This window comes from Rousettus aegyptiacus, unplaced genomic scaffold (genome assembly GCF_014176215.1).
Source record: "Rousettus aegyptiacus isolate mRouAeg1 unplaced genomic scaffold, mRouAeg1.p scaffold_m13_p_6, whole genome shotgun sequence".
NCBI classification, from domain to species: Eukaryota; Metazoa; Chordata; class Mammalia; order Chiroptera; family Pteropodidae; genus Rousettus; species Rousettus aegyptiacus.
Genome location: NW_023416309.1, coordinates 68,059,383 through 68,203,561, shown reverse-complemented (window position 1 = coordinate 68,203,561; position 144,179 = coordinate 68,059,383). Strand labels below are relative to the sequence as shown.

The following is a 144,179-nucleotide window of genomic DNA, read 5'->3' as shown; positions in this document are numbered from 1 at the left end:
GAAAACACAGAACTACATGGTATCTACTCAGTTTTCCCCAGGAAGACATGTGGCTTGTGGCAGATACTGTTGTCTATGCCCAAAAGCTATTATCCATCTCTTTCTTGCCAGGGTACCAGCTTTGCTTATGTATTGAGCAGCCAAATGTTTTCCAGAGATTGGATATGGCCTTAGAGTGAATCTCGATTGGTCTGCACCCACTATAGTAAATCCATTCCCCTTGCCAGTGACCAATAGAGGAATAGGAATATCCTATGAAGGGAAGTCTTTTGTAGAGCCTCTGGAAAGGGACAGAAGAAAGGAGGCTGTCTCTCTGGTCTTGGAACACTATTGTGTCAGGATATCTTTGCTGCAACTGCTATACTATCTTGCAAGCCTGAAGGATAAAGGGGTGTAGCTGACAGTGAAAATGGGTCCAAGATGTTATGATTGAGCTTTTAAATTAATCAAACTTTTAACCACTCAACCACCAAACTTCTTGTAATGTGTGATCATAAATTTTCTTCTTTGTTTAGGAATTTTTATTTATTTGTTACTCGTTGTCAAATCACCCTGATACTATACTCACACTGAAAAATATAAAGTAAACAATTTAATGAAAGATTTAAAAAATCTAGATAGATAAGAAACTAACAAAAGCACATCTAGCTGCTTTAAACTGGTTGAAATCTGCATGTTCAGAATAATCAAGTCTGACAATACTGAAAGAAAACTTGTACTAAGCATTTCCTGTGTGTAAGGCACTCTTGTGAGACCCACAATGAGAGAGTGATTGAGAAAGTGGGCTAGGAACACAAAAAAATGTAAGATACATGATCCTTGAACTCAAGGAGCTTGTAATACAATTGGGGAGAAAGTTCAGTTTGATGGTAAAAAAATCTAAATTATACATCAGTTTTAAAGAAGTGGTTCCATTATGTTCAATGATGGTACCTATTATCAGCCAAGTAATAAATTGTACCATCGCACTATAATATATCAAATATCAGAATCTTTTACCACACAAAAATTTCTAAATCCTAAAGTATATTAGAAGAATCTTTAATTTTATAAGATCAATCCTTCTTTTGAAATAGCAGCTGACATCTGAATAGATTTATTTTACCCCTGAGCAAACTGAAACATCATAGAAAAAGACATAATGTCCAGTTTTTTACTTAAAGTGTTTTACCACTTATGAATAATTATCATAGACTTGGAATTGGTAGAGTCTAGATTAATGAGTCTTCACTGAGTATAGTGATTTCTGACTTGATAGTTTATCTTTAAATTTATTGATGGAAATAAAGCTACCACTGAGATGGTAGAGAGCAAGTTGACCTGTTCACACTAGATGTAATATGTTTTGGTATTTGTGGAGAGAGCGCCTAAGGCAAGCAGGATTCTGAGTAGTAATAAGTGTGCATTCTGCTTTCATGAAGACCTGAGGGAGATGAAGAGTGCTAAGCCCTGGCAGGAAGGCTGCAACCCAGATATAAAATACTCCAGTTCTGAATGTGTCTACCAGTGTATGAATTTATTAAAACCCCATTTTAGGCCATAAAGCAAATGCATCAATAAAGCAGCAGCTCCCACTAGCTAAGTGAGGTTTGTTTTGTGTTTTGTTGTATTTTTTTTTTTTTTAATAAAAGCATGAGTGATTTAGCGCCTCTGCCTTTAAAAGAAGTATCTCAAGCACCAGTCCCTTGACTGGCTGTAGTAGAGTTTGTGAGCTGCTAGATGCAGAATGGCCAAGTCATGGCCTTCTCCATAAAACCATAAGAAAGCCTTTCCTGTGGCTGTGTTTTGCATTTTCCTCTTCAGAAAAAGCAAGTACCAACTTGGCCTGTAAATAGAAACTCTTCATTAATAGAAGATTGTCATCTCAGCTGAATCCCAACTGGAAGACTTTACCTGGATTGGAAAAAAAGAAGGGAAAGACAGGTGGAAGATGAAAGAACCCTCAAGAACAAGGAGGTGTTTCAGTTTCTAAAACTTCTTTATCAGACCAATTACCTTCTGTAAGGGATATAGTTCCCGCACATTTCATGGAATTCTGCAGTTTTGGAGAAGGGTATATATAATACATGGATTTTAAATGCACACACTTCAGTGTCAAAGTCATGAAAGACAAGGAAAAATGGAGAAACAATCATATATTGGAGGAGACTGGGAGATGTGATAACTAAATGTAATGTGATACCCTAGGTTGAACCCTAGAGCAAAAAAAAAAAGGACATTAGTGGAAAGACTAAGGAAATCCAAATAAAGTCTGTAGTTCCATTAACAGCATTGTACTATGTTAATTTTTTACTTTTGACGAACCTATCATGGTTGTGTATAAGATGTAACCGGTAATGTGTAGAGTTTAGAGAAACACTCTGTATAGCTTTACACTACATTTTTCTTTTTCCTGGACATTAATATTCACTATATAACACTTAATTTTAAAGTAAAACATGTTCAAGAAATTATTGTCTGAGTGACAGAAACGCAGTATGTTTTTCTGCATTTCTAGTGAAAATGACGATGGTATTTATTGCCTATAGAACCTGATTTCAGCTACTTTAAAGAAATCCAAAGAACTCACTTGACTTTACTTCAAGGTAACTACGATGTCCAGTACTGGGCTACATGCTCACTGTCTCTCAAGGAAAATCAATGGACATGAGGAGAAAGCTGAAGTATATCACTAGCAATGCCACTTCCTACATATCGATCTATATTTCAGCAGTGTACTTTCAAGAGAACTAGAGAGGTTGGGGAAGCCAAGAAGTAGGGCAAGGAGGTTACATGGAAGGCAGAGCTATGGGCCCTGGGTTCCCAGCCTTACATAGGCAAGAAGAGCCATCCTTCAACCTATACTTTGTAGACTGAGTTTTCACATGAGATTCCATTGGGGAAAAAGTTCTATTGCATGATTTTAGCCATGGGGATGAGGGAACCCTCCTTGTAATTTTTAACTTTCAATATTGAATATCACAAACATACACACACAAAAAGAAAGAATAGTTCAGTGGATCCTCATATACCCGTATCCAGCTTCAACAACTATCAACTCATGGCCATTCTTGATTCATCTACACCATAATTATTCCCCTACCATCCACTCCTCAAGATTATTTTGTATGAAATCCAAGATATCCCATCACTTTGTCAGTATTTCTATATGTATCTCTATTTTTTGTAAAAACTCTAACCACAACATCATGCTAAGTGAAATAAGCCAGTCACAAAAAGACAAATACTATATGATTCTACTTATATGAGATGCTTAGATAAGTCAAAATAATAGAGACAGAAAGTAAAATGGTAGTTGCCAAGGGCTGGGAGGAAAGGAGAAAAATGAGTTACTGTTTAATGGGTACAGAGTTTCAGTTTTACAAGATGAAAATAGCTATCGAGATGGATGATAGTGATGGTTGAACAACATTATGAATGTATTTAATGCCACCAAACTGTATGCTGAAAAAAATGATCAAGATGGTAAATTACACATATTTTTTATAATTAAAAAGGAATATAATGAAAAAACTATAAAAATAACTATAATAGCCTTATCATACTGAAAAAATGAACAATAATGCCTCACCAAATATCCAGGAAGTGTTTAAATTTCCCCAATTACTCATAAGTGTTTTTACAGTTAGTGTACTTAAACAAGATCTGTACTTGGTTTTTAGGTCTCTTAATTATCATATAATCTTAAGGTCTGAAGAATTTTTCATTTTCTGGGTCTTACTCATTACATCCTTGTGGTGTCATTTAACGTATTCTTTGGGTTATAGGCTTTTCTTCTACTGACCTTTCCCCAAACACTTTCTTCCATGCTAACTTCTGTTCTGGGCCCTGAATGCTAAACACTGCCTAGCAGTGATCTCATTCATTGCTATGGCTTTGTTCCAGCCCACTTAGGATTTACACACTCAATTACCTAGTAGAAATCTTGACCTCCAATGTCAACAAGGCTGTTCAAAACAGAGTTCTCTGTCTTCTGTCTCTCCCTCCACCTAACTGTCAGCCCTCCCTATGTTTCTTTCTCCTCAATGAATGGAACCACATCTTCACAGAGGTCCAAGTCTCAAATGTGGACACCATGTTGGACTCCTCCACCTCATCCATTCCAAGCTCTGTCAATTCTACCTGAGCCAGCAAATACATCCTCTTCTGCCCATTTCCAATGCCAGCACTTTAATTGATGCCACTGGTATCTCCTACCTGGATCTTACTTGGTATCTCTTCTCTGGATTACTTTAATAGTCCCCTAACTAGTTTTGCAGTCGCAATTTTCATCATATTTCAAATCAATTTTTTGTTCTGCATTTAGAATCACTTTTCCGAAACAGTTCTAATCACATTGCTTTGCTGCTTAGAATTCTTCCATTGTTCTCCATGCTTTAAGGACAAAATCCAAGTTGTTAAACATAGAGAGCCCCTCAGAATCAGGACCCTTTTACCTTTCCAGACTCACTTTTCTCCTACTTCTTCTGCACTCCTCACACTGCACCTGTCATGGAAGGCTCTTTCTGGATCTCTAGATATGCCTCCAGGCTTTTGTGCCTCTCCCCACTGCCCTCACACCCTTTTCTTTTCACCTGCTTAAATCTTGTGCTTGGATTCCTGTTGTTATGTTCCTTCAGTTCTCTTTGCTGTGACCCCTTTTCCCCAAGGATGATGCTCCTTGTTCCTCCTCTATATTCTCATAGTCCCTGATTTAGCTTTAGCAGCACTGCTTGTATCCCTCACTACACAGTAATCTCCTTAAGAGCGTATCTTGTTCCTTTTATGTTCTCAGGACCTGACAACTGCCTAGCATAAGTAGGCACTCAATCAATTGACTGAATTCATAAAGGAGTGAAGGAATAAATGAATGACTCAATTCATCAGATTCATAAATTACTCAGATTCATCCAGTACCAGTCCATTATTTCCTTTATCTTGCATGATAGGGCTTTTTTTAAATATAGCAAAGAAAAATTATCTTCAAGGCATTTTCCAGATAAATGGTGAAGTTAGAACACATAGAATGTTATGATAGAATGTTAGGATAGAATGCTATGATAAAGCTATTAATATGTGTCTTAATATTCGATAACTCTTTTGTGAGTATGAGACTAAAAACCTTGAGGACATTCTGTAAAGAATTCCAATTTTAAAAAATCACATGCAATATTATATTCCTTTCTTTCAAAATACCAAAGTGTGTAATATTTCCCTCTTTGTAGGATATTCCTACGAAATGTGATATTTCGATGGCTAAGTATAATACATTTCTCTATATTAAGAATACATGTATGACTCTTTCTAAAACTAGTAGTAGTTAGTGCACATAACAAAATATTTTTATTACTAAAAGTGGTCTATACTTCTAATGTTTATATTCTCTTTTAACAGACAGGCTTGGCTCTTCTTTTGATGTGTCCATAATACAACTATAATATTTTGATTATTTGGAGACTGAGCTAAAGTGAGAGTCCTCCTACCATATCCATTGTGGCCTCTCTAGAACACAATGTAATATAGAGAGATCAGCCTGGCCTGCAGAGCTTAGAAATTGGCATTATAATGGCCGCTGTCATCCCAGGAGATAATGATCTGCTTTTTCAAACCCATTTTGAAGGAATAAATATTGAAAGTTTATATAGATTATCTTGCCCTATCAAAAAGAAACCTCCTTCACTAGCCCCTCCCTCATCATTCCCCTTCCCTTACCATTACAATGCATATTCCACAACCATGCTTTAAGAGCTAGAAGCAAACCTGCAAATTCTCACCCCCTTAAATCCCACTTCCAAACAATGTAAAATTGCATTTGTCTTTAGCAAAAAAATATATATATATTTTATAATTTACAGTTTCACAAGTGAAAATTGTACATTTTTACACATTCGATTGTATTTTATTAAATGTGCACCCATCTACAGAACTTTGATTCAACAAGCTGAATCTGTGCAGACAGTGGGACATATAAATACTAAAACGCATTTATTAACCAAATGATAGCTGAAGGCCCTGTTTCAGCTAGACTATATATATATATAATTCTTTACCTTTTAGATTTAACAGCAGCTTAAAAAAAAAACTATACTTCACTCATTTTATTTAAACCGACTCAATTGTGTCATTTTCTGTTTAAATTCCAGTGTGTGTTCCTGTGCTTTCTTCTTTACAAGCTGTTACATACAGTGTCAAGCTGATACTGATAATATATCCATAGGCAACCCATCTAGTGATGTCAAAGGCCCTCAGTGTGGATTGGCCAATCAGCAAGTTGAACACCACCATCTAGGCAAGATTCTTTCAAATTGCGGAGGTTCCAAGATTACTTCCAGATACAAGTGAAGCAATAACAAGAATAGCCATTAACATCCTGGCATCTGTGAGAAAAGGCTAGCAGCAAGTAAGCGGAGGTGATGCGGGCCTGCTCTCATTAATTAGTCATAGCCAAATAAAGAGCAGAGCTGAAAGCACATACAATATGAGTTGAGTTGAGTTCAGTTATTCTCATTGTACTTAAGGTGATAAATTTATCTGAGTATAGCTAAATCCACATCTTATTAGTTGTGATATGTAATTTTGAAATTGCCATTATTTTCTAAGTAGTCTAAAATTGCTGTTTTGATTTCTTCCTTGCCCCAGTTTTTTGAGAAAAGTTTAAATTGACAGGAAGTTTGTACGTTTATACTTGCCTTGTAATTTTAAGTTTTATTGTATTTTGTGTCTGTATAATTCCTATGACTTGGAATTTACGGACATTTTTGTGGCTTCTAAAATGATCAGTATTTGTAAATATTTCATAATATATTATGTAGTCTTTTTTAAGAATTTGCTTTTTTGTTTACGCTTCTTCTGCACTTTTCTTAACTTTCCTTACTGTGAAAAAGCCTAGAAATAGGAGATAGGAGAAGGTAATTGCTTCATCTGTGGGGTTTTTTTATGAGGAGAAAAGGAGAGCCCTTTAAACTAGGCCGGTATCTTGCAAAGGTGGCTCTCTCTCTTGAGGCTCCGGGAGAGATCTTTCTGTGTGTGAGATAGCCAGGGTGGTAACGAGGGCGGATGGGTAGGAGCAAAGGTAAACACCCCCTTTTAGAAGGTGGACGATGACTCCTTTTGCAGACCAAGTGGCCAAACTAGAAGATAGTTGTGGGCCTATAGAAATCCAATCTACCTACAAAACACATTCCTGGGCTGTATTCCTGACTTTGAGGGCTGCCTAAATGGCCTTTTTCAGTCTTCTGATGTGGTGCAGGAAAACTACAAAGGCCAAAGTCTTAACCAACCCAGACAGACTGACTACCCTGGACACACTGATGGCCTATACTTATTAACCAGTTAACTGACTGAGAGGACGTAATGATCCCCCCCCCACACACACACATACATAGACCCTACCAGAGATGTGGCCCAGCCTAGACAGATTTTAGGCCCAGTCATAACCCAAACTGACTACTCCAGGAAGTAACCACTTACAACTGCATCATGGCACTGGGAAAGATGCCACCCACTGGAAATAGGGTGGGGAAATGGAGAAGAAGGCCAACCTGAAATTACCTGAAGTTTCCAGCAGAGCACCTTTGATCTTCTAGCCATTTAAAACCATGGTACCTAAAGTATGGTCCACAGACAAGGAGTCTCAGTATCACCTGAAAGTCTATTAGAAATACAGAAATCTGCACTCCACCCCAGACCTACTAAAGCAGAATCTACATCTAATAAATTCCCCAGGTAGCTTGTATGCACTTGAAGAATGAGAAACACTGACAGAAATACTTAAATAAGCTTCCAGAATTTTGAGCTGATACATGTTTTTATAGGGTCGTTGTAGCTAAAAATCATGCATTCTTTCTTTGTATGAAAACATGCCTGTAAACTCACAAATGTTAAGGACAAGTAATGTAGTAAGTAGGGATGATGATTAATAAGTAGTATGTGTTTTGAAAACTTTATTTTCTTAATCTTTTAAAACATAATCTTAGGACATCCATACTTCTTTGACCCAATCCAGTGCCAACTAGGTTTATAAAAAAATACAAAGACTTCTAAGTCTATTACAGCTGCGGTTCCTAAACTTTTTGGCACCAGGGACCAGGGCTCCTATGAGAATCTAATGCCTGATGATCTGAGCTGGAGCTAAGATGGTGATGCCAGTGCAGAGGAATGGCTACAAATACAGATGAAGCTTTGCTCCCTCACCCACCACTCACTTCCCGCTGTGTGGCCCAGTTCCTGACAGGTCACAGACCCACAGACAGGTGTTAGTTTGTGGCCCAGAGTTTGGGAACCCCTGTGATACAGTAACAAACTTTTGGCAGAATTTGCCTATAACTTTTAAAATCTGATTATAATAACAGTCGAGTACTCATTCCTCTCTCACTGAACTCATTAATTGTAATCCATGACAAGAATTAGATTGTTAATTATGTTTACAATATATGAAAAGTAAATGAATATATTACAATTTAATGAATGACTAAGAGCTATTAGAATGGCTTAAGTTTCCTTGCATATCTCATTTCTCACAGGAACTCGTTTCCATGAGGAAACTTCTGTGCCAGCCGCTTTGGTTCCCTAATTTTAAACTATTGACTGTGCATGCTGGTTTTTCTGTTTGCTCCTTCTGACTCAGAGAGTATCTGTTTTTGTCCTGCATTGAAAGTTGAGATGGGTTCTGTTAGAATTGTTTCTATTCTCTTTCAAATATTTCTATCCCAGATGAGGGGAAAAGTTTCTATCAGTGTCCTTTTCCTTTTCCAGACTAGAATTCTAACTGCCTCAAAAGACTAAGGTATCGGCAGTAATTCCCTCTCCAACCACTCCCCCACCCCCACCATGACACACACACCTTGAGGCAGCAACAGGGTAACTCTAAGCTGTTTGCCTTAGAGAAGTGATGTATTAGCAAAAGAGGAAAGCAAAAGGAATCTCCTTGTAGATATTAGCTTCAAATGCTCATATTCCAAAAACACAGATTCTGAAAAACTTTTCCCTGCGATCAGAGAAGCAAGAAGATTTTAGATGACAAATGCTAATGCCACCTCTTACTTCCCCCATGCCCTCCATCAAGAGAAGGAAGCCTTTTTTTCTTTGCCCCAAGTTTCTTCTGCTCACCAAGCAGTGAGCCTGCCTGGCTATATCCATTTACATGGCACATCATTTTCTATTTGACCATCCAGATGGGGTGCCCTTTCCTGATCTGCATGAAGACAATATACATGCTTTCAGAGAGCTAGGGGATTCCAGAAAAAGAGGCCCTGCTTCCTCCCCTTAAATTAGGCCAAGGGAGGTAGGGAGAAGGCATAGATTTGTATGATACGGGCTGCATTCTCCACAGATTCCTGGGAAGACATGAAGACCCTAGAGAAGAAACTGTTATGGAACATATGGATGCAGAGGGGACCTTACCTCATGTAGTTAGTTTCCTGTGTTCAAGCAGAGAAACTGCAGCATCTGGTGGGGCCGTACAGGACAAAGGGACAACTCAGCTGTGAATTTCACATACAAGAAAATGGAGCAAAGGGAGGGCAGGAACAGAAGAGGCTGGGTAGGGGGAAAAGTCATAACCCAAACTCAAATTATCGGCGCATGTTGCTCCCTGATCTGCCCCCTCCCTCCTGACAAATGCCCACCTTCTTAGTGTATAAGCTTACCAGCATTTCGGTGGGCAGGGAACAGTGAAAAGGGCAATGGACCTGCAATTGACTAAATTAAATTTCCTCTATCATGGAAGAATAGACACTTGAATTAGAAGATAAGCTGTTACAGGAAAAAAATAAAATAAGTAAAGAATATAGATATGTGTCTTGTTTCCCTCTAGTTGTGGCCTGAACATCGTACTTGCTACACTTTCCTCTTCTGCCTAAGTTGTATCAGAAAGTTTTTATGTTTAAGATAGAGTTTATTTTTGAGACAGAGATTTCTACTATCATTTCTAAAACTTGCCCCTCAGAAGTATATCATCCCCTTTACAAAAACTCAGCATAAGCTATTTCTAACCCTCCACATTATTCTTAGACATTTAATTTCAATTGCACACTTATAATCAGCTTTTAATCAGCATTAAGTTCATATTTTTTAACTTAGCAAATGATGAAGTTAATTAGAAAAAGGTTGTTTTGTTGTTGTTTCTTTTTCTTTTCTTATTTTTTTTTTGATGGCATGAAACAACTTTTAAGGAGTCCTTAAGCAAATTCAAACTTTCTTGATACTAACTAATGTAGATATCCTGAAGTCTTACAATCTGCACAAGATTTTTTAATAATACCAATATTTATAATTTCTTGATAAAATAATAATTTGTATTAAATACTGTCAATGTTTGAAACACCTTAAGTTACCTAAGTTGTTTGTGTTCTCATTTTAAACTAATTTAAACATTAGGTTTGGGTCCAAATGAAAAGGTATATTGAAATTGTATTTAAAAAGGTGTTTAAAACAAAATAGGACATTTTGGTCCCTTTTAAAAGCAGCAACCCAGTAAGTAAATACAGGCATGGTAAATAGAGCTCTCTGGCTATCTTCTCTATGAAGCAATGGTTGGAAGAGATGAATTTTAAAAATGTAATACAGTAATTTTCCTATTTGGCTCCTTTTCTAACCTTCTTCAGCTGTCTAGCATTTATACCAGATTTGCCCTAGTTATTATTTGAAGGGGACAGTTATGGAAAAGTCCTGAGAAGTGTTATAAAGTTTGTTTCCTAATTAGGATACAATTTTTTTCTAGTGGAGATTTTTCTATGTTTTCTGTATTTAAACACCTCTGCTCTTCCAAGAAAAAAGCATCTTTCTCATTTACAGGTAAAAAGCAAGGAAAAGTACACATTGCTTAATTTTCTCTAAAAGAAATGTATATCCCGTCTGCATACAGATTGACATATATTCTGAAATCTAAAACATCAAGTCGACAATAGTCATTAGCTACTATCATTAGCTTAGTCATTGGCATCAATATACTATCTAGATCAAATCAGAAATATTTTATTCTCATTTTTGCTTTCTTGGTTCCTCCACTTCTAACTCTGTCATATTCTTACAATTCCCTACATTGTTTCCTCTATGCCACAGTCTTTACTTTCTTGAAATCAGAGTGTAAACAACTCTCTGCAGAGACCTTGCCCCAAGGAAGTACATCATCCCCTTTACAAAACTCAGCATAAGTTATTTCTAGCCCTCTACACTATTCTTAGATATTTAATTTCAATTAAACACTTAATGGAACCCACATGATGCCTGCTGTTCTATATTCAATTACATTTTACTTAAAGGTACAAATGTAGTTTAGACCAGTGGTCCCCAACATTTTGGCACCAGGGACCAGTACTCCTATGAGAAATTAATGCCTGATGATCTGAGGTAGAGCTGAGGCAATGACGCTAGTGTTGGGGAGCAGCTGTAAATACAAATGAAGTTCACTTCTTTGCCAGCCACTCACCTCTTGCTATGTGGCCCAGTTCATAATAGGCCATGGATAGGTACCAGTCCATAGCTCAGGGCTTGGGGAAACCCTGGTTTGGACTTTAGGACTTTATGATCCCAAAGTTAGGGCTACACGCCTTCCTTATCTCTGGCAGAGATGAACACTTAGCTTCTTAACATTAATTTCTCTTTTTCTTGGTAACAGAATCCTCAGAAGTAGCCAATTTAAAGGACTCCATTTCTCAACTTCTCTTGAAGTTGGGAGAGAAAAGGATGGATGCAATGGCAGCGATTGGGAGGACTCCTGGGAAAGCCCCCTTTTTGTTTTCTCCCCCTTCCTTTTGTTGGGAGCTGAAAGTGATGACTGAAGTACGATGGCTATACCTTGTGATCTTGAGGATGGAAGCTCCTGTAATAAGGGTGGCTGAGTTGAAAGACAAGGGAACTAAATCCCTCATAACTAGATGGGATGATTCTAAAGTTGGTTTGTCTACTTCTGTGTATCAGGTAAGGTTCCATCAGAGATGCAGAATCACTAAAGGGTGTGTGTGAGTGTGTTCTGTTAGAGGACCTTAAGCAATTGCAGGAGATAAACAGTAGCTGTAAAGCTGTTGTCCTTGCACCTGGGGCTAGAGGCTACAAGCAGTTGAGAAGAAAAGATGGATATGAGGTGGAAGAGAAGTATAAGCTGGAACCCATAAGCACAATCTGGAGTCCTTGGGGACAGACTGAACCTGTGATAGATCTTAATGACTCTGACCTTAGTGGTGTATCCTTAGATAACTTCATCCCACAGTTAAATATATACGCCTGGCCCAGGGATAATAGAACCTGAAGGAGGATCCAAGAAAAAGTGGAGCAGTTGTAGGCCCAAGTACTGCCTCACATCAACGAGGTGAGCCAGCAGATAACTGATAACACGTGTGAGTTACAAAATGGCTACTGCGAAACTTCTACCCCTATATCTCCCAAAGAACCTCTCTGTGACCCACTCTAACCAGAGAAAAGGAATTCTGGGACATGCAGTTTTAACATAGCCTGGTAGATCCGTAACAAAACCATCACATTCTGGATTTCTTTAACTTTTTCTTGTTTAAACTACTTTTCGAAACTTATTAGCGAGCAAATGTAATTCCTAATGGATACTGGGTCCCTGTAAATAAAATAAATGTTGACTAATAGCTGAACTACATAATGAATATGATGCATTTATCCAGGTAACTTCAACACAGAGACTTTTCTTGTCTTGATAATATGTAAGATATCACTTTTAAAAAACTTTTTGAAAACCATCAAGAAAAGCACACTTTGAGAAGGAAAAGTTGAAAGGTTAAAGAATTGACAGAGAAAAGCAGAATGAAAGAATCATTGTCTTAATTCTAGAAGGAAGGCTAGGAAGAGATATGATTATCAGCTAATTAGTCACAAAAGGTATGAGGGAAATATGGGCTTGTAAACAAAATTCCGAAGTGTTAGTTCCAGGATGAAAGAATAGTATCACAATGGCAAGTGTTTTTTGTTGTTGTTGTTGTTTTGTTGCACCTGGGGCTAGAGGCTACAAGCAGTTGTTGTTTTTTAATATGACTTTTTCTGCATGGCATAAACTTTTGCAATTTAAGCATCTATGATTTAAGCATACTACAATTTTTTTTCTAGTAGTTCTTTATAATTTCTAAAGTATTTCCATGAGAAGGTGCCAATACCACATGTGTCAGTTGGATCCTCTGGGACTGAATTAGGATTACCACAGATTCATGTAAGGGAGTGGGGTGTCTGTAAAACCATTAAAGGGAAGAAAGCAGAATTGGACAGCGAAAGCTTTCAGACCCTGATTCAGATCCCGCACCTGTGGAGAAAGGGAAGGAAGCAGGATTCTCAAGAAAACCCTCAGATTCTGATGCAGATTCAACAAGGATTAGGCTAGTCCAGTGGGGAGCCCTGGAAGAGCTGTATGTTGGCAAAACTGGCCCAGCCCTAGTATTTGTGTCACTCTCAGTGAATAGTTGGGGCTTTTCTAGAAACAATATGGTCTCAGCTCAAAATCTAGGTTGTATCCTGAGGGTGTTAGAGTTAGAGGCTGTCAAACTGCCCTCCTTACAGGTGAACAGCTGATTCTTTCTTGAAGAAGATCTGAGCAGCACACTTCTTCGAGTTTCACAAGCACAATTACTAATAGATACATCCTTTCAACATGATCGACAAACCCATTTCTCAAAGCCAAGTTGATAAGCAGAATCCTGAATCCTGCTTAGAGTAGAGCGACTTGCTTCAGGTCAGAAATTAATTAACTGGGAAGGGAGATTAAGAAATTAATTGACCTCTTTCAAAATATATTACTCTTTGTTTTTGAGCTGGAAGCCTTCACTGAGCTCACACAGACCCCCAAATCAGGTTGAAAGCATTTTGACATTTATCCACTGTGCCCTTCAATTCCATGTTCAGTGACTTCTTCCTATTCAGCACACATCATATAGGTGAGTGAATCATGTTTGACCTACCACTGTCCCCTGCCTCACACCACTCAAAGTCCCGCTTTCCTAAGATCTGCAACTCACATCACGTCAATTCACTTTGTAGGTCAAACCAACCTGAGAAGTAGCTATTCAGGCTTAATATCTTCCCTAACACCCTAGCTTCTCATCAAAATATACCTACTCTGTTTTCCATTTCCTTGGAAGATAGATGATGAGTTATGCTGTAAAGATGAATGAGAGCTCAATGATCAACTTATTTGCATCCATAGAATTTAACCAAAATAAATGGCTACCTAATGGGGGCATTTTTAAAAATTTGTTCAGGCCAATGTTGGTATATATTTACCCTTTATACTGAGAAGACAGAAGCTCACACCAACAACAATGGCCAGTTGCAGATTTTACTCTCAAAAGGTACTCATTTCTGAATAATGAACTCAGCAAATGGGTAATGATTATTTATCATGCTATTTGGAAATTTTAATATCATGGAGGACTTTCTGTATTTTGGATTTTCTACTCTAGGTAGAGGAGTAGAAATAGTAATAAAATAACAACAATTAAGTACCTGCTAGATACAAAGAATGGTGCTTGGTACTTGAAGTATTCAGTGGATTTAATTCAATTTTCCTATAAGTTATATACTGTAATTCTATTTTACAGATGAGGGTCAGAAAGCTTACATGGCCTAGACCAATCAACCAGCAAGATGTAATGGTCAAGCCTGATTTAGATCAGGTCTATCTGGCTTCCTAATCGTTTGCTCTATTCTGTCTCATCCTACAATTCACAATTACATATTAGAGTCTAAGATTTCCAACTTGAACTTCACATCTGCTGACATCAGTAGCTGGTGCGGGAAGTTAGTTGAGATTATAAAGAAAATAAGATTTATTTGGGGAGAGTCATGATATAAATCTCTCTACTTTTTATATGTTGAAATTTTTTAAAATAAACACAGGCATATAGGAATTTTAACATTCTATAACGTCATTTAGTAGATACAAATGGCTCAGCACTTCACCAGGACATTATGAAGATTCCTTCCCTCTAGTCCCCACTGGACACACACACACACACACACACACACACACACACAACACAGTTAAAAACATCTACTAGCATAAGCAATACAGATATTATTTAGTCGTAAAGATGCAAAACAGAATTTTAGAGATCTTAGCATTTCCAACACATATCAACATAAGCAAATGTTCCTTTTCTGTGTATGAATCACAGCATTGAGCTCCATTCACTGTCTTATGTTCCTTTTCATTTGCTCAAGTCCAGCCAAACCAAACCAGGCATCACCAGTAGAGAGAACTGCAAATGTTTGCAAACTGTGAGCAAATTAGGAGAAAGCCCTAGATTTAGAGAGACATGAATTATTGTGTGCAGATATAAATAAACATTGTTCTCAGCTCAGGTTCTGTCAACACCTCAGCACTCCACGTAAACTCACCTAAAGATAAATGAACTAGTGTTACTCATACCTGATGAGCTCCAAAAACCACCTGAAGGGGCACACGCTGTACTCTGCAAAGTTTGTTTGCAAAACTCAGCCCTTGGAATACAAAGCTACCACAAAGTATGCAGCCAACTCTGAAATATGGTGTTTTCAGGCAGCTGCAAGGCCAAAACAGTCATTCTCTTTTGTTGATCCATGCTTCATATCTTGCCAGTGGGCGCTCCAGGAGTCCCACAGTTTTCTACCTTCTACCTTCACCACTTTCTTAAATAAGATATGCTTATTGTACAATATTTTTTAAAATCAGACAAATAAAATGATCGAAATTGCTTTAATTATACCAACCAGAAGTAACCGCTGTTAATTTGAACATATGATTCCAGAATTTTATTACGCATATAAACTTTTCAAAATTAAAATAGAACATACTGTAGGTAACTTGCTTTGTTCATTCAAATATAGTCTATGAACATTTTAATGTCTATAAACAACCTTTACAGCATATTTACAACATCTGTGTATATGGGCATATATATGGGCATAAAGCAATTTATTCAGGCAAAATATATTATTGAATATTTACCAAGAATTATTACTGGATGTTTAGGTTGTGTTCAAATTTTTTTCTCCTAAAACTGAGCTTGAATGACTATTTTAGTGAATAACTCTTTCCTACAAATCTGTTATGATTCTCTTAGGGCAAATTTTAGAAGTAGAACGTGCAGATATGAACTTTTTGAGTCTTTCAATACAAACTACCTTACAGGGAGAGCATACAAATTTACACCCCAACAGCATTGAGTGGTTACCATTCATTTTTTTTTTATCCTTGTCAGTTTAACAGGTAGACTATAGCATTTTTTTGAAATTTGTACTTTTTTACAATAATGATATTGAAGTTTTTATTATGTTTATTGAAAACTATATATCTTCCTTTATGTTCATATAATTTTGTGCATTTATTATTTATCTCTAAGGCTATTTACATTTTGATAGTGGTACTCCCTTGTCTGTCACATGTGGTGCAATTTCTTTCCTCATTTTTGAGTGCCTTTTAGCTTGCTTTGCTGTTTGGAACACAAAAATGTTTAAATTTTTTATCTTAAAAAATGCATGTATCTTTTATCTTTCTGGATTCTATGACTTAAATCTTGATTAGATTATCCTTCCCACAACTATATTTTCTTCTATTAACTCATTTAAATATTTTAATCCACATGAAATAAATTTTGGAGTATAGTGAGATACAGGCATACATTTTTTCCTCCCAGGAAATGATTAGTGGCCCCATGCTATTTTTAACATAAGCACTCTTTTCCATACTGATTTAACATGCCAACCTTATCTAAATACGTTAAATATTTATAAATTCTTTGATCTGTTCTTAGATTTTTCATTCTGTTCCAATGATCTCACTATTTATTCTTGGGCAAGGACCACCAAGTTATTTTAACTATTGGAACTTTACAGCACATTTTAACACCTTAGCAGAGAGACCTACCTTATTCTGTTTTATTTTTTTAATTTTCTTGGCTATTCTCGCTCATTTATTCTTCCTAAAAAACTTTGGAATCATTTATTAGGTACTGTATCTGAGATTGTGTTACAGCCATAGGTTATATTAGAAAGAATTAACATCATTACAATATTCTCTCCTAATTCAGAAATGCGGTATGTCTTTCATTTCATTCAAGTCTTCTTTTATGTTTCTGTGACAGAGTAGTACTTGCATATTTCACTGTTCACCTGAACTTCTCAGATGCCATTGTATTGCTGTTGTGTTGGAGCCATTTGATTAATTCTGACCAATGGGCTGGGAGTATAACAAACATTTGCCATTTAAGATCAGAGGGAATTTAGAGTAAATGTGAGTTCTTCACACTCTCTCTCCCCCTAACAGAGTGACCACAGAGAATAATAAACCCATAATATGGAAGCAGCCTGGATCTTTTAGTAATTGCTTAGAAGATGGCAGTGTTGAAGAGTCACCCAAGCTGCGTCAAGCTTTAAGTGAGCAAAAGGTAAAATTTTTGTTTGTGTCAAGCCATTTAGATTTGAGTATTTATTCATCACCATAGTATAGTCCCTCGGTAAAGGTTAAAATGTTTTCATTCTATTTATATCTAAATATTGTTATGTCTATTATTATGATAGGGAAATCATGTTTTGATGTACCATATTATTACTTTAAACCAGATAGGAGGTCCATTTGCCTACCAGGTAAGAGAAGGAACAGATGGGGGGAGGGATTTCACTGCTGTGCCTGAGAGCTTCTATTCCCCATTGTAGTTCTAGACCCACACTTAGGCAATGCTCCAAGGCAGTACTTCTCAACTGGAACCCACTTCCTCAGTTTTAAGCCAGCTTCACAGCTGCCCTGCTTTACTTAGCCTGGGAACTCATTCCAAGTATAAATACTATTGAATGTTTCAAGCAGCCTCTGTGTCTGTACCTGATACACTCACTCCCAGATTCTGTTTGTCCTGGCTCCTAGCCCCTTTTGCTCTAAGCTTGAGGAGAGAAGTATTGGTTGAATTTTGCTTACTGGCCCCTCATCCTTCTCCATACATGAGTCTCACCCTTTATATGTCATGAATCATAGATTGACTTTTTTTTTTTTTTCTCAATCTGGCTTCACCTATATTCTAATTCGCAGAAATTCTTAGAAACTCCCCGGTTTCAAATGCAGGCATGTTCTTCCCACCAAGAATTTGAGAGGAACAATTAATTACATGTGCATGTGCAAACATTTTAAATTAGTGGTCCTTTCGTGGATATTTTCAGGAGAACTTGGAAAAGACTAAATGGAAACACAGATGTTGGTTGAGGGAACAAGTTATCTCCTCTCTCCTTGCCACCATCCTCTGTATGTAGAAGGGAGTAACATTGCAAAGATTTATTTTCCCACTGAAACTTTCCTTAGAAAATGGAAATGATTACAGTCAGTTTCAAATAATATTTTTCCCTCAGTTACATAAATCATGAATGCTAGCCAGAACTCATTTTCAGTTAATATCATTCTTCTTTGTATTTCTGTCAGTTCCCGGTTTTCAAACACCCATTTATGGATGAGATTTTATCTATGGAAAAAAGGTCTTCACTATTCTGGGGTAAAATACATTAAATGAGAATATTTTTCAGAAAGAGAAACTATTCAATTTAAATAGCTATCTAATTATACCTTTTTAACATTTTTGGCATTAAAATAATCTATCCTTTATGAAGCGCTTATATGTACATGAGATGGTAGTTTGATTTGTTTTAAACTCCTTTGCAAAGTTAAAAGTTGGCAATCCTCTGTTGGTTTCTAAATTATTTTTGAATTTTTTTCTGGTCTATATAATACTAAACCCTATGAACCACTGGAATGTATCTTCAAATAGTTTTTGAACAAGTGGAATATTTTCTGAGCCCTTGCATTTTTGAGAATGCCCGCCTGTCCCACTGAAAGACAAATTGCTGGGTATAAAGTTCTTAGCTCATAACTTTTCCCCCTCAAAACCCTACGGAGTCATTTGGCATCCAACTGTTGCAGAGGAAATGTCTGAGACCAACTCAAAGTTTTGTGCTCTTGTAAATAAATTTCTACTGAATAGTTGCAAGTTTGTGTTTTTTTTTTTTTTCATTTATTATACTTTTTCCCTTTCTCGAGGCACTGCTATACAATTTCCCTGAGTGCAGTCCACTGAGATGGGAGATGTGGTGGCTGATGGGCAAGGGGCTAGATTCTAGCATCACCTAAATTCAAACCTAATTCCACACTTTACTAGCCATTGTATCCTTGGATAGTGTTATGGGATGAATTGTGTCTCCCCCAAAGGCATGTTGACATCCTCCCAGTACCTGTGAATGTGACCTTAGTTAGAAACAGGGTTTTTGTAGATATAATGACATTAAGATGGGGTCATTAGGATAGGCCCTAATCCACTATGACTCATGTCCTTATAAGAGTGAAATTTGGACACACACATACACGCACACAGATCCTTGTGAAGACAGAGACCAGAAGAAAGATGACCATGTGAAGACAGATTCGGAGATCAGAGTTTTGCTGTCACAAGCCAAGCAGGATACTGGAAGCTGGAAGAGGAAAGAAAGGATACTTCTCTAGAGGCCTCAGAGGGAGCATGGCACTCACTGCCCACACCTTGGTTTCTGACTTCCAGCCTCCTTAGTTGGGAGGCAACACACATCCGTTGTTTTAAGGCACCCAGTTTATGGTACTTTGTTAAGGAAGCCCTAATAAACGAATACAGATTTCTCAGAATTTGAGTGTCAATTACTTTATCTAAAAAATGTAAATAATGTGGTAGTTATGACTGTTGAGAAGTTAAATGTGATTAGATGAGATGAGATGTTACTTCTGGAACATAGGAAAATCTAATAACGAGAATGTGTTATTTGTTATCGTTATTGTCCCCATCACTGTTACCACCACCATCACCTTTTTTGGGTGGCCCTGGAAATGCTTTCTTTTTTTGTACTCTTGACATTTTCATACAAGGCTTATGTGATTTTCATAAAATAATGTCATTTTTCTTAACTGGATTCCAGGCCCACCCCCCAGACTTTTGATTCAGTCAGTCTAGGTTAGGCCTCTGGAATGAGTATTACATGAAGGTGTCCAGATATGAACACCAGATAGTAAGTATTGAAAGTGCAATGTAACTTAAGCGGTAGACCTGGTATTGGTATTCCTATTCTATAAATATGGAAACTCAGGTCAAAGGAAATTGAACCCAAGTCAGAAAATGTAAAATCAAGCAATTTTTTGGAGGCCAAACTTCAATAACTTCACTAGTTTGATGAAATGTGAAACTTTAGACTAGTATGAAAAAATGCCAGATAATGAGGACTCTATAATACATAAAATATGGGAGACAGTCCAGTATTAGGATTAAGAACACATGCTTTGGAATCAGACAGGATTAAATTCTAGCTGTAGCACTTGCTTTCTACCTATGTTAACTTGGGAGAATTATTTAACTTTTTAAGGTCTCAAGCTTTTATCTGAAAATGGGAATACCATGTATCAGGGTTCTTGTGAAAAGTAAATGAGATGTCATAATAAAGCATTTAATACAAAGTAGGTACTAAATAAGTGGTTTATTTTTGCAAACAGGCATTGACATTTATTTTCAAAAAATGAACGTCTTCATTTTCTGCTATTGATTATATTAAACATACAAATACAGGAAGAATGTCCATAGACGAGAACTAGTAACTAATTTTAGAAAAGATATAAGATCTGTGCTTTCCCAGTAGCTTATTCATTATTATTGAGAAAACCTTTTCTGGGATTCTTCCTATTAACTTGCCTTTTGCAAGTCTCCTTGTACTTGGAATTCTCTATTTTTATAATATTGATGGGTCATTTACCAGAATATATAAGAAATGTTTTTAAGAGTTCCTAGTAACAAATTTAAAAAAATGAATGTTTAAGGATGCTCTTTACTGGTTATGATTTTCTTGACCTATGGGATTTGTTTCCTGCTATCCTTGGAACATTTCACTGTATTCTTCACTAAGCTCCAAGATGCCGAGAAGGAGGGAACCAGGAAAGCAAGACATTTGACATCATCAGAAGAGTTGAGCACACAGTAAATAGCAAAAAAAAAAAAAAAAAAAGAGAGAGAGAGAGAGAGGATACTAATCTGCACAAAATTTCTTCTTTTCTTTTTGTGTTATTTAAACCATTGAACCATTGTGGATTATATCATATTAGAAACAAGGACTATATTCAATTTGTTTTATTTTTGTTAAACATGACATGCTTTTCAGATATCTGACATGATTCCAGTTGTTTCTTTATGTCATCTGTCCTCAGCAATCTTTGATGCCAGGTTGCTCAGCTCCTCTATCCTACTTGTTGAATTTATTCAGGCTGCAATGCACAGGAAACTAAATAGTAGCTTTAGCAAAACAACATACTTATAGCAATAAATCTGTACATAGATGTCCCAGACTTGGCGCAGTGGCTCAACAATTTCATCAAGAAACTGGACTCTACTTTTTCCACTCTGCCATCCTCAGCCCCCCCCTCCTTTTTTTTGTCCTCATGCTTGTCACTTCATAGTTACAAGATGGCTGAGTCCATGTCAGGAATTACATTCTCAGTCCTCCTTCCTGGGAATAAAAGGGGAAAGGCCGAGAGAGCACCTGCCTTTGCATGCCTGGTTCTTTGAGCAGTTAACAAAATTATTCACAGAAAACTTGCCAGTAGGTTTCTCCTGTTTCTCTAATCAGAAATGGGTAACATGGATATCTCTAGCTATAAGAAACTCTGGGAAAGGGAGTATCAGATGAATGTGAATGACTTAAAGCAATCACAATTCATCTCCTAGGGTTGGTTTTGTCTTCTGCATTCCTGAACTGCGTTTTTCACCTTTGGTATTCCAAAAGTCATGGATGGAATTGAGCCCTGGGGAGTAGAGATGGAAGAGGGTAGCTGGCAGGTTATAGCTGAGGTATAATGTCGATTGGAGGGATCTTGGACTAGGGTTTCATCCTGTTATCAGTTACCTTGGAAGAACTGTTAAGGGACCCTAGCAACTGATTCATGCTACTCAGGCTCAGAGGAGGTTGATTTGTAAACTTGAATCTATCTGTTCACTTAGAGTAGAACATCTATTCAAATAAGAGCTCACAGGGGCTTCCAGGTAAGTATACCTGGAAGTCTGGCTCCAAACTACCCCTCTAATCTGTCTAGTGGTGCTGGGGCTGGGAGTCTGCCAGCCACACTCCTGAAAGCTGTTTGGCTCTGCCAATAGGGGATAGAAATCCTGAAGGACTGGAAAAGGGAGGAGGGACTCCCTCTTTCTGCTTCCTACCTGCTTGCATTTCCTGCGAGACTTATTCCACTGCTCCTTCACTCCTATAGCAGCAGCTAGGCCTAGTACCATTTAAAAAAAAAAAAAAAAAAAAAAACAGAGAGAACTAGCTCGGTCAGGTCTCCCCTCTGACACCACAACGCCAGAAGCACAGTGCCCCTGTTCCCATTTCTGCACTGTAATAATCCTGACTTCTTCCTTTTGTTCCCCTAGCCAAAGGTGGCAGCTGCTTCCTACAGTAGCTACCTCTGTGACACCTTAAAGTTCTCTTCTCACCCTTTCCACTTAACAACTTGATACATGTTAATTTTCATTGTAAATTACCCATTCATGTAATTGGTGTGATTTCTATCTCTAGACTGGACTAGACTAAGTAGCATTGTCAAAAAAGAGACAAAGACAGGGCCCTGAAATACTCTGTGCTTCTCCACATCTAAGTTGTCTTTTATAGCAGCAGATAACTTAACTAAGTCTCCAAGCATAAGATAAGATAAAAGCCACTGTTCATTACACAAAGGTTCTGGATGTGTACACTTACCTGGAAGCCCTAACTTTGAAGAGTTAGATCTAATGCGAGCCTATCTGACTAGAAAGAGACTGAGCATCCACCGTTTTCCTGGGCACATTTCAAAGCAAAAGGCCTCTCAGAAGCAAGAATACCCAGACTTGTCTTGTCACCATCTGCTCTCAAAATCATGGGACCAGGGAGGAACCATCAACGGTGAAAGGTAGGGGTGAGGAATATACTTTAAGAAAGGAAAATCCAAAGTCCAGTAATTTCGAGAGACTGAATCTAAAGAGAAGATATTATGTGGAAAGCCATTATTTTAATCCCTTTGACTCTATCCAAAAGCTGGACTCTTAGCAACATGCCCAGTAATGTACTTGTACCTAACCTATCCATGTTAGTTCTCTTCTTTCCTCATCCTAAAGAATATTAACTACAGTGTATCATAGAGTAAAAATGATAAATGAGGAACTAATGTGGTGAATACCAGAACTAGGAAAATTGAATGATCTTTATTTCTAAATAATTCCCATTCTCCACATCACAGATCTTGTGTCTAACAAACTGGGACTGACAGTCTATAAACTCCTGGTGCCCTTAATCTTAAATAGCATTAGAAGAACATACAAATCTTTTATTTTTTTTTTAATTCCTTTTTCTAGATTCTGAGTTCCATAAACTTTATCAAGCTGCTTTATTCCAACACATTTTTGGAATATTATAACCCTAAATTTCCTTCTAAAATATTTTAGAACTATTAACATTTATCTTTGCTGCCTTTGAAGCATAGAGTCATTTAATAGTAACAGCCATCATTTTTTTGAGGTATGAGCCAGGCATTTTTGTTCATTTAATTTCACTGTTTATCTATACTCACATTAAGGGTATATTGGTTTGAATTAAGAAGTACTGCAGATGACAGAAAACCCAAAGCAATAGTGTGTTAAAAAAGTGAGAAATTTATTTCTTCCACATGTGATCAGTCCAGGGCTAGGATGGCAGTTCCATATCCAGTAGGTACCCAAAACTCCTTTCTCTGCTGGCCTCTATGTGATCATATGTGACTTGGACCTCGTGATCCAAGATGTTCAAGTTCCAGCCACCTTATGTGAATTCCAGCAAGCAAGGGAAGACTTGCTCTCTACTGTTAAGAACACTTAGAAGTTAAACTCATTACTTTTGCTTATATCCCACTGATCAGAATTGGTCACAAAGTTATACTAAACTGCAAGAGAGTCTGAAAATATAGTATTTATTCTGAACTTTGAAAGAGTATCTACTCAGGAGTCATGTCATGTGGTATAAAATTCAGTACATGCAGAAAAACTCTCCAAGGAAAAATTTTATTTGAAATTTTGCCTTCAAACTGTGAAGCAAATCCATTATAGGACAAAGTGGGATTCGAGAACAGCTAAGTTTTTAATGGAATGCTGAAACATTAAGGAAAATAAGAGGAGTTATTATCTGGGTAAAGTTTAATAACATTAATTTTAAGAGACAAGATACAAAGCTTTACATTGATTCAGAATCATGTTTAAAAATACATAAGGAAGTGATAACTGTAATGAGCACATTAACGTAAGATTGAATGATATGACTCAACTTTCAGTAATTATGGGATAATTAAAATTATGCTATTAGCCAAAAATGTTTTTAATTCTTTGTATCTCTTTCTATAAGCAATACCAAACAAAATAGATAACTGAAAACAATTTACAAAACATATTTTACTCGAAATGTAAAAATCCCAAAATCCAAAGTTAAATAAATATTGTAATTGTAGGATCCTATATCATTTCATTAGTGAAGATGCTAAAGGTAGAGTAAGGAACAAAAAGATAATGAGATGTGAAAAAAAATGCTGGCCTGGATGTCTGGAAACAAAGTTCTATCACTTAGAGTAAATTAATCTATCTGTACCTCAGTTTCCAAATCCTTATGAAATGAGAAGGCTAAGCTGTATGGATGCCTAAGGCATACTTCTATAACTCCTATTACTCTACATTGACTAAAGGGCAGAGGTTATATATGGTACTTTCTAAGAATACTTGTCCAGGAATAGTAAGTCTAATTAAACAAGACAGTTTGAAATCAGGAAGTCTGATTCACCTTAGAATAAAAAAAAAGAAAAAAAAAATTGTCAATATGAACATGCTCTAATCTCCAAAATTGTTTGTTTTTGTTTGATTGTGTGTAATGCCAGCATTTCCCAAGTTTTCATGGTATTTGGAATAGCAACATCTAGGTCCACAACGATGGATTGTGACTGGCCAATCTAATCACTGCAATCTTTTTTCTGTTTTCTCAGGCTTTCTTGTAGCTACAGGGTGCTAAATCAATGTATGGGCCATGAAACCCTCTTCTTTCCAGAAGTACCTCGAGGGATTACTTTTCAGGAGGGTATGCTTTGGTACTATCAACCTACGCTAACTTAATTACAAATATTAGATTGGTGAATGCACTTCCTGACTAATCAAACAAAGATGTATTCATCTTTTAGGCATTTCTCCCATAAAACATTTATTCTGGTTTCTCTCAATAATAGCCTACGCACTCATTTGTGTACTTGATTATACCTTGGCCCTATATTTGTAAAAGACTTAAATACAGGAAAAATCTGTCGGCCAAAGAGGAATTTGTCTATTTAACCCCATGTATATCATATGCCTAGAGAACTTGGGAATTCATATTTTCTGAGTTTATGAAATACAACATTTGTGTTCATCAAACTTTTACACATACCTGAGTTGTCCACTTAAAAAAAAATGTAGTCCAGTAATTCTCAGTTCTGTGTACCCAAATCACTTGTGGTGGTTTAAAAAGAAAAGTATAGGTCCCTTCCAACCACTCCACACCTCTTCTGATTTAAAAGGTCTGAAGGTGGCTCAGGCATCTTTAAAATTCCACAGGTGACTCTGACAGGCACCCAAGGTTGAAATACTGTGCTTCATAAATCACAGAGGCTGTGACCATTCTAGATGCTTAGGTGATTAATGCTGTATGGCATGGTGGAAATAAGTTATCAGGGATTCTTGTCTTGGTTCTGGAGCTCAGCACGTAGGTGACTTTGGATAGGTCACTTAAAACTCTTTAAGCCTTAACATGTTAGTCATAAACAGGATAACATCTGCTGTGACATAAACATGTTCATAAAAGTACATGGAAAATTATAAGGTGGTTCAAAACGTTTAACATAGTATTGAAAGCTGTTTTTCTCTTCATGAAATATCCTTTCCCTTCTTTGTATGCAGGAAAAATCTACTGTTCCTCCAATTCAGTACTAACTTTAAACCTCTTAGGACTTTCCTGACCTAAGGGAAGTATTAACTTTCTGCAGCACTTTCACCCCATCACACTGACTCCATTAATTAACAAAACCCTGGCCCACACTGGTATAGTGTAAGCTCCCACAGAATCAGGGACCCTTATTTATTTCAGTATCCCCTGTGCCTAGCAGTGTTAGCTAAGGTGAGCTAAAATGGCTCTCAGAGAGAAAATGACCTTATAGATCCCAGTTACCTATTTTTCTCTTCTTTTCAACAGCTGAATCTTTTTTCTTCTGTGCTCTTGTGTAACTCCAACATGAAAAACACATGGAGGGCTGCTGAGATCTGCCCTAGTAATTAATCGCAGCACTATTAATAATTTATTAGTGTCTATATGTGGTAGGCACTTGCCTACCCACTAGAGAAACGTTATTTGATTCTCTCAACCATTTTATACAATATACGCTATTATTATTCCTGTTGTCAGCTAGATAACTGAGGTCAGGAAATTTGCTCAAGCAGGTCACAAGGGTCAGGACGTGGAGCCCAAACCAGAATACAAATCTCACTCCAGAGCCTGAAATCTTAACCGCTATACGCACCTTCTTCATCTTGAGATATTCTGAGAATTCCCTTTTCTGGTGTGGATCAGGGACACGCAACCTAGAGTTCATCGCTCCTCCCATTTGACAGCGAAATTAGGGAAAAAACTGTAACTGATCAGGCTGGAGGGTGGAGACATCGTCCCAAGGACCATTTTCTCTTGGCGATTCGGGCACCAGGAAGTATTCCAAACGTAACTTAAAGCTGCCCGCGAGCCGTCCGCAGCCAGGCCCCGCCCACGCCTAGAGGTCACTCGAAGCCGGCCAGAGAACGCCAGGAAACCTCTGGGACCGGGAGGCGTGGGCCCGCCATCCCCGTGCAGCCTTTTCTTCCGGAAGATATAGCCACACAGTGCTCCTCACGTTTCCCCAAAGTACCACAAGCCTCCGACCTTCAGCTCAGCATTGTCAGGTCCACCGGGTTCAAATACCAACAACCACAGTCCTTCCCTTCCGCTTCCCTACGGCAGAAGTGACGAACCGGAAGCATCTCTCTTCCCACTGGGGGCGGGGAAGAAATATGGCGGCGCCCAGCAGCCGGTGAGGCGAGAGGACACGGGGATCCCGGGGAGCGACCAGACTCTTACGTTATGGCCGCATCCCCGCACACTCTCTCCTCACGCTTCCTTACAGGTATTGCACGCGCTGTTGGGCACGACTTTGGGAGAGTTCTCTTTTTGACACGTGCAACACTGTGGTTCCGGCTTGCTGCAACCTTGGGAGCCCTTGGCGAGGTCGGCCGGGCACCGGTGGGAGGATGTGACCTAGGAGTAGCCTTTAGTGATGAGGCCACAGGGCTAGGGTTTAGTGTTGCACTGTGTCTTTGGCTGTACATGCTGTCTCCGTTCCAGTCCCCTGGAGGGGCGGTGTCTAGTGTTTCTTTCGGTTTTCATAGAGTGGAAGCTGGAGACAGAGGACGGAGTAGAATCTTAGGGCTCCACGAGTCTTTTGAGATATCAGAGCCACCGTGCCTAGCCACTGGAATGTAAGGATAAGGAAAGCGCTTTGTCCCCACTCAGAAGCCTTCTTACAATATCAAGGGTCATGATGTAAACTTTGATAATGAAAATGATGACAACTACAGACCATGCGCTATAGCTTCAGATTTTTTAGCTTTGGACCATTCATCGTGGTCCTTGGTGTAATGGTCCTACTCGAAGGGCCTAATAGCTATATATGTTGAAGATGGAATGTGCTTCCTTGGCCCTCGGCGAGGTCTCAGTTGAAATGTCACTTTTTCATAGAAGCCTACGCTGCCTATCCTACGTAAATAGAGCTCCAGCCCCAATCCTCACATCATGGTTAGCGCAGTCTGTAATTATTTATGTACATCGGTTTCTCATATATTTCTCCCAATTAGCATGTAAATGTTGTGAAGGCAGGGACAATTTTTCTGTGGTTCACCTCTCTGCCCTATCCCCCCACCCTCCCCCCACCCCAGCCAGTGCTCAGAACAGTAACTGGTATACGTTGTTGTCTCTCAGTAATTATTTGTGAATTAATGGAATTTGTCCTGTTGGAGATATTAAAGAAGAGGTTGACAATTATTTTGACTCCAGTAGTTTAGGATGATGACTAATGGCTGTATGAGGAATGTGTTCCCACAGGTACACATTAGAGATGGATAGGTGAATCCAAGGACTCTTTTTTTTAAATCAAATCCCAGAAACTTTTCAGACCCCATGTATCACAAGTTCTCTGCAGCATCTGGCAATGTAGATCACTGTGACTCTGAAATTTCTTTTTTTTTTTTTTTCTCATGGCATTGTTATTTTATGGATCTTTTCTGGTCTGTGTAATGTCAGGGCAAATTATTTGACTTTTCTGGAACTGAGTTTACTCATCTATAAAATGAGGCAGTTGAACTAGATGCTTTTAAAGGTCCTTTCTGGTTCAAAAAGTGGGGAAGAGGGTGGGAAGTTGGAGTATAGATGAAACAAGATTGATAATTGTTGAAGCTGAGGGAAAAGTAATGGGGCTCATTGTATTCTGCTTTGGTATGTGATTGAAATTTTCCACAATGAAAAGGTTTTTTAAAGGTCTATGATTCTTTTTGAATTGTTTCTTTGTTGCTTTCTGCTATCCCTGACTGTGAATATTCTTTGATCCTGACCATAGACACTCATTCTCATAGGGCTAAGCCTTTCTTAGTGCTTGAACAGACTCATTGCTTTTCTGCCTTTCAGTTTTGTAATTTGGACTTTCTATAGGACAATTCCACTTGGCTGCTGAGAATTCCCCAGTTCCAGTTAGAGGGCTGCATATGGCCCACATGGTTTTTTGCTGGATCAGTCTTTTCATTCCTTATAAGGAATTAGTAGACAGTTTAGCTTCTTGAAGCTATGAACATAATCACCAATAATGCTAGTAACTGGTCTGTATGATTTACTCTGATCCACTTTGAAGATCCACTGTGGAAGCAGCATGGTGAAAAGGAATGGCAGAGAGATAATCTGGGACTATATTACGTATCTAGTGGTCATGTCTGAGTTTGCTTCAAAAAATTCAAAGTATTTTATAGCCATTAAAAAAAATTCAGGACTTTTCAGTTACTTGTCTGTTCACCTCTTTTATTTTCCTCCTGGCAACATGCATTTCTCACTGGACCTGAAGAACTCAAAACTGGTTTTGAAATTAAGGCTCAGAACAGTAAAACCTTGATGTCTTCTTGATAGAATTGTTCAATATTGAAATCCTGTTAACTTAAATAACAATGTTAAGGCCAAAAAAGGGAAAATATACACCATTAAAGATATAAATAAAGGCAGAATATCCAAAAACTGATTTCAGAAAAATTTGAAAAATGCTACTATTCCTTCACATATACATACGCAGGCAAGCACACATTCACATAAATGGAAAACAAGTATTTTGTAATTGAGGTTTGAGTGAAGAAGTGATATATCTCCAGTCTGAGATGATTGCCATGTATCGCAAGGGACAGTGATAGTTCTCACAGTCTAAGTAAGCTATGGAGGTGATCAAACATTATTTCATTATTATATGAAAAGCACTTTGCTGACTGTTGTAGCAAAAGTGAGTAAGTCCCAACCACCAAGGAACTAAAAGTTATGGTGGAAACAAATGGAAACAATTTGCATTAAGAAGTGCCATAAAAAGTATATAAAGTGATAGGGTGGTTAAATGAAACTGGAAATTTGACAAGTGAGACAAGACACTGCAAGCAAGTGAGCAACATAAAAGTGAACAAAATTGTGAAGTATGTGGTCTTAGTGGAGGGTGATGAGACAGCGTTGCTACATTGAGTTATATGTACATGTTTGGGCGAGTGATACATATTCTGAGCTGTAGGAAGAAAACCATTAGCTTTATGGAACTTAAATTGGAGAACAAAGGAAATTACTGAAGTTGGGATGACTGGCTTGAATCCTATGACTGTTACTGTAATCCATATGTAAGATAATAAGGGTCCGGATCAGTAGGAATGGAAAGAATTTGGCCTATATTTCAGAGTTTACTGGACTTGAACAATTCTGTCAAGAAGACATCAAGGTTTTACTGTTCTGAGCCTTAATTTCAAAACCAGTTTTGAGTTCTTCAGGTCCAGTGAGAAATGCATGTTGAAGGAAGAATTCAGGATGTTCTTGAGGTCTTAAGTAGGTAATGGTTTTATCTGTAATAGAGAACAGAGTAGAGATATGGGTGAGAATAAAGTGTTCTTAAAGACATTGCAACTCATCCATGTGGAGATAAAGAACAGTTGTGATAGGCATGTAGAAGATTAAAAATTACCCTGTAATTGCATTTGCTTAGGGACAATATATAGTGTTCAGAACAGTAAGGACTGTCTGAAATGGCAGACACAGCAAGAGCAGATACCATTGGAAACTGAGAAGTGATGAGTGGTAGGTGGAAAGAACCAGGGAACTAGCTATTAGTGTTATGGAGCCATGGGAAAAGAATTCTTAGAAAGGGAGAATCTGTACCATTACACTTTGAGGGCTTGACTAGGATGAGGCTTTACAAAGAAGCATTGGATTTGCTGATATTTGAGAAAAGGTGTAGAATAATGATTAAAAGCCAAATTCTTATACAATAAAAATAGCTTCTTCCTAAGTAGATTGATAGAGTCATACCTTATTGGGAACTATTTCCTCACCCTTTTAGTTGGCTAAAATATTAATCTGATATATAACCCAGTTTACAGTTATTTATTGAGAAAAAATATGCCCATTTTATATTTTTTAAAAGTGACTAAACATTAGTTTGTATTTTCTTTTTAAAAATGTCTTTTCAGCACTTAATATAATAAAAGCATAATGATCCTGAAATGAAAAATTTCCCTAGTCCTGTTGAAGGATTACATTGACTTAAACAATAAATTGGGCTAATAAATTGTATTTATTCACAAATCTGGATTAAATCATTTCAAAGTTCTGACCCATCACATGTGCATTGCTTACCATGGTGCTGGCTTTGCTTCTGGATAGGTGCAGTCATTTGGTGAGAAATATTAATCATTTTAACAATTTTTCCCCTTCTCTCTCTATTATAGGTCGGGTAGGAGGATGTGTTTGGTATCTAGAGAGAAGAGCTGTGCAGGAATCCCCTCACAAGTTTATGCATCATTTTAGGAACATCAATAAGCAGTGGATTACATTTCAGCACTTTACCTTTCTTAAACGTATGGTATGTTCAGAAGACAATTCTTACCTTTGCTGCTATTTGTTTTTACTATCTCTGTATGAGAGAATTTTAGAAATTGCTGTTATAAGAAGAGTTGTAGGAAGTCTGTTTGAAAGGACTTTCATTTATTGTCCTTTTGAGTTTATTCAAAACTTTAATCCCTTGTTCTGATTATTCTTAACCAAAACCCGAATAATTCTGATGTTTGAGCTTTAAAGTATGATCTTGAACTTACTGATTAAATTTGGAGAAAGATTGAAAATTTCTGGCATATTTTGACACCAAAATTAGGAAACTGAACTGTTTTGTTGTAATACATCTTTTTAAATTATTTAAAGTTCTATAAATACATCAGTGATACAGAAATAATTGCTTTAACAATGCATCTAAAAGATTTTTAAATACATGCACTTCTAAGTACTCAGAGTTTTTGTAATTTGCCAGGCATTTCGCAGTAGACATTGATAATCTAAGTCTTCTTGTAGACCTGTATCTAGGTTCGCTCCATGGTATTGTTGGCAACATGGTAACTTACTCTAAATTACCAATGAGGGCATTTGCCATTTTCTCAAATAGAAAAATGCCCTAGAATGGAGAACTGATGGCTAAGAACTCATTAGTAGAGCATGAAATAATAGCAAATTCATAATTTAAAGTTCTATTTGACATTCATCTCATTTTTTTTACTTAAAATGTCCACTTTAACTTAAAATATTATAAAACTCACTGTTCTGATAAAAGAGTTAAATTTCCAGTAATGTTTAGACTTTTTAAGTTGCGGTTCAAGGATAACGGATATTTAGAAGAGAGACTTAAATATGTATAATGCCTTTTGTATGTAAACAGAACTCTGGATTCATTCATGACTTTGTAGTTCCTTCTAAGACTAGTATGTGTAACGGAAAAGTTACTTAACTAGTTATCAGGATAGGTAGCTTTTAGTCCCAAGGCCACCTATAACTAGCTGCTTGTTGACTCATGGCTTTGTCAGTTTATTTCAAGCTTCGATTTCCTCACCTATAAATTAAAGAGGGAGATACGAATAATTATCTTCTTTACAACTGTTGAAAACCTTAAATGAGATATCTATTACATAACTATAATGATACACATTATATAAAACTGTAAAGAGCCTGCCTCATGGCTGTTAGTAATAATTACTTCTTGCTAATAAGCAGTAGACACAGTGCTGTAATGTGCTTAGCCACGGGTTATGCACTATCTTGAGCTCCTCTGCACTGTTTGCCTAGGAATGTGGAAAGTCAACAATGATTTGGGTTCTTGATTATAGAAAACTTTGTCATTGTATTTGAATGTTAAACCACCTGTTTCTGGTTCTATGTTAGAGGAAATTCTGGAGGAGATGAATAAGAAATAAGTTTATTTTTCTTTCAAGGAATTTAAATTTCTAGAATTTTCTGAACCATCGAATTTGAAAACCAGTGCCAAGGCATTAATTATATTCTCCATGTCTCTTAGTTTAGTGATTTTCATTTTACCAAACACTGTAATATTAGTTAATTTACCATGTATTTATCAAGTTATAGGAAAATCTTTTAAGTACCATAAAAGTGGGACTGATGGAAGGTGTAGCAACCTTATAAGAGCATTTTGGGTTTTGTATAGTAATATGTAGTTTTTAAATTTAGTATGTCACGCATCTGAACAGAAGTCTCAACCAGCAAGTAAAACCAAAGCCAGAACCAGTGGCATCTCCTTTCCTTGAAAAAAGATCTTCAGGTCAAGCCAAAGCAGAAATATATGAGATGAAACCATTTTCACCCTCCAGCCTATCTTTGTCCAGAAAGCCAAGTGAAAAGGAATTGATAGAACTAGAATCTGCCTCAATAATTCAAGGCTCAATAGATGTGGGAAAAGAGACAAAAGAAGAAAAGCAGTGGAAAGAGATGAAGCTGCATGTGGACGATTTGCCAGGAATTTTGGCTCGACTATCCAAAATCAAGCTCACAGGTACTTTGTTTTTCTGGTATAGTTAGATTCTTACTTGAAACTTTGTTTTTAGTTAAACAAAAAGCTAATTGTATTTGCTGCCCTAAAAGGAGTATTTTTTAACTGCAGATCTTATCTTAGTATTTTTCTTCTCTTCAATTTAGTTGGAATGCGAAATCAAGTTTTCTGAATTCTATTTACTCAGAATTGTAAATAGCATTGTACTGAATGTATTGTACTAAAAAGATTCTCTTATTTGCAATTAAAGTAGAATACTTATCCTGCTTACATCCTTGTCTTTTGTGTTTTTACACCTATTGTCCTTTAAAAATGCAGTAAGATAATGAGTTCTGTCTGAGTTCTGCAGGCAGAACTGACTGTACTGCTGTGCTTGGTATGCAGTGAACTCTCAGTGGCCACTGGGACTCCTGGCTCACTGCTATGTTTTGCTTTTGTAGGGGTCTGGGATTGCCCCAAGTGTGGAGGGATTTTGAGCACTTCTCTGAAAGGAAGTTTAGAACCAGATTTTTTGCCTGATTGTAGCAAACTATACCAATTTTTATTGCATGCATTTGGGTGTTAACCCATAATTATGTCATTTGGTTGTTACAACCACCCTGTGAGTCAGGCAAATCTTTGTTATTATCATCCCAACTCGTAGCTAAACTTAGAAATAGCTTATTCTGGGCTAACCCTGTTTAGAATACATGTTCTGGATCTCCTGCAGACGGAAACCTGGTCTCTCCTTTTCCTGGATGAGAATAAGGAGAAGAAATGAGTAAGTGATAAGATTATACCAGGTACTCTTTGAGGACAGAAAGTGGGAAATAATATTATTGAGTCAAAATTAGGAAGTAAACAGATTAGACAGAGAGGCTTTTGAGAGTAGAGAAGGTCGGAAGAAGAGTGGTTTTTGTTTGTTTTTCAAGAGAGTTAAGTCTGAAATCCATGGTAAAAGGAAGTAAACTAGAAAACTTCTTTCCTCAGTGATCAAACTCACTTAAATTCACTTAAAGAAAATCTTTAGAAGGGGAGAACATATAGACATAGGAGTTTGATAAAGAATGATAGTAAAACTTACAGTGTTACTCTAAAACACTGAGACTGATTTCAGGTGGTCTTGAAATTATGTCTTAATGTTTTCTGATAGTTGAGCAAAGCATCATTTCTAAAGAAGTTATCTTTAGATTGTGTAAAGGACAAAATTTACACAACCGGTTTGGGTGTTGTGTTGTTGATGTGTTAAGAATAACTATAAATAAGGTATGATTTTAGTATGTCACCCAAAAAACAAGGCCTCTCAGTCTGTAGGCATCAGATGTGACCTCTGTTATCAGCAGATGCTTCTTTCTTTGTGTGCATCATCATTTAACACATCAACTTGCATGTCTCTTGCTCACTTTGTAGATTGGTTCTTCTCTTTGATTGTCTCATTTCTGTCAATAATACTAGCATTCTTTACTTCCCCCAGATGAGAAATGTTAGAATCAGTCTTTGCTTTCCCTTTTACCCTTCATCTCTAGTCTAACATTCAGCTATTACCAGCAGAGTCTTTTGTAATGCCTATATGATTTCTTATCTCTATTTCTGAAGCTACTATCCTAGGTCAGGTCCAAAACATATGACGTATTTGCTTATTGCAGCAGCTCCTAACTGTTCTCTCTGCCTTCATTCTTCTCCCACTGCAATTTATACTGTATAGGGGTACCAGACTAACTTTTATAAAAGTTGCTTTTATATATTACTAACCTACTCAAGAGTCTACAGTTCCTCTGTATTGCTTCCTGCCTCAACTCTGCCTGATTTTAAAGGTACATTGTAATTGGAAATGATTAGACTCTTCCCAGAAACTTACATTTTTTTTTCTCCCTTCCCTGTCCCCTTCCACAGACCAGTCTGCCTCTCATATTTAGTCAGATCCTTTCAAGGCTTCTCCATTAAGCCTTCTCTTGCCTGCTCTTGACCCAACTCTCTCTTTTCAAAACCTGGAATATGGCTTTGAAGTCAAGCAGACTTGAGTTCAGATCCTGGCTATGATATTGACTAACCAGTGAGAATTTGGGCAGTTTCTTGACCTTGTTGAGACAATATCCTCATGCATATAGTAGGAATAATAATAAATCATTTTAAGAATGTAATCACATAATGCTTTTAAAGCAGGGATCCCCAACTTCTGTACCATGGACCAGTATCAGTCCATGGCATGTTGAGAACCAGGCTGCACAGTAGGAGATGAGTAGTGGGTGAGCTAGCGAAGCTTTGTCTGTACTTGCAGCTGCTCCTTAGCACTAGCGTCACCTCAGCTCCACTTCAGATCATCAGGCATTAGATTCTCATAGGAGCACAGGTCCCTGAAGCCAAAAAGTTGGGGACCACTGTTTTAAAGTACCCAGCAGTGTGCCTGGCAAGTGGGAGACCTCAAGGGTAGTTTTCAAATAATTATAGGTAAACACTTGATTGTCTTTAATGTATGTTATATTTTCCTAAGATTTTAAGGGCAGAAATCATGCTGTATACTTGCTGAATACTTTTGCTATCTGGGTACAATGCTTCTTACTTGGTATAGACTTGCTTTGGAGAGGAAATTGATGGATTGACGTCTTCTAGGAGAGTAACCACAAGGAGGAGGGATGAGAAACTCTGTCACTTGGGGAATGAGATCGTTTGCTTAGAAAAGAGAAGGGAGTGGGGAGAAAGATAGTGAAGGAAAGGCAAATGAAAACATGATAACAATCTTCAAACATCATAGCTCCATCGATTTGAAGGAACATTGCTGCTTATTTATAGTTTAGAAGGCAGAACAGAGATTGCATTTGCTAACAGGGTGGCAGATTCTCTCAGTATGAATGAGAGTTCTTAGGAAAATTATTTGGGTGTGAAATGGGTTGCCTCATAAGGCAGTGGTTCTTGTCATTGGAACTATCCAAGTAGAAACAGATCATCATCATCTTTGATAGAAGTTGAAGAGGGGATCCATGCATCATGTGGTGGGTGGAACGAGATGATGAAACTACCTGCCTTCAATATTTATTGGGTGTTTATACATACCCCTTTGTGCTAGATGCTAGAGATACAGAGATAACTCACACATGATTTCTGTCCTCAAGAATTTGATAGTTTAATGGGGAGATTTTTGGTACTTTGGTACTTTTTATACACATACACATATAAAAAAATAAACAACTGTAGTCAGATATATTTCTATTTCAAACCCATAGCTCTTTCTTAATACCTATGTGATCCTGAGCAATTTCTTAACCTTAAAGTACCTTAGTTTCTTTTCTGTAAAATAGAGATAGTGGTACTTACTTCATAGCTTCATTTTGAGGATTGAATGAGATAATGCATGTAAAACACCTGTCTGCCCATCACCTAGTATGCACTTAATTAGCAATTATTAATACGACTATTATTGCTATATCTATCATTAGAGAAATTAATGTTATAGGTACTATAAGAGATGTGTATGTGCATAAGGCAGAGTGGGGACCCAGAGAAGGAAGTGTTGTTTCTGCCTGTGGTGGGAGTTGAAGTAAATGAGTCTTTACTAAGCAGGAAAGTCATGGAGTGTAAGCAGAGATTCCCAGACATACTCAGAAATCTGTAGTGTGCCTAAGTAATGCAGTATGACTGGAGTGTTACATAGAGTCACTTGATGGGGTTGAAGAGTTAAACAGGGCCATTTTATTTTGGCATGTATTTTATGCTAAAGAGTTTGGCTGTGATACCCCAGCCAGTGGAAAGTCCTGGAAGGTTCTTTAGGGGAACAGCATCACTTTGTTTTATTTATCTTTTAAGTTGCTTGTAAATGCTGCTAAATTAATATAAACTTATTTTAAGAAAAGGAAATTCAAATAACACAAGCATATATTGTAAACTGAAAGGTCTGCTTTTCATCAATTCTAGATAAAACCTCTGCTAAAAATGTGACCTTTTATATATATACAAATATCCAGATATAACTACATAGTTATGATATTACATTTTAATAGAAATAGGATTATTCTTCACACATGTACTCACTGGTTCTACAACTTGCCATTCTCTTTAACAGTATAGCTTTCACTGACAATATTTCATTGCATACTGTTCCAGCATATGGAACTGCCATTATTTACGTAACCAAACCACTGCAGATGCACATTTAGGGTGTGTACAGTTTTTTGCAATTAAAAGTAATTCTGTGATTAACTTTTATGTACATAAGTTGTTGTACACTTACATTAGTCTATGTAAGTATTTACAAATATAATTGCTGGCTTTAAACAATAATTTTGATAGACTCAAAATTAGTTTGTTCCTAAAAAGATAGTATAATTTACATTCCTTCCAATAGCACATGGGAATCTGATTCCTTCCATATTCTGTGCTTGTGCATAGCAATATTTATCAGTTTTACCTATTTAATAATTGAAAAAGATTTTTGTATGTATTTATTTTTTAAGTTTTGGTGGGGTTTTGCGTCTTTTTCACTATTTTGGTCATTTGTAGTTTTCCTTCTACTATTTACTTCTTATATCCTCAATCATTTCTTATTGATTCTTTAGAGCTGTTCGTAAATTACCATTTCATCCACCATATGCATATTTGGTTTTTTGTTTTATTTTGCCCTGCTGAGATTTCTTAACATTCATTCAAATTTATTATTTTTTTATTTATTTTTTGCCACCTTATGGTTAAAAAAAAAACATTCACTCATGGTTTGTTTGTTTGTTTGGTACTCGAATATATTTATTATATTCTCTAAGGTTTTACTATACTCTTTATTAGCCTATACTCTATCCAGTTCTCTGGATATGACGCCTGGGCCAGAATCCCTACAGCCAAATTCTGGCTCTTACTAGCTGAGTGACCTTGAGCAAGTTCCTTAATCTGTACCGTAGTTTACTCATCTATAAATTAGGGATAATAATACTTTAGAGGGTTGCTCTGAGTATTAAATAAGTTAACATTTGCAAACTACATAGAAGTGATTACATTAAGTGGTATATTCTTAAATAAAAAATAAATTTGTTACCTGGGTTCCCACACAGATATTTGAGTTTGCTACCCCTGCTCTAGAAAAACTTTCAGACTTCTGATAGGGAAGACTGGATGAATGATGGTGTGGAGACTTAAGAATGTGACCTCTAAAGGAAGAAACTGTGTGGAGAAGATGACGAGTTCAGTTTTGGACACATGGAATTTGAGTTGTCACTGGCATATCTAGTGAAGAGGGCCAATGGACAGTTGGGTGTGAAAAACAGTATCTCAGATAGAACACTGGGCTGGAAGAATGAGAAGTCTTCAACATGGAATTGAGGTTGCCAAAGGTCAGTGCGTAGAGTAAACAGCAGAAGGCCAAGGACAGGACTTCAGGGTATATCCCCTTTTAGAACCGGGTAAAGTATATAATGGGATCTGCAAGGAAATACATAGTCAAAAAAAGGAAAATAGGGAAGGACTTTGTCACAGAAGCCAAAAGAAAAGACATGGTCCATAGAGGAAGTAATCAACACTTTCAGATGCTAGAGGTCTAAGATGCCTAGCGAGAAACTTATTTTATTTGGCAGTTAGGAAGTCAGCGTTGACTGACTGCCAAATCAAGGAATAATAATATTTCCTCTCCTTAAATTCTTAAAAGAGCTACTTTAAATAATTTAAAATAATTTCATAAAGTTTATTCCCACAATACTTATTTCTTTAGTTATCCTTATGATAACTAGTTTAGAATTTTATTTTTTTTGGCCACGTCTTCCTTTTCTTCATACTTGCTATTAGATAATTTTCCATTTTATATACCTTATATTGTTGTATATCTGAATAGGCATTTCAGATGCATGGTTTGATATTTAAAACATAGTGTCTAAAATCTAAAACAATGATTAGATTACTCACTTAATAATACATGCTATGTGGTATGGTACTCATCAACTCATTGGTTCCCATATATCAGTGAGCAAAGGAGCATACACACATCCATGTTCAAATGATGCTTCCTGGCTGCTGTCCCCAGAGATTCAGATACCATAGCCCTGGGACAGGACCCTGAGATCTGCATTTTTGACAAGCATGCCAGTTGATCTGATGCTAGGTGGCCCTGGACCACCCTTTGAGAAAGTGAAGTGTGTGTTGCATAGGCAGAATCTGGTCTCAGGCCCAGTGGTCTGGCTGGATATGGGAGAGCTCACTTACTGAGAGCTAGAGCAGTCCTCTCTACCAGACAGCAGAAAAAACCAGCTGGACAGGATCTTGGACCACACAAGAGAGCTGTGCAAAAGCAAGATACACCGAGAAGAAAGGGAGCAGCAGCTCCTCTGTAGCCACAGACGGAAAAGTCCTGGGGCAGTAAATTTCTCCTAGTATCATTTTATATATTCCATGCCCCAGGTTTCTCGTTGGGTTAATTGAATTAAAGTCATTTCCTTCTGCTTATTCCATTTAAAGAGGCAGCACCCTTCGGGTGACCCCTACCCTCTTATTTGACCTTTCCCTCCCTATTTAGTTTATTACTTGAATTTACACATGTCTTAGAGTCAGCAGGGTTTTTTTCTCTATCAATTGATTTCTTTTGGACTCTTAATATCTTGGGCAATTCATTTATAGCTAATGATAGCTGTGGCAGAAATATCTGGAAGTCAATGATCACTTTTATAGAACTAGTCTTTCTTTCTTGGCCTCTTTCTGTTTATAGCTGTGATACACTGAGGAAAATTAACCGAAAAAAAGTGAAGGGCCATATAGTGGTCATTTGTAGGGTAGTAGCGTGGCAGCAACCTGATTGATGCCTTGGCATTTATGCCAGGATCTGGGCCAAATATTTGTTGGTGCTAATGCCATTTAAAGATTTTTCTTCTATGAAAGGAAGTAAGACTGAGTTTATAAAGAAATAATAATATGTCTCCCTTGAGTTTCCCTTGCCAACTGAGCTATTTACAATGTGTTTTTGGAGTTTGTTGCAAGGAACACACTGGGGTAAAGAAATTTTATTTGGATTAGGATCATAAGAGGCTTTGGTGACTCAACTGAATTTATACTTAATATAGGTCAATAAAAAGCAGAATTTTTTTTCCTGAATAACATCTGTGCTGAAAAGCTACAACACATTTCCTGAGACCAGAACACTAAAATAAATTGTTTATTGGAACCAATAGATTATGCTGTTGATGGAACTAATATAAACTACAGTCTATCAATGTATAGATTTTTCTCCCCTAGGGCCTAGAATATTGTTTTTTATTTAAAAAAAAAAAAAAGAATAGCGGATACTATTTATATTAGATAACTTGTATAGTTTTGAGTGTACTGCAGTCTTTAGCTATTGGATAATCTATAAGAGATTTTCCACATTTTCATAAAATATTGAGTAGAATTATAATCTCTTGAATTTTAATATATATTTTTAAAAAATTGCCTTAATAATATGTTTATTAAATACTAAAGTGGTATTTTTATTATTAAGTGTTTAGGAAAAATGGAAAATACAGATAAGTAAAAATGGGAAGATTAGTATCCCCCGATAATTCCACCTTCTCAAAATAGTAACCATTTTGATAATTTTACTGTATTCTAGAATTTTTTATACATTCCATTCATATATTTTTGCTTCTTAAACAAATGTAAGCTCATAGTGTAAATATTTTCTGTAATTTTAAAAAATTATTTTGTGCATCTCTGTGTTAACATATTTACCTTGCTTTTGGTGACTTTAAAAAATTTTTAAAGTAGTATTTTCTTCAAAAACACATAATCTGCAAAAAGTCTCCTCCAGACATGCAGTAACCAATGTTTTATATACAGTTTTTCAACCTTTTTCTTTGCAGTCTGTGTTGTAATGTTAATGTTAATAGCATAGCCTCTGGAATGAGACTGGCAGAGTTGGAGTCTCTGACCTACCATTTATTATTTTGTGATGATTGGCACATTTTTTCAAATCTCTAAGCCTCATTGTCAGGTAAATAATTTAATGTTGAACCTAGCATAGAGTGAAGGTTCACAAAAGGTTAATTATTATTATATTATATTTATTGTATTATATTACATTCTATTATATTAATGCATATATAGTTTCTGTTGTGTTTTATAAAAATGGGGTCATAATATACATTTTGTTTAGTTATTTCTTCTCTAAATAGACATGCTTCCTCATCAATATAATTGGAATGACCTTTTTTTTTTAACGTTGGCTAGTGTTCCATGGCATGGATACATTGAATTTATTGAACCATTTTCTTAAAATTAATATTTAGATAGTCTTTAGTTTTTTACTATTAAAAATAATAATTTTTAATATCTCCATACACATGTGCTTGTACACATTTAATTTTGAAAGTTAGGTCCTTAGAAGTATTCCATGTTTTTAATGTATGTATGTAGCATGCCATTACATATTTATACCATAATTTATCACTCTTCCATTTAGATCATTTTCAGTTTTTCATCATTATTATAAATAATACAGTAATTATTCTCTTCTAAGTTAAATCTATGGTGATTTTCCTAGGATAAGTATACATGTGGCCTTGCTGGGTCAGAGGGTATGCATACTCTTAAAGCTTTTAATTTTCACTGACAAACCTCCCTTGAGAAAGGTTTTTCCTATTTATGCTGTCAATAGAGTACACAACTTATCTTACCTTCACCAATGAATGCTAGATAGTATTATATTTTTCTAAATAACTACCAATTTTAGGGGCAAAAATGACACCTGAGGTTTTAAATCTGTATTTAAAACTGCTGATGAGGTATTGTATTTTCCATATGTTGATTGGTGATTTTATTTCTTTTGTGAATGGCCTCTTTTCTTCAGTGTTTATCTTTATTGTTTGTAAGAGTTCTTTATATAGTAAGGAGTTGAACTCGTGATATAAACTTATTGTAAATGTCTTATACTTTATATGTCGTTAACTTCTTGTTTTCATTTATTATTTTGATGTGTGTTAATTTTATGTAATCAAATCTACCAATATTTTTTCTTGTGGTTTTTTATTTTTGTATTATACTTAGGCTGTCTCACATAAAGGTTTTGTAAATATTTATATTTTTAATTTTATATTTTTATAATTTTATAGTTTATATTTAAATTTTTTATTTAGAGAAAATGGTATAAGGTGGAGATATGCCCTGTTTTTAATAAGTCATTAGCCAGTGTCTACTGTGACATTTAAGAATTTGTGAAGCTCTATCCCTGGACAAACCTCAATCCTCTCAAAAAATTTCTATTAGTATTTTAATTGAAATTTTGACATGTTTATAGATTAATTTGGGGATGAATTGAAGTCATTACCATATTCATTATCTTCATTTATTCAAGTCTTTTATGCCTCACATTTTATCATTTTCTTTAAATAGATTTTATATATTTACGGATAAATTAATTTGGGGATATTTAAAAAATGTTTTTCTTAGTTCATTCTTTTTTGAGTTTTTCAGGTAGCCAACCAAATTAACGATCAGGTTATCTCCTTTTTTATGCTATAGCATTTATTTCATTGTTTTTGCCTCACTCTTATACTTTCTCCATCTGCTTTCCTAACTATAATTTTTTACTTCATTCTGAAGGATCCTGAGAGATGTATTGTGTACAGCGCTGATTTGATTTTACACTGTCTACTTTTTATTCTCATGACTTTTAACATTTTACTATGGCAGTGTTGGCTTCTGTGTACTTCTCTTAACCCACTTAATTTGTTTCTTGTTTTTTTCCCCCTACTTATTCTACCTGTTACTCATTGAGTCCCTGTTATGTCCCAAGTGTTCCCTTCTAACTGACATGAGTAGAATGGGGTGAGTGAAATGAGTGGGATAGGTAGGGTGGGTTTAGTATGAGCCCCTGCCACATCTTACTCTTTATGAGGAGCTTAAGTTTACTAGTTCTGTGGTACATCTTTTTCTTAGGTATATTCAACCTCTTTTTCTTCTATGCCCTTTTTTTTCTTTTATGTTGTAGAATCCTTTTTATGTCTTACATTGACCCATTTTACTTCTTCATCTATTCATTTCTGAATGAAGACAAGAGTATTCCAGTTAGTAGTAAGTCACCCAAAAGAATGTAAATTCTATGAGGACAGGGCATTGTTTGTTTACATTTTTATGCCCTGAAGCATTGCTTGGCACATAGCAGGTGCTTATTATATTTTGTGGGATGAATACATGGTTGACGTTTTCTTCATCACCTAACAGTTTTAACTTGATGTTGTTGGACTTCTCCTCTTGCAATTTAAGCTAAAAAATGGAGGCTATCAGTTTACATTATTGGTGTAACATTCCTGTGGCCTAAAGGAGATGTGGAGACATCTACCAGCAAGGAAATATTTTCCCTACAATGTATTTTCATTGTGTTTTTGAAACCACATAGTGCCAGTATACTGCTTTCCAAGTCTGATTTTTAGTGTAGTCTGCCTCTGCTCTCAGAATATAGTATGTCTGTGCCCAGCCCTTTCTCTGGTGCTACTTTCTACTGAGCTGGATGGATACCCTGCTGTGCCAGGCCTTAGTGTTAGTAGATAGCTTGCTATAAAGGGCTAGGATACAAAGAAATGTTTCTGCGTTGTCTTTGAGAATTATGTCAAGGCAGGGCCTGCTCTCCTTTAGGTGTGACCTCTTTTCTGTCCCTCTAGCTGTGATGCAACTGTGTCTAAACATGCCTGCTGTGATGGTAAAAGGACTTTTTAGAGCGTTGGCCCATCTCACCCATGGTCCACCTTGGCCTCTCTCCTTGTTCCTCACTTCTTCACATCAGAAAGCAATAATGGATACTGTCAGTCTTTATTTCCATGTTTATCCAATTCCTTATTAGTTGATATTTAAAGTAGTCTAATTTTTTACTATTCAAATAATGAAAGTAATAAGTCAGCTCTCAGTAGCTGTCTTCAATTCAATGTCATCGCTATTATATTTGTAATCTCTACTATATTTTTGAGGATTTTAGCATCCTCTACTTAATTTACTGCTGATGTAGGTTTTTCTCTGATTTTTTATTTTTATTTCTCCATTTTTTGGTTTTGGGTGGGGGTAGGCCATGTAGATTCTTGAGCCAGTGTTTTAATTTAGACAAAAAATATATTTATTGATGCTCTTTTGTTTTCTGATAATTGAATTGTTTTAAATTCAGTTTGACATTGATCGAATTGAGTGTAAGTGTAAAATGCTGTGGTAGATCCTAGAGGAATATAAAGATAAATTTCATTTGGATGATAATCTCAAAATATCAACAACTTTAAAGAAGAAGAAGAGAGAAGAGAGGGACTGAATGGGCTCAGCCGCATGTAACTGAAAACTTGACCAGTGACTTAAATGAATAACAGGTTTATTTTTTCTCTCGTGTCAAGGGGTCAGAAATTAGGAGGGAAGAGCTAATGCTAAAGGATGTTGTCAACATAAGTGGTTCCTTTTCGCACTGTCATTGTTATCTTGTGGCTTTTGTTCTCAAGACCACAAGATGGCTGCTACTCCCCCATCATCATGTTTTATTCCAGGCAGAAAGAATGAAGAAAGAGGACATTGGAAAGGCAGAAACGTCCTTACAAGATTTTACCTTTTTATTTGGGAAGGAAAGCTCTTGATAGGACCTTCTTATACCTCATTGGCCCGTAGTCTATAGCACAGCTACCTCTATCTTCAAGGGAGACTGTAAAATATGGTATAATTCTTACATTCTTACATAATTCTTACATCATTCTAAAAGCTGAAACATCTAAAATCCAGCCAAGTCAACTCTATCAGTAGTCAATTTCTCTGTGTCCTCATAGCACCCACGGGGCTACCTCATTATACAATGCATCCCCTTCTAGGAAGAGGACATGAAGGTATCCACCTGTCCACTATCCAGTTTTACGAAGAAAATAAAACATCACACCTTAGTCTGATCTGGGACTATAGCCTCACATATGTACTTCATATGTAATGTATTTAAATAAAAACTGATTTTCCAACTCGACATTTACTTTCCTTTAGTGGTTATAGATATGTACTGATCTGTCAGCAGTTTTTCCTATCCTCTTGATAATCAAATACATATTTTGAGACTCCTAGTTTGTATTGGGGAATTGTTAGTACAGAACTGTGCAACAGAGGAAAGCCAACTAGCCCAAGTATACATTTGAACTGAAAAGTTTAGGTTGTTGGTGAAACCAGGTAAACAAGGAAATGAGCCAGGCGGCACCATGAAACTTTCCTCTCTGACTTCTGTGTTTCACTCTAGCAGTCACTGAGGGCGTTGCCATCTTGTTTGATTTTCTTCTTCGCCCCAGTTTCCGTCATCAACCCAGAGAATTTCACTGTGTTTAGTTGCTCTAAAACTTTATTTGTCATCTGAGATACTTGGAGTACTTGTTATAATGCAAATTTCTGAGCCTCAGATCCATAAACTCCTTCATTCTAGGTCTAGGGTGGGGCCTAGGAATCTGTACTTTAATAGATGGTCCTATTACGAATGGTCTCCAGAAAAACTTTGAGAAACTCTTCTTATCTGGAGAACTCAGTCAGCACCCTCTCCTCTACCCACTCTTCTGTCTCAGCAAACTACATTGTTTCCCATTTCTAACAAAAGTAGAGGTTGAGTTCTCATTAAGTGGGAATTGTAAAACTTTCTGTTAATGTAATTTATCAGATTCTCACCTGTCATTACCTTTTCTCTCCTCTACCTGTTTCTTCTCCCCCCAATCTCCCATTAGTAGATGGCTCCATCAACATGACACCTGGGAGTCCTCTTAGATTTTGCATGTTTAATCACATCCCCCTCCTCCATGGAGAATGTGTTACTTGAATCTCTAGAGGGGACCAAAGGATCGCTTCTCAGCCCTGCAGGTCAGATGTGCCCATGTGCCTAATTATCATTTTAGGGTATTATCAAGAGCTTGGTTTCTAGTTTAAACCAAAGTATGAGAGGATCTCATTTATTAAATTTAAGGAATGAAACACGGAAGAGATTTTTAAAAGACTATCTCTTTAAGTACTAAAAAAAGTTTTTACTCAATAACTTTATTTTTTCTATCATAAGGAGCAATATAGTAAATTTGGAGCTAAGAAAGAAAAGAGGGATTCTAACATATCAGTATTTTGTTAAAAAAATAGAAGGATACATCTTTATCTGTATTTACACTTTGTGATATTTTATATGTAGGGGGAGTGAATGTTTATTTGGCGCAGTTTCTGACCCTATGGCTTTTGTCCTGGCTATGCCTTCTGCCTCCATACTTACTTACACTTCACTCTCTTTTCTGTTCTCTAGGCTAACTCCTACTTATCTTTAGGTCTTCACTTTTGACATCAGGTTGGGAAGCCTCCTAGGTTAGGAAGCCCTTATGTATTCCTCACAGCATCTTTGACCTGTGCTAACAGAAGTGCTAATAGATTGTGTCATAATGCCTGTTTGCTTGTCTGGGTCTTTACCAGTATGTGAGCACCAAGAGGGCAGGGACCACATCTCTCTTGATGACTGTTGCATTCCCATTGCCTAGTCTATGCCTTGCACATAATAAGTGCTCAGACAACAGAAGCTTAGTGGAAAAAAAAGTAAAATGAACTCTGTTGCCACCATTTGCAGAATTTTGAACAGATTAGCCTTTTACTTACAAATAATTACAGTAAGTCTTCACTTAATGTCATTAATAGGTTCTTGGAAGCTGTGATTTCAAGCAAAATGATATAACAAAACCGATTTTACTGTAGGCTAATTGATATAAATAAGAGTTAAGTTCCTATAGCATATTTCTGACCGCAAAAACATCAACTTCTGAAAGCCCAAAACATTTCTAAATATTAAACATTGAAATAAATGTGAGCTATACATACATTTAAGCATACATACTAGATATACTAATAAATATTTATTAAAATTTTAATTAAAAAATGTAAGATAGTTATTTTGCAACTCTCTTATTCCATTTCAAAGTTGTGGCTGGAGCCTATCCCAGCAGCTCAGGGTGCAAGGTGGGTAACTACCCTGGACAGGATGCCCTTGCAGGGCACACTCATACCCACATACCCACACTTACTCAGACTGGGACAATTTAGATACAATTCACCTCACGTGCACAGCTTTGGGATGTCCGAAGAAACTAAAGTCCCTGGAGAAAACCACGCAGACTTGGGGAGAAAGTGCAAACTCCATACTGACATTGGCCCCTGCTGGGTATCATTTTTTTTTTTTAATTTCTCATCAGCATAATATGGAAATGATATTGAATGAAATAACTTTATTCGAGAATCTGCTGTGTTTTATTGTACTGTAGTAATTGAATGTTTAGTGGTACTGAAGAGTATTGTCCAGATGACTTCAGCCTGCTATGCTTAGTAGTTCTTCTCTGTACCTTTACAGTGTCGCTTTCACCTGTTGTCATTGTGTCCTGAACTTTGTAATCTGCTGCCTTATTTCGTACTCAGCATAAATGGGGGAATGAAATGGCCCTTCTGTGTTTCTCTAAAAGTTTATCGAATTTGTAAAATTTGTACCCTTTGAAGCCCAAAGGAATCCTCAAAGACTTGACTTTGATTTATTCTAAACAATCTATCCCAAGGGTTTTTTTCTTTTTTACAAATATGTAGTGAACGTAAATGTTATCAATGAATCATCTATTAGGGTTGGCAAATGATTATTGATTTTCAGTTACACTTAAAGGGATATCAACACCATTCAGGGAATTCTTCCAGTTGGTCATCTTAAAAATATTTCTAAAAGATTTTTCTTGCTAGAAAGTTCTTTTGAATCCCTAGAATAATAACATAGGCAACATTATTGCACAACTATTTAATTATCAGGAGCAAACGAAAATTCTCAATGCAAAAGAAAATAATGATACGTTAATATATGTATACATTTAGATCCAGATACAAAGGACTAGTGAGTAGGTCCATTTTACTGACCTGTTACATGTGTTGTATTAAATAATCAAATATTAAAAATACTAAATACTGTCCAAATCAGAACAATACTTTAAATGAATGTTTAATCTTTATTATTTTAAATATCTTAGATAAACTGCTCTCTGAACAATGACACAATTTTGACATGGAACCGAGAAGAGCCTTCCTTATTTTACTGAAAACTGTACAACTGGCAGTTCCTTTTTTCAAAAGATGTGTTTCTACTTCTTAAGAATTTGATAGGCATTGGTTTTATTGAAAAGGTTTTTAGCTTATTAACAAAGATTGTTTATTAAGTATATTGAGAAGAAATGCTTCTTTATTGAGAAGGAGAACAAAAACTGAAAAGAGGATTACAAAGTAGAAAAGCTTAATAGCAATGGGAAAACTAATCGAGAGAACAATCTTAAGATCTCCCTCAGTGATGCAGAAGTTATGAGTTTTAATTTGGTTGTAGGATTTTCCACACATTAACTATGTGAAAAAAAAGAGGAAAACAGGAAGACCCCATAAGTTCTTAGTTTTGCAGCTGTGTTATTAAAAATGTCTATAAAAAGTCTTATCTTTTAACCAGAAGTAGTTATGGTTTGTAATCAGTTACCTCTGATTGATATCCTTTAATGTGGCAGAGGAAAAAATACCTGTCTCTCATCAATTGACTTTTCATCTGAACTTAACAATAGGCATAAGAATTACCACCTTCTTTGATATGTGTGTTGGTAAGATGACTGTGTCAGGAGGTTTACAGAATGCTGCCAAGCCATGAAGCCTAAAAAACTTAAATTAGAAATTGAAACATTTGAAGTTTAAGGTGTTAATAGAAATGAAGAGAGAGGAAGGAATCATAAATATAGCTATGAAGTATAAAGCACAAGTTCATTTGAAAATTGGAAAAGACAATACAGTATGCCTCTTAATTAAGTTATATAATTTTGAACTTTGAGATCAACTAACAAAAACTTACTCCGTTGCTCAGATACACACATAAACAAAATCACGTACAAATTCATTATCTGCCTATTCTCTTGTCAGTTTTGTACACAAAAGAGACTTAAAGAGCATACATCTCAGCTTTGTAGGATTCAGATTACAATATTGCATAGTATCCACTATCAAGAATATGGATAATGATGAGATAGAATAGATCACAAAGATAATTTAAAATCTATAGAGGATCTCAAACTCATTTAGCCAGTGGTTTTAATCTTTCTGCCAAATCTTTTATTAGTGGATGATTATCTCAATGATTTATTTGAGTTTTGTTTTTCACTTAATTCTTTTGGGGCCAGTGCTAAAAAAAGAGTGAGGCATTAAAAGACAGATAAAAGCAGGATGCAGATGACCAGTTTTTTATATATAATTCTTATAGTTATTTTTAATTGATTATCTCAGAAAAGAAATAAAGTGCCTCCATTATGTTTATGCTCAGAGACTTATAGTTCTCAAAGTATGGAACCTTTTTTAAAAAAATTCATTCTTGATGAAGCTGCTTTTACAAAAAATGACTTGCGTTTTGGAGAAGACAAAACCATTCAAGTGGTTCATTGCTGCTCTGGAAAGTGTACTGTGATTTTAGAACTAGGGAACTGGCTAAACTTGCACTTTGAGTCCTGAAAAGCCTCAGCTTACGTGTGGCAAGTAGAGCCTCCTTTGATGCAGAAGTGGTAGAATGTGCAGCAAGGCTGCTTCTTCCCACCCTCCACATGTGGCTCCCTCCTCTATGACTCACTGCCAATTCCCCTTGAAACGTGTGGTATAAGAAACATTATCATGGGTTGTATGCAGGCATACAATGTTGTTAAAACTTCACTGGCCTAGTTTTTAATTTTGTAATCAGCTAGGTGATTGTGTGTGTGTGTCTTCCCTTCAATTAGTTGAATTTTCTTCTTCTGAAAATATTTGAAGTACTTATTAAAGAATATCTGTAAAGCACAGAGCCAACCATTGGGCATGAACTATGTGACTCTTGATTACATCCTACATTGAGTTCACTATAACTGATAATGAATGTAGATCTCCATATATAAAATCAGATGTTAGTACCTACCATTGCTTTTCTTGCTCTTTATTTTAGAGTAGGGTTTTCCAAAGTTGTTTAGTCATGTATTATAGCAGTAAAAAAAATTTTAAGTGCACATAGGTATATTTATAGTTATACTTTATACATAAATGTTTTACATAACAAAAATGTATAATTATTTATAAATAAAATTCATGTACTATTGCGCACCAAGGTATTATATTCATGTTAAGATATGCAAAATGTTAGCTTTTAAAGAAAGAATTAAAAAGTCAAATATAAGTGAAAATCTTCACATTTCCTTCTCATATCTCTGAGGTATCCATAACCTGTTTCAAAGTGCTGTGTTTCTGAGATTTCAATAAAGGTAAAAGCACTGTGGCATTGTAAAGTGCTTCACAGATACAAGTTTTGTTTTTATCATTGTCATTTTTAGCCCACATGTATTAAAGAACTGCTTTCCAGTCATTCCCCTAGAGTGACAAAGAAGTAACTTAGTTTATAAGACAGAGATGTTTGGGACTCTTATGTAGTGTTTTGTTTCTTGAAGTTTCTTTAGGCACTGCTTTTAAGGGTAAACTTAGTGGCCAGAAAATATGTCATCTAGAATTCTGGGAACCACATTTTAATAATCACCACTTACTATTTGCTAGGCACTGTGCTAAGTACTTTTGTTATAGTGAAAAACTAGTATTTCTCTAAAAGGTTTCACTTAGCATGGGCAGGAGTGTGGAAGTCAAGAGATACTTAGCTTGGAGAAGCAGAGACTGTCGTATTATTGCATTTGCATGATTTAAGGGTTGTGCTAAAAGAGAAAGTTAATTCACTGTTACTTGAGAAGACAGAAATTATATCTGTAGGCAGATATTTCAAGAAATTTATTTTGACTTGGTTTGAGGGAGAACTGTCTAACAGCTGGAGCTCTTTTATACAGAAAGGGTTGCCCAGGGAGAAATAACTTCCTGTCACATGATTCAGTGATAGCATCCATCTGAAATGTTGTGGAAAGGATTCTTAAATCAGGACAGACATTAGACTAGTTGACTCTAAGTTCCCTTTGACCTTTTAAGATTTTATTATTCTTTGAATTACTGAATTATGCTTAGCTCCTACACTGTGATCACTTATATTTATCTGTAATGAAGGCCAGTGTTCCCACCTTCAAAAACATTTATCTACACCTCTGTTGGCACTGTTGCCATCCTTCTAGGCCTGCCTCCCTTCCCTCCTAGTGTACTGCAGTGGCATTTATGTTGTTTCTTGAGTACATTTTCCTCATCTCCAATCAGTCTGCCCTCTGTGGTGTTGATAGACTAGTCTTTTTTAAATTCCACCCTTGTGACACTATGTATGAGTTTTCTCTTACAAGTTACTGCAAACAGAGCAGTTTAAAATAACACAGAGTATTATTTCACAGTTTCCGTATAGGTCAGAAATCCAGACATGGCCTGGCTGGATCCCCTGCTTAAGGTCTCGCCAGCCTAAAATCAGTGTATTGATCAAGGCTCTGGTTCTCTGGGTCTCAGGGTCCTCTTCCAGGCTAAGTGGTTTTTAGCAACATTTATTTCTGTGCCTCTCTGGGACTGAGGTCGTAGTTTTCCTTCCACCTGTCAGCTGTGGAGCACTCTGCTCCTGGAGGCTGCCCATAGTTCTTTGCCACGTAGCCCTCATCAGCAGTTCACATCAAGGATGTTTGCTTTCTTCCAGGCCAGTTGGGGTATGCCTAATTGTTACTATTTCAATATATATATTATATTAGAGAGCATATGTAAGAACTTCACCCTGGAGAAAACAGGCAGATGAGAGACCATATTTTTTTAATCCTGTTAATGATGAGATCTGGAAGAAGGTAGCCCTGGCCAGTCTTAGGTCAGGCTTATAGTTAAGAGATTGACTGGTGAGGCTGAAGTTGTGCAAAGCTTGGGCCCATTAGTCAGGACCACTTTTATCATTAAGTATCATCACAGGCTGCTGTTGAATCTTTGTGTAGAATGCTTGCAGTTCACTGGCTGGATACTCACCTAGGAGTGGGGATGGGGATGGAGTGGGAAGATTACTCTTCTTCGAGTCTCCAAAGTCAACCCTGGGTCTGCAGAACAGTGCCTCTGAGCCTCTATTGTATGGGTCATGCTTCATTGGCAGCATTGATTTTATGTTTATTTGTAAAGAGACAGAATATGAGATTACCAAATAAAATATAATTTCAAGTGTTATTAATGAAAGAATATATTACATTCACTTTTAATGAGATCCTGTTGCAAAATGATTCCATGTAATGAATCCTAGGAAATCAATGAAAAGTTTAATTACAGTTGTGGCAGTGCTGTATGAGAACATTGCTTTGGTCAATTTTACTTGTACAATTTATCAATCCTCTGCCTTTCTCTTTCTTTAAATTAATTGCTTTGTAAAGTAAGTATAAATACATTCTTTATTAGCTTTTAATCTTTTTTAGAAATGCGTTGCAAATTTCCTCTGCTATAATAATAGCCCCTATCATTTTTAATGTATACTACTATTCACAATTTGTACATTTTAAAATTAGACAGTATTTCTAGTTTGTAAATTTAGTCATTATTATGTTGTATTAAAGCGAAGTCCTTTTCCTGTTGTCATTTTTTATGCTAACCACTTTCTGTCTCTTTTCAACTAATTGGTTGACCCCATTAGTCAAAAATTTGGTGTGCTTTCTGTATTGTTCATCATTCATTAGGCTCTCAGGTGGATGAAAAGAAAAACAAGGTACTTTCTCCTCTGAGTTAACAGTTTTGCTTTCATGTAACTACATGCCCTTTTTGATTTTAAACAGTGAATTTTCCTTTTGCAGCGTTTTTATTTTGACAGTCTGATGATTATGATGCTATCTTGTCCACTGTGGTAGTAATTGATTTTTCTTGTTTATAAACCACAATACAAAATGTCGATCTGGATATTCAGAGATATCTAAAGTAGTTCCTTATTTTGGTGACTCTAGCTGTTGGTAATTAAATATTGAGAAAGGATTTTCCATGCTCTTTTAACCACCAAAGTTGTTTTTAAGCAGTCTACTTTTGATATAAGGTTCAGGGCCTTAAAATAGTCAGGAATTATATTGACTAATTTACTCTATGGTTGGAAGCAATTTATTCACTTCGTTTTGAGAGGGAAAACTCTGCAGTCTCTTTTCCCTCGAATTCTCCCACTGACACCGTTAACCTTCTTAGGTAGTAGTATTCTGTTACAACTGAGAAGTAGCTTGGATGTTAGGGACTTTTCTTCCAGTCCAAGCTAGTCGCTACACATAGGGCAACATACGAGGAGTCACCTAGCCCTTCTAGAGAGCCTCTGAGTGGTACAAAACAACATGATTCATTGTAGAACACCAGCCAGTCCATGAGACTCTGATTTATGACGTGATATCTATAAAAAATGAAAAAAACTACTCAGAGAATGGTGCTATTTGAGTATACTAGGCGGATTTTTGTTTGCCCTAAAAATGGTACTTTTCTCGATGGTCAGTAAATGTGTGCACATATGGCTAAATAGACTATTATGAGAGGCTGTTCTTTTCCTGTCCGACATGGGTAAAATGTCCTTTTATTGCTCGTGAAACTACTGTTTTCAAAGCTTGGAATCACTGTGGCATTTCCTTTGGGACATATGTCGTTAGAGAATTAGAGAGCTAAAAGTTTCTTTCAGAATGTTTCCTTTTAAACAAATGTTCAGGCTTGGATTTCTGCCTTGGGTCCATGTTTTTTTTTGTTTGTTTTGTTTTTTGGTTTTTTTGTTTATGTTTGTTTGTTTGCTGCTGTGGTACTTATATGACACTGTTGTGTTCTGACTTGTAGTACTATATGTGGGCCAGGGCAGGCTGGGCCTTCAAAGAAGAGGAAGGGAGAAGGGACTGTGCGTGCTTTCTAGCTTAAGCCAGCCTGCTTTTCTCCTGAATGTGTGTGTTTCTGTGATTTCTGATCAGTCTTCTATTTGCCTTTAGCTGCTAATATTCTGCTTGTTTTTTGTAATCTTTATCCAACCCCGTATTCTCATTATTGGACCTTACTCTTCAACTACTTAAACCTGTACCTCCTATCCTCTTTTCTGGAGGCAAATCTTCCCCTAGGAGATTCGGATGAACACCGTATTTGGGACTACAGAATTAAAGAAAGAACCCCTTCGCCAAAATACATGCTCTCTAAAAACTTCATGTTTAGGTTAACACTTAAACTTTTGAAATAAAAGAAATACAGAAATATTGAGAAGCCTGTGCCTGGCCTAGGTATAAAGGACAGGGCTTGTCCATAAGGTACAACTCTATAAAGAGTTTCTATATGTTGCTAGTGAAACCAGATTGAAGGGCACGCCAACCAATTTGTGGCCATTTGGAGGAATAATCAGTTTTTCTAGCATTTACTTGTGATGTCAGTGGTGGTACCTTCCAGTCCTGCTTCCTGTGGCCCCTCACAGGTTTGACATCCATGATACCTCATCCTCCTGATTCTTGTCTCCAAATATTCTTTGTCTGTGTCTTTCATTATTTCCTTTTCCTCCAACTGTAAAATTCTGATTTTTTTTATACACTCCTTTTCCATTGTATTTGCTGTTCATTGTTGATCTCATTCATTCCCTCAGGCCTAGCCATCGTCAGCAGGCAAGTGACTCCAGAGCTTTGTGCCTCTCTCCTATACCTCCAGTCTCTTCTTGGGCTCCAGCTTCATGTTTTGTTGACTTTCTGTACATTTCTACCTGAATGTCCCGTGGTTCCTCAGATATAGCACATTTTCCTGAGACTAGACAGCTAGTTACCTTTTCCTCCAATTTCCTTATTTCTGTCAATGTTATCATGCTTCTCCATATCACCCAGGTGCAGCCCTTTTACCTTTTATTCTTTTTTGTCACTATTTTGTTTCATCTTCCTACCTTTCATACTTACCAAGTCCTAACAGTTTTCCCATCAAAATATCCCTTATACCTGGGTCCGACTTTTACTACCCTTACAGTGGATTAATGGTATAGCCCCTTAAATTGTTTCTCTTCATAACTCTCTGCCTGTGGTGAATCATGTTTCTCATTGCTACCAGGCTAAACTTGCAGTTATAGATCACTTCCTTGCATTAGACTGTCAGTGACTCTCTACCAACCAAATAAAATGCAAACTCCTCAACTTGATATTCTGCAATCTGCTAGCCACCACCCTTCCTCTACTTCCTCCAATAAATGCTACCCTATACCTGGCATAGAGGTAATCCTGAAAACATAACAATGAAACAGGGCTCCCGCCATTAGGGAACTTATATTTCAGTAAGGAGCCATAGCATGATAAATATGAAGGATAATAGAGGCTGATGTGAGCAAGGGAGTAACTGAGGAGGGCCTACTACACATGAAACGATCAGGGACGTTCTCCCTAAGAAGTAATATATAAGATGAGATCTGAAGAAGAGAAAAAAGCTAGCCATGGAAAGAGGGAAAGGAAACAAAAGTACAAGGATCCTGAGGCAAGAAGGAGCTTGGAATGCTTAAAAAACAGAAGGCCTTGTGATGGGTTTCCAGTGAGTGAACTAGAGAGAGGTACTGGGGCACTTATATGGCAGGGGAAAGAGTTTGCATTTTATTCCAGGTATAGTAATGAGAGATTTTTAAGCAAAGTGATATGATCTGTTTAAATTTTTAAAATGTCATTTCAGGAGAGGAGTAAGGTGAAAGCAAGAAGACCAGTTAGGAATGAGTCCCCTGCAATTATCCAGGCAAGATAATAGCTTGGACTAGATAACATGTTTCTCAACTTCAGTACTATTGATATATTAGGTCAGAAAAGTCTTTGTTTTGGGAGGCTGTCCTATGTACCATAGAATGTTTAGAAGCATCCCTGGCTTCTACCCACTAGAGGATAGCAGTATCCACCTCTTCCATTTGTGACAACCAGGCATTGCCACATGTCTCCTGGTGGCAGAACAACCCCTGATTGTGAACTATTGGACGAGTTTGGGACAACAAAGATGGTTTAAAATGCATTGTGGAGGAAGGACAGACAGTACTTTGCAATAGATGGGATGTAGAGAAGGGTAAGAAAGGAGACACTCAAAAATGCTTCCTAGATGTTTGGTTTGAAAATCTAGGCAGAAGTCATGATACTTTAGACTCTTGACATTGGTCTTTCTTGCCCCTGTTCCTGTTCTTGGAATTACCCAGCCACCTATAATGTTGCTCACCCCTCTATTCTTTTTTTTTCCTTATTTTATTTTATTTTTTTTACTCCTACAGCATCCGGTCTTCCTAGGTGGTCTCCCATCCAAGAACTAACCAGGCCTGACCCTGCTTAGCTTCTGAGATCAGACGGGATCAGGCTTGTTCGGGGTGGCATGGCCGTAGACTTGCACCCCACTATTCTCCTTCTTTCCTACATCCTCTCCTGAAAGTCTAACTTAAATGCCATCTTTTTGAAAGCTTCCTTGATGAGCCCACCAATGGTGATCATTTTTTCAATATTATAGCCATGTATCAGTACCACTCTTAGACGTTTTCTGGCCTGTCAGCTTCTATAGAGCCCTCAGGAAAGAAGTACCAGGGCCTAAAGAAAAGGAGCAGTCATGGTGGATGCTTGATTTGCATAGTGTTGCTTCTGTACCTTGCCTCTTCTTTTTGTTCCTGTTGATGGCTATAGGATTATCGTCTCCCTCTAGTAATCCTCTAATCACCTTGTGGCCCGTGGGACCATCATCTTTTATGGAGAATCCCTCTACTCAGTTTGCTTGGAGCTTGCCATAGAATTAGGACCATTATTATTTGCTGCCTTATGTTTTATAGTTATTAATGTATGTTTTTCATCCCCCTGTCAAATTTCCTGAGAGCAGGAATGAGACCTTATGTACCTTTATTCCATACAATGCATGATACCCAGCATAGTTCCAATTGTGAATTAGATATTCAGTAAATGTTTGTTGAATGAATAAGTGAATGATTGAATCCGAAAGAACTATTTTTTCTTTTTCTCTTGAGTATAATGGAATTAAAGGAAAATGAGCATTTTTCTATAATGAACACATATTTAAAAAAAATATTAATGAAAGATTAGCCTGTCGTTTGTGTTATTAATATAATCAACTGGTTTATATGGAAGATGGGTTGTTTTTGGCATTTACAGTCTGGAATCTGTGTTAGTAACAAGACATCTGCTTTGTTTCTGTATTACAGCTCTAGTTGTTGGTACTACTTCAGCTGGATTTGCATTGGCTCCAGGGTCTTTTGACTGGTCCTGTTTCCTGCTTACCCTTGCTGGAACAGGCCTTGCATCCTGTGCTGCCAACTCCATCAATCAGGTCAGTTTGCCACCTTTCAGCTAGATTATGGCATTACTTTTTCCTAGATTGTGTATGATCACATTTTTTAAAAAACTTTCAAAATCATATATATGCACAAAGAAGCACTGTGAACTTGTAACACCCTATACATTATAGAGGTCTCCGGGTTACATAACCAATTTGTCTTTTCTTTCGAGGTGAATAGTTTTCAAATATGTTCAAGTGAGAGAGCAATAGTGTATCTGCTTCAGATGACCAGGACACCTTCAGTTTGGAAGTATTTTAGAGCCATCACATTTTCTACTCTTACTCATTTCAGATACATTCCCCTGAGCTTATTATTATATGCTCTTCTTTGGTCGGATTTCTTTGCATTTCAGATCACTGCTATACAAAACAAAATATTTTAAACAAGTATATCTAGCTTTAAAAAAAAAATAGTAATTCACTCTTTAATAAACTTGGTATATGGAATCAGAATATATCAAAAAACTAATTAGTTTGTTATTTTTAATACATCTTTTCTCCCCTATTGTTTTAAACATCAAAATAATTCTCTAACATAGTTTTTTCCCCTGCCTGGTCATTGTGGTGTGCCCCAACGTTGTGGCTTTAACATAAGATACTATAGTGAAAAAGTCTTGGCTAAAACTTGGGGAAAATTGTTTGTATCACCAGAACACCCAAGAGGAACTGGCATAGTTTTAAAACAGGAATTCAAGTTACCAGCAGAAAAACAGCTTGGCTGAGTGGGTATATCAGTTGGTAGTCCACAAAATAAGGGAATTTTAGTTTGATAATACCTAAAGTCACTTTATTTTTTACAATGTATTACCAGCTACTTGGAGAAGTATCAATCTATTTCAAATAAGGTTTATTTTTTGTTATTATTTTTAATATCAAAACAGTCTTTTAGTGAGGTTCAAATAACCCTCCTACTTTACCAAAAGTATTATCCACTCCAATAACCCACGGCGCCATCTCTTCCAAGTTGCTCCTTCCTTTTGCTACCCTCCCACATTTCTTGGCTAAGAGAATAATTTTGGTTTTACAATGAACATGTTTTTAATGAAAATTTGAATGAAAAGCAGTATAAGCAAAATAGATTCAGATGGCTATTTTGGGTCTATTTTTCAAAAAAAAAATAAAATTATTACCTTTACTTGGTTACAAATTTAGGTCATAAGATTCAGCCAGGAATTCATTCTAATTTTCAGACTCTTTTTAAATTGAAGAGCTGTATTTACCCTTGAGTACTGACTACTGTCTCCTGTTTAAATTATATCTATTTAAATAAAAGATGTAAAAGAAAAGTGGGGGAGTTCTAGAAAAACAAAACAATAACAGCAACAAACTTATAAGCATGAAATGGTTCAGCATTAATTCTAAAATATTATAAAAAATAATACAGAGCCACCTCGAATTAAAACTGCTACCCCCACCCTCACCCCGTGCCCTAAAAATGATGGTTCAAGAATTTATCATGGAGAAAAAATCATGTCAGTTGTAGCATGAAGGTACCTGGAATAAAAAAATAGAATGATTTAGAGTTTATAAAACATTTAGACAAAATTTGTGGAAACTGAGCATAGACCAAGGCTTTAGAAACTTTTAAAGGACTGTGAGTTTAGATGGCCATTTTATTTTGTAGTCTGTAGGAAGCTTATTTGCTATAGGGGGTGAGTTAGGATCTGTTGATTTTAAAACTACTCCTGGGGAAAGCCACAGACTACATGATGGGATTCTTTCTGGTACTGACAAATTTCAACGTCTGCCTCTTCTGTTAATAATTCCTGCTTAGGTTGGTTTTCCAGCCCTGTTCTGCATCTCAGTTACACACTTCCTTTAGAATGCTTTCACATTCCTCCCCCACAAGTCACTCATCCCCCACACGCCTCTTCAGTGGTGGGAGTGGCCCTTAGTTCCTGCTTGTTGGGCACATGAATAATTGCTTCACCTTCTCATATTCATCATATTGCTTCCTTCTACTTGTCTGGGGCTCTAATTCCATTTGGAAGCATCACAGTGCTTTAAAAATCTTAATGATTCTCATCATTGTACAATTCCGTTGTTATGATATTGATCAGCTTCCCAAATTATAATATTTTATAAATAACATGTTGGAAATATTTGGGTTCTAATGTTGGAGTGAAGTCACATAGAATTAAATTAATGTGATGCTATTTTCATTAGTGCTTTTAATTAGTATAAGCAGAACAAAGAGCACTAGGCAACAAGCGTTTAACTGAGTTTTTGAATAGCAGATAAAGAAATAGTCTTGGTGAAAAGGAATAGCTTACTGCTTTTTTTTAGAGAGCTGGTGTTCAACTTAAAAGAATTGTATAGGTGGTTGGTATGTTTGAAAGTTCTTTGGCTTCTAATAGAGCTCTGTGGGAAAAAAAAATTCCTACTGTCCATGTTTATAAAAGGATTCAAATAACAGTTCATATTTTTTTAATACTTTCTTTTAGCTGTTATTAATTTAGTTCTGAGTGGTTCTTCTTTTTACCCTACTTCTATGATCTCTCTGTGAAAGTATGAAAAATAAAGCTTTGGAAAACTATTCTTACATTTGTTTTAAGGGGAGAAAATGAAATTCAGCTTCTGATTTATGAAGTAGTGACTAGTGCATAAAGAGGTGTATGTAAGAAACCAGTAACATTAAAATGTAGAAAGGAATTACATACATGTTTTTTAAAATATACACACGCTTCATTTGAAATCATAGTGTGGCTTTAAAGCTAGTATACCTTCAGAAGATGAAAGCAATCTATGAAATGTTTTTAATTTAGCAAATGAAAGATAAAATATTATAGATGGCTTTAACTGATCAGATCTTGAGAAATAAGTAGCTAAAAGTAAAAAGCTGAATAGATTCAAGTAGAATGAATTAAGAAATTGAAAAAGATAATTATCATAATTATTTTAAGCATTTAAAATAATAGATGCTATAATAAGCTGTATTGGGGATTATTTTACTTATGTAACATATATATGAATTTTTTAATAGAGATTAAGAATATATGTCAATAAATACATTTCTGTGGGATAAATTTTAATTGAGACATACTATTCCATTTGATGGATGTGCCAACAACTTTCTCAACCAATTCTCTATTTTTATAACTTTTTGCTTCTACTAGTGACATTGCACCAATCTCTAATGATTTTTAAAAAACAAAATACTGGAAGTGAAATTCCTGAGAGGAAGGCTACCAGCCAAAGTATATATGAAGCTGGTTTAACTTTGGAATGTATGATCTTAACAAAATAATTAATTTCTAACATTCATACAGTGCTTTAGAGTTTATAAAACATATTTACATAAATTATTTAAACCTTAAGGCCTTGTGAAGTAGATGGCATTTCTATTTCTATTATTTGTAAATCATTTAGTTTTGCTGTTGAATTATTCTTTTTGAAAGGAACATTTAAAAAATTTGTTATGCAAATAAGTTTTTCATTGCAGATCAATGAGTAAATACAGATAAAGCAAAATAACAATAACAGCTTTTATTTTCTTTTTCCGTATGCCAGATAGTGTTGTTGTGTGTTAGAGCTACAGCAGAGAATGAAATTCCTCGCCCTCATAGCACTTACATTCCACCACCCAACGATCCACTTGTTTACATTTCGATTTATATTATTATAGACTTTTTTTTGCACATACACACACATCTTCACATATGTATTAATTTCTCACATAAATAATTTATATTATATATAGTTGTATTTTTTTCATATATGTAGTATATCATGAACATTCTTCCATGTCAGTATTTGCTATAACATCATTTTTAAGAGTTGTTTATAGATTCACCATGATTTGTTTAACCAGTTTCTCCTTATTTGACATCTTAGAGATTTCCGATCTTTTGCTCAAAATAACTAATGCTAAGCTGAAATTCCTATAGCTAAATCGTTGAACATTTCCTTAATTATTTCTTTCAATAGATTCCCAAAATTGTGTGGTTGTGTTAGAATATGTGTAGTTTTCAAATAAAAAATTGTAGTTAAAAAGATATGATTTTTTTTCTTCCCAGGCTGCCTTTTATTTGTTTGTTTGTTCATTTGTTCGTTTTAAATCAACTTATACTTCCATTTGGCAGTATGTGAAACTCATCACCAACATTGTGTATTTGAAAATCTACACCAGGTTTATAGGTGACATTAGATATGTCCTTTTCAATCAAGTTGTTTTGATTACTGAGGAGGTAATTTTTTGTTTTGGGAAAATTTTTAATGTTTATTGGTCATTTGTGTTTGGCAGTAAATTTTGTCCATTTTGCTATCGAGTGTTCGCCTTTGTCCAGAGTTCTTGTTGTATGTAGATTGGATTATTAACTCTTCGTAATGTAAGGTTGGAATATTTTCAACAGTTTGGGGGCGGGGGGTTGAAGTGCAGATATTTCATATGTTTAAGCACCCAAACCTTTTAATTTTTAATACAGAGTTTCTCAACCTCCACACTCCTTAACAGTTTGGGCTGGGTAACCTTTTTGTGGGAGGCGGTCTTGTGCATTGTGGGGTTTTTCCCAGCATCTCTTCTCTTTACCCAGTGGATACTATTAGTAACACTCCCCCTAAATTGTGACAAGTGAAAAGGTCTTCAGACATTGCCAAGTGTTCCCTGGGGACCAAAATCATCTCAGGTCGAGAACCACTGATTTAATAATTTTTACTTTTGATTTCACTCTGAGAACTATACCCAAGATCTTAGCTGCAATTTCTACCTCAGGCAATCTCTAATTTACATTTTTTTCAGCATAACTACCCATTGATAGCTGGAGGGATCATATGTCCTGGTTTATGCTTGTGTTCTTGGTATAATTATTAATGTAATGCCTCTTTTTATTCTCAAGTGTTCAATTTTGGAGAAGAAATTATATGGTCACTTTGTTCACAGCCCACGTATGCATTCAATGTTTCACTGTAAAAGAGATGTGGTAAAAGTATCTTTGTGTCAGATGTTTGGATTTGGGCTCTGACTTTTTTATTCACAGGTGTACTGATTGGACAAGTATGGGTTTCCTCACTGCAGCCCAGATAACTTAGCTTGCATCATTTTTACCATCTCTGTAGCTACATGTAGGATCTACTGTCGTCTCTAATTGTGGTGTTGGGTGCCTGTGCATGCACACACAGGAATATGACCTTAAAGAACATTTTAATCCATTATTACTTTGCTATCAGTAAATTGTTCAAGAACGTTGATGAGGGTCTCTTTAATTTTCACAATATCTTTGACAGATAGTCTTTTGATTACTACAGTTATCGCTGATTTCCAAGGCAGCTGGCTTTATAGGTGGGCAGCCTGATCATTAGAAATGTCTTCTTCATGTTGAGCCAACGTCTGCCTCCTTATAACTCCAACCTGTTAGTCATAGTTCTACTCTCTCACAAAGCTCAGTATTCCCACTTCCGTTCGACAATACTTCCAATGTATCACTTTCTAATTATGGTTAATAGGCAGTTGTGGTATTGCAATATAATTATTCACTGGTATGTCTTCCCTAGAGAACTCTTAACTCCTTGAGACCAATAATCATGACTTACTTATCATGTACATCACCTCTTTCCATAAGCATATAGCAGGCCAGTAGAGTGAAATTTTAAAGGAAGTTAGGTTGGGAATAAAGGAGTGTGTGGGGGAAAAACAGGGAAAGTAACAAGAAGTGTTAATAATAATAATAATTGCAGCTAACACTATTTCACATTTGCTGTGTGCTAAGTAATGTTCCAAGCATTTTACGTATATTAGCTCATTTGCTTAATTAAGTCTAGGTTCATGGGATTTCAGAAAATGACTTTTTTGAAAGATCAAATAAATGAGTTTATAATAGACTTATCTCTAAGAAGAGCCATTAATGTTCTTAGAGATTTTATTTTGGAGAAAATTATAAGAGAGGCATAAAACATAAGTAGAATTTCAGATTTGAGAGGCAGGTTATAATTAGAAAAGTAAAGCTGATAAGGGTATGTTATCTTTAGAATCTAGTGTAACTGTGAATGTCGAAGAATTTTTATGAAAGGAAATGAGAGATCAAGAGGAGCATATAAAATAGGGTCAAGAAGAGACTTTTTTTTATGTGATACTAACAATACTTGAGAGACTTCTCATGGCTGAAATAAGTTAAAAAAGAAGAGCTTTGGATAAAGAGAGCCGAATTATAGAGTGGGTAGAGCAAAAGAAAATTCATAGCCTTTTAAACTCTGAAAGGAGAAATAGGTAAAGATTTTTCTGTTTGCCCAGTGAGTATGAGATTAATATCTAATGCATCTTTCTCCATTTTCCCTTTCTCTGATGTTTCTTTTGTTTTGACTATGCAGTCTGCCTTGAGCAATAAGAATTGACTTTCATCTTCCAGGTTGAACAAAAGTGGTTATTAAACTTGGTGTTGTATTCTAGAAGAATAAGACTGATGTTAGCAAAAACCAGTGGTGTGATTTATTGAACATCATATGAGTAAGTAAAATCAATATGAGAAATATATTTTTCTTCTGAGTGTAGTGATTTGTTTGACTTTGATGTTTTAACTGGTGGGCAACTGGCACTCATTCAGCAGCCTCTGCAGTCCATAACTTGTGGCTTATTCAGATGATTCAGATTAGCTACTGCGCTAGATCAAATTTACATAGTCTTCAAATAGCATGTAGGAAAGAGTCTCTAAATATGTTTTTTATAATAGGAAAATGATGAGCGTTACTGAACGTCAAACATAAAACGCATTTTAAATGCAGAGCCTCTTTACTGAATTTATATAACCGTAAATAGTTTCTAAATTACATTTGATTCCACTCTCCAGAATGATCCATCTAAGCAGAATGAGTTTGGCATTGGTATTCATAAGCAAAATAACTCTAGGTAAAGTTTGGCCAGCAAATGCAGAGATGTTGATAATTCGAACATATATTTGTAGATAGTATTTTATCATTTACATGCACATTAACCGGTCATTATTTTGTTTACGTCTTCTGATAATTCTGTTAGGTGGCATTATTCCAGTGCTGTAGAAGAATAAAATGAAGCTTAGTGATGTCACTCATCACACATAAGAAAATGGCCAAGTTGGAAGCAGAACCTGTGGGCTCCCACTTCACTTCTTTTTCCTCTCAACTGAAATGTCCTAGTCCAGTTATCATCTTGGAATAGAACTATTCCCTCCCATTAAGGTGTATCTTTCTACACCAAGTTAACTGCTGACATCCTTGCTACGAAGTACTAAGGTTAAAGTACCAGAGTGGGCATAGTAATGTATGTATCTCTAATGAAACTGGGAGGAGTTAATGCACTTATGCCTTCAACAAACTAATTAATAACAATTAATGTTAGTTATTACTATTGTTATTGATATAAAAGTTTGGGCTGGTTGGGGCCCATATTCTCTATGCCTTCAGAATCTGATTTTCTTCTAGTTTTCCCCAGTTAGGGTCTTAATACAGAGATTGGGAAGGGAAAATGTGTTTATTTTCCTTGAGTTTTACTTACAAACTATAATATCTGGGTATTTATGAATTAATGTAAACATATATTTATTTCAGGAGTGTATATAACTGAATTCTTCATATTTGAATATATGATGATGACTTAGGTTCAGCAGACATTATTAATTCTCTACCATTTCATAGACATTGCTGAATAGTTTAGTCATTTCTGGTAAATCTTAAGAAATATTGGTGAAAAGGTTGGTAAATTTAAAAAGCAGATATTTACTTGAGATGTAATGGGAATGATTCCGGTTTAGATTTTTGGAGTTAGGATTCTTGGCTTGTGTCTCTGGCTAGCATGTTGTAATTAAACTTGATTTTGGAGACTTGGAGATTTGCTTCTTTCCTAGATGTTTCCCTGTCATTCCAGCCTCGGAGTAGTCAAGCTGAGGTTCTTTCTAAACTATGTTTTTTTTTTTTTTTTTTTTCCATTTTCAGTTATGTTTTGCCTGGTAGTTCGTTCTTCTGAATCCCATTAGCTCATTTGTTATCTGTGCTAAATCACAGATTCTCCTCCCTGTTTTCTAGGTTAAGTGGACTCTTGGTTGACTGACGAGTGATGATACTGATGTAAAAATGAACTGTGTAGCTGATCCCCAGAAGATTGTATGTTTCCTTATTTTGTATTCACCTTCTTTGCCTTAATGGAAAACTGCTTTTAAGGTTTAGTACATGAAAAAGTTTTGATGCTTGATGTTATTTATACTTTAAACTCATGATTATGAATTCCATCATGAGTTTCCAGACACTTGATAAGAATTAGGATTTTGGGGTGGGGGGGTTGGACGGTAGGACAGATTTGTTATACTTATGCTTCTCTAATCCAGACCAACTTTTGAAAATTCTTTTGTTATTTCTGCCTAGTAATGGAACTCCAGCCTGCTTTAAACAAGCTATTAGACCTTTAAAATTTATGTATGATTAAACAAATCCTGAAATTCACATTTTCATGACCACCCAGTCATATCTGATTGATTTTCTCAGAAGTTTTAGAAAATATTGTTTGGTAAAAAGGGGAAATTACTTACCTGTATGATTAATCTTAAGGAAAATTTCACTCTGGCATTTCCTTCAGATCCTATGCCAGATTTCTCCCAAAAGCAATGATCACAGGGGAACAAAGAAATTCTAAAGGAATTGAATGATGGAATTTAGAGATATGATGAAACAAAGGAGAAAATTTGTTGGTTAGTAAGATTTATGTATACTTGTAATCTAGAGTGTCCTTATAACCTTAAAATATACTATGTAAACTTAAAATACTAAGATAATATGCAGTTTTAGCTTTTATTCCAACTAAGGTTTCTTTAGTGCTAGAAAATACTTACCTGCTAGTTTATAAGGGGAAAAAAACTACTACTACTAAAATAAAAATCTGATATAATATCCTAATGTTTTCATTAATGTTAGTAAAATTATCATTATTCTGATATTGCTTTTAGCAAAATATGGTTGATGATCTAGAAAATGCCATTGCTTATATTTCAGTCATTAGGTGAACTAAACAAGAAGGATTAAACAGTGCTATGTATAATTTCCTTAAACAGCTAGCCAAAGATATGTGGATAAAGATCCCTTCCCTAAAGTTACTGATGTCATTTCCTAATTTAAAATAATGGGGATTAAATATAACATCTAACTTTAAGAATACAAAAATATCTTAAGACCAAATTCCCAGTTTATATAAAAATATTCAGGGATTTGTAAATTAGGATATTGGTAAAGACACTATTTACTGAGCATGGATTCCCTCCATGATTAGTTTTTTTTAAATAAGTGTGTAGTTAACCTTGAACATAAATATGTGGACAGTCCCCTAATTCAAAATCTAACCCGCTTTCTCACAAGAAGAGAAGTCGTTTTTAAGTCTTTCAATAGATAAATATTCAGTCATTTCAAATACTTCTGGCTTAACTTAGATTATATCAAAACTCTGATCCCTCTCATAAGGGCTCAGTGAACATTCAGGCTTTAAGACTTTGCTATAATTTCTTTGAAAGACAGGAAGATGTGACTGAACTAGTTCTCACTTACACAGAATTTGGTTTATTCTGCTGAGTCCAGTTTAAAATTATTGAGGTCAGGGGAGGCCGTTGCAATCCTCTTGACATTCCCAGGCCCATTGGAAAGTAATTCTGATTTTCCTAGGACCAGAAAGCCAGGCGTCAATAAGTAGTAGTGCTATGTCATGGTCTTTTTTTGAAAGTTATTTTCAGAAAGGATCTTTACACAGTTATTGATTACTCTTTTGCTAGTGATAAAAGATTGGTCTCTGCTCTGAAGCAGTTCCCACCAGTCTGGTAGAGGAAGACAGATGTGTTAATAAATAAATAAAATAAAACAATAAATTGTGTTTTTATTGGTGTGGAATATAGGATGTGCCTTGGCTGTCCAAAGGAAGATGGTCATTTCTACCTGGGGAAGTCAGGAAAACTTTATAGAGAAGTGACCAGAGTATTAGAAGGTTAGATTGGTGTTTAGCAGGTAGATGTGTGTGAGAGATGAACTTTCCAGGCAGAGAGCATATCATGAATAAAGACAGAGAAATGTGAAATATTACATACATGAAACCATTCAGAGACCTGCAAACATTGCAGTGCCGCAGAAGCATAAGCCCCAAAGTGGGGAGGCTACTGTGAGAGATTTGGCTCAAGAAATTAGCAGGGTAGGTCATCAGTGGTCTTTCATGCCTTGCTAAAGCATCTGGGCCTACCCTGTCAGTGTTGGGCAACAAGTGGCAGGTATTAATAAGGCCATAACACAATGGCTTTCTATTACTCTAACGATAGAGAAGAAAATCCTAATTTTGATCCTACAGATTCTGCATGGGCTATTTCTTCTCTAGTCATCTCTCCTTCCACTGTCCACATCTTAGATCATAGGAGCTAAAGTGTCATCCACTCAGTGAATACTTCCTAAGCACCTGTTATGTGCCAGCCACTGTACTGTGGTGCTAGGCATACAGACAGGTCATTTCTCTTGTGCAGTTTAAGTGGAATAGCAAGAGATGAGCAATAAATATGTTAACAAGAAGATATCAGGTAATAAAGACCAGTACTACGATGAAAATAAAACCAGACAGTGCAACAGCATCAGGTCCTCACAGGCTTTTTGACCCCTACCCTGGTCAGTTCTTCCTCTAAAGTCACATTACACAGCTTCCTTTCATAGTGCTTTTCATGATTTATAAGTATATATAGGGGTGATTGTTTGATTGTAAGCTCAGCAAGGGCAGGGCCCTATCTGTTTATCCCTAAATTAAGCCTTGGCACATGAGAGCTACTCAGAGAGCCCAGTAAGGCCTAGTGGTTGAGAACAGACTCAGTGATCAGACTGCCTTGGTGCAGATTCTTTATATGCCACTTATTAGTCTTGTGATTTTAGGCTGTTCACTTAATTTCTCTCAACAGAAGAGGTTGTTGAGAAAATTAAATGATATGTTTAATTCTTAGAAAAGGGCCTGGTACTTAGTGAAAATGCAGTTAATGTTAATTATCATTATTTATTAATAAAAACTTTTGAATGAGGAAAGGAGGTAGGAGATTTGCCATTGGTGTAGTCATTCTGTGGAGCAAAGCTTAAGGACAGACCGATTTGGATAACAAAGTAATTAACATCATGAGAGCCTGAAGGGGCATTATTAGAAGAGATGTTAAGTTGAAAGGACTTGCTTATTAAATGTAGTGAAGAAAAGAAAGGTGTATAAAATAACTCGTAGGTTTCTGAAATGGTGGAGTGGATGGATAGCGTGCCATTCAATGTGGTAGGAAGTACAAGAAAAAGAGTGAGTCTTGGCGAAAAAATAAGTCCATTTGGATTTTGTGGGGCTGGGGGAGGGGTTGCTGTGCTTTTGGTACATCTAGGGTAGAGACGAGTAAGGCCATCTTTGGATCTCAGGGGATTTGGGCAGGAGATAAAGATAACAAGAATATTGAGAGCTGGTACCATAAAGCTAGTTGGTAGCTTACAGATGGGTCAGCTTAGAATGACTCCCAAAGTCCCAAAGCCCTCTAGGTGATCTGGCCTCAGATACTGCTCTTCTCTCTCTGGCACCCTTCCTCACTACACTTCAGGCACGCTAACTTCCTGTCATTCTTCAACCCATCAAGAACTCCCCGCCCCAAATATCTTGGCAGTTCCTGTGTCCTCTGCCTTCTTATAGATAACCATATCTATAAATAAAACCATATTAATAAAGCTTCAAAGTTTTGTTCAACTATCACCTCCTCTGAGATGTAGAGCACACTGACCCTCTTTGTACTTCTCTCCTTCTCCTCTGACTTTTTTTTTTATCTGTCGTCTGTTTCCCCCACTAGATTGTCAACTTCATGAGAGCAGAGACTTAGTTTTATCTATTATTCTTCTCCCGCTGCCTAGAAAAATGTCTGATATATGTAGTAAGAGCTCAACATAAGAATGAGTAAGTGAATAATGAATGTTGCTTATTGTTTGGTGGGAGAAATAATCATCAATGAAAAAATTACACAGATAAATGTAAAATAACAAGTGAGAAGGCATTTAGAGCACAGAGAGAGAACACTAACCTATCCATGAGGAAACCAGTCAGATGGATGGATGTTGAGTGGAAGACCAAGCTGGAAACCTGTGCTTGGGGCCCTCATTGCTTACCTTGGTCTTCCTATATATCACTTTCTTGGGTGAGGTGGGAATTTCCTGGGGACAGATATAGCTGTGGAACTCCTTAAACTTTGCTTAGTTCCTGGGACTTATAATTGCATTTGTAGGAAACAGTCTTGCTAATAAGCAATAATAGACAAGCCTCTGAAATGAGATGTTTGGGTTTTTTTTTAACGCTCTCCCTGGTCACTAGGAACTCATCTCAATTTCATTTCAAAGGCAAATGTTCTTGGGTCCCTTCTTTACATATTTTACTTGCTGTTTTCGGACTGCGTGGTAGCCCTGATGAACTGGTGAGTGAGTGCACAGGCCAAGGGGAGCAGCTGTTATGATTGGCCCAGATAAATGCAGACCCCGTGTTGCTAAAATCTCTAATGTTTCTCTGTAAGCTAGATATTTGGATTTTTTGGTGAAATTTCCTGAATTTTAAATGTTAAATGTTGGCTCAATTTTTTTTAAGCACTGCATAACTGCATACCAAATAAAACCTGCCAGTGGGTTGAATTTGCTTGGAGGACCCCCACCCCCACTGCAATTCTGGCCTTTGAAATAAGACATATATATTAATCATTTACCAAAACTTAAAAAAAAATTCTTTCTGAAGAAAATAAAGTGTTTTCTTCTGAAAACAGAATTCTTCACAACTAAATAGTTGAATGTCTCTTATTTTCATCATGCCTAGAAAAGAAAAGCACAAAATATCTCAGTAGCTTAGATAAAATCAAGCCACAATGGATACTGAATTTTAGCTTATAGATTAAGCTGCTCACTTTCATGGGCATGTGTACCTTCAAGAGCTATACTGTAGAAGAGCTCATTATTTTTTAATTAAAAGATGAGGGGAGTAATGGCGGTACAGTTTTAGCATCCAAAAGGTAAAGTCATGGAAGGTCAAATAAAAATTGCTTCAAGAAACACCTGGAGATTTCAAATGTGTTTACAATTATTTCTCCACTGATGGCCTTATGTTTCAGAAAGTGCCATTAATTGTAGTAGAGTAACATACAACTCTTTGTGAAATTTAAGTCCTTGGACTATCACCACCTTCAAAGACAATAAAAATTCCAGCCTGCATTTATCTATTCCCCTATGAGGAGCTACTACAACATATATTGTATCATTCCATATGAATTCTTTGGCTAATTGTCTTGCATTTATTTGCAGTTGTCTGAGGTCAGTTTTCCATTTTGCAGTTGTCAAACAGCTGTCAAATTAAAAGACCAGATCCTAAAGTTAATTTACATTTCATGCCATTCCATATTAGTACATTTTTGGCTTACATTTAAAGAGTTATCCACATTTTTTCCCCCTCATTAGCCCATTTCTTTTCTACAAATGTCCACACAGATATTAAGTATAATACTATAAATATCTATTATTTTCTAATCATAGCTTTAAAAAATTCACATGAAGATTTTTTTTAAAAAATCACTTGAATTAGACAGCCAGTCCTACTGTTTTTTTTTTTTTTTGCAGAAGAAAAAATTATATGTTAAATTTAGTTTTCATTATCATGCTTATTTTCATCCTTTTATCATTTCTATCAAGTTTAAATTTAAGTAGTAATTGAATATAGAATTCTTCATTTGCTTTCTAAATGTCTGTATAGGATAATGTAATAGTAGGGAATTCAGCATTTATTTTTAATAAGTCATTAATCAAAGAAATATTTCCGGATATGCCATTGATGTTTTACTTCAAAAACCTGCTGGCAGCAGGTGACATTAACACTGTAATTCTCTGTAAAAGAGGTACTGAGGCATCTTAAAATTTTTAAAGGGTTATTTGAGCAAAAATTGATTCATATTTGGCAGCACCAAACTCAAGTGGCTAGGAGAGGAGCTAGGGGAAAGACTTTTATAGAGAAGATGTGGAAGCAAAGCAAGGAACTTATTTGATTGGCTATAGCTTAAGCAGTTTACCTTATTTGGGAAAACCTCCTTGTCCGTTTGTGATTAATTTTCCGTAGGTAGCACAAAAACATTCCCATGTTAGTTATATTTCATTTTTTTTCACTATAATTACTTTAATATTCATTTTGTTCTTGTTTTCTAATGAACTTATATTTTAGGTAGGGCTTAGTTTAACTTTTTCTGAATTTTGACACATTCTATGCCGATCTCATAACTCCTTGTAAATTTCCACATTACACCTTTTATTAAATTGAACTAACCTGTAAGGCCCCCTCTTTGGCTAAAAGTACATGTTTTATTTATCTTCATTCCTGGGACTAGGCAAATAGGGCTAGTAGATAGTCAGTGAATGACTATTTAATAAATAAATGAGAAAATGAGCCAGCAAATGAGAACATAAGTTTAGTAGTTAAAGAGCCCAAGTAAAGTGTTAATTTGTTTCTTTGTTCATCAAAGCTGTTATTTAAAAGTGAAATTACATCTTATAGGATAAAGAAGAAGATAATCCTATTATGTATACAAGTTTTTTGAGAGTTACTAATTACCTTTGAAAGGTTAGCATTGATATTGTAATCAACAAGTTGAATTAAAATTGGGTAATACTAAAGTAGCAGATGAAATCAAGCTACAGTTAATGATTATATAAAAGTTATTTATTACAGGAAGCTCTAGTCAAACTGTGTGTGCTTCCTCCCACAAATGCATCAAAATGACAAGTAAACTATAGAACAACTGTCATTGAGAATCCTGAAGTCAGCCTAAACAGAAGTCCTATAACTAGGGATATACAGAAGAAGCCACACGGAGACTGGAAAGAGGGGTGGCGATGCAGAGCAGGCTGATCCCACACCCACGTGTAGTGGATGAGAATTGAGAGGGATATCTTGGCTGCAGAATTTCCTCCTGAGGAGCGAGGAGTTCCAGCCCCACACCAGGCTCCACAGGGTTCCAGTCCCAGGAATAGAAGTCCTCACAAATTCTGGCTGTAAAAACCAGCAGAGATTGTGGCTGAGACGGAAGGCAGCTAGCTATTATCCTAGGCATTCCTCTTAAACAGCCTGTACATGGACTTACTTGCTGATGGACTCACTCACTGACCTCCAGCACTGGGTTAGCAATTCAAAAGGCTCCAGGAACATACAGGGAGGAACTAGGTTGTTTGGCTTTAGGGCGAGAGCTGAAAGTTCATCTTTCTCTCTGAGAGACATGCTGTCAGAATCTTTTGTCCCTTTGTTGAGCCCTCCCCTTTCCCAGCATGCAGACACAGGTGGGCACCATATCTGAGTCTCCATCAACCTGGCTAACACTGTTTGCCTGCCCTTAGGAATTCCTAAGACCTTGACCCACCTAACTTGTGGGCTCCCTCCAGTGTCTTTTCCATACAAACAGCCCTGTCTTGGCTCATGTTGTGGACTTTCCTAAAATCTCTCAAAGGTTCAAAACCCCAAATAAGCAGCATCTGGCTTCAGCGTGCCCTGTACCTCTTGCTAAGCAGCCCTAAGTGCAGCACCAGCGGCACCTGGCCTTGATTTGTAGCTTAGCCTCTCCTAGACACCTCTAAGCCCAGCATAAGTGGCAACCATCTGCAGATCACTTTGTGCCTCATACCAAGTGGCTCTGAGTGGGCTTAAGCAGCAGCTGACCTTGGCCATCACCAGAGTCTCTCCCAAGAGGCTCCAGAACCAACACACACAGTGGCCAGCTTCAGACCATACCAGAGCATCACACAACCACCTCCACAAATGGCTTACCCAAAGGGCAAACTTGGAAGGCACCAGAGCTCCGCTTAAGCAATTCTGCTCCATAGAGTCAGCCCCTGCACAACAGCTCCTCGTCTGCTTGTCTGTCATCACCACCAGTCCTCACAACCAATCACCCTGAGGGTCAATCTCTCACATTGACAAGCAAACAGCAACTAAAGCTCAACTACAAGAGAGTACACACAACTTGCACAAGGGACATAACTGGGAATATTCAAAGTGATGAAAAGACCTGCAACCAAGATTACTCTACTCAACAAAGCTATCATTTAAAATCAAAGGAGAAAGAAGAGCTTTTCAGATAAGAAAAAGCTAAAGGGGTTCATTTTCACCAAACCAGTATTACAAGAAATGTTAATGGGACTTTTAAGAAAAAGAAAAAAAAGATAAAAAATATGAATAATAAAATGGCAGTAACTACATATCTATCAACAATTACTTTAAATGTATTAAACACTCCAGTCTAAAGACACAGAGTGGCCAAATAGATATGCTACCTACATATGCTACCTACAGGAGACTCACTTCAGATTGAAAGACATACACTGAGTGAAAGTAAAGGGATGGAAAAAGATACTTCATGAACATGGAAACAAAACGAAAGCTGGGGTAACAATACTTATACTAATCAAAATGGACTTTAAAATAAAGGCTATAACAAGATAGAAAATAAGATTCAGTAATTCTACTTCTAGGTATTTATCTGAAGAAACCCAAAACACTAATTCAAAAAGACAGCATCTCTATGTTCATAGCAGCATTATTCACAATAGCCAAGATACAGAAATTATCTAAGAGTCCATCAATAGATGAATGAATAAAAAAGAAGTGGTACATATATACAAAAGAACATTACTCAGGTATGAAAAAGAATGAAATCTTGTCATCTGCAACAATATGGATTGACCCAGAGGATATTATTCTAAGTTAAATAAGTCAGACAGAGAAAGACAAATACCATATGATTTTACTTATATGGTGAATCTTAAAAAAAAAAAAATCGAACAAACAAAAACAAAAAGACTCAGATACAGAGAACATTTTGATGGTTGCCAGATGGGAGTGGAGGTTGGGAGGACAGGCGAAAAAGAAAGGATTAAGAAGTACAAATTGTCAGTTATAGAATAGTCATGGGAGTGTTTAGTATACCATAGGGAAATAGTTAGTAATATTGTAATAACCATGTATGGTGTCAGATGGGTACTAGATTTATTGGGGTGATAACTTTGTAAGTTATTTAAATGTCTAATCACTATATTGTACACCTGAAATCAATATAATATTGTATGTCAACTGTAATTGGAAAATAAATTATTTTTTAAAACAGGTATTTATAATAGCAAAGGAGGTTTTTTCATGCAATAGTAAATGAGATTATGCATTAATTTCATCTTTGTCATTTGAAGGCTTTTAAAAATTATATTCCAAAGCGATTCGGAGTATCGTTTTAAATTATGTGTTCTCTGTGCTTTTAACAAATAGCATTTAGTGAAAATGTATTCCAATGATACATTTCATCAGCAACTTCATTACCAGAGGAAAGAAATGGGAGATACAGAAACCCAGACTATATATCCTACTACGTACTTGTGTACTCAATAGCTCCACTTGGATTTCTGCAAGATACCAGAAATGTCATGTCTAAAACTGAACTTCTTGATCTTTTTTTCTAAATTCTACTCTGCTCATCTCTACTTGCTATTAGTCAATCCAAAGTGATGTTTGGTCAGGCCAGAGACTTTGGAATCATTCAGGACCCCTGATTTTCTTTCAAACTCCACATTCAGTCCAATGGGAAATTATGCTGATTATGCACAAATGTATGCACAAGTGTATGTACACATATACGCACACACACCACTAGCTGAAGAGATTGGGAGGAATCACTGAAAGATGGTTGGATTCTTCAACCCATTCTCCCAACCTTCACATTATTACTACCATTGTTTCTTGCCTGGGTTATTGTAATATCTTAACTGATGTTGCTGCTTCTGCCTTTCCCTTCTCTAGTCTGTTCTCAACACAACATCCAAAGTGACCTTCTGAAACATAAGTGAGATCACATCTCTCTTCTGCTTAAAACCCTCTAGAGACTCCCTAGGCTTGTGTGAACTTCATGCCACAGACCACCAAGTTCTGTTTCTTCACACTGGCAAACACATTCTTTTCATCTTATTTATCTTAAATTTTGAGAAAAGGAAGATGGTCTTGTGTTTTTAATGTGTTAATTATAAGGACTTATTAGTTATTTGTATTTTCTTATTTGCTAATTGCCATGATGTCTTTTGCTCATTTTAGCATGAAGATATATTTTTTTAAATGATATGTAAGAGCTTTTTATGTATGTAATAATTTGTTGCGAAGATTTTCCCAGCGTGTACTTGCTGTTGCCCTTTGTTTATGTTTTTGTTGACTTGGATTACATGGAGGTCTTACATTTTTAAATATTCAGATCTGTCATTTTATAATAATTTCTTCCTCGGGAGTAATAATCTGAAAGGCATTATTTTTTAATATGTATATTATGTTTAAAAATATATTGTGAGGTGGTTATGAAACTTAATTTCATCCTAAATTGTTAGCTGGCTCTCCCAGGATTATTTTGAAATAATAATCACTATAATCACTACATTCTGCTATACTTTAGATTTATTTCTATATTTATTCTGTTTCTAGAACCACTCCCTTATAAGTAGGATATCTCTGTTATACAATTTAATAATCTGAGAAGTCAAGTCTTCCCTTGGCACACTTCTTTTTCAAGACTTTTTTAGTGCTTCTCATCAATTTCTTGTTTCAGATGAAGTTGAAAATCATTGTTTTGAAGTTTTTAAAAGGAGTTGTTGGGGGTTTTAATTAGAACTACATTGTACATGTCAATTTAATGGACAGAGTAGACATCTTTGCATTACTTAGTCTTCTTAAAGTATTTCATAGATTCTAAGACCATTGACTAACACATGAGGGCAGGAAGGTGCTAATATAACACTAGACAGCAGTAGATATGCCAATTAATTTGAACATGAATCCTAAAATCAGAAATGTTAAAATGTGGGGCAGAAAACCATGTATTAGAATAAAAAAATATGCTGATTTTTTTCCTGTTTGCTCACATTTTATATTCTTAGTAAAATGTAATTTCTAAAATTTAGATCTATACTTTATTTGACTGTTTATTCCTAGATTTTCTTAGACATCTCTTAGATTTTTAGTTTCTTTAAAGTAGTTCCATTTCTTGTTGATTTTTCTTTTTATACCTGCCTGTGTTCAGGCAGCTTTTTTTTAAAAAAAATTTTTTTTCTATACAAGTAGCCATCATAGTTTCCTTTAGTAAATCTTTTATGGTATTGAGAATAAAAAGCAAATGCTTACCAAATTTATTGATTTTTCCGAAGTTAGATTTTTTTCTTCCATACCTTCTGTCTACTGCCTTCTCAGTACTGTTTTCCACATTTTTTTGTTGTGAAGTTTAGGCAGACCCAGTGTTGTTATTTCTCCCTATTTATTAACCATTGAATTAAGAGGTATATTCATTCATAGCATTTGCTCTTATGCAGGTTGTGTGATATTTACTTGAAACTGCAGGGTCTGACATTACAAGCCTCCTCTCTGCTCTAGTGACTTGCCACAATGGATATGTGTCTCCCACCTAACTCTGACATTTATGGAGTGTTCATCTGCTCTGAGCCGATATTTCCTAGTCCCACTTCCTATATTTTGTGGAAGTTTGTAATTTATGCTTTTATTGAAGCAGTTGGTTCATGTGTTCAGCCATTGTATCTTCAGCCAAATGTCTATTATATATACTGGTCACTAGGCACTGGTAGGCAAAAAGCAGACATGATCTTTGCTCTTGATGTACCTAATGCCTATTGGGGAATGAGGAAGAAGACAAAAATGAAATAATCACAAATTTCATTTGGAAGTTATAAGATTACTTTAGTGAGTGCTACGAATGAGAAGTACCTGGTACTGTTTGAGCTAGTTAAAGGGATAGAAATGATGCCTGAGCTAAGAGCCTAAAGATGAGTAGGAGTTTACTAGGCAAATAGGGGAAGGGAGAATATTCTAGACAGAGTAGATAATACGTGCACAAACCCCATGGCAGGAGGGAGCATGATTTAGGAAAACTGAGAGCACTGTCACTGGACAGAGGCAGGAAAGGGGAGTGTTGAGAGAGATGAGGCTACATAAGGGGGCAGAGATCAGACCATGTATATATTCTTAAAGGCTACATAAAGATTTTTTTAGAGAGCATTTGGAAGCCATTATTATGTGTTAGCAGAGAGAGAAAAAGAGATAACCTGATTAGATTATTTGAGCCAGAATGGATACAGAGAGAATAGCCACGAGGCTTTGCTATACACTAGGCAAAAGGTGAAGATGGCTTATACCAGGGTAATGCTGGAAGGAGCAAATTTAAGAGATATTTAAGAGATAAACTGGTTCTTGGAAATTAATTATTGTTCTTAGAAATTGAATATCAGTGGAGGAAAGAGGAAAAGATATCATCAAGGATGGCTCCTAGAGTTTAATTTGTAAAATTAGGTGCATGATGATACCATTAACTACTCAAAGAAGACCTAGGTTTGGTGAAAGGATCATGAGTTCAGTTTTGGACAAGTTGAGTTTGAGGTACCTTTAAGTATAGCCAAGAGGAAAAGTCAAGTAGTACTGGAGGTCAAAATAGAGGAATATGTTGCAGATGGAAATTTGAGAGTCATCTTCATGGAGATGGCAACTATAGTTGCAGATGCAATTGAGATCAAATGGCCTAGAACCAGCCTTGAGGAGCTACAGTATTTAATGGCATGTGGAGAATGACCATGAAGTGGACACAAAGAAGAAAGAGAAGAAAACCAGGGTATCAAGGAAGCAGAAGGACATACCTGCTAAGCAGGAATAGCCAGTAGTATAGAATGCTGCCAAGAAGTTATATGAACTGAAGACCAAGAAAGTCTCTTGGAGGTAATAGATCACTGAAGACCTTAGGAAGAACTGTTCTGATGGTCTGTTAGGTGGGGAAGCCACAGGCCCACAATGAGGTAGAATTCCAGAAGGTGCCATTCACATGGTGTAAAAATGATTGGTACTAATGGGAGTTGTACAGCACAGTAGCCATGGGAAGCCAGACTGAAATGAGGAATGGAAGATAATGATATGGAGGCAGTGAGTACCAGAAACTTCACATGAAAATGGTTTATGAAAAGTATGCCCTCTGGAGTATGGTGTCCCAAGACCTGTCCACGCTTGGTCTCTCCAACTGATGGCTTTATGTCTTTAAAGCTTAGATCTTTAGAAATACAAGAATTATGATGTGGAAAATCTGTATCTGTGCAACACTTATTCTTCCTATTCAGACATCGGTATGTTTTCCTTCTCCATTGTCTGTTTTCTAGGTGGGTTTTGTTCTTTATTATTTCTAGTGCTGATTTTAATGTTATAATTGTATTTTTAAATTTATTCGTTCATGTCTTTCAGCTCTCTTTATATCGTGTCTGCCTCAACTAACTATTTCATCTCATCTTTGATTTCCAGCTTTATGATCTGAATTTTATTGTAAATAGGAAGTAAATGTTCATTTTAAAAATTATGTATTTATTCCCAGATACTTTTTAAAAACAATGACAAGGAAAAAAGAATAATAAATTGGAAAACAAGCCAGAAGCAAGCTTAATGCTTAGAGATGCATATCTTATTATCCTGCACTGGTGCTATAGTGGCTTCAACTTAGCCATTTAAGCTATAAGCAACCTAGTAATCAAAGTGAGAATGAAAATAATAATGAGTTCCAATGCAATGCCCTGATGGAGAGGCTAGATAGCATGATGTTTAAGAACACTGGTTTTTGAGTCCTGGCTGTTAATGCATGGGATATATTGCTTAACCTTTCCATGTTTTTATTTCTTCTTCTGTAAAATGGAGATGATAATAATAGTATCTACCTGTATCATATGCTGACATTGGAGACAGGTAAATTAAATATTATTTCTATTCTTATAGCCTAGTGGGAAATATAAGATATATACATATATAACTGCAGGTGAGGGTAGAAAATAAACAAGAGAAATAAAATGGTATAGGATATCATAGAAGAAAGATTACCACTGGCACAGTGAAAAGAGCTGGGGAAGGCATCTAGAGAGGGCACATTTTAACCAGATATGGTGTGTATGATTTGAAGATGAGGATAGGATGGTTCTAGTTAGATGAAATAAACTGAGCCAAAAGAGGGGAGCTGGAAAGCATACACACACACGCACATGTGTGTGGTATAGAGGGGCCTAGAATGTCAGATTGCAGAAAGGGAGTAATTTCCCCTGAGACTAGGGTTATGTTGTTGAGTGTCATAATTGCAAGGCAAGAGTTCAGATTTGATTCAGTAGGAAACGAAGAACCATAGACATGGGAAAAGCCTAGAGGCATGTTGACCAATTAGGGTGTTACTATCACAGCCCCAGCAACTATAGGAAATGTGAACTCATAAGTGGTGGTGATAATATGGAAAAGGAAATGGATTTGAGGGAGGAAAGGGCATTCTTTCTGAGGAAGTTAATTTACTTTGAGCTATGGTTTTATTACTATGCAGATGTGATGCATACATTGACCTGGGTGTCAGCCACCACTTTGCGATTAGAGTCTTCTTCATAGAACACATGAAGCTGCAAAATAATCAACATGGTCTGATAGTCACTGTCGATGAATTGAAGTAAAGTCACTGTCACCCAATTGAACACATTGGTATTCAACTATGATCTTTCCAAATCCTTTGTTATCTGTTTCTTACATAGTTTATCATAGTTTCTCTGTTTAAATCTTTTAAAAATAGTGAAAATCAAGAGAAGTTTAATGCAGTTGTAAATAAGACTCTGATACGAGAAAATGTTATTTTTGTGCTTTTAATTGCAAATAAATGATTGCTTTTCTTGAAATTGAAAACAATTATTTTAACAAATGCCAACCTTTCTATTTAAATCTTTAGTTCTCACTTATTTCTTTAACTACTTTATTCCCTAACATTTGCTACATGGAAATGTCAAGAATTTTTAAATTTGGTTGTATTATAAGTGAAACAGATTTTTCCGGCTAAAGATCATTTCTTATAAATTCTTATTCTTATATGAAGCTGTAGTATGGTGGTTATGGGACCATGACCTTTTTAATTGCCGATGTGGACCATATCAGTGAAAAGTAAACCTAACCTGCCTATACCGCGCACCCCCCTCCCAAAATGAGATGATGTTTCCCGGGCTTACCTTGGAGATGTTACCTCTGCATGTAGTCAGCCTGTTTTAAAAAGGGCTTGAGAGCAGAAGCCAAGGACATTTAGCACTAGAACCAAATAGCACCTAAGAGGATGTGGTAGTTGAATGTAGAGCGAGAGCTAGAAGTGGTGAGAATGATACTATGCCTTATATTTTTAGAGCACTTCACAGTTTACAGAACTGTTTTATTTGTCAGGTCTTTGATTTTCACCACAATTCTTTGAGATACCTGATACAGGGCTCACCATATGACTGCAGATTAGGAAGCTGAGGCTAGGAGTTAAAATGCCCTGCGTTGGGTGCCAAAGCTCAAACTAAAGATTCCAGTTTCTTCTGTTACTAAGCCTACTTGTTCTTCTGCTAGCTCATGCAGTCAATTTTTGATCTGGGGAAGTGGTTGCTTCAGAAATTTTCTTTAAGCTGCAGATTCACGATCTGTCATAGTGAATCCAGATCCCAAAATCATAAATCTCTTCTCAGCAGCATTAACTCAATAGTTTTCTTAAGACTCTTTGACTAGCATGGAGTTACATAGGCAGTACTATTGATGCATGAGCTGTGAAAATTAAAACTTTTTTACGAATTCAGGATATTTTTCCCAGTGTGGATAAAGTAGCCTAGCGCATGATGGAAACACATGAAACTAATTTGTCTGATTAAAAAGGAAAATTTATACAAATCATAAAATTAGAAAGGCAGTTTATAATGAAAGGCATTAAATAGAGAATGTAAATGTTATTTCTGTGGCCTATTTGGTATTACATTTTAATGTAAATAATGTATCCCAAAGAATCTGTGAAATTGATTAATAAATCCACTCTCCTCCCATGTTAGGCAAGATGAGACGGAGTGAGCAGGGGCTTTCTGTCTGTGGAGAAGCTTTCTCATGCTCACAGGGGTGTGGAAGGGCTATCAATATGAGAACAACAGGTGCATGCAATTTATGTTCAAGAGTAGTTTAAGTATCTTTAATCAGTCTGTTTTAAGTCAAACCATATGATGTTCAGACATAGACATTTTTCCTTTCGGTATCAAGTACTTTTCCCTTTCTCATATTAGTAGTACCCAGCTGTGAAACTAGTCTTGCCTTTTTTTACTTAAAAGAGGATAAAATGTTTACAACAGTTACAGTTGATTGCATGGTGGTTAGTTTCACATTTCTCACTCCTGTCAACGTGACCATGGGTCTCTAAAGAATAAATCAGGTACCTGACTCTTGTTTTCTACTCAGTTCCGCTATAAATAGGTTAGTTGTTGCACCAGATATTGCTGAGTGACCACTCTGTTAGACTTGCACAGTTCTTTTCTAGTGAATTGCTTCATCTCTTTAACTTTGCACAAAATTTGTGAATGGTGAACAACCACTTTAGAGAAATTTGTACTTAGAATTTATTACACTTCATTGTCATTTTATCAACGGTAGAGAAGTAGGGACAGTTTTAGTGAAATCAAGACATATCATAAGAATATTCCACAAAAAGTTTTTTTTTCTAATTTCCATCAACATAAAATTAAGATGTTAGAATTTCCATAAGACAATTTAAAGTTTTTTCTTATTCTGTCCATAATATTACAGTTTGGTCTTGCTATTGCTAGTCGCACTGCCCTTTGTTGGTGTATATTTGTCCTCATAGTTCATGTTGCAATTGTAAATTTGTTAATGGGCCTCTTGATAATTAAGATGGTATATTACATAACACCCGGTTGTTAGGTGATTACTTACGGGAATTACATAAAGAGGGGAAAAATGACCTGTCATGTTCTTGCCTGTTGTGTCCCAGTTCAGGGAACCCTCCATGCTTAGGAGCGCCACTCAGCTCCCTCTGTTTCCCTCTCTGCACTTCAGTTTCTTTATCTATCAAAATGTGGAATCTTTTCCCACTGTTAGGAGGGCTTGTGAGGGCTGGGTGTTTTAATGCTATGTAAATGTGGCAAATGCTGGATGTTATTTGTTTAATGTTGAGTCACAAGCATTTTACAAGTTATTCTTGAAACAAATGTTCTCCAATTTTAGAAGTGTTCCTTTTTGTGTGAAATTATTTAAAACTTATTCTCTTTTTTTATATTGCATTATCAGTTTTCACTTCGGGTTGAAATTCAGTAGAAAATGGCCAATAAAAGCAGGTGACAAATTGATTTATGAGATGTTGGTTGGATTTTCCCCCTCTGAAATGTGAACAATGAAATGTGAACTTCATCTTTAAATGTATTTACACAGGTTGTCACTGATGAATGCACATTGGTAAAATAACTACAGGAATGTTTTTATCCTGTCACCTCCAGTTGAAACGTTTCATGGAGACTGTAGTTTTCAACATGCACTGAAAATAGAAGGCTGCACTCCTACAGCTGATAGGAAGTGACAGCATGCCCTTCTTGCACAACATTGCTCTCTTATTAATAAAAATGTGATAAAGTTCTACAGCCATCTAGAATGGGATTTTAGGTGTTATTTGTCGTTTTTGCAGTCTTAAATTCATTCTTTGCTGAGTTAGTTAGCCTTGTACCAAGGAACTTCATTTTCATTGAGAGAAAAAATTGTGGGCTATTGGAAAAATAAATTTTTACTTAAATATTGAAAACCATATTGTAAAATTGAAAACATATTCAGAGGCCAGTGTTCAGAGCCAGACGATGAAATGCAACTCTTTTGGGAGGCAAATAAATTTGAGAATGGATTACAAAGAGAAATGCCTATGAGTTTAAAGGACTAAACCAGGACTCCTACAAGTATTAGTAGTTGAGGCATGAGTGTATTCATCTTTATTGTATGTTCTCTGAGAAGACTTCACAGCTAATGTTCTGGGTAGTAGAAGGCATCCAATTCACTTTTAGTCTTTAAAATACATGTCAGTACTTAAGTAGGGTAGACAGCAGCACTAATCATATTAAGCACAGTGTCTGAACTCACAGTGAATGCATAATTAATGTTTTGTTTTAGAGGACCTAATATATTAGTCAAGGGCAAGAGCTTCATGCATAGCTTGTTTTGTGAGTGAAGAGGAGAACTATTCCATAGTGCCATTTGTACCACCACAGCTAACTCTGCTCACTAAATCTATTTTGCTACACCTCTAATACGATCCAAAGCCATCAGACAACCTCCATTAAAGTATTTGCCACGGAGAACTCTCTCTGGGATAGTAAATGCTAATTCAGTGTCAATTAGAAAAATGCTTCTAACAAAGCACTGCGATTAATAAGGGGTACTAGTGTTGATTCATTGCTCGGATTTTTTTTCCAATTCCTTAAAAGGATACATCGTTCATTACTTTCTATTTATTATTTTAAATATGTTTAGCTTGAAGGCACTTTACCATTTCATCTTTATTTTAAAATGTACCCAAATGTTTACTTCTCCATCAATATCCATTTAAACGTAAGCCATTTGGGTCTCACTAATTTAAATTCCTTTAGTCAAACCATTGAATAAAAGGTTCAGTATAAACTCTTAAATTACTGCATTCAAGTACACGTTTAAAAGTTTCTGACTTCTATAATCCTCTTCTTAGTTTTGAAGATGTGTAATGTGTATTTTAAAAATAAATCCAGCTTTAATAAACATCCTGTTACCATCTCTAATTAACAACTGAAAACTAAAACTCCTTTCTTTTTGCAACTTTCAGGCTTTATATGAATGATTATAACTTTATAAATTTGAGTATGATATTCTATGCTTTTATGTAAATACATTTTTAAACCATCTAATTGAACTGTGTGTGTTCAATGGTGGCAATGGTCACAGTTCTGTTTTTCTTATTATTTTGATGAAATCGTCATTGTTAAGCTCGCAGATCTGAGGGTGTTATGGGGGTGTCTGTTGGGTGGTGGCATGCAATGGGGTATAATGTGATGGAAGGATTTGCTACTGTGCCTTTGGTAATTTGGTATTTTATTTAATTCTCTCAAGCTCTTGTAGTATTAAAATCTAAATAGTTTTGCTTTTGTAATGTTATATTACTGTTTAAAAATTATAGAGAAATACTTTAGTTTTAATAAACGTGAGAATTATTGAATACGCTAAATCATATTGATTTGGTCTCTGACTTGTTTTTTAACTTTAGAAAAACTAGATTGTTAATAACTATAAATTGTGCTTCTTTGAATAATGGAATCATAGGTGCAAAGGACTGAAAATCCTACGCTTCATATTTAAATCTTTTGAAATATAATCTTGAAAGAAAATAGCTCAATTTGACCAAGACTGTAGTATAACTTTTGAATTAGCTTTAGCTCTTTTCAAGAGAGTTAGTTTTAAGGTAGATTTGGAGCAATGTGTGAATTTAAGCTATTTGCTTTCTTTACTAAACCACTTTTCAACTATAGGTGTGTGTGTGTGTATTTTTTTATTTAATGTTTTGAATAGATTATTTATTGAAGAATATTTTTCCTATATCTACTTCCCTGGTGCTACTAATGAGTTATAGCATTGAGAGATTCTGACGGGGTTGGTGATAGCTCCACCGCAATCAGCATATTTCAGTTATTTATTATTCTTACCTCAGTTTTCTCATATATTTACATACTGGGGATAGAGAGGAGAGGGGAGATAGATTCTGATGTTAAGTCTTAATGTTCACAAATAAAAATAAGCTATAGTCAGTTTAAATTTTAAGATCACTTTAAAAAATTAAATGCAGTAAATGCATTCTACTATAACATTGAAACTAAGAAATAACATTGCACTAGTCAGTTCTATTAAATAAAAATTTTATATATGTATGTGAATGTGCTACATTGTGAATTTTATACATTTTGGTTTAAGTTAAATTATTAATATTGTTACTCTGTTCTGTATTTAAAAATAAAAAAGTAATTTTTTGCACAACTAAATGTTCGTCTATTAATTACATGCTACTGAGAAGTTATTATTTTTCCTTCAAGTACCAAAACAGTCTGGTAACATGGCCACATTAAAGTTAGCACCACCTACAGAAGTGTTTTTAATTTTGTCAAAAGTTGCATTTTTAATAGTAATTTGAATCTTTGTGTGTGCGTGTGTGTGTGCGCGCGCGTGTGTGTGTGTGTGTGTGTGTGTGTGGTTTTTAAATTATAGCATGGAACGTTGAAGGCCTAGCCACTACTTCAAATTTGTTGCAGATGCTGTATATAAATCTGATTTATCTTTTTTTTACTGTGTAGACATTTTATGTTTAATTTTACTCTTTTTGGTACCTATAATAGTCTAATAAGCAAATTTCACTGAACTGAATTCTTATTTTTAAAAAATCTAAAAATCTAACTACCTTATACTTATGAATAGATCTTAAAATATAAATGGATTATAGAGCTGTGTTTTTTTGGTCTACATTTTCAAGGTATAGTTTGGGGCATTTGCATTTTCAGCTGCAATCTGTTACTTTTTCATTTTGTCTTATAAGAGAAAAACTTTAGTTCTGAATACTGAAAGGAAACAGCACTTATATGACAAAATTTATCCCAGTAGTCATTGATTGAAAATGCTATCAGATAGGCAATTTTTTTTAGTTATGACTTGACTATAATACCAGTGTCCTTTTTATTGGTTGTTTTTTTTTTTTTTTTTTTTTTTTTTTTTTTTTTTTTTGTATCTGGATAGAAAGTAACTATTCTCAAATATTCATTTGGTCATGATAAACTATCAAAATTTAATGACTTATGATGCAACTTATCCAGAATTCTCCTAATAAAGTATGCATATAGTAAGGATTCCCTACTATATTTTTTTGCATGCATGAATTCTTGTAAAACTGCTTTCACCTCAAATATTTAGATAATTAAATAAAAAGGGTATTGGTGGAGGGGAGCAGGGTGCTTTGAGGGGGGAAGTTAAGTACATTATGGATAGATTTATGATTGTACAGCTGGACTGAGTTACAGAGGAGTACAGAACCTAAACAAAAGTGTTTAACTTTAAGAAGAGCATACCTCAAGGTACATTTCTAAAATCTGTATTTCTACATTTAGTTTTTTTAAAACACCCGTTTTGCATTAGTAAAAATAAATCTTTTTCTTTAGATTTAAGATACTGCTAGATACATTATGTTTCAATTTTCATTTGCAGAAATGAAATTTCTTCTCTTTGATGAAATAGCACTTTATGTTTCTACATCAGTATATAAATAATGTAACCTTTTCTCAGCTGATGAGCCCCTTGCCACTAAAAACTATTTACTCAGGTTCTCAGTTTCTCCTACCTGAATTCCATTGTTTGATTTCTAGTTATATACATGCTGTCCGAAGCAGCTTAAAACTTCCTGTGGTATTTATGTCTTTTGTAATCTTTACCAGGATCTTATTCTGAGTGCTTATGTAGTAGAGCTATTTTTATTTGGTCCTATACGGGTACACCAGGTCTTTCAGCATTCTATAGTTTTGTTTGCTTTCACTATTTCTTTAAGACCCCTTGAGAAAGCTCCTCATAATCACCTCAATCATTTTCTTCATTTCAATGTAAGCTCCATGAGCCATGTGTTCTTTTGCCAAAAGATGCAAAGATGCGGGGGGCGGGGAGGGGGGGTGAGAGGGGGGAGACCTCTTTATCTTGAAAAGCATGCCTGTAGAAAAGTCTACTTTTGCAGAGCTATGATACTCTGTAAAAGGATGGGAAAACTCTGGGTGAAATACAGCCAGATACTGTTAGTAGTTTTGTTTTTATTTATTTGCAAATCAAGATTGCAAGCCTACTTCTCTTTTTTCAGCCTCTGCATCAGCTTGTCTAGGAAACACTGCAGTCACATATTAAGAAACCCACAGAAGTTACCTCGTTACACTCCTTAATCCCAGGTGTATATACCCATGAGCCCTACCATCTTCTCACAGCTCTTCTCCTGAGAGAATATATGGAAAGAGCTGAAGTCAGCCAGTGCTAGCCTGGAGTTTCAACAAAAGTCAAGGAAGTAAAATCCTTGGGAAATAAATGTTGATTTTTTTCATTCCCAATTAAATTATACCAGAGAAATAAGTACCCTATGGGTGAGTGTATCCTGCCTCCCTCAGAATAATTCCTCCCTGCCTGGAAAACATTGTCCCCATGTTTGTAAAATATTTTGACAAGTAAAGGCACTGGATATATTATCATATTGTTTTGAGTAATTTTGCCTCTTTAACATAAAATCTGAGTAATGTCTATCAATAGTTATAAGATTTGAAGCCCACTTACTGCCTCTGAAATGCAGCTTTAAAAGTGATTAAAAATTACTAGGAACTTCTGATCAAGTTATTTAAAATAGACAAAAATCCATGTAATTATGTACTGTTTAAGATTACATATTTGGGAGTCTAACCTGCCTAGAATCAAACTCTAGCTCCACTTTCTAGGTGTGTTACTTATGCAATCACAGTCTCATTGAACCACAGCTTTTTGTACAGAAACCTGGGCCTATAACATCCACCCCATAGAATTTTTGTCTAAGAATTAAATTAGGTCTCTTCATTTTAAAACTTTCTCCTTTGTCTTCTTTTTTGTCATTGTCTTTGTTTTCTTGGCTGTCATCTTTATGGTCCTCATTGTCTTTGCCATCATCATGGTCATCTTCCTCTTTGTCATTCTCACCTTTTCTCTTTCTCCTTTGCTGTCTTTCTTTTCTCCTCATCTTCTTGTTCTCCACCTTTCCCTCCTCCTTTGCTTCTCTTTCCCACTAAACAGCCCCATCATCGCATATAATATAAGGCCTTTCAGGAACCTTCACAGAACCTTGGGCCTCTGCAAACACTGTTTGAAAACTCCTGATTTAGACTATTCTAGGATTGTGCCCTCATTAAGTAGTAGCTCCCAGGGCTAGGAACCTAGTTCCCTGCTGTATGTCCAGCACTGTATGATAGATGCTTAATAAAATTCTTCTCAATTAAAAGAATGATTGAGGGGTTTTTGTGATGTGTAATTTGCATACATTCAAGTCATTTAAACAAATGGCCAACTGGTCATTGATATGTAGATATCTTAAAAAGGCAGTTTACTGAAGAGAAAGTCAAAGGACATTTCTTAAGTAATTACTATAATTTAGAAGAATAACCAAAAAGCAACTTAAGAAAAGCCAAAAGGAGATTGTTTAAATACATTTTGATGTGTTCATTTAAGGAAATACTCTGCAACCATTACAGATGATGAAAGTAGATGAATTTATCTATCTATATTTTTAACACAAATGAGGTTCACTGTATACTGTTAAGTGAAAGAGCATGTTACAAAGCAGTATATATGAAGACACATATAAAAATATTACTTTTTACATATAAGTTTCAGTACTATGACTTATCATTTGTTCTATATTTTCTGATTTTGTATTCAGCAAAGAGAGAAACTCCTTTAAAGCCTAAGAAAACTGTTTTAAATAATTTGTAACCAGATTGATTTATTTATTCTAAGGGAGGTTCTGAATACTCCCATCAAGCTTAATTACCATTAGTCTTAATTAAAACAGTCTTCAGTGATCTGTTTTTAGGAAGTATCTGTGCTTTAAAATTTTGACTATTTTCCTTATAATTATATATACCACCTCCTAGCTTAATCTAATAAGTAAAAGCTGAAGAGTGCAAGCTTTAGACATAGATTTTCCTTTTCAGTTTTTCTATTTTCTACTCATTTTGTAAATATGAGTAAAGATTCAAGAAAATATTCAAATAATTCCATTAATACAGCTGTTGAAACGAAAATAGCAATACTGTTAAACTCAAAGGCAAGGAAGTAGAAACCCAACTTTGTAATAGCTCAGATTTCTAAATTGTCAGCTGGTACAAAAGTTAAAATTTGTATCACAGGAGACCATTTTAGTGGTATTTAAAATGTGGAGGTATTCAGTGGAGGAACATACAGAAGTTGAATACTGTATATATACAAAATTAGAAGAATGATTTCCTAGGACCCATTCTAATATGTCTTTAATATAGTCAAATAGTCCAGTTGAAACACAGGGTAAAAACCCTGCATGCAGGGCTGATAGTCAACAGTTACTGGTTTTTTAAAATATAGATGGGTAAATAGCTGCTGCCCCTAAGCAACCCCCTTCTTCCCTTCTCCAAGACTCCCTAGGCTTCCAGAGCAGTGGTGATAGCAAAGAATCAGTATTCCTTTGGACTGGTCCCAGGCCCATGCTATATTAGTTGTTAAATATTTTGACTTGCGCATGCTATATGTCATTTACATGTTGTGGTTAAAAGATTGCATCAATAATGTTTTTAGCAAGAAGAGCCTCAGTCGATGCAATTAAATCTTAGCCCAAGAGAAAATCTAAAAGCAACCAAACAGGATATTATTATTATACACAGAAACAAAAAATGACATAACCCTACCCATCTCATTTTACCGAAGGTTATAAGAAAGTATGTCTATGAGAAAACACTTTCAAATGAAGTAATACATGTGAGAACATTATGTAAGCTGTGAAATGCTATTTAAGGGTAGTTTATTAGTAAGTCTGTGAGACTAAAAGATTCAAAATTTTCCCTGAGAATAAGTTGATCGCAACTAAAAAAAAAAAAACTGTTGAATGATTACAGGATGGTAATAAAAATAGCAAGCCTTCCGTCAGCACTTAGTATGTGGCAGACACAGATGCTTTTCCTACCCAATTCCTTAATCCTTGTACCAGTTTTGAGAGGCAGGTATGATTATCCTGTTGATGGAACAATTAATTGGAGGAAACATGAAAACCCCTGCCCTTAGTTTGTGTTTCCTCTCTGTTCCTTGGCTGAATTTTTATACACAAAGGAGCTTCTACCTCTTGACTTTTCTCCTTTTTTGGAACACTAGGATGATGTTAAAACTATCCTCATGTCTACCAAAGTCCCTTACCAAAACTCACAGGAGTAGGAAAGGGAAGGTTCCAATTCTCTACTTATTTTCACTGTAGAAGGTAAGTCCCTGGTGAGGGTATTTGTTCTGGCCCGGGTTTTGCATGGTGAAATAGTTTTAGATAGCTGAATGTGACTGGCTGATCACATTATACCATAAAACATACTGATGGAGCAAATAAAACAGATAAAACATTCCATTTAAAATAGTCTAATGGCAATAATTTACAAGCAGTATTAGAAAATATTATAAACAGATTTTTCCCCTTAAATTATTTTACTGCAGTCTATGTAGCTACCATGTGATAATAGCAAATACATAGGAATGCTATGAGACTGACAAACTCATCATAATAAAGAATGTTTGTTGATATTTATGATGACATTTATCATTCATTGAAAGTAATTATGTTAGAGATTCTGAAACCAAAGTCAGTAGCTTTTTGACAAAATTCTTTTAAGTGAGGATTTTCTGACTAAAAAAAAAAATGTAAAGATTAAATTGTAAAATGATGAACAAACCTGTTGTTTATGGCATGATTTCCTACTAACCAAATATTTCTTTAATAATATGTACACTTCCATTGTTTATGTTTATGTTAAAAATACATAAATTTGCTTTTGTTTGGGCTTTATTTTCCATAATACTCCTACATTCTGTTAGAATTTAATTATGAACAAAGTGTCACATCATTCTTTATCCAAACATCATGAAATCATTGCAGATGATGTGAGTAGATAAAGTAATTGGATTAGAAATGGGTGGTTTAAGTTTACACTTTTTATTATATCAGGAATTTTTGATATTTGAGACGTAGATTTCCACAGCTGTGCAATCACTTGTGTCTAAGATACTATGTAAAACCAGGTTCTGTAATTTTGTTACTTTAAATTTCGAAGGAGGATAAGCATAGATGGTCAAATCTATTACCTAAAAAAGTTTCATCTGAGCGACTGGTATATCAATTTATACAGCATAGAGGTATGATCCTTGTATTACTAAATATTCCTTCCCTTGAGTCTCTGCTTTCTATTACTTTGGGTTTATATGCCATTTAATGAATGATAGTAGCAATATTTGAGCATAATAGTTTGTATTTTTAAATTTCCCATCCTTAATTTTCCCCAATCTTTAAATATAAAATTTCATGTATTTTTTCAGTCTTAACAAATATATTGGCTTATTGTAGAATAATTTTTATAAAATGTTAAATTTTCCATAAGACCGATACATCATTTAACCTCTAACCTATCAAATTATTTGAGATGGAGGGAAAGAAATCTGTTGCATTAAGAAACATCAATATCAAAGAATAGTCCTGGTTATTTTTTTTCTGTGTTTATATTGATGCTATATCATTGCATAAAAAATATAGAAGTAATATTAGAAAAAAATTAAGCATTGTTACCATAGAAATTTAAAAATGTTGAATGAATTGTATAATTTGAACTTTAACTATTCTTATTAAATTTGGTCCATCTTAGATTTATTAAATTCATAAATGAAACAGTACAACTCAATCAATACGGAGATTTTATTGAAATTTTTAAGTTTAAAATTTGAATATAGTAGTTTCTATAGCTTATTTATAGAGATGCTGTGTGGTGATTTTAAAGTTCTTTATAAAGGAACCAGGTAAAGATTGGGATTTGATAAAATTTCCTAGAATTTCCTTGGAGTTTATTGAAAATAAATCAATTAGTCAGTAGTTATTTTTGATTATTAGAAATGATTTAGTAAAACTTTAAAACTTTGTATTTTAGTAATTAGACTTTGCATTTAGTTAGATTGGGCTGCAGTTTGCTTTTGTACTCCCTATGAAAATAAAAAAAAATCAAAAATGTAAAACTATAGTTTGTTGAATATATTTTTTAATAATTGAAAGTATTTTAGAAATGCATGTTTACATCTAAACAAGAGAATTTCTAATAAAATACTTTTGTTAGTCATACATTAAAGGAAGCTTTGAGGGAACCCTTGATTACTCATTAGTCTGTGTCAGTGTAGCGAAAGTTAAATTACACTAATTTGTACTGACTGGATTTGTAAAAGGTTCAAATTATGGAATATTTCTGAAGAAATCCAATATTGTTATTTTTCAAATTAGGATAATAAAGTCCTTGAAGAATTTCTTATTGTTAAGAGTAATCTTTGAGTGTGGGTATTGTACCTTTTTTATATCCCCCCCCAGTAGCTAATAGTGTAATTAATTGAATTAAAAAACATGATTTGTAATTATACTCAGTGTATGATATAAAGTACTTGAATAAATATACTTGAAGACACTTAAACAGTTGGTTATAAAGCAACATAAATGCCTGCTTTAACTGCCAATACTTAACAGCCAAATATTGTTAAAACTGCGAAATGACACTTATACAATGAAAAGGTTTCCTAAATGGAGATCGGTTTCATACTGATGACAACATCATTGATGAAAAATATGATTGATTAGTAAAGTTTAAATTCATGAAACTTTTTATCATAATTGAAATTAAGAAAACATCCTTTTTTAAAATTAGTCTTTAATTCAGATTTTTCATTAGTTCTAGTGAGGCTTTAGTCTGCATTGACATAACTTTATAGGACATAAGTGAGAATATATGTTCCATACAGAAATCTTTTCTTTTTCTTTCTTTTTTTTTTTTTTTTTATAAAATATGCCGAATAGCAAAGATGCTGAATGATTTGACTTTTACAGAGAACCCTCGTATTCCTAACATTTCCTGAGTCAGTGTTTCCAAACTCTTTGGGTCTTCGCTTTGGTGTTAAAAGAATTTTTTTATACTATAAATATTAGTAATAATTTTTCAGTTCTTTGTAATTAAAAGACTTCATGATATAGACTACATATTGTCTTCAAATTCAACAAATGGTAGTGCCTGAAAGAAAAAGCAGTGATTCTTCATAATCCATCACATATAGCTCTTTAAAGAGTATAGTTTTTCATGTTTCATCAAGTTGTCTCTGACACTCATGACCTTTAAGAATATTATTAGTGACGTGCTTACATGCTGTTAAAATATCCTTAAAGAATATGAAGAGATAAAAATACAAAGTTGCATTCTCTATTTGCTTTAGTAAACAATTTATATATTAGAAAATGTTTGTTTTCTGGAAAAATTAACTGGATCTTAGAACTACCTTACTGGTTGTTCATATAGGAAGATGAAAAGCATCTGCCTTTGTCAGATAGTGTTTCAGAGAGCACAGAATAAGTCTGTTAAGATGCCTAATTTTGCTTCGAATGTGGGACACAGATGTTTTCACCTCTGAAAAGGGATCACAAGCACATAAAAAGAAGATTAATCGTGTTCCTCAAAAGTACGTGCAGTATAGTACACTAGTAGAAAGGATTTTTAAATCAGCGAGCTGAATAAACTAAAAAAAATCATTGCCGTTTCACTTCAATAGCTGAAAGTATCCCTTCCAAAGTAGTAGTTCTTTGACTAGATATGGGTAAATTAAATCCCCTTGGTGTTTTTTTTTTAATTAAACTCTTTATTTTGAGATTACTATAGATTCACATGTAGTCAAAAGGAAAAATAGAGAGAGAGCCCATGTACCCTTTTCCTGGTTTCCCCCAGTCGTAACATCTTGTGGAATTATAGTATGTTATCACAGCCAGAATGTTGACCCTCCTTCGTGTTTAAGTCTTTCCACATGGCCAAAGCATAGTACTATTTTTTCTTTATTTCTGAATAAAGGACAATTAACTGTACATTATCTTCAAAATTAACCTAATAAATGTCTGGTGAGATGTCTGTTATTACTGTGTGGCCACAAAGATTCATACTACCAAGATGTTTATTTTTGAATTTTTGGATCTTACAAATTTTATATGGACTGATCTTTGTTTTCCTATGCACTTTAGTTTATTGGTTCCATTGACATATTTTATTTCAATTTTTTTGTATCAGAGTACATACTGTACAGACTATATTAAGTGGGAATCTTTGGGTAATTTTGGTAATCAACCAAAATTGGAATGATAAAATTTCTTAGGAGCTACTGCAGCTTTTGGGGGGGGGGGGGGAGATGGTGACAAAAATATTTTAGTATTTAGCAAACACATCACCAATTTTAGATACTAGATTAACAGTTCTCAAATGTTTCAGGGAGCTAATTGAAAATGTAGGCTCCCTGTTTCCACTCCTAGATATTCTGCTTTAGAAGGTTAGGGAAGGGGCCCAGGGATCTAACATTTGTAATTAAGTACTACAGAGGATTCTGATGCAGATGACCCCTGAACTACACTTTGAAAAACACTTTATTAGCTATTGAGGCTATCTACTGTAAAAGCATTATATTGTAAAAGCAATAGAATCTTTATAGTTTTCTTTAAATGTATATAACGAACATCATTTTTATTTTCCAGATTTTTGTTCAAATATGAAATTACTGTTTTTTATAGTCTTATTCTCTGTCCTCCAGTTAAAATCTTTTTTCAAACACATGGCTAGGAACTCAGGAAAAGCAAAGATATTTGCAAAGTAAAGAAAAGAGCTTGGTATAGAGATTGAGAGCCACCCTAAAAACTCTGCCTTTCATAACTGCATTTAATCAAGTAGGTTGGTTGGGTTTTATTTTTTTTATCAAGCCTTTTTTAAGTAATGACAGAAACAAAAGTAATAACTTAAGGATTAGAGATGAAGTTTGAGAGGAAAACAAAATCAAGAAAATAAAAAGGTGATTTATTTTTAAAAGCTTAGGAGTTAGAGCAACCTAATGTTAGGACAAGCATCTTCAGTTAATGAAAACAAGGTAAAATGATACTCAGTAAATTGTTTTGAAAGTTCAGAAATAGGAGAAATTTTAGAAACATTTTCATCAAAAACTGATTTTAATTTTATAAATATAGCTATTTAAAGTGGAAAGTAACTTCATTAATCTAGAAAATTCGTTTATATGCTGCATTTTATTTATCATCAATGACAGAAAAATGAGGTGTGACTAATTCACTTGACTTTAAATAAAAGCTAGATAATTATATATATATATATGTATATATATATCTTATTTTAGACTTTTTTCTTGCTACTAACACAGAAGTCTAGTTTGTGTTTTCTTATTTCCGGGTAGCTTAACCTTTTACATTTGGCTTGGCTGTGACATACTGATGTTTCAGGAGATGTGTCACCATAAAGCACAGTTGAAGCACTGGTTACTTGGATACTGTGATTATTTGTTCCTTATATATATACATCAGAACTTAGAGAGCACCTCTAACCTCAAAATTCGTTTTTCTGCTAGCACACGTGTGGTTTTTTATTCATCTTATTTAAGAAGTTAGCAGAAGAACTCCAGCTTAACTTCACGGTGTTAGAAATTAATTAATAGCAAAAGGAGACAAAAAGATAAATACGATTGTAGTCTGTTTATACAGATATTTGCATGTGGTGATTGCTTCATTTTAAAAATCAGCACTTTATTAACCTAAAGATTTTTTTTTTTAAGTTGCAGGGTTTAGTTTACATTCTGTGTTGAAATTTGTTTGTTGATTTTTTTTATTTGTTTATATTTTTCATTTAAAATTGTTTGAACTTCAAGTATACTTAGATTGCCCTAAGGATTTTTGGGGTTTTTTTTTTTGTTTCTAAATCAAGGAGAAGGCTATTTGAAGCTGAGTAAGGTAATGAGCAATTCAATGAATAAAGATGTTTTTAGAGGGTTTTTTTTTTTTTCATTGTTTTACTCAGGATACTGGAAGGCAGACCTTCTCACTGTTGCTGGGAATGTAAATTGGGATGATATTTCTAGAGGGAAATTTGGTAGTGTAGTGTAAAATTCTCAAAAATGTAAATTCCCTTCAACCTAGCAATTCCATTTCTAGAATTTTAAAAAATAAATTATTAAAACATATGCAAACATTTTAATATTATAAATATATTAGACATAATTACAACATATAAAAATGAGCTCATTAAAATAAATTATGTTTTATTTATATACTAGAATACTATACAATATCATAAAATCACATTTCCAAATAAATGACATGAAAGTCATTGTCAAATAAAAAATATCAAATTATAATAGTTTGTATAATATGTATATGTAGACGTCTGAGTGAAAGATCCAAAAATATTTGTACCTTTTAATCCAGTAATTCTCCTTTTAGAAATTAATGTATTTTAAGTGAAAGTAAATAAATATTTATACCTTTTTTAAGAACACTGAACAGAGTTGAGAGTAAAAATAATTTCCCTGTGAATGATATTATATATTTAATGTTTTAATACTAAATATTTTAAGGATAGTGTTAAAAGTGTATAGTTGGAATTCCAATGCATTCTTATCTACAAACTATAAACTTTCTAAAGCAAATCATTTAAAAATAATAAATGCATGAATGGAGAAAAAATGCATAGCCCTAAGGTAGACTGGAAAGACTATTATATTGGATGTCAAATGTATGGGAAGATTTGAGTCCTGACATTCTAGCAGGGAAATCTCTTCAGTTCAGCGTTGGGAAATCATTGCCATTTTTAGTTGTCAAGTATTATTTATAAGTCTAGAGTAATTGTCATGTCCTTGAACAAATTGCCTGTCTTCCTGGGTTGTTTTCTTTCTCTGTAGATTCAAGTTAGTATTCAGATACAGTTTTGTGATTCTATCAGAGTTCTTTAATTCTGAAATGTTATTGAATGACAGGAAATTCAATATAGTTTTTAAGTATTTCTACAACCTACCAATCTTACTACATTAAAATAAATACTCCAATTCTGATTCTTACAAATATTTCATAAAGTGATAATCGTTAAAGGGGCATAAATAATTAAAACTTAAAGAGGGAATAGCATCACTCAGTTATAATGTACTGGTTTATAGCTCTTGCCCAATCTTTTGCAATACACATACACAAATAAGCATTATACTGTATATAACTTATTGTAAACTAAGTTTTTTTCTTAATACCAAATGATGAACTTCCCAGGCTACTAAATATTTGATTTGTGAGGATTTTTTAATTATGTGTATTACGCTATTATATAGATAAAGCAAAATTTACATTAAACCCATAATGTCAGATATTAGAATTATGTCTAATAATTTATAAGTGATTCCACTGCAGGTAACCATACCAGTGATTCTTTTTAAAAATAATGAAATCATTTGAAACATATTCTTCATATTATTCTCCTAATGATAACTACTGTATTGGTGGCAAGACTGGTTTTTTGAGTTCACATTTCTTACTTGTGATAAGTTCATCCTACCAGTTCTTGAGTCCTAGCTACATAAGTAAACGAACAGACTTGCTAAAAGTTCTCAGATGTCTTATACCCCAGTGCCCGGGGGGCCAAATTTTGGGTGTACCAGTGTTGAGAATCATATTCTGTCCTACCTCTGAGCTTATTATTGGCAGTTATTATCTACATTTCTATGAATCTTGTCGTACTTCCTCTTATTATTTTATAAGTAGCTTGTCTCCTGAGCTAGACTGTGAGCTAGAGCCAGGGTTTTTGTCTTGTATTGCCTCATTATCTCCTCATCCTAGCCATTGTCTCTTGCTCAAGCATAGTGTGCCGTATGGTATACAGAATAGTGATTAAGCACAGGGACTCTGGACTCACACTGCCTGGGTTCAAATCTAAGCCTTATAATAATTAATTACTTTTCTGGGCCTGGGTTTCCTCATCTTTCAAGTGATGATAATGGTAATGGATACCTAATAGAGCTATGATAAGGATTACCCTATGGGGATAATGCTTAATGCACGAAACACTTAGCCCAGGCTTGGTAATAGTAAACCCTCAGTAAGTTATAACTAATAGTAGTACATTGTGCCTGATTTTTAAAAAATAAATCACTGCATTGCTATAGCCTTATCAGTATAAAAAAGTCACTGTCCCATTGGTGTTCTATATCTTACTGGTTCGTTATATTCATTCAATTACTAAACTATGTATTTCACTTGCTTTGATAAAGTTGTGAATGGTTATCATGAGAGGCTTGAATTTTAATGAACCCTCACACTATCAGCCAGGATCTGTCAATTATTTATTCATTATAGATTTATAGTTCCTTAATTACTAAATCCATAGCTGAGAATGTAGTTTTTCAAAATAAAAGATTTTGCAGTTCACTTATTGAGGTTTTTATAAGAAAGTTTCAAATGAAATAACCTAGCTGTAATATTTTTTGCTTAGATAAGTCAGTGGGATTTCTGCATGATGATTGCAGACTTAGATATTTGTTCATCATCATCATAGCTCAAAGTGGAAAACTATGGATATGTTATATTTGAGGTCTTATACCTAGGAGGATCCCTCTGTTGCCTCCAAAACTTAGTATCAAAAATAGTTTCAGCTTGTAGTATTTTTAGAATTGCCACCTTGATTGTTGGAATAAATGTTTGTAAATTCTTGAGCAAATTAGACTATATTATAATAATAATAAAAATAAAACAAAAATTATGAGAAACATGGGCTTAGTGAGCTGTAGCTATGCATAAACAAATAATGCTATGGAAAATATGGAAAATATCGTTTTTAAAAGAGTTCTTAAAGCGAAAGAATCTTTCCTCAAAGGAGCTTCCATTATAGGTCTTTTCAACCTGCCATCATTATAAGGACTTTCTTCTCTAAAACTAACCCTCAAAAGCCTTTGTGATGAAAAGTTTGCACTTCTGATGTGTTTTGGAAAACCTGAAAGATTCAATATGCTTTGGAAAATGTAACATTTAATTTTTTACAATGTTCCCAAACTATGTGCATATCTTTTTTTGAAGATGTAGCCACATTTATCTATATAACCTATTCTTTGTGTATATAATTTTTTTCCTTTTTATTATAATAAAAGAAAATTTTGAAAAAAAAAACAGATCTACTTTTCTGAAATAAACTATAAATTACAGTATTAATATTTGAAGCATTTTTTTCAGATTATGAGTCTTATTATTTTTAAGACTGCCTGATATTCCATCAAATTATTTTACCACTTTTCACCATTCTTCTCTAACCATTCCTCTAGTGTTTCTTCTAATTTTTATCTGTTAAAAGCAACACTATAATGATACTTTTTATTTTTAGCATGTAGTTTTCTCTTCTACTTAGGGATTATGTCCTTAATATGTAGTTTCAGAACTGGAATTTATTAGAAATAAACTAAACTAATTAAATTTAGAATTCCTTGTTTTTCTATAAGAACATTTAGCCTTTTCATTTGTAAATAATTTTGAAATATTTTTATTTTGATATTCTTTATGTTTTTGTTTTTAATTTAAATATTTTGCATTCTAATAGTAATTTCATTGATTTGTTATGAGGTAATGCAAAGTTTAGATTAATAAATATCATGTAATACATGTAATCAATAATCTTCGGCGAGTCTGTTCTTCATTAATCACAATGTTACATCTGATTTCTTGGTTGCATAGCTTTTAAAATCTTGACTAGTGGTGGTAATTTACTTTATAAAACATTTCATTGAATTAATTTTTAAGTCATCACACAAATGATGAAGGAAATGATGCCTCAAATATACTTATTATTAGAGCTATTGATATAAACTAGATGCTACTTTATTGCTGTTCCTCATGTATTCTTTCAAAAATTTATACATGCATATTGTCTAGGATCTTTAAGCTTAGTTATAAATTACAGTGCTAATTCATCTACCTGTTAAAGATTAGTCGACAAAATCCTAATCCCTGTCCCCAGTGTAACTTTTTTTATTAATTTGTACTGTACCTATAAAGACTACCCTTTATAAGAATGGGAAATATTGTAGACTATTCTCATTATTGAATAAAAGTTGCTGACAATTAGATAGACTAAAATAAATGTAATAATGGTTAGATAATTCGGCATCGCAGACTATTTTCTTATAAAGACATTTGTTATCTAACATTGTTTTATACTGTTACGGATTTAATTATAAAGGGTCTGTTTACCTTTCCACTTGCTATGGATTTGTGAGAATAGTAATGGTTCTTGTTACTTCATGTTTTATGCTGGCACATATAATTTAGAATTTCTCTGGCTCATGAAAGAAGCAGTACATGATCTGGAAGATTTTTTTCTTTTTAAATAGAGGATTACATTAAATAGAAAAATGGTGATCCATTTGACATTTCTAAAACAAAATCTCTGATTAGAAATGCATTCAAATAAGCTTTTAAATGTTTTATATGGAAAATCAGACTTGAGTATTTAGAATTTAGTCTAGTACCACCTTTTCATCTTTTGTTATTTTACCATCCCCATTGCTGATATCAACCTTAATATTACTGCTTTCACTGCCTTCCTTTACTGAAAATAAGAAAAGGAGTAAGGGCATCTCTTAGAAAATCTGTCCTCTGCTAGCCTGAAATGCATTTTAAAAGAAACTCAAAGAAATTGAGTCAGTAAAATTAAAAACCTTTCCGTCTGGAAATATTTCATTAAGACATTAACATTCTTAACTCATATTTGTTAGAAAATTAGATTGTTACTTTAAATGAATAATTGTACAAACATAGAAAATCATATGTATTCCCAATGTTCTAAACATTGCCTCTGAGACAGAAAATTGTGATGCAGACAGACAACATACAGACATGCAATCAATTGTAATTCTTTAAATATCGGGATTTGATGACCAAATGCCATTATCTAAGTTGTAAAATTATACCAATAAATTCATAGTCATACATCAAGTATTGTAATTCATAGGCATTTTATATCTGCCTGCTTTCTGAAGCAAAATTGATACTTGACAGAAAAGGTAAAACTATTTAAATTCTTTTTATGCTATTTTTAATTAATTAAAACTTTTTTAAAAGGTACCATTTAAAAACTCAAAATAAATCTCAGTAACCTATTGTATCTTCTTTTCTAGGAAATCCTAGTAACTAGAAATTTTTATCTACATATCTTATCAAAGGAAACATATCTTCCTGGTTTGCCCTTAACAAGAGGACTAAAAATCTGTATGGATTGACCACTTTGTTATTTTCAAACCATTCTGTAGGTGATAAGTGCATATACCCCACTCTCAAAACAGTAATAATGCTTATAAGACATTATAGATTTTTGTTTAGTTTCTCAGGAAAGAAGCTCTATACGTAAACTTTTGAGGGCTCTGGGGAATTACTCAATATCCTATCTGTCGTGCATGACAAATGTCTTGCCCTACTAAAAGAATGTTCAGCCGTTTCATATCTTTCAGCAAAGGAACTGTTATGTGGATGGTCCAACTCTATGCTTAGGTGTATATTCTGAACATAAAAGCACAGAAGTAAGGCATGTCCAGTAAATAGGTTGAAAGGAAAACAGCGGGAATACAGGAACAGAAACAACTATAAAAAGCTGTTAGACGTCTTCCAGTTAAAGCCTGCTGTATAATATTTACGTTCCTGTTTAAGACCTCTTTGAAAATATCCCAACATAGTTTATGCACTATGTTTGTCCTTTGATGCAAGTATGATTCTATTATTATTTATTATGTTGATATAGTAGTCATGGTATTTATTCACCATTCCTATTTTTTCCTCTTAAAGTCATAAAGAAGCACATTTTGTAATATGTTGTACTTGCTTTAAACATAGAGATTTTTATAAAGTTATTTTAAAATAATTTTAGGGAATCAGTAAGAGGATATTTTAGAATTATGGGGGAAATGAGCCACAGAGAAAAGTTTACTAAAGTTGAAATACACTAATTTAACCCTTACACAGAATCTCAGGGTCATTAAAGAGAGGTTTCAAGTCACTTTGCTAAGATAATATAGTAAAAAGTTGGTGTCTCTTAACAAACCGAATTATTTCTCTTTTCAGTTGTATGGTATCTGAAATTCAAAAAATAAACTGTAATCTTAGAAGAAATGTGTTAATCTTTTAACATTGAAAGTTTACAAAAAACATATGTAACTTTTTTTAAAGGAGTATATTCTCTGATAGGCAAAATGAGTGAGACATATTTTCCCCAGTTCCTCCTGGCTGCCTTCTCTTTGCTTCCCCCTCTCTCTTTCTCTCTGTTATGTAGAGAAATGTGATGATTAAATCAACAGGTGCCAGGAGTGCTGGAGCAAGCTGGCTTTGTGCCCACATGTGTACAGTGGGGATATTGTGTCACTCCAGGTTTTGGTGTATTTCTGTGTCCTTATGAGGGAAGGGATAACCTAGTTGAAATACATACTGCAACTCCTAAGGGATTAAGTGTGTTTCCTTTGCTTTATAGTTTAGAATTTTACAGTTTCTTTGTTTGGGAGTTCTCAGGTTGCTTAATGATTTCTCTAGCCTCTACCCCCACCCCGTCGTGACCAGATGTATATAATAGCAGCATTTGAACCTCTGTCGATTTGCCAGTTTTATTGCTCAACATGTGGTATATAACCTTTTCTTTTTGAGTATCATATCATTCTCCTGCCATGGAGTCCTAGATAAAGATGATTTTACTTATTTCTTGCCTTTTAAAAATGTTCGTATTCTAATTTTTTTAATGATGGTTTGTAAGGTCTTTGTAGTATTTTAGGGGACTGTTTCAGAGGTCAGACTGTTGTCATGTGATTTTATCACTGTTAATGTTGTCAGTAAGTGTGTTTGTTTTATCTTATAGTTGTGGAGGGATCCACGAGAATTTATTAGTATGATAGTCTTGCATCAATATTAAATTATGATGAGATAGAAAGTAGTTGAGGAAAGGTTTTCTCGTCTTTTAAACCCTAGTTTAAATATATATATTTTTTATTTTGCAATCAAAATAGTCTGTTCATATTAGTAGGCTTTAACAGACTTTAATGCATTTATTTGTTGTTCTTCAAAACTGACCTTAAGAATTAACTATTTAAAAAATGGTTTTTGCAAAGATGAAATTATAATCATTGGCAACTGTTAGAGTAGAAATTCTTTCGAATTATTCAGAGATTTAGAAGGCCCTTAACTTCATCCTGGATACCTTGTTTTACTAAATTACTGGCTAAGATGAGGGCTCCAAACTTCATGTGTATTAGAAGAGACCCTTTCTCTCTTTTGCAAATGCTAACCTTATGCTAAAGTCAGATAACAAAATTGGGATATATGTGGGGTTTGGGAGAGGAGTTGGCTTGAAAAATTAAGCATGCTTAGGTGTAGATGGGAATAATCCAGCTAAAAGACACAAGCTGAATATGCTGTAGAGAAAGGGATAATTAATGGGATAGATTTCTTAGGAGGTGGGAGGAAACAGGATTGCCAGCTCAGGAGGAGGAACTGACTAGTCCCAGGTAAGAGAGTAGTTAGATAGACTTCAGTGTTTAAAAAAGTAAGCAGCCATGTCATGTATTGAAGGAAGGGGTGGAAGTAGATGAAATGTCAGATGCTTGAGAGTGGACCAGATCTTAAATCCTAGTTGTGGAGAAGAGCAGATCAGGTTGACTTGAGAGGTACAATAAGATTGCCAGGGAGTGTGGTAAGAGCCCACTTAAAGTTGGTGATTATGGATTTGCAGTGAATCCTCTTGTCCTGAAATGTGGCTTTTTCCAGCATAGCTTCACTGGTCAGGCACACACGCACAGAAAAGTAGAATATCGTCCTAAGGCAATTGCAGATGTGATATAAGAGCCATGATGGATCTATACAGGCAGGGGGTGGAATATGTGAAGAACTGATAGAGTGTCCTTACGGAGCTGAAAGGAAGTGTAGTTCAGAATGCTTAAAAAGAAGCTTATAAGGACAAGAGTAAGAGAAAAACCCAGAGAGGTGAAAAAAGGCCAGAGCTTTTATGAAGAGCTTTACAAACCACAACAGAGCACTGAACTTTATTCCTTGGGCAGTGGGCAGCCGAGGAAGAGTTTTATGCGGGAAACCAGGTTTGTATCTGAAAAGGTCACTTTGACTATCATGTGAAAGTTAATGGGATGGAAGATCAATACTGAAGGTAGAGAGTGGTCAGGATGCTGTTGTAATCTAGGAAAAATAAAAAATAAAATAAAAATAATCTAAATTAAAGAAGTGGCGCTGAGAATGGGGAAAAGTGGATGTCTTTGAGAAATACTTAGGATCGACATTTCGTCTTCTTGTTATTCTTTCTTGGGAAAAAGGTTCTAATTGGCTGTGGCTCCATTAATGTTGGTTTTATACTAGATCAGTTTAGTAGTAATTCTTTAACCTAAAAAGGGTTTGGCTAGATTTTATATTATTATCATTTAGGTAGATTTTTTTTAATTACATTTTTCTAAGTAAAAAATACGTGGTCTTTATAGACAATCGAAAAATACAAAAGGTAAAGAATAATTATTCATTCCACATCTCTCTACTCAGAGACAAATATTACAAATGTGTTTTCCTTTTATCTTTTTTCAGTAAGCAGTTTTACAAATTGAGATCTCATTGGCAAGGGTGACCTATAGCACCCTTTTTGAAGCTGGTCACAACCAGTGTCTGAGTCTTTTTTACTTACTGGGTGTGGTACTTTGGGCCTCTAAGTGTTGGGTGATCTTTCCTACCTTTTTATTACTTTTCTTTACGGGCAAAACTTTTAAATACAGCTTAATGAGAGATAGCTTGAGTTAAGTTTAGAGGCAATCTTTGAGGTAAAAAAGCCACGTCTGATGAATGCTGGAACGCATATACACTGGTTATTTCAAATGCTGCTGGGGAAAAATCAATGGGAACAACAAGCCTTACTTAATTTGTTTATTCTAGGCATCAAAATAAAACATTGGTAAGAATGAAAGAGTAATGGCTGACTAGTTATCTTAACTGACTTGTGAGCTGAAAGTAATGATTTGTGGCATCCTGCTGGAAAAAGTACCTCTCCCAGTGCTTTATTTATTTATTTTGTTTAACATCCCTTTTAACTTGGTCTGAGATTGATTGAGACATTTTTTTGGACCTTGGAAGCTGTGAACCATATTCGAATGACAAACACTTGTTGACAGCTTTGAGAAGATGGATGGAAAAATAAACTCTGACAAGGTTCACATGTTTGTTTTTCTATTGAGTCTTTAAAAAGAATGCTGCTGTCATTATTTAGCGTAGAGAAAGAAAAAGTTGCACCTTATTATCAAATTCAATATTTTCTGAGCCTGACTTACAAATATCTCTAGAGTATATTTATTTTTTGCAAAGGGTATAATTAATCAAAGTAAGAGCAAAAAGTTTATCACTTGGGCCAAGTTATATTTCTATTCACTTTAGATATCTGTGTCAATTTAGCTCATAAAATTCAATAATATTATAAGTGTATATTGGCTATTAGAAGGATTAATACAGAAATTTTATATCTGAACATCATCTCTTTGGAGTACTAATAATTATCTACTAATATAAAAATATGTATAACAGAAAAGCAAAAATCTGATAATAAGTGTCTGATAACTATCCATTGGTATAATAGTGCTCTGTTTCTTAATCATGTAACTACGATGGGAGAAAAATGATCCATTTACTATTCTATTAAATACACAGAACTATTATATTGATTCTCAGACTGATTATGAGAAAAATAGATTAATATAATTATATGTTTATATTAATGTTTTTCAGATACTTCAACTAGGAATACTCTGTAGTTAGGCAAGTTATATTATAGGTATGACATGTATGAAATCAAATGATTTGGGGTTGTCAGCTTTACAGTTAAGTTATAAATAATTTTACTACATTAGTCTGCCTGACATTTTCCTACTTTCTTCTGGTAATAAAAATTTTCTTTTCCTATAGAGACAATAATGTGGTTTGAGTGGGATAGTGTGTCATATTGTCTTTCCACCAACACCCCTCCCAGGCTCACAGGGTAGTCACATATTCCCCTAGCCATGATGACTTATGGCCATGATAGTTCTGGACTTTTCTTTCGGAGCTATCAGGAACTAAACTTTCTGCTAGGGTTGCCTTAGTCCTGACAGTGCCATTTTGCCTGCTTCATGGAAAGAGCCTGCATGCAGGAATACGGCAAGCAGATTTGAGACAGAAGGAGCCAGAATCTTGATAGCACATTTGATACTGAAGCCAGTAATTTCTAAAAGCAGGTGCAACTCTGTTGTAAGACATGAAGCCTCATTATTCTCTGAGCTAGTTTGAGGGTTTTTTTTTTTTTTTTTTTTTTTTTTTTTTTGCCATTTGCAACCCAAAAGCCTAAGTGATTGCTGGAGGGCAAGAAATGTGAAGGAATATTTGACTGATTAGAAGGAAGATGGTTAGGTAGTGAATCTAAATATAAAAAGGGAAAATTTAAATGAGCAGAATTCGAAAAGATTGATAGATTTTTATGAGAAAAAGGACTGAGAAAAAATCTTCTTTCGAAAGTGTAATATGGACAGAAAATACGTTGTTTTGCTGAAGGAAAAGGCACGATATTTACTTCTGTGCAGTACATGGCTCAAATGTTTGAAAATTTTAGTCTTCATGTATTAGGATGTCCAAGGCAAGAGATATAAACCTATAAAGGGCAGAGGTAGAGCCATGGATATAACTTGACCCAAGGAATCAATATTGGATCTCTCTTCTACTTCCCTTATATCCTGTTCCCTGGCCACAGGCAAACTAAGAGCAAGGAGGACATATTTTCCTGGGCTTTGGTTTGTAAAGCCCCATGGAAGGACTCTCAATGGCTCAGTTTGAATCAGATATTCACTTCATAAACCAATCACTGTGTCCCAGACTGGAGGGTAGGGTAAGATATTAATTAGGCTATATGGCCATCTGAGACCCAATGAACAGAGCCTTCTAAAAGGAGGCAGATTGAGCACAAGCCTAGCTCTTGAATCAGTGTGGCTTGAGTAACTGTCCGAATTGTGTTCACTACAGCATTTTACTTCTGTTGGTATTTGAAGTAGTGAGGAAATATCAAAAAGGGGCAGAACAGTGTATTCTAAGGGTTGGTAATATACTGCACTTGTATTTTATTTTCAACAAAAATAAAAGGAGTTTTATTTTACTGCAGAAGTAGTTGGATGCAACTAAAATGATATTATGGGAAAAAATTATTATAAAGCACAGGAAAAAAAATGTGAATAAAGTAAAGCCAGCTATAGGTTCTAAAGTATTTAAATTTCTCATCTAAATATACTATGCTTCCTGTTTTGAAAATGTGGTTTAAGTATCTAAACAAAAGCACTAAACCTAACTGAAAAGCATTATAGAAAATACTCTGAAAACAGAATAAAGTAGCACGATGAGCTCTGATCCCAGTGCTAGGAAGAATTGTTGAGCCCTCACTGAAATGAACCATCAGTCTTGGTTAGCATGGTATTTCTACCCAGATGTTGCTTGTCCTGATAAATTTAAGCATTCCTGGGAGTCAGAAGCTGCTGCCAAGTTATGGCACCCTGGAGTTCAATTGCCATGTTCTAGACCTCAGTTCCCATCCTTTGATCGCTGTTTTGCCAGAAATGTAGAAAAAAATAATGTTTTTTTTTCATCCAGATGAAATGATTCATTAGAATTCCTGAACTAGGAATTCACATGCACATACACATATACGTACACGCAGACTTGAGAACTGCCAAGATGTTATTTATACAAGAGTTTCTGTGTTAAATTAGATAACTCCTTACCAGCATTTAAATAATATGATTTGTGATTGGAACCTTCATTAGTCCTGTGAAATTAAATTAATAGGTCATGAAGGAAATATTATTTCAAATACCTATAGAATATATTTATATATTGGGAAAGGGCGGGAAGGTGAACAGACAGAACATTTTAATTACATGTAACTTGAACTAACTCCATAAAAGAATATAGATTCTTATGGGCAAAGAATTTTTTAACACTCATAAATTATGTATTATTTTTAAATGAATGTAATGCAGTCTGCAAATATATGTATTTTTTGCATCGATGGTTCATTTAATAAATCATTTATTGAATGTCTATTTGCATAGATAGCTGTTTTTAACATTATGAATTCACATATCACAGGAAGCCTGCCATTTAGATCATTAGATAAGATGAAAATATTGGAAAGTTAAATACTTTTAAATAATGGCACTATTGAAAGTTTGATCAAAATGTTAGAACCACTATGAGTGGTATAGGGGTGTATTATAAGGTTTAGGCCTGGTGAGATCCTGGAGTTAGGGAGTCTCTACAGTGTTGTCGAACCTGTAGCTAGTGCTGGCCTGTTGTAAGCAGAGCCATCAGTCAGGAAAGTAGAGGAAAGTAAGAGCAACCTGCAATCTGCAGGGATAAACTGAAAAAAACTCATGAGAACAAACTGGAATATATGTCTGTTTCTCACTCTTTGAAGCCTGCAATTTATGATGCGAGTGACCTGCAGAAGAGCTGGTGCACTTTGCCATGGAGCAGCACATAGATTTGGCCTAAGATTATGAGAACATGGGGGTCTACTGAAGCCCAAGGAGATCTGTCAGGAGCTGGAAAAGGTTCAGGCCCAGTGACACTCCAGACCAACAAGACAAACCAACAGATCCACAATTAGGCGTGCACTGCAATAGTGTCCAACCTTTCACCAACTTTCAAGCATAAACATGGTTGCCTCTTCATTTCCACCTTCTAAATCTCATGCAAGATTCTCTTGTGGCTATTCCTAACCTACAACTATGCAGGAAAGGTAGTTCCAGGTTAGCTAAATTGACATAGCATGGCCATCACAGTTTGCCCCCATCAGCTTCGCACTCAGATACATCTGTCAGTCATATTTAACTTCCAAATAAAGCCGTAGAAAAACTATGTTTATGATGAGACTGTCTCTTTTACAACCTGAAACAGTGTCTTTGAAGAATGCAGTTGTGTATTTAACCAAGTGTTTTTCAAAGTGAATAAAAATGGAACTGTGTATTCCTAACAATTAATGCATTTCATTTTTAAAATGTGTCTTTTGCAGGAAATTTTCCTCTAAATAGTACCAAGAGCATTAATTCGTACTATCAAAATTAAAATGTAATTTACTGTGGAAAAATTTGTAGAACTAAAGCAAAAGAAAAGAATTGCTTCACTTTATATTTAATGTTTTCTGTCTTTTTCTCAACCTTTTTGCAGTTTTTTGAGGTGCCATTTGATTCAAACATGAATAGGACAAAGAACAGACCACTGGTTCGTGGACAGATCAGGTAAAATCATGAATATAAGTCTCTTTCACATTATAGAACATTCATTTGCTTGTTCTTTGTGAATCATTTCTCAATCTTTTGCCCTGAGTTGTAAAGTGAAAATAACACACCCCCAAAGGGACATACTAGCTTGGATACACAGTACTTTTCAATTCTAACCAAAGTGTACTATAGAGAACTTAAAATGGATCTAATATTTGCAGTTTTGTTTTGGGAGTAGTAACTCATGTGATACATTTCTCATTCAGTTCAATTTTGAGACATGGGCTAGTTTCACTTGTAGTGGCTGAAGTAAAAATATTCCATTAACACGAATTTCAAACAAATCCATATAGGATCTTAGAAGAAAGTTATGTCTGAAGCGTTTTTTTTTTTTTTTCAGATAAACTGATAATGCTGTTATATGCCAAGTAAATTACTGCCTCCATTACTCTTCTTTCTACCACATTCAATTAAGTAGAACTAAAAGGCATGTAAATATTTTAATATCACTAATGGTTAATAATTAAACATTTTACTTCCTGGAGACCTCAAAACCAGCATTTAAAATATTTTTTGTCATCCAAAAGATATCATAAGCTGAGAAAAATAAAAGGGCCAAATGGTTTATACTGACTATTCTAAATCAGTGAATCCTCTCTTCATATTTCCAGGCATTGCCTTCACGGAGCTCAAAATTTATTGGGGCAACACTTGTGGATCAAATAGTCACACATATTAACTAAAACAGTTAAGGAAGCAAATGCAGATATAGTCAATAAGTCTATGTAAAAATGTTGTTTTAATACTGTTTTTAGCCATTTGATTCTTAAATTAATTTAAAATACCATTTTTTTGAAAAGGACAACAGAGCCAGATGAAAATATATAAGAACAAAAATCTCATATCTACTGATATTTTATTTCTTTTTTTGAAATATAAATAGAGCTATCTGCTGTGTTTATGTTTAGAAAATGTCAGAGTACTTTTATTTGAGTAAAGTTGTCTTAGAGGGGAGAATGCAAACTCTGTAAGCCATCTCAAGAGCTAAAAGCTGCTCTTATCAGATCACGGGTAGGTTCTTACTTATTTGGAAATTCTGTCCAGTTGTTTTTCCTCAGTGAAATTATACTTTCCTTTATGACCAAGAGAAATATGGGTCAAGAGTCATTAGGCAGATAGTAGCAATTCAGGGAAAAGCCTGTCATTCTACTAGTAGCTCATCTTCCTTTGCCCAGTGTGGTTACTTCTTGCACCCTGGAAAGCAAAGTCTGTCGGTGCTTCCAGGATGGAGCATCATGGCTTTGGTCATTGGTATCAACAGTGCCCTTCCTTTAAAGGAGACAGGCTACAGTATAATTATTAGTCTTGTTAAAATTGCAACTTCATCTCTTGTTTACAAGATGACCCAGGCAGAATCTCATTTATAATAACCTTAATTGCTATTTTAGAGAGCAAAGTAAAGGCCTGAAAAAAAGTAGATTCAAACTTATTTTTATATCTAGGATATATTTTACTAAATAGGTACAAGAAGGTATTATAAGCTTGGGGCAGAAATCTTGCATTGAGAAGCATAATTTTAAAACTGAAGACTTTATGTCCTGTTGGTTACTGTTTATTATATATAACACAGTAAATTATTATTTCCTAAACAGATATTTTATGAGTGGGTGGTTGTAGGGTATAGTAGAAAGTCTTATTGACTATCTGTTAACATTTATTTCTCAGCTGTGGTGGTTCTCACATTTATAACAGCTATTGGACATTTTAGTACAAAGTATAGCCAGTTTATTTTGAAATTCTCTTTTTGGTATTTACTACCCCATTTGATTTGGGCTGCTATGCCTTGTTGAATCTATACAACTTTATAGACTTCATTTATAATTTGGCATGTAAATGTAAGGCCCTGTCATTGTAGATGGGCAGCAGTATGATAAGTCTGGGAAAGAAATCCTTGAAAAGTCTTTTACTGATGACAGCTGTTTCAGCCTTTTTACATAGATTGCTTTCTATCTATTTTAAAGACAGTCTATAAACATTTATGGAGAAAATATGTTTTGTTAACTTTTTCAAGTGATTGCAGTTTATTTTTAAAAATTGTATTTAAGTGAACAAAGATATATTCTAAGGAGATAAAGTAATATGGTAATGCTTAAGAAAAGAAAGATATGCCTGGACTAGTTGTTCTATGATACCTTGAGGATGTGGGGAAATGCCTGAAAGGAGCCCTTTGCTTGTGTGGACCTGTCAGGCCACATCCGTACTCTGCACTTTTAGTTTCGTCTTCAAGAAAAACGTCTGGGATGTTTGGGCACTGAATACCTTACAGAGCTGACACAGAAGATAGTGCTTTTTTGTTTGCTTATTTAATTTTAATTTATTCCAGAGTAAAGGTATCATAAGACTATCAATATCAGTTAAATAGAGAAATAGATAATGAAAGTCAGGGTTATGAAAAATAAAATTGGGGGTAAATGATAAGATCACAAGAAAAATTTATTGAATTCACATAGTTAACAAGGTTGAACTAGAAATTTTATTCTACATTTCCTGGTGAAATCATAGTTACATCATACTGATAAGCATGAGATAGATGCTGTTAAATTTCCCTCAGTGCCCAGGTGAGAAAACTGAGAATCCCAGTATTATGAACAAGTGGAAGAACAAAACTTGGGCCTAGTCCATTTGACTCCACACTCCTAGTTCCTAATGACTACACATGACTGTCTCTAAAAGTCTCTGTATGTGAAAAGAAAATACCACTCAAGAGAGACCAACTTCTGCCTCTTAGTTCTTAAAAATAAGAAAAGACACTTGGCGATGATTATTAGAAGAATGTCCTCAATGACTTCTGCACAGGAAGCAAATAACAAATTTCTAAGTTGTCTCCCTGGGCGAGCCAGAGACAAAATACCAAAGAACAAACAGCTCCTAGAGAGAACCATTTAGATTGTGTGGACTTGAAGCATTTGGAAAATAGGAAGTTCTTGTCCAGACATAATAGCCCAAGGATGTACCTCTAGCAGTTTTGCTTGTTCTAGCTGTTAAACTGAGACAGTGAAAGGAAGAGGGGAGGAGGTTATGTGTGTGTCGAGTGATGGCTAGGATCAAAGAGATCACGTAGGGAAAGTGCTCTGCCACATGGTATGATTGGAAAGTAAGTGAGCTCCAGGTCTAATGGCTGTAACCCATGTTTCCCCAGGACAGTTCTGGTTTACAGCTGTTGTCCCCGCAGAATTCTTAATAGTGTCCTTCTCAACAATGTCCAGTTGGATGATAACTATGTGCCATCTGATAAAAAGAGAATGATGGTGATGATTATGATGTTCACAGAATTTCCTTAGTTTTAGACTATTTCATACATAATTGCCCAGAAGAGGTAAAAAAACAAAACAAAAAACAAAAAACAAAAAACCCACCTAAATGGAAAGTATAATGTATCTAAATCAGTTTGTAGGTAGATACCATAATATAGACCTCTTTAAATATCTTCTTAAAAATGACATTTAATATCTTTATGTCTTCTTATAATTTGGAAAAGATGAATGAAGTCAATTGACTTGTTTAGTTTGCCAAAATGCCATGGCTCTGAATGATTGTTTTGAGAAGGGAGTTGGGCTTAGAGCTCCCTTGTATTCTCTGGCAACATACTTTAGAATTTGCATGTCACATATCAGGAGCTCACATTGCAGGGTGAGTAAACCCACTTAAGAAGTCGAATCCACAAACTCAAAGTCATGTAATGAAGGTAAATATCAGAGAAGTTTATCTTTTTATCAGTTGTATTTCAGTGTCATCCAATTTTAACTTGGTGACTGGACAAAGTAAATTAGCAATTTTTAAAATTTTTTATCATAGAAAACAGTCTTCAGATATTCTTCATATGGTAATCATTGTCTAGTGAAAAATGTTATCTGATTCTGAGCTTGGGCAAGTCCTTGAGTTAATCTTTGCATAACACTACTTTCTCACATGTAGGAATCATAATTCCTACATTTTTGGGGAGCAGGTTTAAAACTCTATAGTTGTTTGTAGAACTTTCATCTGTTTTCAAAATTTGCTTCAAAATAAATACTTCAATACTTATTAGGCAATAAAATAAAAAATGAAATTCAGATTAGTTTCAAGAGCTGGGCAGAAGGAAGCAAAACACTTGGCAAATAAGAGAACTTAGAAAGTGAAAGTTACATGTTTCCATTATCATGTTTTAGTTGGTACAACCACTCAGTAGAAAGTAGGCAGGAGTAGGATCTAAATCTTTTGTTCATATTATCATCATCAGGACATGTTTATGGAGAATGTTGTCCCTATAGAGAAGTGTGCTAGTTGCTAAGATTACAAAGAGATAAATGACATGGTCTTCATTCTCTTAAAATCACATTGAGGAGATGGCAACAGACATGTATAAGGACACTAAATACAGGAAAGGTATAGTTCACTCAACAAAGATATTTTTTAATGTGCTTATCAGCCAGGCTCTGTGCTAGATACCAGAGGTGCGGTGGTAAATACAAATTTAGGGCCATGCCTGAGTGATGTGGGAATGCAAAGAGCTAGAGCTTAACCCAAACCAAGGAGGTCAAGGATGACTTCTCAGAGAGAATGAAGTCTTGAAGCTGAGAACCAATGAATAAGAACTGCACCACTCTGCCTATTCCTTTCCAAACTCTTCTTTCTGTTCTTCCTCCTCTGCTAGCTCCTTTGTTGGTGGCCATTAGCCTCCTTCTCATGTTACTTTTCTGCAGATACCGCACTCTACATTGTCTACCTCTAGCCCAGATCTCTCTTTTGAGCTTGGAGTCTTTAAAAAGCTCTTTTGGGATGCCCCTGTAGACATCTCAGATTCCATAAGTATATATCCCAATTCATCATTTTCTCTCTCAAATTGTCTTTTTCACTGTATACTTGTTCATTTACATTCTAAAGTCAGTCCCCTGTAAATCATTCTAGACATTTTTTTTCATTTGTCTGCTTCATCTTTATCCAACAAATCGTGTCTTTTCAGCCACCTAATTTACCATGGAGTCTCTGCCCTCTCACTCCACTGCTTTAGTTTCAGACTGTCATCAGTTTCACACGGGTTATTACAATAGCATCCCGACTGGTTTCTCTGCCTTTTCTCTGACCCTCCTTCCATCTGTCTTCCACTCAACTGGCAGATAGGTTTTCCTTAAACAATCATTGGTTTCTGTTTTAAAACTTTTGGGGCATTCTAAACATATTTAAGAAAAAAAATATTTATTTTAACTTCTTTACTGTGTCATAAAAGGCCTTTCATGGGCTGATCCTTCCCAGTTCTTACAGCGTCATCTTCCACCACATTCACCTTTTTTCATTCATCCTCTTGTGTTATACTGTGACTTAATGGAACTGCTGATTTTTTTCACTAAAGTGCCATGCTTTCTGTCATCTGTGCCAGGTTTGGCAATCTTGCCCTTTTACTGTGCAGATAGATAGGTTTTATAAGTGTCGCTTCCTCTGGAAGGGATAGCTGTTTCCATACTCCAGTGAGGTGGTGTTAGACATTTTGTCTTGATGTTCTTTGTGTCCTTATCGTAGCACTACTAGCTCACTGTCTCTTTCCTTGTGCCTCTTTATTACATTGTGAATTTTTCCAAGACAAAGATTGCATGTTCCTCAGAATGGTCACAAGAGTGAACAGAGAGACCTGTTACAGTTCCAGGGATGAGTTGATAATAGCTTGGATCAGAGTGGTCATGATGATGGAGGTGAAATTTTTTTGCTAGCCACCATTGCCTACAAGTTAAATTAAATTGTGTCTGCTTTTCAAACACTTTCTCCCCTTTCCTATGGATCACTGGCCTCCCCCTTATAAACTGCTTGTTCCTGCCTCTCGGCCCTTGCTCCTCTTGTTCATTTCTACCTGCCTTCTCCCTTTTTCTCTCTTCTGTAATTTTTGTTTATCCTTTGAGGAATGTCTCTCTACTGTCTACAGGTATTTCCACCTTCTTAAAATTCTACAGCTCTTCGTACAGTGCCAGGATAAGGTAGAGCAGTAGCAAAGGAGACATGAGAAGCTAACCTCCAGAGAAGTGGCAGCCCCACTGTTCAGACAAATCTTCACAACCACCACAATAAAAATGCATAACTTTAGTCAAGTTGCCATTGTTCACCTTTTAGGCAGAATGGAGTAAACTCTGCAGGGAAACAGAATTCTTTAGAATTCTCTATCTCCCCTCCACTGAGTCATCCTTAAGGCAGAATGGTATGAATGCCCAGTCACCTAAATATAGACTATTCTTTTGTTCCTCCTTTTAATTTAACTCAGTAATTTTCAAACTTTAGTGGACATAGTTTTTGGGTTTTGTTTTATTTTGTTTTGTTTCTGGAATTGTACACGAATAACCTTGCATATACTTTATGGATGACTTCTAGGGATTCTGAAGAATAATTTTGAATATAATATATTTTCACCTTAGGGCTGACCTAAATAAACTCAGCAGACTATGGCTCCACTGTGTTTCAAGAATATGAACATGCATCTGGTCCCGTTGTGTTTTGATTGCCAGTCTTGGGGCTGCCTGCCTTTCCTTTTATGGGTCTGCTACTCTTGGTCTGTATTGTTTCAGATTATAAAGTGATGTTGAATATATTTAATCAACAAGGAAAAGTTAGACCATTGACTGTTTTTGAAATAATCAATTGCAGTATAGCTATACTTTTACATTTAAGGCAATAGAAATTTTCTGTAATTTTTTTTTTTTTTTTTTTTTTGAGGATCGGGAAAATCTTTACAACTAAAATACCATTTAATAAGAATAAAGTCTGTGAAATTACATCATAATTTCTTGCATTTTCCCAAGGAGAATTTACAGGACAGTATTTTTAATTATTTCTTTATTACCTACATAAAATGACAATTCTGTATGTCTAAGTTATCAGAGTTATAAAAAAAAAAAAGGAAGAAAGAAAAGATTATCTCCCTTATCAACTGTTTGGGAAAATACTGTTTTTTCTGTTTTCCTCACTAGTGAAAAGGAAAGGCATTTTTATACTAAAATGACGTGTTTAAATTCATCCTAACTCTTACAGGGACACCAAAGTTATTAGTTATTCTGAATGTCTATTCTGGAGAACAGTGTGGCCTTACAATAATTGCAGGTGGTTAATAGAAAGATCCTTTTGCAATTCCTATTTACCAAATGTAATTCCTGTGGAAACACTTGACCCCGTGGCTTTCTGCTTTTTACTTCAGCTCTGGGGCCTTTGTGGTAGAATTATTTATCAGTCTTTAATGGCTTGGGGGCCACTTGGTGAATTTGAGTACATTGTACCTCACGTCACTCAGGAAGCACCCCAGATGTACGTGAATAAACCCGGAGTCATGGTGCATTTGGCACCATTTGCTCTAGCATCTGCATCTGAGGATGTCTGGAAAGAAATGCTCCAGAGGGTCAGAATGGCGCTGTTTTAACCTCTGGTCTCAGCTCTTCACCACAGAGTTTATCCCTATTAACTTATAGCCAAAACCACTGCATCTGTCCCCGTGAGACTTCATATAAGCACAGTCACATCACAGCCTAAGGGATCCATGCTATTAGTAGTCTAGATGCACATGTGGTAAGTGAAACTTGTCACAGGCAAAATCAAGAAGTGTTTTGTCTTTTGACACCTTAGCGCCTCCTGTTTCTTTGCCATTTTTATATCCCTACTAGTAACTTACTTCCTTTCACCCTTTACGTATCATGCAAGTATCTAGCTTTCTTGAACTCCTTCCATTTAGTGAAGGAAGTGCTACATGCAATATTGGATAATTGGATAAAATGGATTTAGTAGTTTCAGGGTGGCCATGGGGAGGGGTCAGAGGGAGAGGTATAGTTAAAATTGAATGTATTTAGTAATTTGCTATTTTTCAATAGCAAATTATAGCTGCCAGAATCCAACACCTATTTTTGGAAATTATTGGGGGGCCCATGGGACTACGGTTTTACCTTATACTCTAAGACCTATGGACAAGGGTGCCTGAGAGCAGGTGTTCAGCTCAGGCCCTCCCTGGGGTCTAGGTCAGTGTCTCCTCCAGCCTCACTGCCCCATTGGATCCTTTTCTTCTGACTTAATATTTGGACAGTGGTTCTTCTTTTCTTTTTGTAGCCACACTTCTGGAAACAGTGACCCACATGCCACTTCATCAGTTACAGTTTAGCTTCTGCCCTCACTGTTCATCTCTGCTTTTCTCTGTTCTTCCACTTCATTTTTTTCTCACCAATTTGCTCTTCTGATTCCACCTTCATTTAAGTTAACTCATCAACATGGTAACCTCAGCCTTAACCCCGAAGGTCTTCCCGCAGAGTCCTCTGTCTCAATTCCACAGTCTTCTGAGAGTAAATGTGATGGCCCAAGCTTGAGCCAGGTAGCTCGTCCCTAGTGCAGTCCTGTGGTAATGGAAAGGGGTATGAGGATAATTGGAGGAGGGTTGAGGGAGGCGGGGGACCTAAGGCTGCTCCTTCCAGAGCTGCTTCTGCATAAATGTAAGCTTGTACTTAGCCAGATGTGTATCTTGGCCCCTGATTCTACTTTGTGTATTTCTAGCTACAATTCATCTCCCCATCCCTAGTACACATACTTTATGCCAAATTCTTCCTGTGATTTGCAGTCGAAGCCTAAGGTAGAGATTCTTAAATTTAATATTTACTGAGTCATATTATGTATCCTCTCTCACTGTCTTCCCTGTATTTGGCAGGAAAATTTGGAGTGTTTCCTGGTTTTCTCAAAGTTGGAATTTTCTGTTTTCTGTTCTCCTCTCTGTTTTCAGAGAGGACAGATACAGACACCTTTAATCTGCCATGTTTGCTTAAGTTGAGGTCCTTCATATTTAAATATCTAATCTGTTTTACACATGTATTTTTTAAAGTACTAATCTTGTCTCTGACCTCTCCTAATTAAAATTAATCTTTCTTAAGAATGCCAAGGTCTAATGTTTCTTCTATATATTTTAGAATTAAATAATTCCCTTGTCTAAATCAATTCATTACAAATTTTTTGATTACTTATAATGCGTTGCTAGTGCTATCAGTTCCATTTTTATAATGCTCAAAAGGCTTATAATCTGGGTGAAAAAATGAGCCAGATCCATAAAATACTTAGCAGACAGGACAAGAGAGCCCATAAATATGTATTGAATGAAATGAATTGGTACAAACAAGGATAAGGACAGACTGGACGGCGAAAGCTTCCTGAAGAAGTGGGGCCTGGGCTGGGCTTTCTTCCTTGTTATTTTGAAACACATCTGTATTTTGATTACGTCTCCTATGATGATCCATTTTTCAGCTTGGTAATGTTGACAGGGAAATAATACATGTCAGCATTAGTTTTTCCTACTTAATGGATCGGATGAGAGTGATCCATAACTTGTATGCTTTGAGTGTGGGCTGTGAGCAGGAAAGATAGAATGATAAGACCAGAGTGAAAGGTTATTTAGAGAGGATAAATTTAAACACTTGGAATCGGGGTCGGCCAATACCTGGTTTCTAAATGAATGACGACGATTGAGTTTTCAAAATGAAATGAATGGATTGTTTAGTTGGCATTATTAACTTAAAGAACAGGGTTTAGCTTAAGTATTATAGAGATTTACAGGAGACATTTTTCACATTTACTGAAGGTTTTACCAGTAAGCACTTAAGCAAATGTAAACGTTTTGCGGGCTGCAGGGGACCTGTGAACGTTATTCATCACCCAGTCACGCTGGCCTCATAGATGTGTACCCGGACCGTGCTAAAGCTCAGCAGTGTTTCTAAAGATTGTTATGATTAGTCTCTCGGTGTGTATATATTGCAAATGTAATAAGAACATAAACATTTTATAACTGTAGGAATTTCTTTTTTTAGTGCTGACCAGTCATTTGAAGGGGCAGGAAGAACAAATTTGGTCTCAACCATAGTGGTACTAATGTAGAGACCTTTGTTCTTATAATAAAATCATTTAACATTATGAGCCACAATACGAAGAGTCAACAAAAAGTTTTTGTACATATTATCATGCTTAGTTGTTACAGTGGCCAAATGAGAGGAATGCTGGAACTTTCTGAGAGGTAACATTCCTTTTCTTCTTAACATAAGAGAAAAGAAAGCATTTATGATTATTTTGAAGCATCATGAATTGTAAACATTTGTTGATAACAATGCTGGGGATGGGGGATTTTTCCGTTCTTATGTCCCTTTTTATAACTGTAAAATATTCAGACATTCTATTAAATATAAAGGGTTAACTTTCACATAGTAACTAAGTTGATCGCTTGTAGCCAGTTGAGAAAAAAGTCATAGGAGCAAACACCTTTTACTAATACTCTGGAGCCATTTAGTCTAATGCCCTATCACTTTATTTCCTTCTCTTTTCAAATAAGATTATGTGAAAAGATTTGATGTGATCAAATTCCCATTGATTGGTGTTATGTGAGTAGTGGTAAGTCTTAAGATAGTGTTCTCTTTTGCATGGTTTGTAAAGGTTTGTTTTAACCAACATTTTGGACATCAGTCTTGTATACAGGGAATATAAAGATGAACATACAGAGTCAAGGCACTAAAAAAGTTGGGTGTGGTGGGAGGGGCAGGCAAAGCAGCAGATTCTGCTGTGGTCCTAAGGACTAAGAAGTGCTGTGACCGCCAGAGGGGCATGTAGACCACCCATGGAGGTGTGGGCAGGAAGGAGAGAAGAATGAGGGCAAATATTCTTGGAGTACATGTTTTGATGTCTAGGCTGAATCTTAGAGAATGAGTAAGAAATTATCTCACGAAAGATTGAGAGAAATATTGAGAGGTGGGGAAGGAGAAGGGGTGTATGTCAGTTCTAGGGCAAAGGAGCTACATGTATGTCACAGAAGAGCTCCTTCACCTTGACCACAGATTGCAAAACAGCAGCCAACAGGCCAAATCCTGAAGAGGCATTTTCTGTTTGGCATTCTGTGCTTTCCTATGGCTGCCAACATTTAAAAATAGAAAAATTTAACAAAATTCAAGATTTCTGGGCTTTTTTGGAGCATTTCCTCATGGTATCTGCCAGCCAAACCTGAGTAGCAGCTCCCACAGTCGTCACCACTCCATTTTTTTTTTTAAGTAGGCCCACTTTACTCCTTTATATGGCCAGCCTGGTCTCTGGTCTCTGTATATGTCTATGTTTGCAAACACTGCCCTAGCCCAAAGGCTCCAGTCGTCACCAAGCGGTGCAGGAGATGGAATCACCTACATTTTATGTAGGTGAACGAAGCTGCTTTTTTTTTTTAATAGTCTTATGTGTTTAGTGTCCTTTTTTTCTTCACATATTCTTTAAATTGTGAATTTACATCAGCTCTCTGCTACCTTGCAGTATCTATAACTTGAGACTTCTTCAGAAATAGAAAACTCCTAAATAAGATTCTGGGAAGACATTTTCAGAACAGTTATCTGTGGAGACTTCCAAAAAAACTCAGGCCAAAGGTCAAATGTCGGATTTATGCAGGAAATTAAAGTTAAATTGTTTTGGTTTAATTGAGGTTTGGGGTTTTCTTTTGTGTTTGAAGAACGGAAATTTTATTTCATAATTTAAAAATCATTTATTCTGGAAGAATGACCAAGAAATGTGAAATTAATTTTTGTATAAACCAATTACCTGCAGAGCTACTTATAATATAAAGCATTCTTGATTTAATATAACATTTCAGAGACCTCTCTGACACATTACTTAAACAGAAAGGGCGCATTTCTCCAGTAAGTTATTATAAAAGTCAAGTAATTTAAATTATATTTATTAAGTGTAGCAAATAAGCATCAAATAAAAGCTTATATATTCCTAATTTTTATAGAAGATTCCACTTTGATAGAGCTACTAACAATTGGTGTTTAATAAACAAAGAAATATGTTTTAAAGGAAGAATAAATAATTCATAGAAATGGGTTGACAAATTTCCACTCACTCGTAGTCTATTAGTTTCTTTTCTACAGTAGCCTTGGGCAGGAAAAGCAGAAGTAGAAAGATCCCATGCATTGATGTTCAGTAGAAAGATATCTCAATTTAAAATGTAATTCAGTTTTGAATATGAGTTTGGAAATAAATCATCATTCAAGCCTCATCATGAACCATGAACCTATTTGTATGAGTGAGTGAGTGAATGAATATAAAAGAATTTTTTTAGTTCAAGGAAATCACAAGATTTTTCTTCTGCCACCATCCCCCTCCTGCCATCAAATAGTGCTACTTTCCTTATTCATACACTTATGCTGTTTAGAAAATTAGAATTTTTTTTGCCATACCATCATACCCCATTCACTTGCTTTTCTGATCTTTCCTACATGAATTTACTCCAGGGAGAACTACTTACAGAGATATTAATTTCTCTGTTCTTAATAAAGGCCATTACAGCAACTGTCATAGAATGCAAGAGCACCAGTATTTTTAAAAAATATTTTGCATGTGATAAACCTACTTTTTCCTGGTGATGGTTTATCTTTTTTGGAATTTGATGTAATAAAATTAAATTTTTAATTTAAAGTTATAATTGAAAATAAAAATAGTTTTGCTATTTTAATTCACAGCTATCATACATTTATAATTTGTAATTAAGAAATGATACTCTCGAGTACATATGCATATATTTTCATATTCTAATAGATATCTATGTCTTTTTAAGTTTGAAAAAATAAATCAGTAGAAACAATTTCAAGTTTATCAGCCCCTACTTTCAACTCTATTTAATAGAGTACCCTATTTGAATATATAATTCTGTTATTTTACCTGTTCTTTTCCGTGTAGCAGATTTTACATTTTGAGAGTTTCTAGTACTTGTTAATGTCTGTCCTTCTTTCTAGACTAAACTTTGCTATTTTGTTCACTACTATACATCCACCCTTAGTATAGTGGCTGACTGCACAGGCAATGAGAAATTTGAATGAATGAATGAATGAATGAATGAAAAAACAAACAAGTGAACACTATGCACTTATTTAGTGAGTACCCTGCTAAGTACTTCATTTAAATTATTATATTTGGTTTTTGACTCTGAAGTAAGTAGTTCTCGTTTTACAAATGAAGGACTAAGAAATGAAGAAACTAAGGCCAATATGTTAAATAATTTGTTCAAAATCACATAGCTCAACAGGGTAGAACCCCCACCTTCACTAAAGTCTTGTTACTGAGCCTTTTTGCATAAGGCAGTTTGACTTGGGTTTCAATCTGACCAAAAGAAGAACCAATTATAGTTGAGGAAACTAAGGACCAGAGAGGCTCAATAATTTGCCCACTTTTACAGAGCTAATTAACATTAGAGCCAGAACTTGAACTCAGACCACCTGATTCCTGTTCACCAAACTTAGTTATGCTGCAATACGGAAACCAGAATATAATAACACTAATAAAAAATATTTAAGCATTTTTAAGACATTTTTGTTAGGAAAATGTTCTAAAAGACACAATAGTAAAGATAATATAACGAATCTAATAACCCATTACCCAGAATCAGCAGTTTTCAACACTTTTCCATGCAATTTTTAAATAAAGAATAAATAAATGATAAAAGAAAAATAACTCTGTGCGTGTGTGTGTGTGTGTGTGTGTGTGTGTGTGTGTGTCTGTCTGTCTTTCTCTCTGTCTCTCTGTCTCTCTTCCTCTCATTCCAGGTTTGGGGTACTTTCCATAATCCATGTAGGAATGGGGAGAGCAGCTGAATTTTTTGATCAAATGCTGAGCAGTATGATGAGGAAGAGGACTATATTGAGTAATTGACCTAAAATAATAGAAATCAGTCATTGGCAAAAATTGTCCTTCAGGTCTTTCAGATTTAGCTCTGACTTTTATGAGTGCTAAGGCAGAAAATCATAGTTGTGTTGAACTGAGATGAGATGTGAATGTGCTTTTCTCATTTTTTTTTTTTGTATCAGAAACAGATATCACCATGATATTTAAAGATTTCATGGTGAATCAAACTTTAAAAAAATAACCCACTTGATATATTTCTCTTTATCTCAGAACCATTATTCTTGCTAGTCTCCTTCCTACTTGCGGTTTCAAAAAGAATCTTTCACTTCTTTTACTGATGTATTTCCATTGTGTACAAAGATTCTAACCAAATCCTATAGTTACCATTTGTTTTTTTAACTCTTTTACTCTGCCTTATTTCAAACAAGGCTTCAGTTAACTCACAAAGCTATGTAAAATGTGACAAATTGTCCAAAAACACCACTACACAAAAAAAGGACTTGGGAGAGACAAAGTAGAGCCAAAAATAATAGAGCTAAAAATGCAAACCATGATCGCCCTCATGTCAGTATACCAAAGAGCCACTCAATGAAAGAGGAGCACCTGCTCTCTGCAGATCTGATTTGCTCCACCAATATATTTTTGAAATATCTAGAAGGTAGATTAAAGAACTAGCTAGGTGAATGCTGTTTCTTTCAACTAGTATTTGATAAAAATTGTGTGGTGATGTGTTCATAATTCTTTTTCCTTGGAAATGCCTAACGTGAACTTCTCCTGTGAGGTTAATGGTTGATTTTCTGTCGACCATCATGGCAGGCAGAGTGGTCCTTCTAAAAAACAGATCTGATCATTTTCTTTCCCTATTGAAAAAACAGAGAAACTTCATTGACTGCATTTGCCCAGAGTATATTGATGTAATTAATTGTGGTATAGCTATAGAATAGGCCACTGTATATCTATTAATGTTGATGACATAAAAGAATTCTTAATGGCATAGGGACATTATTAAGATATATTGAAGTAAAATAAGTAACAGAACCACAATTCAGTATATCCTCTGTTATTTTCTAAGTAGATACTTTATTGAGAAAAGGCTAGAAAGATATAAACCTGAATAACTAATTTAGAATTTCTTCTTTGTGATTTTCGGTAGTTTCAAATTTTCTGAAATGAACATTTATTGTTTTTTAATATATGTTTTAAGAAAACTAAAATGTCACAGGAAAGTAAACTTCACAGAGTTTGCACTTGGTATGAGAAAGCCATGACATTCACCCTTAAGGGTTCCTTGCACCCAGAGGGAAATGGGTTCCTTGAGATATCTAGGTGCTGCAAAGCATTGTGGCTACCTGGATAAATATCCTCATTTTTGTTTACATGTCTTGTCAACCTACCTAGTTTTCATTTGTGCCCTGAGCACACTGATTTAAACACCAAAAGTAAGCCTCATGATTTTCAGTGATACCAAGAAAGGTCAGAAACTAAACTTCCACGTAAAATTGCTTATCTCAATAAATTAAATTCATGTGTGCCTTTCTAAAAGGGCTTTTTCATAACACTAATACTTTTGAATTGAACTGGCTTACACAGAGCTTGGAGAAGGAATGAACAACCTTCTTCCTCCCCCCACCCAACCCCCCTCCCCCGCCCACACACACAAGGTCCAATTCAGGAAAAATAAAAATGTTTATGAGCCACATTTTTCTCTCACCCAAAATAAAACTAGCTTTTTAGAATCTTATAGGAAAAAAATATATATCTGTTTTTATAAGCTATAAACTACATTATCGAAAGAACAGTAGTTAGAAAATTTGCAGTGCTTTTTACCAATCTAAATTCTCTTTTCTGGGCATCTCTGAAATGTAACAATACAGAAACATCTTCCTACTCTTTCCTTTGGAAAATTATATTTTTGCTATATTGGGGATCCGAGTAAGAAATCTGTTTCAGTAGGTGTTAACAGATTGAGCCGGGAAGGAAATTAAGGATTGAGGAAGTAAAGAAGACATGTGTAGTCTACTCCATCAGGATGTTCGAGTTTGAAGAAGGCATAGTCAGAACCTCGGGGGACATATGAACAAAGAAATTGATCTGAGTATGCAAAGGACCAATAGACAGTGAAGATAGAAGATACAGACATATTCAGAAGGAGATTAAATTAGAGGGAAAATGGAGAGTTTACCTTTAAAAATGGAGAAGATTTCCTCCTTCCACTTCCCAGATGGTAAGGAAGTAGAGATGAGGGCATTTGTCACTTACGTAAGAGGGAAGGACATCCGTGGAGAGTATTAGCGCCAGAGTAAATCTGGAGCCTTGAAAAGGCTGGAGAGGAGCTGAGACAGCCACGATGAAGAGTGAGGAAAGAAATCAACTTCAGCCGAGCACCAGCACTGTTAAGCCATCCTCTTGACACAGAGCAAGTTAATGTGATTATAGGGATCTCTTCAGCAGGAGTGGAAACAAGAGGTCATTGAGCAGTTCAGAAATGGGAATCGTCAGGGTGGGACTGATAGAAGGACGAGGCAGAATAAAGATTGAGTGCTGGAATAAGGACAATGGAAGTAATTGACCACAAGACTTAGAAGAAGTAGTCGGGACTGTGGATGGAAACTCACCCTCAGGATTGAACATGCAGTAAGAAGTCTCTCAGGTGTAGTTTATGGTTCTTCTGTCACAAGCATCTTGACAACAGCATATCCCTTGTGTGTTCTCTATTTCCATCAAAACCTGCATTCTGTGGGGTTCTGTCTCTGGGGCAGAGTGGTCACAGGCTGGGAGGAGAGTCAGTGCTGGTCACTGTATCAGAGTGGGAGCTGGAATTCGCCAAGTCACTCCCAGCTTTCATGTTCTATTTCCCTGACTTCACTTGGTATTTTCAACTCTTGTGGGCTCTCCCCATCCCTTATTCCCGGCTGAGTTATAGTTTGTCATAATTCTACAACTTAGTCTTTTTCCTAAAGGGGCAGGCAGTCTTGGAAACACAGGGCTTCTCTTGCTGGAGGAACACTGCAGCCCTGTGAACAGAAAAGTGTTATTATCTCACGTGTATGAGAGATAAAATTTGTCTTCCTTGGGGAGCTGACCATTGCCAAAACCAGAGCACCCTGGAAGCTGCACACCGGCGACACTTGCTTCCCAAGTGAGCACGTTGTGGAATCTGATTGAGTGAGATCACTGAACGCTATGGAAACCGTTTCCTCACGCAGAATTACGGCTTCTATAAAGAGAAGGTAGGGTTGAGTAACCTTCCCCAGGTTTCTTAAGAAAGATTAAATAAAAATGCAAATAATCAGGAACTAGTAGATCGAATTTGTCTACAATGTCTTCCACAAGATTCTATACAAAGCCTGCTCTAAAAAGTGGACCCTGTTGAGAATGAGGCTTATAATCATCATCGTAGTTTTATTCGACAGTTTTCGTTTGCATTTATAACGTTGTGCTACTTCCTCTTGAAAGGCCAGAGTCTGTAAACCAAGCTATGGTACTGAAACTGAACTGAAAGTACACTGGCCTGAGGAACAGCCCCTGCTGTTTTACTCTTGGTGCAGAGCTGGTACCATACTGAGCCTGTAATTTATTACAGATAAGTACAATCAGGCACACTGTTGTTATTCATTATTGCTAATTAGGTGATGCTTTTAAATAAAGTATGAATGGGCAGAAGTACTTCTATAATTGAGATATTTTTTGCTGGAATCTTACAAAGTTGTGTTCCAAGTGCTTTATCCATAGCTATCACTTACTTAGCACTGACTATAAAAACAGAACCCTGTGCAAAGCAGACATGGTCTCTCAGTCAGCCCTCAGGACAAGAGGTAATCAGGTAATCTTCTCTTCTGTACAGAAGAGCAAAGTGAGGCTGGGCCATCCTATAACCAGGAGGGACAAAACCTATATTCAAATCCAGGGCACACTAACCTCAACCTTAACTGTTTTACTTCCAGCCAACAAAATCAAGAGGAGCAGCCAGAGCTCCTGCAAACACAATCCCTCCTTATTTTAAGCTTCATAAAGAGGATGCCCCATAACAGAGAAGAACCCAAACCAGCACTGCCTCCCAGATTACTTCATCATATAGGTGGATGATTTGCCCTTCATCAGCTCTGATCCATGCAGCTTGGTTAACTAGCACTGAAAGTGACTGCTCTGTGTTCTCTGCTCTTTTCCAGCCCATTGCTAGCTGTGTCCTTTGCCACTTGCTGTGCTATTCCTGGAGTTGCCCTTCTGACCTGGGGGGTAAATCCACTCACAGGAGCCCTGGGAGTCTTCAACATTTTCCTGTATACCTGCTGTTATACCCCGTTGAAGAGGATCAGCATTGCCAACACATGGGTCGGAGCTGTTGTTGGGGCCATCCCACCTGTCATGGGCTGGACAGCAGCTACTGGCAGCCTCGATGCTGGTGAGTGTCTCACGTGTGAGTCTCAGCTTCTCTCAACAGACACGTGGCGTAGGTGCCAGATCCAGGAGCTCAGAGGCTCTTCTACACAAACATTAGTAACCCGTCAAAGAGACATTTCTTTTCCTGAACTGCAGTACTTGGTATTGGATCCCATTTTATTTGGTACTGATTCTTTTGGCAAACGTGCTGATGAGGCAGTATGAAATATTATGAATGCAGAGCTAAAGGGAGACTGTCATCCTGGCTTTTCTCCTAGACTTAGAAAAGTCTGAAGAAAACAAAGGAAGCAATGTTGCCTCAGGCTGTGACAACAGGTACAATTTTAAAAAGTACGCAAAAATCATGAATCGGGTTAGGACTCGGATTCATTTGGGGTGCCCCACGTCGTGAAGGAGGTGTCCAGTGCTAGACCTGCACTCTCTTGTCGAAATGGGTATTTCCTCAGGGCAGGCCTGCCACCTTGGCTCTTTACTCCCACAGATCGGGTTATATCCCCTCTTACAGAAGAACAAACTATTTTCATTAGTTTCTAATTTATTTTTATATGATTTGCTTAAATTGTTCATTCTGTCTACAATAAAACCATTGAGGTATTTCTACATTTTTTTTGGTGGTATGTCACAACTAAATTTGTGGGGTGAAAATAACCCATTTTTACCATCTGTAAGGGAAGTTTCACAGTCCAATTAGTCAAGTAATTAGTGTTGTTGACCGACACTTAGGAAGGAAGTGGTGAGGTTTCCTGCAATATATGTAAGTACATATTTTTCACATGAGAGATCAAAGGTAGTTGACCATAAACCATTGCCCTATAAGCCACATTTCTCAAACTTCTCATAAAAGCTCTTAGACTCTGATTTGGCAAGCTTACAAAGATGATTTCACCTTTACCATGATTGTCTCTTAGAATAGTTTAAATATCCTGTAAATGTGGGCATTCCATGAATCTACAAATATAATATTCTAAAATGCACACACTTGTTTGCTCTGTGATAAACCTACAACCATAGTCTCATCTCTGTGACAGGGCGAAGTGGCGAAGAGCAACGGCTCTCTAGCAGGGGTGCCTGCGTTTGGAGCCCAGCTCCACCACTCCATAGCTGGTTCCCTTTGGAATGTACTTGACCTCTTTATGCTACTATCTCCTTATCTCCCCCACTTGGTTTCTTTTTAAGGGGTGTTATGAGGATTAAATGAGTTGTTATTAAGTATTCCTCATTCGTACAGTGGGGTGGATAATACAGATCAAGAAAGTTTGTGAAATTTTATTGGTATGCAAAATTATGGGCAATAATTGTTACCTGGCTGTTGTCCTGAAGACTGCGAGGTACCTCCAGGCTTGGTGAGAAAGAGTACTAGGGCCCGTTAGTGCTGTCAGCTTTGGATGAGGGAGATAGGGGTGGAGAGCATGGGTTTGGCATCCCTGGACTAGATGACATCTGAGTTTCCTGCCCCGGTTCACAATTTAAATTTAAAGAGTATACCTGCATACCACTAAATTCCTGGTCAGATTCCTCCTCCTCAGTTCTGCCTGGAGGCTCAATCTTGACTTGATCAAAACTCTCTTTCTCCCCTAATTTAACTCCCCTCTCCCCTCCTGTACCCCTTCAAACCTTTCTAGGGATTGCTCAGCCATGTGAGATAGAGACCATGAAAGAAAGTAAATAATTCCCAGGCTCTGCAACCTCTAATGTCCTCCCATCCACAACAATGTAGTTCTGCATCGAACTTGGATACCCTGCTCCAAGCCACCTGCCTGTATGATGGACACAGCCCAAAACTTAGCCAGGAATGCCAGAATTCTATTCAATTTCCTCAACCCTGGCATAACAAAGCAAAGCACCTGAGACTACCATTTTTGTCAAGGGAATCCCAGACAGGGCCAGGGTTAATGTCAAGTATTGTAGCTGCAGTGACAGGTTTCACTGGAAATCTGGAAGGGCAGTTGAATCCAAGGCTGTGGAGAACTTGGTCACCTCTGTTGTACAGGGTCCAAGAACCCAGGTTCTTGCTGAGGGCTTGATACCCTTGTTACACTCCCAGGCAGTTTACTTTTGAAGAGTTTGAGCCTCAGTATCTGTTGGCTAGAGTTGCATCCTCAGAAGCCAAAGAGAGAAAGAATTTTGCAAAAGTCCCCCACTTAGGAATACACACTCAGGCAGGAGCTCTTATTGTTCAGGGACAATCTGGATTTAGCTAGATTGATAATAGATATATTTGAAATATAATTTTAAAAAAATATTGGGTGGAGTCTTTCTGTAATCCAGATTTAATTATTTATAAACAAACTCATTCATGAGGACAGCTAAGAGCCAAACTATACCTTGGTTTAGGTAGCAGGGTGAAAATACATATTTATCTTGAAAAATGAGACCCATCACCTATCTGAACTGACCCTGGTATAAAGCAAAGCAGTCTGAAAGATTTATATAACCACAAAGAGAAGTTCCTTTGGCAGTTTTTGAGATTGACTTCTGTCACATCCTTTTTCTATAAATCTTAAAGATACATTGCAGGACACACAATAGTGACACGGTTTCCTGCTCCCAGTTCTAATTTACCACAGATCAAATCATATACCTAAAGCCTGTCAAGTTTATACAGAAAAAAAAATAATAATACTTTACATAACGCTTTAAACTGCTTTTAAAAAGTTTCAAAACGTTAATTCGATAGAGCAAACTTGAGATAAGCAGTAAATCTTTGAATGAATTGAGTACCTTCCATTTTACAGATGACAAAAACTAAGTTAATCCAGGGTCAGTTGCCAAATATTTACTGAGCATCAGATATGTAGAGGTACTATACAGGAGGGAAGCAATAAAAAGAAATAAGGCAGAATTAGAGGGAATGTAGTTTAAAGATATTTTTTATTGGGATTTTAGGAACTATGTTGAATATGATTTAATGTAGTTTTATGATCTTCTGGAACTGCACTGTCTAATAAGATAGCCACTAGCCATATGTGGCTATTTAAATTTAAATTTAAACAAAATAAACTTAAAAACTGTTTCAGTCCCTTTAGCTGTATTTCAAATGCTCACAAGCTATATGTGGCTGGTAGCTGCCATGTTAACAGCACAGATGTAAAACAGTTTCACAGAACGTTCATTTAGACGGTACTTTCTAGGAGGACAGTTATCCTTATGAACCTATGTTCCATTTTCCTCATGTAAGTTTGTACTTGAAATAATAGGGCATTGTTTGAGACTATTCTTGTGGTCTTACTAAAGTCTAAAACTGTGGTCCTAAACTTTAGTGCACCTCAAAATCACCTGGAGAGCTTTATAGTACTCAAGTTCCTTAGCCCTGCATCAGAATTTCTCATTCAGTAGATCTGGAGTTCGACCTGAGAATTTGCATTTATAACAAATTCCCACTTGATGCTGATGCCCGAAGTCCAGGAACCACACTTTGAGAATCGCCAGTCTGAGAAGAGAACCAGAGAGAGTTCTAGCTGTTAGAACACTTTGGAAATTCCTGGGGATTTGGGCAAAGGGCATGGGTAGATGGTAGTAGTTGAGATGCACTAATGGTGTCATATATATTAACCACAGAACTCTCATCTGAGTTCTTAGGAGACTTGTTTGCTTGAAAGAGATGGAAGGTGAGGAGGGTTTAAAAGAGGCTGGGAGATCACCCACTCAGCTGAACAGCCTGGACTGGGAACTGCTGAGGCTCACCACCTTCATACAGTGGTCTCCGTAATTGTTTCATTGTGCAGGTGTGAGTTGAGAACCTACTGTGTGCTGGGCGCTGAGAGATACAAAAATCACTAAAACCTAGTCCCTGTCCTAATGAAAATGATACCTCAGCATCTTCAGGGAGAGAAAGGCAGGTCATCAAATAATTGACTGAGCTAGTTCTCTTAACCTCCCCAATTTGGTCCAAGAAGACTTTGGAGCAGAGGGACTTCTGAATTAAGTCATGACCGGCTTACTTGAAGAGGGAAAATGCTTTCCAAAAAGAGGGCAGAGCATGTACGGAGAGCGTCATAGGCATGAAAACCAGAGCAATATTGTGGGGCAGGGAATGTGATCTGAGCTGCCTTCCCAAGGAATGTGTGCTTTATAGAAAGGTAATAAAGACCCATCGGAGGTTTAAGCAGGAAAGCAGCAAAGTTCTACTTTTATGATTATTTAATGCTGTGCTGCAGGTTTGTTCTTTGTGGTATTTTTAATCAGTAAGCTGCTAAAGCCTGTCTCTATTGCCCTCCCAAGCCCTGTGTGTCTTCCCTTGCCTCCTGCCCCTGCCCACTCCAGGAGGGCCTTGCATATCCTAGGCCTACCTCCACCCTCCTCCCCTCCATGGTCAAAATTTCACCCTTTGAGTATTTAGTGAGAAACGTCTATCAGATCACCTTTTGAAAGAGAAACTTGTGAACACCAATGAACCTATAGGTGAGAATGGATAAAGAATAAATAAAGGGAGGTGATTTCACTAAACATATTCCATTCCTTTGCCCCACCTCCCATGGTTGCTAAGCCAGGACATGAAATACCCAGCCCCATCATTTTTGTCACTTGGTCACCCTGACCATGTATACCTGTCTAAAAGCCCTTTCCTGGAACTCAGTAGATAGTGGACAAGGCTAAAGAGGGGCAGCTCAGGGGTGATGTGAAATGGGAATCCTACAGCCTCACCTATTAAAGATCCTGCCTTGAAGGAACTATCTAGTTGAGAGGAAAGATATAAGTAGCTTTAGAAAATGGTATGCATTGCAGACTACTTGCAGATTAAGGAAATGGAAATGTTCACAAGTACCTTCTCCCTGGTTTTAGCGGCTAGATCTTCTATGGATTTTGTGGTGGCTGCAGGGCTGTTGAAGATCTCCAGAGGCCCAGTGTACTGAAGAGATTCTGCTGCCTTCTCTCCTTCAGTAAAGCCATAAAACATAAAATAATTTTTAGAATAGTCCATTGGTGTTCTGATTTTTTCCCCCAACTACTTTGTTGTTTTTGTTGTATTCTGTTGTTTGTTTTTTCTATCAGATAATGAAAAATAATTTCTCATTGTTTTAGATGCCCCAGTGGTATGGGTCCAAAGCCTGTGCTTGCTTGATCTGCCCCTCTGGTAATCCAGCAAGGGGTGAATGAGTCAGAGTGCTGGTGTTGGTGGGGGGAGGGGTGGTAAAGAAAATTAAACAGGGTAGCATATGGAAATTGTGAAAGCTAAACAAATGTTAGTTGTTCTTGATATTTGCTATTTTATAGCTATACAAAGAACTGTAAACAGCTAGCCTTTCTCTCCCAGTATGCAGCACAGACAGCTTTCGGTGGAATTTTTGTTTCAGAAAGGGCTGTGCTATAAAACTCTAGGCCCCAGCCCAGAAAGCACTCTTTGTGGCTGTCATAGCAATAAAGGTCATCATTATAATGGGATTTTACCTGCATCCATTTTCCTCTGAGGCTGAGTTAGGCCCTCTAGGCCTTTTCCTCCCATCTGTCTAATTACTTTGCTTTTTTTTTTTTTTTAAGTATAACTGCTGTTAGCAGAAAATATTAAATATGCTTACCAAGTAAAACTAAGGAAAGCCACATAATAAGACTGCTTTCTGCTCCCTGGTCTGGCCAGCCATGTCTTAGTAATGGAAGTGCTGCTTTTAATTCTGCACACAGAGGACAGGAATGAGGGAAGTGACTTGCCAGGGCCCTAGTAAAGGGGTCGACAGAGGTTGGGGGCGGGGGAGGGTAGGATGCTGCAGATAAGTGCCCAACAGCAGACATTCCAGCTCCAAGCAAGCCTGGAGCCACATGCATTAGGCCTCTCAACAGTGTTTATCTCAGAGTCTATTCAGTTTATCTCAGAGACTTCAGGTTAAAGACCTTTCCTCCTGCTCCTCCCAAGCCCACCTCTCTTTCCATCTCCCCCTTTTCTTAAAAAGACTCAAATTCTATTTTGTCATTTTCCTAAATTTGAATAAATCCCAGTTCTTGGGAGCAGAGTTGATTTGTAAATTGCCTTTGGTTTGTAATTCAAATGTTGTTGTGTGGTAAACATTAATTATGTCAGACAACATTCAGTTACAAATGAGGACTTAGAAATGGGCTCTTATCAGGAAGTGACATTTGGCAGATGGATGGTTTTAGTAACAAAAAGAGAATGAGTTTTTTTAGCCTCAGCTGGTAAACTACAAAATGTTAAATATGTTTCACTTTATTTACCTCCATTATTCCAGGATAAGAAAATAGAATAGAATAGAAGGAATTTATTCACTCATTCATTCAACAAATATTTGAGGGCTTACTAAGTACCAGGCACTGTTTAATTGAAGCACTTTTAAAGATTTCCTTTGAAATACTGCCTCAGTTTGAAATCAAACTCTAAAATGAGTGTCTGTGTTCATTTTGTATGAGATTTTTTCATAACTAGCTTTAGTACTTCAGATTAATTAAGGTAAATAGTATTTTTAAAGACAGAGTGAATGAGGAAAGTTTTCATGGGCATATTAGCATACCAAAAATAATTAGAGCCCTATTCTTCTCAAAGACAAAAACAGAAAAGGCTGAGAAAATATATTTTAGAAATACATTGCTAGATCCAGTTATAATTGGAGGCCAATGTTAGTACTAAGTGCATTCCAATCTTCTTAGTTGTGTTGGGTTGACCATAGTTGACCAGTTGATCACAGGTTTTTTAGGAAGCTGAGCCCCTGACTTCCTAAGGAAATGATCATCGTTGCCTTGGTAGGGCAACCTCTGGTAGACACAGTGCCTGGCACAGAGTGCATACATCTAATAAGTACAGTTCAAGGAACAAAGTAATATTTGGGTGATAAAGACAGAAGAACTTTCATATGTGAGCTAAGGGAGTTGGGAGCATTTGAATTTTTTAGAGAACCCACAGGTTCTGCAAACTTCCCTCTAAGGGAATGATAAGAAGAGAAAAGGGGAGGGGAGCTTTTTTTTTTTTTTTTTTTTCAGAGTCAGAGCTTTGAGCTTCCTTTACTCTTGTCTTTCCCTTCAAATGAAACCTCCCAGGTGACTCAGCCTGACAGTGGGGAGTGTGCAATAAGAGGAGGGGAGAGAGAGCATCTGTGCCCCCCTCCATGCCTCTTCATTATTCCTAAGTCACTTCCAAAGAATTCTTCGAGGGCAAGCAGTTATTATTGCCAAACTCTATTTCCTATTTTCAGAGGACTTTTAATCTTCCCTTTTGTCACTATGCTGTTGATAAACTGGCCCCACATCCTCTTCCCTTTATCTGCAGCACCATAGAAGTCTATTGCACTGTTGAGGCTGATCTGTTTCACAAGCTCCTTTGTGTTAACCCTCAAAAGAAAGGCTTTGAAATCTGTGAGCATGAAGCTTTGGGTTTGGCTTTGCTTCCCCAGCTAGCCCCCAGTTTACATAACCATATAACCCTGACAGCACAAATGTAACCAGTCATGGAGCAGACAAGCTACCAGGGCCACATATAGAGGGAGCCTATTGTACTGAAAGGGAGGACCTCCCAAACCCAGCACCAAGGTTCACTGGAGCTGTATTTCTTTCTTCTTTTCAAGGCCATTTGTAGACAGTGAATAACCATGAATGGGTTTAGGTCAGGGTGGGAAGGGGATGAATGTGAGTAAGCCCACCATGCAGCAGAAAAAGCAAGCTGAAATCATTAAACTCCATTCCAAAAGGAATTTTTCTTGCAAGAGCACATACAAAGTTGAAGTTCCAACTCAAAAGTTTTTGTCTCCATTCTCTTGGGAAACCATTTGGCTAATATTGCTTGGCTTTGTATGCCAACAAAATGATGGAAGTGTGCTATGGATAGCATTTCTAGATTTGAGCAGAGGTGGCAATGAGTTAGATTCTCCCTCAATTTGTATGATGTAGAAATGATTGATAGATGTTTTGAGGGAGTTTAAAATACTTATATTTTCAAAGAGTCACTAGGAAGACATTGGTTAGCCTTGCTCCACCTAATATGCTCCCCTCATCAGAACAAGGTACAATGAAATAAGGGTTCTCTCTAGCTGTTGACGCACTTAGCATATTAGATGTGCCCTTCAACATTTTCTGGTTTTGGAAGGAAACAAATACCACCCTGGACACCTGGGTAGTCTGGAATTGCCTTTGAGCTAGGATTGTGGCATCGTGGTCTCAGGAAGTTGCAGTCCTCTGGAGAACCATACACACAAATATGCCACCTATTTCACAGATTTCCAGTATTTAATATATTCACAGACCAACAAATATTTGATTAAAATAAAGGAAGCAAACATTTCTTCCAGACACGATTAAACCAAATATGTACAAAGATTCTGCAGAGTTAGGTAGGAAAATGAGAAATACATTTAATAGAAGCAGAAATGTATAGTTTATATGAATGGATTGAAACTCAGAGACCATCTTTAGATCTCGGTTTATAAATCACTTCTTCCAGGAAGCCTTCCTTGACCTCTCCAAGGCTGACTTCAGTCTTTCTCCTATGTGCTCCCCACAATCCCTATGCCTGAGATAACATTCACGGGTTGTAATCCCATTTGTGTTGTCTCTCTCCCTGGCCAGACTCCAGCAGAGGGCCTTGAGAACAGACTGCACCTACCATGTAGTGGATGCACAATCAATATTCATTGTCACCGAAGATAGGCCCAATAAAAATAAACTACTCAGGGAGAGTGAAGCTGAGGTGAAGCCTTTGAATTAGTAAACTGAGTGTTTTATGTTTACTGCACAAGGAAGGTGGGTTTCACCACAGCCCCCGGACTAATTCAAGTCTTCCTGTTCTAGTTCACCTTATCTTGATGAAGAAAGTAATTTGTTTTACATCTTTTATATGAGCAGAGGCAGTTGCAGCCCATCAAGTAGAACTGTGTGGGGGGGTTGGTTTTCTGATTACAATCCATTAAGGCTAAGCTGTGATTTCTAAAGCTCTTTCATTTGTGACATGAGCCAAACCCATACCCAATTTCCTCTCACATAGAAAGCAGCTCCCTACTCTTATGAAAATGATTTTTTTAAATTGTTATTTTAAGCAGAAGCATACTGAAAATGTGTATTGAACAAAACAGACTACTCCAGTTGGCACACTAAAAAGAGAGCTTTTGAGAAAAACAAGAAAGATTCATTAGGCCTGATATTTTAACCATTTCAAGTCTGGTTTCCCAGCCAAGTTTGCTCTTTCTCAGCCATTTTGATAACAAAACAGATACTGAGCTCTGACCTATCCTACTCCCTCCCCCATTTCAAAGTTATCAGTGATGTTGCTTTTCTTGACTGGACACATCTTGGTCTTGTTGGTTTCCCCCTGTGCCTGTGGCTATTATAATTGCAAACCATAATCTGTTCAAACCCTTTAGATGTGAGACCGCATGTGAGCTGGGGTGGTCTGTTTCATGTACATCAGGAGTCCCCAACTCTTGGGCCATGGACCAGTACCAGTCCGTGGCCCGTTAGGAACCAGGCCGCACAGCAGGAGGTGAGCGAGCGGCAGATGAGAGAGCGAAGAAAGCTTCATTTGTGTTTGCAGCTGCTCCCCATCACTAGCATCCTGGCCTCTGCTCCACCTCAGACCATCAGGCATTAGATTCTCATAGGAGCACTGGTCCCTGGTGCCAGAAAGATGGGAGACTGTTGATGTATGTCATGCTCCAAAGCCTCAAAGTGACCCGATGCTCTGAGAATCTTTAACGGCATTTTCTCTTTTGCTAGTCTCTTTAAAATGCAGATATCATTGTATTTCCCACCAAAATACAAAGAGACATTTCCTTCTCACCCTGTTTACTACTCAATTGTACCTGGAGGGTCCAACCTGCCCTTCTGTACCTTCTAATTCCTCAGGAGTGCTCACTGTAAAGGAAAATATTGTCTATTTGTACCGGCATATCTCGGGAGATATTGCACGTTCAGTTCCAGGTTTCTGCAACAAGGCAAATATCACAATAAAGTTGCACAGATTTTTGGTTTCCAAGGGCATGTAAAAGTTATTTTTATACTATACTGTAGTCTATTAAGTGTGCAATAGTATTATGTCTAAAAACAAAAACAAAAACAATATGCCTGCCTTAATATAAGAAAACTTTATAGCTAAAAAATGCTAAACATCATTGAGCCTGTTGGAAAAATGGTACTGATAGACATGCTCGATACAGGGTTGCCTTCAATAAGTAAAAATGCAGTATCTGTGAAGCACAACAAAATGAGGTATGCCTATAATGGAAACAAACCTTTTTCTTTAAGGTACCAGGACTCCTATCTTAATAAACTGTAAAATGCCTCTGCAGTTTACTCTTCCAACAAACATCCCTCTTGGCATTTGAATTACCACCCAACAGGCCGTTGTTACTAATTTCAGTCTAATATATATGGCAATAATTTTTCTAAAAGCAAGGCTGGTTTACTGTGCCACTAGTTCTGAATACCCTTGGACAAGCTAATTAATCTTATCTTAAGATTAAGGTGAGAGTAAAAACACCTGTAGGAGGGGTTTCTGTGAGGTTAGAGAGCATATGTAAAATTCTTCTGCACAGTGCCTGAGGCATGTCAGCCACAAGGCATTTAGCTGGGATGTCTCATAGGTACTTCACATGGCCAAAAATAGAACCCTTCGTCTCTCTACCATGAACACGCTCACCTATGCCTGTCATCAGTGTCCCCACCTTAAGGCTGGGGTGGCCACCCTCAGCACTCCCTTGACCACCTACCTGTCACTTGTTCCCTACCATCTGTTACCTACCCTTCTGTGGTGACCAGCTATCCTGGAGGGAAGATCCCACCCTAATCCAGGTTTATAGATGCCTGTGTCACCAAACAGCCTCTTTCCATTTCTATTGTCACCACTTTCATTCTATTTTCTAATTGATCCTTCCATACCTGCTTCAGGCCCTTCCAATATGTTCTTTCACAAATGTCCCTTTCCTCAGCACTCTCCTACCCATGCATACCCTCTTACATATTAAGATCCTTCCGTGGTGTTCTGTCGTCTTTGGGATAGAACCAGTCCTTAGCATGGCCCACAGAGTTGGGTGACGTAGCCCTCTGCATCATCCCACCAGTCTTATCCTGAATGGTGTTCCCAGTTGTTCTCTGCACACCGGCCATACTAGCTTTACTTTTTAATTTTACTTTTTCAAATTATCATACAGTAAAACTAGCCTTTTCTTTCACCAAACAGCTCTATAAATCCTACCACATGTCCTAATCTTTTAATACCTGACCACACCACACATCTTCCCACCCCACGGCCTTTGCAGATCTTTCTCTGGAATAGGTCACTTCTCCCTCAGAGCTCAGCTCAGATGTCCCTTCCTCAGAGAAGTCTTCCCCACTCCCCTCGACTTGGTCAGCTCCTTTTGCTGTATGTCCTTGTTGCACAGACACTTACTGAACAGCACTTGAGTGGCTCTTGGGTATGACACAGTGGCGAACTCAGTGCCTGCAGGGACGTGTGTGGCTTTGTCACATCATTGTATCCCCAGCACCAAGCATACTTAGTAGATGCTCAGTGAACATTTTTTCATGAGTAAATAAGTGATGAATCTCCTGCTCAAGAATAACTGTAGTCCCTGCTGTCTAGACCTGGCCCTGCTGCCTGACATGCAGGACAGTGGCTTAGTGTAATAGCAAAGCCCAGTTTTAAAATCAGACAGGCATGTTTTGAATTCCTCCTTCACCTCTTTTTGGAGAACTTATCATCTGATCTGTTTGTCTGTTTAATGTACAAAACTTACCTGAAACCCTATAGTCAGGATTAAATGGGGTAAATTGTAAAATCTCTGTCACATAATAGGTACTCAGTCATCATTCTACCCATGTGGGTAGGGGAGGCCCTGTTCCCAAAAAAAGGGGCTAAATGGCACCCAAGGCCCTAATACGTCCTCATTGAAAAACTGCAAAACCAGAGACAAATTGTCACTCTACTCTGGGATGAGGTTCCTTTATGCCAGCTCATTCAGTTAACACACGCTGTTTTAGTACCTTCTGCTTGCCACGTCATGTGGCTCTGGGAAATTGGAGGGCAGTCTACCAGGTACCTGCCCTGGGAAGCCCCAGCAGTCCACTGTGCACCTGAAGCTTCATCCCCTTTTGTCAATGCTGAGCAAGAGGAGGCCAAGTGGTTTCGGAGTGCCCTTTCACCTGCCGAAGCGCCTTAATTGCAAGACCCAGCATGTGGACATAGAGCCAAAAGCCCTAGCACAGAGGTCCCACTGGAACCGTTGCACCCCAAACATGTTCACAAGTACATAGGGGCTTCTTTTGTTGTCACAATGTTGAGACACAAGGGAACATTGGGTAGGTAGGGGCATCCTACAGTGGGGGCAGCCCTCCTCAGGAGGGCCCAGCTTGTCCCGATGCCAGGAGTCTTCCTCCACTGAGGTAGGGGTGAGGGCTTATTCTTAGAGAGCATTCAGGCTCTCCACCCTGCCTGTCTCAGATGCCAGGCTGACTTGAGCAAGGAGAGATGAGAACAAAACTAGCAGAAAACCTGAGATCTGGGTGAAATCTGGAGGGAAGCCTTTCAGGTGGGAGAAACAATGCCTTTTTACATCTCTGATGACATCTCTTTGCTTCTCTCTTTCCTCCTAAATCTCCACACAGGAGCATTTCTTTTGGGAGGAATCCTCTACTCCTGGCAGTTTCCTCATTTCAATGCCCTGAGCTGGGGCCTCCGCGAGGACTACTCCCGAGGAGGCTACTGCATGATGTCGGTCACTCACCCAGCCCTATGCCGGCGCGTCGCCCTGCGCCATTGTCTGGCCCTGATTGGACTGTCCACGGCAGCCCCCATCCTCGATGTCACCACATGGACCTTCCCTGCCATCTCACTCCCCATCAACTTGTATATCTCCTACCTCGGCTTCCGGTTCTACACAGATGCAGACCGGAAGAGTTCCAGGAAACTGTTCTTTTGCAGCCTCTGGCATTTACCCTTGCTTCTGCTTCTCATGCTCACCTGTAAGCAGCCGCCAGGTGGGAAATGTGACAAGGGAGAACCTCAAAGTTGAAATCACATACATGGGGGGAAAAAAACAGAAAGATACAGGAAAACGCACGACTTTTTCCCTTTTCTTTTAGACAACAATATTTCGGTAATTCTGGAGCGCAAGAAGAGTAATCACTGGGTTTAGTACAGGATTTTTAAATGATTTGGTGCTCAACGATCACTTGGCAATTTTTTTAATGATGATATGCAAAATGTTCCCCAAATAAGAAATGGGTTGGCTCAATAGAGTGATACAAAGAGAGTATGTTTTTCTCTTTAAGGGTCTTTATATATCTCTTCCTCCAACCCTGCCCCCATTGTTTTTCTTCTTCCTCAAGAGTAGACATACAGTGCACCACTTTCTTTTCTGCTCCCCACCCCATAAACACACACCCCACCTGTCAGCTGGAGTGGTGAGCACTCATATTATATTTGTAGTTCTGTGGCCTCAGGTCCCTTAAGAACTGTGTCAGAGGACAATGCACGCTGCTGACTACAGCACCCAACTCTCTGTGAATGAGCCAGGGCCCCGAGTTCTAGCTTTCTCTAACCCACATATTCTCGACTGCATATTCCCTCAAACAATAATAGAGTACCAAGGATGGGCTGTTGCATGCCATTTGGAAGAAGAATTCCCAATGGTTGCCTGGGGAATCTCCTACTTGACTGCCAGCCCCTCCTCACCCCATTACATATCAGCATTTCAAAAACTCCGAGGAATCAAAAGCATATTTATAATTCACATTAAAATATTGGAGGTGTCCGAAGTGTTTCTTTCTGGAAGGGTAGCACTAGACTTAATACCAAGAATCCCTCCAGCTCAGACCCATTACTATTCTCTTTAGTCACTGTGAAGATTGTCAGTTCCTCTTTGCTGCATGGCTTACTCAATGCCCGATGAGAAGGGAAATCAGAAAAAGGAGAGCTGGGCTACCAGCCTACATAGCTCATGCTCTTATCCTTATAGTGAGGAACACATTTCTATCCTGGCATCTGGATTCAGAAATTAGCCTCTGCACATCCAAAGGCTTTAGGAGTCAGAAGTCCAAATTGGACTCCTAGTGGCCCTGTTTCCTGTCTAGGGAGCTGTGTGTTTCCCTGTAGCTAGGTATGGCCTCAGTCACCTGTAGATCCTTCAGTCCTTCATGTATGCCCCCTCACCCGCTGTTGAATCTCATTTGCCCTGAGGCCTTGATGCTTAACAGGATATTTTAATTGCTCAGTCTCCAGAGGCATGGCTGCCTTGTAGGAATTCATTTGGAGAGTTTAAACAACATTTAAACGGTCATTGCAATATGCCTGTTTTCTCAAAAAATTCTAAAGCGATTACAGATAGCATCTGATCCCTGTTTCTACTTATCTGGAATATTACCTCTTGGCTGTATCCAGGTTATTTTCTGCGGAGAACATGGCACAGGAATGTCTGGAAAGAACATCTACAACGGTTGCAGCCCCGAAATTTGTAAAATGCTTTGGTTCTCTTTTCCTGCTGCAATAAACAGGTATATGAGAACAAAAGTATGTATGATGTTATTTTATTTAATCATCTTGTGCTGAGTTTGGACAGTTCCTGGTAGAATTGATAACACTTGACTCACTTCACAAGCTAGCAGAGAATCAGAAGGAGGGCACATCAATAGTTCTATTTGCAGGTGGTGGGAGTTAGCATCCTGGGTTTTTGATACCTATACACTCAAAAGAATAAGAAGCAAAGGCTGTAACCCTCTCTTTTGCTCTGAATCATTTGGTCTTTCCCTTCTCCCAATTGTCTGCCCAAGAAATGAAGTCCGAGTTTTTCAGCACTCAGATCCAACATACTCTCCAATTTTCCTGCCAAGAAATTTTGATGTGAAGCCACCTCACTGACTTCTCACTATACTTCACACCTCTGAGGACACCCTGTCCCATATGTCCCAGGGTGGAACATGGAATTCACAATCCCGTGACCCCAACAGCCCCTGAGGACGGTTGTTCAATCATCCTGAGACTTCATTTCCACACCTACCCAGAGACTCACCTTGACCACCTTTCATTAAGGACTCTGTGCCCATCAGAATGGGTGGAGCATGTGTCTTCCAATGACTTTTTCATCAAGTGTCTTTGGGAGATACTGCCTTCTGCAGCTCTCCTAGGGAGTCATTAGGCACTTTGCACATAGTAGGACTTCAGAAAGACTCCCGGTTGAAATTACAAAATCTAGGTGTGTTTACCCTGGTATTTTCCCAAACCTGCTAAGCAAGAACCCTTTCCCCTGTGTAACGCCTCTCTGCCTCCAGCCCTCATGTGGAATTAGCAGTCAGGAATGTGGTCTGGGAAATGCTGTCTGGACCTAAACTCCAGAGTCTGCACTCAGGTCCTTCAGGCCTCAGCTGTGAGTGCAGGACTAGGACTGGAGGGGTAGGGGCCACACATGGAAGAGAAGGGGCTCAAGATTTTAAACAGGACTTGGAGTTTGATTATTCTGTAAGTCAATGAAAAGGCAAAGAGACATGTCTAATCCCTTAATTAGCTTTTTTTAAAACACGATTCTTAACAATTTTCCTCTGATGCTGGGAAAACTGTACCAAATTCCTTTTATTTAGGAAAAAAAACTATCAGTTAAGGATAAAACTAAATTTTACTGCAGGTTCATCTTTTTATGGAAATGCCACTGCCTATTCCCAGGATCAGTTTTTCTCAAACATAAAAATGGAGTCTGTCTTGCCCACTGGGAACACCCTCTTCGCTGCACTTAAAAGATGCTTTGAGTGCCCCACACCCTCATGCTAGAGAAAAAAGGCAAAACTTGGCAGCTGTGCTTTGTTCTGAGTATGTACAGGATTGAATTTCCCTCTGATAGCTTATTCTTTCCTCTACCTTCCATCCTGCTCATCATCCTCACTTCCTGTTTGCTTTGCTACAGAAACAGCTGGAACTCAGCACACTGCCCAGTGGCAGTCCCAGGAACAGAGAGAAGCTTCTGCTTGCTGACTCGTGTCATGGGAGACATTCTCCTCTGAGTTCAGCTGGAACGAGAGTCTTCATCCTCAGACACCTCCCATCCCACCTGCTTCCTGACACACTCCAAGTGATAGGACACTTGTAACTCACTACAGAAGGAACTCAGAGGACAAAGGCCTTTGGAAAATGCCCACTTGACCCTTCTAATGACATATTTATGTCCAAGAGAATACCTCAGCTGACTTGAATGAAGAACTGGGTCAGCATGTTGCATTGGCTTCTTCTCTGGCATTAGAAGCCAGCTAGTGATCACCCACAAAGTTCCTTATCCATTAGTCTAGTAGGATCAGTGGTGTCAACCAACCAGGTAACTAATAAAAGCAAATGGAAAACAAATGGTCCAGCAATCAGCTTGGACATTGGGTATGCTGTCTTTGGTCTTTACCCATCAGCTGCCAAACTTTTAAAATACATTTATATCTACTAATCTGCCTAGAATAGAAGTTAAACAGGAACAATATACTTGCTGCTTTGTTGGAAACGCAAATTTAATTGACCTCATGCTGGACAGATTATAATTTCCAGCATCTTTTGGCCACAATTTCCTAATCAAATATAAGATATAAAGAGATGTTTTGGATCAAAGAACCTCTGACACTCCTAATTCAGGTTCCATCACTCAGTTGCACATCACAGCTCCTCTGAGAAACAAGGCGCCGAAAGCATCCAATCACCCTGCGCTTGCACTCTGATTGGCCTAGCCTGGTTCCTACTCTGTGATCTATCATTGAGGCTACCAAGTTGAACCCTCTGAAAATGTATCCCCTCTGACCATTGCTCACTTCCTCTACTGCCACCAGCTAGGTTGAACCACCCATCTCCCATATGCCAACAAGTCTAATTTATCTTTCTCCAACTTTTGCCCTACCCCTGTCATTTTCACATAGCAGCCCGTGTGATCCTAAGGTACAAGGCAGACCATAACATTCCCCTCTTCCCCACTCCTCAAGGGCTTCCCTTCATACCACAGATACAGTGCAAAGTCTTTACATTTGCCCATGAGGCCCCACATATCCTGGCCCCACCCCCTGATCAGATCTTAGAACTACTTTCTTGCCTTCTCTCCCTGTCATCCTGCCCACAGGTCTCACTTTTCCTCAGAT

At 36.3% G+C, this 144,179-nt stretch overlaps 1 protein-coding gene and 1 pseudogene across 1 annotated transcript; one reads left to right on the top strand and one right to left on the bottom strand.

The window, feature by feature from the left end:
• The first annotated feature begins 27,041 nt into the window (after positions 1–27,041).
• On the top strand, positions 27,042–141,597 carry LOC107519012 (protoheme IX farnesyltransferase, mitochondrial). The gene is made up of 7 exons (XM_016161213.2): positions 27,042–27,172; positions 31,056–31,189; positions 32,836–33,157; positions 57,171–57,295; positions 109,024–109,094; positions 126,929–127,161; positions 139,692–141,597. Exons 1-7 carry the CDS (start codon positions 27,130–27,132, stop codon positions 140,096–140,098), a joined length of 1,335 nt encoding a protein of 444 aa, XP_016016699.1. The 5' UTR covers positions 27,042–27,129; the 3' UTR covers positions 140,099–141,597.
• On the bottom strand, positions 56,232–56,350 carry LOC118604718 (annotated as a pseudogene).
• Positions 141,598–144,179: the final 2,582 nt, after the last annotated feature.

Bases quoted from the DNA above. Each gene is read 5' to 3' on its own strand.
- LOC107519012 (XM_016161213.2), top strand. From the start codon at position 27,130: ATGGCCGCATCCCCGCACACTCTCTCCTCACGCTTCCTTACAG. The intron at 33,158-57,170 runs GTACTTTGTTTT...TCTGTATTACAG, and splicing joins ATCCAAAATCAAGCTCACAG to CTCTAGTTGTTGGTACTACT. The intron at 57,296-109,023 runs GTCAGTTTGCCA...ACCTTTTTGCAG, and splicing joins CTGCCAACTCCATCAATCAG to TTTTTTGAGGTGCCATTTGA.